Source organism: Symphalangus syndactylus, chromosome 8, assembly GCF_028878055.3.
Source record: "Symphalangus syndactylus isolate Jambi chromosome 8, NHGRI_mSymSyn1-v2.1_pri, whole genome shotgun sequence".
Taxonomy (NCBI): Eukaryota; Metazoa; Chordata; class Mammalia; order Primates; family Hylobatidae; genus Symphalangus; species Symphalangus syndactylus.
In genome coordinates, this window is record NC_072430.2 from 11,409,229 (window position 1) to 11,553,407 (window position 144,179).

The window sequence follows — 144,179 nt, forward strand, 5'->3', positions numbered from 1 at the left end:
CTACTCCATGGCACCCGCCTGTGCCTGTGCATGGCCCCTGAACACAGCCTCCGTGAAACATCTGGTTTGGCTCAGGAAGAACCGCCATTGCCTTGTTTTCCTGCTGCCCCTGGTCCACATTCTTGTCCATCCACAGGCTCTCAGTAGCGCTTCCCATCCGCACTGACCCCACCTGGGTTCATATCTTGTCCACCACTTCCTTTTTCTTTTCTTCTGCATCTTGCCTTTTATTCCAGCAGCCTGTTTCCATCTCACCTGGACTTATGTACAGGAAAGTGTTTACCGAGCAGGCTTGGGTTGTGCAAACCCTGAAGATTACTGAAAAAGTGCTTTCTTAAGCCAGGTCCATATTCAACTCCTGGGAGATGATATCTGCTTCTTTGGCATACTCCTCCTGGAAATTTTTTTTTTTTTTTGAGATGGAGTCTTGCTCTGTCGCCCAGGCTGGAGTGCAGTGGCGCAATCTCGGCTCACTGCAAGCTCCGCCTCCCAGGTTCATGCCATTCTTCTGCCTCAGCCTCTCCGAGTAGCTGGGACTACAGGCGCCCGCCACCACGCCCGGCTAATTTTTTTTGTATTTTTAGTAGAGACGGGGTTTCACCGTCCTCCTGGAAATATTTTTAAACGATTTTATTAAGGTAAGGATTACATCTATAAGACTATACATTATTTAACATACTTAATTCATTGAGTTAAGTATGCAAAATTATCATCACCATCAAGGTCATAACCATAGCAATCACTTCCAAAACATTCCTTTTTATTCTTTTTATTCTTAGTATTATGATTATTATTATTAGTTGAAATGTATTTTTTTCTGTGTGTCTCTGTCTCTGTGTGTGTAGCCTGGGTGCACACTATGCTAACTGTTTCCGTAATGACTTATGGGGAATGCCTATTATTGCTGAAGGGGCTGGCGTCTGAGCACTGGAGGTCAGTTATGCAGGTGCCACACACATCTGTGACGGGCACCAATAAACAGCACTGGGCACCAGCACTCAGGTGAGCTTCCCTGGTGGACAATGCTTCACACGTATTGTCATGCATCACTACCGGGAGAATTGAGGACAAGAGACTCCTCAGGGAAAGAACACCTGGGAGTTTGTGCCTCGATTCTCACGGCCTTCCCGCTGGTTCCTTTGCTCATTTTAATTCATATTCATTTGCTATAATAAAGCTGCACCCATGAGAATAACAGCTTGTCTTGAGTCCTTTATTTCTATTGATTATGGGGCCTGAGGATGGTCTTGGGACACTCAACACAATTACATCAGAGGTGTAAATTGCTGGAAAGACCCTGACTACTGACACATGTCTAGAGCATTGTTTATAATATCAAAGGATGAGAAAGCGTGGGATAAAAGACATTCAGTGCCTGGATGGCTACAGAATCACATGGCATGAGATGATGTGTGCACTCCAATAAGGAGCAGGAAGTGAAAGTGATCCATGGAATTTAGAAACGACAGACACAGCTCCCTAGGAGTTGTTCCCTGAATAAGGACAAGTAAAAATAATGAAGAATAACCTGAATATGCAACTCATATCTGTGATAGCTAAAACAATAGTAAAAAGATGCCCATCCAGGCCTGCAGTGTGCCCTGTGAGCCGAGGCTGCTAGACTCCCATTCACCACCAAAGGGTACAGTTGTCCAGAAACAACACACAACACAGAAGAGCTACACAGATGGTAGCCCAGGGTTTGGGCTGGGGAGGGGAATCCACTAGACAACCAGCACAGGGAGGATAGTGTGGAAAGTGGCATCATTTTGTGATATGAATGATATCATTAATAGATATCATCAGATCATGAACAACATTAGCCAATGGACTAGGAGACTGACTGATGTAGCAGATTATCTTTGGCCTCATGTGCTGCAGAAGGGAGGAGCATGTTTGGGAGTATGCTGTACCCACAGCTCACAATAGACACATCACAGATGGCTCTAGCTGATCCCAACCTCAAGTAGGATGCTTCTGATGGGACAGCTTTCCTCATGCACTGGATCCTGATCATGTAAAGTTTCTCTACCCTGAGAATGAGACTGCCCTTTCTCTCTTTAAAATGCAACGTGGGCTCTCCAGATGAGGAGTCCAATGCTGCACATGTAAGCCATGGTGCTATGTGTTTATGTCCTGCCTTTGCTGGGTGCCCAGACCATAATCACACTCATGGGGAATTGCCAGCAAGTAGAAAGTAGGGTTTTTTTTGTACTTCTTATTACCAGGCATATGTGCATTTGAATTTTGTCTTCACAGCATTTCCTGGTTCTGTTTCTCATTTTTTAAAACACACATGATTTCATCTAGATTTACCACCTTCACAGGGTCACACAGAAGGGTGGGAAGAAGGGAGGCCCCGGTTTGGGTCTTGTAGGACCATGGACAAGAGTGGGGAGGGAGAAGAGGTGATTGTAAGAAATTATTAAGACCTTATTCTGCCCCTCCCAAGAGGCTCAGGCCAGCCTTTTTTCTGCAGTTGCGGTTCTGGGTTATAAACCTTGTAGACTCTTCCCTTCAGGCCAGGGCGGCAACTATGCAAATTCAAATGGGGGCCTCCCCACTTAAACCCAGGGCTCTCCTCCACAGTGAGTCTACTTCACCACCCAGCTGGGATCTCAGTGCTTTCTTTTCTGTCCTCCTCCAGGATGGGCTCAACCGTCATCCTTTCCCTCGTCCTGGCTGTTCTCCAAGGTCAGTCCTGCCCAGGGTTTGAGGTCACAGAGAAGAATGGGCAGAAGGGAGCCCCTATTGCAAATTTTGTGTCTCTCACACAGGAGTCTTTGCCGAGGTGCAGCTGGTGCAGTCTGCAGCAGAGGTGAAAAGGCCCGGGGAGTCTCTGAGGATCTCCTGTAAGGGTTCTGGATACAGCTTTACCAGCTACTGGATCCACTGGGTGCGCCAGATGCCCGGGAAAGAACTGGAGTGGATGGGGAGCATCTATCCTGGGAACTCTGATACCAGATACAGCCCATCCTTCCAAGGCCATGTCACCATCTCAGCCGACAAGTCCATCAGCACCGCCTACCTGCAGTGGAACAGCCTAAAGGCCACGGACACCGCCATGTATTATTGTGTGAGAGGGACCATCTAAAACCTTCCACGGTGCAGGTGCAGAGTGAGCTGCCAGACACACCCTCCCCAGGGACCTCTCTCTTCATCCGGGGAGGAAACACTGGCTGTTTGTGTCCTCAGGAGCAAGAACCAGAGAACAACATGGGAGGGTTCCCAGCCCCTAAGGCAACTGGATGGGAGACCTGACCCATCCAGTTCTCTGACGGGGCTCTTGTGTGTTCTACAAGGTTGTTCATGGTGTGTATTACATGGTTAACATCAAAAGGCTGCCCAATAGGCACCTCTTCAGTATGATAGTCTTTTAATTAGTGAAAATTTTACACAGTTCATCATTGCTCGCTTGCCTTCCTCCCTCCTATCCACTCTTACTCCCTCTTTCTTTTATTTTCTACTTACTTTTCCAAAATCATTTAATCCATTTTTGTACTGTTAATAGGTTATCTTGTTTTTGTTATTGTTTTCCTTTTAAAAATATGCACTGAATAATTCATCTTTGTGCCAATTTGTAAGTATTTTGATATAACAAAGACTTCCTTCATAAATAGATTTCCTGTGAGTAATCTTGCAAATATTTTAGAACCTGTTTGGTTAAGGATAAATTTAAAAAAATAGATAAATTTTTAAAGACATACAACCTATCAAAACTGAACCACCAAGAAATAAAAAATCTGGGCTGGGCGTGGTTGCTCATATGTGTATTCTCAGCACTTTGGGAGGCCGATGTGGGTGGATCACCTCAGGTCAGGAGTTCAAGATCAGCCTGGCCAACATGGTAAAACCCCGTCTCTACTACAAATACACTGATTAGCTGGGTGTGGTGATGTTCACCCGCAGTCCCGTAGTCCCAGCTACTCAGGAGGCTGAGGTAGGAGAATGACTTGAACCTGGGAGGCAGAGGTTGCAGAAAGCCAAAATCGAGCCACTGCACTCCAGACTGAGCAACAGAGTGAGACTCCAATTAAAAAAAATCTGAACAGACCAATGAGTAAAGAGATTGAGTCAGTGATTTTTTCAAACATCTCAAATCAAAGTCAAGAACTTCATGGCTTCACTACTGAATTTTATCAAAAATTAAAAAAAAACCTAGAATCTCTACTCAAATTTCCAACAAAATAAAGGGAAAGAAATATATCCAAGCTTATTTTGGAAGGCCCTATTTCCAAAGCAAGGAAAAGACACTACAAGTAAATAAAATTACAGGCCAATATGCCTGATTATCATAGTTTCAAAAACTCTCAAGAGTGATGAGATGACAAACAAAATTAAACAGCAGATTAACAATAGAATCACCATTATCAGGTGTCCCCCACACCCAGAGAGGCTGCTGCTTGCCCTGCACAAGGATACTCAGAGCAGAAACCCACCTGGCCCAGCCCTCACCTTGCTTTATGCAGCCACCTGCCCTGGCAGCTTAATACAAAGGGCGGCATCTTTTGGGAGATACAGGGCCACACCCACTGCCTGAGAATCCACAGTAGCCCCTATTCCTGGGCAACATAAGCCAAGCAAAAACCCCACTGTTAATACTGTAGCTGGTGCTCTTTTGAAAGCACCACCTCCAAGCAGGAGGCCAATAAACAGTCCATCACCGTATCTCCTGGTAGACTATCACTGCACCCAGAAAGGAGAGAATGACTGTGTGATCTCAGCTATGACCAGTGCCTGCACCTCTCTGGATGACCAGGAGGTCCTGAGTCTGTCCATGTGACCAGTTCATTACTGCTATAACCAGCATTCAAGAAAGCCAGCACACAAAGGCTATCAATATCTAAGGAATTTCACAGTCTCCATCACTCCCCTGCCACTTCCATCAGACCTAGTTCACTGCTCACTGCTGAAAAATTTGAGGACACATCACACCACCAGATCCCTTACATACATTCCCCAACACCAGCCTGAAGTGTGTCAACTTCACTGGGCGGCTAGACCTAGAGAAGCAACAACACACACAGTAGTATGGCTCCCAGGTTCTCCTACTCCTAGGGGAAGGGAGTGAACCACATTGAGGGAACACCCTATGGGACAAGATAATCTGGATGGCAGGCCTTGAACATCAGATCCCTCCATTCGTGGGAAACTTCTTTTAGCAGAGGCACAGTTACCGTGCTGAGCTCAGCAGAGAAAGTCTTCAGCTCTGTCTCAATAGGCAGCCCTGTTACTTGTGAAGAATCTTGAGGAAGAGGAAGCCTTTCCCTCTTGTGCACCACTGCAGGCACACTTGGGGTCTCTCCCACAAGAGCTCAGCATGGGTGCAACTACAGACAGCATTTCTGGAACACATCATGGTGACTGCATCCCCCAGAAAGAGCACTCTCCAGGTTCAGGTTTTCACCAGACACAGAGTCACAATTCCTCTGTATTTAACACTTCAACATTTGTACAGAGGAAAAGGCATGCCTGTCTGACCTGAATAGCCAGAATCCTGGGATACGAGAGTGTCTTAGAGGTGCATAACTTTACTACAGACCTGGCAAGAGAGCTGAGGTGGCTCCAACCCTTCCCCCAGATAAGACCTCAGTGTGACTCACTAAAAGCTCCTCCAGCCACCTCTGTCAAGGCTGGGACTTCATTTACCACCTGATTTAGCCACAGCTGGTTTCTATCCAGGGACAAGCCCCCTACTGGTCTGAAGCCTGAACCATCAAATCAGCAAATAAATCACTGGGGGAAAATAAATGAATACGTGCATGCCACAGAGGAATGAACTAAGGTTTAAGAGACCTCTACCATTCTAACCCCATAGAAGATAGTGAACTTGCTCACAGACTGAGCAGATTTCTACTGCAATCAACACATAGGAAAGCCATCATACAAAGATTCTCCATAGCCACGGAACTCTTACAGTCTTCACCCGTCTAAGGACCAAAAACCAAATTAGGCTGTAATTAATTATAACCATTAAAGTCTCATTCTTAAGGGAAAACATAAATTTAAAAACAAACAAAAGAAACAGTTAAAACAAACATAATTTCAATAATAATTAGAAGAAATAGTCTACCAAAATAAGAGGAAATGAGAAAAATAACTCAAGTAATATGACAAAACAGGGTGCTATAACATCCCAAAAAGGTCACACTAGGTCTCCAGCAATAAACTTTAACCAAAATGAAGTCTTTAAAATACCAGATAAGAAATTCAGAATGTTGATTATTAAGCTACTCAAGAAGATATAAGAAGGTGAAAATCATCATAAACAAATATATAAAAGCAGTTCAGAATATAAATACAAATTTTTAGAGAGAGATAGATATCATAAAGAGAAACCAATTAGAACTTCTGAAAATAAAAGACAAAATGCAGGGAAATAGTAAGGGAATTACAAAATGCCATGGAAAGTTTTAAAAATAGACTAGAAAAAAGTAGAAGAAAAAATATAACAATAGACTAGAAAAAGTACAAAATAAAAAGTTGAAGTAAAAAAATTAAATGAAAAAAGAATAAAGTAGAAATAGGAAGATAAAAGAAGAAGAAAAAAGACTAGAGTATTTTTGAAATAACCAAATCAGAGAAAAATAAATTTAGAAAGAACCAAAAGAAGTAAACACAGTCTCCAGGAAATATGAGATTATGTAAAATGACCAAACCTCAGCATAATTGGTGTTCCTGAAGAAGAAAAAATATAATATGTTTGGAAAACTTATTTGAGGGAAAAATTGAGAAATACTTTCCTGGCCTTCCTAGAGATGTAGATACCCAAATCCAAGAAGTTCAAAGAACTCTTGGGAAATGTATTGCAACACTGCCCTCACCAAGCTTCTAGTCATCAGGCTACTGAAAATCAGCATGAAGGAAATAATTCTAAGAGCAGCAACACAAAACAAAACAAAAACCCCATTAGACTAACGGCAGACTTCTCAGCAGAAACTTCACCAGCCAGATGGATTAAGCCTCTATCTTCAAATTCCTTAAACAGAACAACTTTCAATCCAGAATTTTGTATCCTGCCAAACTGTTTGATAAATGAAAAAGAAGTAAAGTCATTTTCAGAATCACCAGTGCTGAAGGAATTCAACCCTACCAAACCAGCAGTATACGAAATGCTAAAAGGAGTTGTAAACCTTGAAACAATAAGCACATAAAGGGAACCTCTGAAGAGCTTGAAACTCACAGGCCTATAAAACAATAACACAGTGAAAAAAAAAACTAGGTAAGAATTAACACAGCAAAGAGAACAGTAACTCCTGTCTAAATATTCACATTGACTGTAAATGGCCTAAATGCTCCATATAAAAGATACAGAATGGCAGAATAGATTAAAAAATCACAATGGAAATATCTGACGTCTTTAAAAGACTCCCCTAACACACGAAGATTTACATAAACTCAAGGTAAAAGGGTGGAAAAAGGTATTTCACAAAAACGGAAACCAAGAGTGAGCAGGAGTAGCTATTCTGATACCAGACAAAATGGACTTCAAAGCAACAACAGTAAAAAACAGACATAGATGATCACTCTACAATTATAAAAGGATCAATTCAACAAGAAAATATTACAATTCTAAATTTATAGGCACCAAACACCGGAGGAACTAGATTCATAAAACAAGTACTATTAGAGATTAAAAAAAATGAGAGCAAAACAATCAGAGTGGGAGACTTTAATACAATCATGACAGCACTAGACAGACCTTCGAGACTGAAAGTCAACAGAGAAAAAATGCACTTAAATAACTCACTGAAACAAATGGATGTAGCAGATATTTACAGAACATTCTGTCCAAGATCTGCAGAATAAACATTCTTGTAATCAGTTCATGCAACATTCTACAAGACAGAATATATAACAGGTCACAAAACAAGTCTCAATGAATTTATAAAACAATGAAATCATATCAAGTATCTTCTCAGACCACAGGAGAATAAAACTAAAAATGAACTCTCAAAGAAACCTTACAACTGAACAAATACATAGAAATTAAGAAATCTGCTCCTGAGTGATATCTGGGCTAACAATGGCATAAAGACGAAATTTTAAAAATTATCTTAATTAAATGGTAACAAGTTATTGAAACCTCAAGAACACAGCCAAAGCAGTGGTAAGAGGAAAGTTTATAGTGCCTACTGCCTACATGAAAAAGCCGGAAAGAGCACAAGTTGTCAACCTAATGTTGAGGTGAGAAAAAAGAAAAAATTAAAGAAAGAAAATATAAATTAAAAAAGAGAAAGAAACAAGCTGCCTGTGTTAGGCTGACTCATGTCAAAGGCAGCAACAGGCAAAGTTTCAATAACGTTTTCTAAGGGCCAGAGCTCAGGGAAATGGGCGCTGAAGACCCTCCCTCAACATAAGGGTGAAAAGAGGTAAGTTTTCCTACCTCTCCTTTAGTGTAAGTGAACTTCCCTGTCGAATCTCATCCCCTCTGCTGTGTAAACTACACCTTGCCTCTTGCTCTGTAGGTTTTAGGAGTTTCTGTTTTTCTATAGTTAGTGATTGCAGGTTCCTGCTTCTTCATCTAAGCAGTATAGGCTGAGCAGGGCTGGCTTGCAGCCAGCTAGATGCCATGGTGGGGGAGGCAGGATGAGTCTTTGTGAGACTCCTTTGAACTGAGCAGATAAGGACCATCTGGGCTGCAGAGTACGGAGTGCGCTAAACCTGAGTTACAAGCCTGGCTTTGGCTAACGGCCTTTGTCCTGCCTCCGTACATTCGCCTTCGTGCCACTTAGGAGGAGGTGGATAAGCAGAACCTTGTCTTTGTTCGCGGCCCAGTTTTTTGGACGTCGAGTCCCCCGGGACGGAGCGCATTCAGCGAAGATCCTCCTGCTACACCCCGAGGTCTCCCTTGCCGCGGATGTTCCGCAACGTTTCTCGCGAGCCGCAGCCAGGAGGAGGAGGAGGAGGAGGACGGGTTGATTGTCTCCTTTGCCTGAGGGTCCGGGGCTCCTGGTTGCGGCGATCGGCGACCCCAGGCGGCCTCGGGGAGAACTTCGGCCCGGAGGGGAGACCGGCTCTCCCGGTGCCTGGAAAGGGCCGCAGGATGATCCCAGAGGCGGCGCTGCTGCACCGCGGGCAGGTTTTGGGGCCCCAGGCGGGACCCGTCCCAGGAGGACGGCGGGGAGGATGATCACCTCCCGGGAGGTCCGTCTAGTCCGACCCGGGGAGGCTGCGGCAGCGAGAGGGGTTCGCTCGTTCGGATAAAGCACAACACACCGCACGACACAGGAGACAGGCTCGCCGGGGCGGTCAGGGAAGGGAACCGCGGGAAGGAAGCGCGTGAAAGGGCGGGAAGGAGGCGGTTCCAGGAGGGGCCGTGCTGGGAATAAGGGACTCTCCTCGCCAGGCGGCCTCCGAAAGCTCCTGTCACAGGAGACGGGCTGGTCGGTCCGAAGGTCAAGGTGAGAGTGCGTCGTAGAGGGAGGAAATGGGAGGAAAAGCGTTGAAACCCACTCCACGGGAATGCATGTTAAAGAATTTTAAGGAAGGTTTTGCAGGGGATTATGGAATTAGGCTGACCCCCAAAGGTTGAAAACTCTGTGAATCAGAATGGCCTTCTTTAGGGTGGGCTGGCCGGCCGAGGGTACTGCGTAGACAGGGAGGTGACTGGCCGGGTGTTCAGGGTGGTGACTGCGGTGGGAGGACAGCCAGGGAACCCAGATCAATTTCCCTATATCGATTCATGGCTCAATATTATACAAAACTGACCAGCGTGGTTGCACCCCCCAGCAGCATATTGTAAGACGCTTGTGGCCTGAGCAGCCAAAGACAAAATGAAAGTAAAATCAACCATGCTGGCAGCTGCAGAGAAAAAGGGAAAGTCACAGGAAAGCCAAGATAAACCAGTTCTGCAGCCACCTCAGGAGGAAACAGAATTTCCTCCTCCTCCTTATGTTCCAATCCACCCCGCTTTGCGGAGACCAACTGCCCCCACTGCAGGTTCACCTGTGAGGCCAGCAGCCCCAGCTGTCCATGGGGAGTTAAATCTGGGAGGGTATACACCCCCAGCCTCACCTAAGAAGGAGGAATTGGAGCCGCAGGAAGTTAGAGTGGAAAGGCCAGAAAGTCAGGCAGGCCATCTCAGGTCTGGCCGCGCCCGAGTCCTTCAAATGCGTCTCAGGGAGACGAGGGGACCTGTCTATTATGACGAGCATGGCCACATCCAGAAGGGAGAGCGAACTTTCGTTTACCAGCCCTTTTCAACCACTGACCTCCTAAAGTGGACGCATCATATTCCCTCCTACATGGAGAAGCCACAGGCTCTCACAGACTCGATGCAGTCCATTTTTCAGACACACAATCCAACATGACCAGATTGAAAACAGCTTCTTTTGACCCTGTTTAATATGGAGGAATGGCAGAGAGTGACATAGGCAGCCTTCCAGTGGCTAAAACTAATGCACCTGCAGACACAGTTAATGCCCAGGCATATGCATATTTGACCCTGTTTAACATGGAGGAATGGCAGAGTGACACAGGCAGCCCTCCAGTGGCTAAAACTAATGCACCTGCAGACACAGTTAATACCCAGGCGTATGCATATTTGACCCTGTTTAACATGGAGGAGTGGCAGAGATTGACACAGGCAGCCCTCCAGTGGCTAAAACTAATGCACCTGCAGACATAGTTAATGCCCAGGCATAGGCACAGGGTCAGTTCCCTAAAACAGACCCCAATTGGGACCCAAATGATGCAACCCAGTTGCAGCACCTGCAGCGGTACTGAGAGGCAATCTTTCATGGGCTGAAGGATGGTGGGAGAAAAGCAGTTAATATAGAAAAAATCTCGGAGGTGCTCCAGGGAGCAGATGAGAGCCCAAGCCAGTTGTATGAGAGACTTTGTGAGGCATATCGGCTGTACATCCTGTTCAACCCTGAGACTACTGAGAATCAGCTATGGTAAATATGTCATTTGTAGGTCAGGCCCAGGGTGATATCAGGCAAAATTTGCAGAAGATGGAAGGTTTTGCGGGTATGAATGCTACTCAGCTTATTGAGGTAGCCACCAAGGTGTACATTAACAGAGATCAGGAGGCAAAGAGGAAGGCTGCTTGAAGGCTTAAGAAGAAGGCTGATTTACTGGCAGCTGCCCTTACAGGAAGGGAAGCTGGTTTTGCAAGGGGATGCGGGTATGGATGAGGGCATGGAAGAGGCCAGACTGGTTGGGGATTTGAGAGTCAGCTGAGACTAGAAAGAGATCAATGTGCACAGTGCAAAAGGAAAGGACACTGGAAGAACGAGTGTCCAGAGAATGATAACAAGAATGGTCAGGGCTGTGGTATGGGAAGGCCACCAGCAGGAGGCTGTCACACCCAGGAGGAACCAGACACCAGTCTGATCGGACTGGCCAGGGCTGAAGGATACGAGGACTAGGACAACCAGGCTCTTTCTCTTTGGGCCCCCAAGAGCCTATGTTCAGATTAGAAGTGGGGGCCAACTAGTGAACTTTATGGTAGATACTGGGGCTGAGCATTCAGTAGTGACCCGACCTATAGGGCCACTATCCAAGAACTGTGCAACTATTGTAGGAGCCACTGGAGTCTCAGAGAAGAGGCCTTTCTGTCAGTCAAAGAGGTGTGTTATAGGAGGAGGAGGAGTCCAACATGAATTCCTATACCTCCCAAATTGTCCAGTTCCTTTGCTGGAAAGAGACCTATTTCAAAAACTGCAGGCACAGATTACATTTGGGCCACAAGGGGATGTAACTTTAAATCTAGCTCACTCAGAGGCTATGGTGTTAACCCTTACTGTCCCACGGGCTGAGGAATGGAGACTATATGCAAGAAACTCGGAAACCAGGAGTAAATTAAATGCGTGAGTTACCTACTAAAATTCCTGGAGTTTGGGCTGAAAGTAACCTGCCTGGACTGGCAGTAAATCAGGCACCAATTGTAGTGGAGTTAAAACCGGGAGCAACTCTGGTTCATGTCCGTCAGTACCTACTACTCCCTGAGGCTATACGGGGAGTCCACAAGTGCTTAGAGCGGCTTCACAGGCGAGGAACCATAGTCAAATGCCAGTCACTATGGAACACCCCTCTCTTGCCAGTGTGGAAGCCATCTGGAGATACAGGCCAGTGCAGGACTTGTGTGCAGTAAACCAGGCCACAGCGACCATCCACCCAGTGCTGCCAAACCTGTATACTTTAATGGGACGTATTCCAGTGAGTACCACTTGGTTTCCAGTCCTAGATTTGAAGGATGCATTTTTCTGTCTCCAGCTGGCACCGATTAGTCAGCCTATTTTTTCTTTGCAATGGGGTGAATCACAGTATACTTGAACAACACTGCCACAGGGATTTAAGACCCTCCCACAATCTTCGGAGAGGCACTGGCCTCAGACCTTAACACCTACACCCCACCAAGCAGTGACTGTGTCTTGCTCCAGTACATTGATTGTCTTCTTCTAGCAGCCCCAACCTGTGAGGACTGCTTTCAGGGGACCCAAGACCTCCTGCACCTGTTATGGAAGACAGGATATAAAGTGTCAGGGAAAAAGGATCAAATCTGCTCTGAAAGTGTCCAGTATTTAGGCCAAGGGAAAAGATTGCTCGGTAGTGAATGAAAGCAGGCTTTTGTGTGCTTCCCACTCCAACCACCTGGCGACAAATAAGAGAGTTACTAAACGCAGCTGGGTTCTGCTGCATCTGGATCCCGTATTTCTCACTCATGGCTAAGCCACTGTATGAAGCCACAAAGTGGGGAGAGAAGGAGCCCCTCCTCTGGGAGGCCAACCAGGAAAAGGCCTTTAAATAAATCAAAGGAGCCTTGACTCAAGCTCCAGCTTTAGGGTTGCCAGATCTAACTAAGCCTTTCTTTTTATATGTCCATGAGTGGAAAGGAATGGTCATAGGGGTCCTAACTCAAGTCATAGGGTCATGGCACCACCCAGTGGCATATTTATCCAGGCAATTAGATACTGTGGCACTTGCATGCCCCCTTGTTTAAGGCATTAGCTGCTACTGCTTCACTGGCACAGGAAGCTAATAAACTGACTTTGGGACAGCAACTGATAATCCAGGTACCATACTCGGTTATAACTTTAATGGACAAAAGGGGGCACCAATGGTTATCAAATCTGAGAATGATTTGATATCAAGAGCTCTTATGTGAAAATCCCTGCATAACATTAGAGACTGTAAACACCCTAAACCCGGCTACCTTGCCCCCTTCATTGCTGTGTGGACGTAGTAGATGAAGTGTTCTCAAGCCAGAGAGATTTGACGGATCGGCCCCTCTCTATGAAATGCATGTTTATTAACTTATTATTATCAGATGTCACCCTTATCTTTCTGACTTCTGGGATTTAATTCTAGCAGGTATTATTGAATATTTTTTATTAATTCATATTATATTGTTCACATTTTGAGTTTGATTTTATTTTTAGTTGCATTATTTACTGAATTTTAAACTATTTCTTATACAATTTTTTTAATTTTTTATTTTTATGAGATGTAATTTCAATATAAGTAATAATGGATAGATCTGCAATGTACCATTACAGGATTTCTGGCAAATGTAAACACACTTGTCCCCAACAGCCAAGGTCGGATGAAGAAGAGGCCCATCCCCAGCACAAATGAGCTTCTCTGAGCTTCCAGTCAGCCCCACATTTAACTCAGTGTCTTGATTTCTGCCACTGTAGATTCATTGTTCATGTTTTGATTTTCATATAAATGGACTCAAAATTATAGACCCCTTTTTCTGATAAGGGGCTACTTTTGTTATTTTTGACATTTATGCTATTTCATAGGTAAAATTACATCAGCATATTGTCATTTATTCACTTAATGGACTGCCTCTTGTTGCAGGAAGTCAGGGACCCCGAATGGAGGGACCAGCTGAAGCCATGGCAGAAGAACATAAATTGTGAAGATTTCATGGACGTTTATTAGTTCCCCCAATTAACACTTTTATAATTCCTTATGCCTGTCTTTACTGCAATCTCTGAACATAAATTGTGAAGATTTCATGGACATTTTATCACTTCCCCAATCAATACTCTTGTGATCTCCTATGCCTGTCTTTAATCTCTTATTCCTGTCATCTTCGTAAGCTGAGGATGAATGTTGCCTCAGGACCCTGTGATGATTGTGTTAGCTGCACAAATTGTTTAAACAATATGAAATCTGGGCATCTTGAAAAAAGAACAGGATAACAGCGATGTTCAGGGAACAAGGGAGATAACCTTAAAGTCCGGCTGCCTATGGGCTGCGCAGGACAGAGCCGTATTTCTCTTATTACTGAAAATGGGTAAGAGAAGTATCACTGAATTCTTTCCCCAGTAAGGAAAATTAATAATTAACAGTCCTGGGAAAAGAATGCATTCCCAGGGGAGGCCTCTGAAATGGCCACCCTGGGGGTGTCTGCCTTATGCAGATGTAGATAGGGATGAAACACGCCCTAGTCTCCTGCAGCTCCCCAAGAATTGCTAGGATTAGGAAATTCTAGCCTGGCGAATTCCAGTCAGAACAGTTCTCTGCTCTTGACCCCTGACAATGCATGCGCAGTGGGACTTGGAAGTTCATTAGTGATTCTAGTTTCGTCCTGACCTTCTGCCTTGTGATCTGTTGTCACTCTTGAAGCATGTGATCTCTGTGACCCACATCCTATTCGTGCACTCGCTCCCCTCTGAAAATTGCTAATAAAAACTTGCTGGTTTTGCGGCTTGTGGGGCATCATGGAACCTGCCGACACGTGATGTCTCCCCCGGAAACCCAGCTTTAAAAATTTCTCTCTTTCTACTCTTTCCCTTTATTTCTCAGACCAGCCGACACTTAGGGAAAATAGAAAAGGGCGCACGTTGAGATATCGGGGGCTGAACTTCCCCCAGTAGCCTCTGATATAAAATCTCAAAGTTTTGATATATGCGGAGAAAGAGAGACAGAGAGAAATTTTATACTTGAGTGTGTCCATTAAGCAATAAATGACAATAAGCCGATCAATTTTTCTGTTGATGGACTTTGAATTTGTTTCCAGTTTAGTAACATCATAAACAAAGCTGCTATAAATATTTTTTGTTTTTCTATTTATATTTTCTAATTTTTATTGAGAAAATATGTGGAAGTATGCATTCCTTCATCATAAAAGTAAGGTTAATTTGTTCAGCTTTATGGAACCATAATTGACAATAAAAACTGTAAATATTTAAGGTGCACCACTTGATGTTTTGATATAAATTGTGAAATTTTCACTGTGACCAAGGAATTATCGTATCTATTACCTCACAGTTACCATTTTCTTCCTTTAATTTATTATGTGTGTGTGAGAGCACCTGAGATCTATCCCTTTACCAGAGATCAAGTTTGCAATACAGTGTCAATAGCTATAGTCCCATTGCTTTACATTAGACCTCCAGAACCCATTCAACCTGCACAACTGAAACTTTATGCCCTTGACAAGCATCACTCTATTTCCACGCCTCCCAGCCCTGGGAACTACTTTTCTACTCTCTGCTTCTAAGAATTTGAATATTTTAGATTCCCCATATAAATGAGGTAATGCAGCATTCGTCTTTCTGTATCTGGCTTATTCCACTTAGCATAATGTTCTCCAGTCCCATCCATGTTGTTAGAAATGTTATAGTTTCCTTATTGTTAGAGGTCCCATAATATTCCACTGTATGTGTATACATTTCCTTTATACACCCATTTACCTATGGTCATTAACTTTAAAAAAAATTCTAGGCCATTATGAATAATCTTGTAATAAACATATTTTTTACTTACTGATTTTATTTCCTTTGAATATATAGCCAGAAATGGGATCACCAGGTCACATAATAGTTTTATTTTTAATTTATAAAATAACCCTTACTATCACACCACTGAATAATTCCCTTTTCCCCAGTTTACTGTCAGCATTTTGTTACCTTTTGTCTTTGTGATATTAGTCATGGTTGATATGGATTCCCCTGATGATTAGCAGTGTGGAGCACCTTTCCATGTCCTGCTGGCCATGTGTATGTCTTACCTTGAATACAATGTCTATGCACAATTTTTCCCTCTTCAAAATCAGGTTATTTGTATTTTTTGCCATTGTATGGGTTTTTTATACATTTACATAGAACCCGTTGTCAGATATATAGTTGCACATAATTTATTTTTCTGTGATTTTGGTGCCAAATCTAAATAAATCATTTTCCAGATTAATTCCAAGAAGCTTCTTTTTTTCCCTATTTTCGTCTATGAGTTTACGATTTTAGATATCATATTACATTCAAGACTTGAGTACATTTTTAAGTGATTTTTGTATATGATATGAGATAAGGTCTCATTTCTTTTCTGCATATGGATGCCCAGTTTTTACAGCATTTGTTAAAAATCTATCTTTTCCTTATTGTGTGTTCTTGGAACACAAAATTTGGCAGAGACACACAAAAGAGGAAAATTTTAAACCAATATTCTTGATGATAGACCTAAAAACCTTCAAGAAAATACGAGGGAATTGAATATAGCGGCATATTAAAAAGTTAATACATTATGATCAAGTAGGTGTTACTCCTTTCATGCAAGGCTAGTTCAACACACACAAATCAATAAAGGTGAGTCATTACATAAGCAGAATCATAAGCAAAAACTATATGATTATCTCAATCGATCCAGAGAACATTTTGATAACATTCAACTTGCTTTATGATAAAAACCCTCAACAGACTAGACATCAAAGAAACGTACCTTAAAATGATAAAAGCATGTATGACAAATCCACGGCTAAAATCATATTGAATCAACAAAAGCTCAATTCATTCCCCTTCGTAACTGGAACAAAACAAGGACACCCACTCTCACCACTCCTATTCAACATTGTACTGGATATTCTAGCCACAGAAATCAGACAAGAGAAAGAAATAAAAGGCATCCACACAAGTAAACAAGAATTCGAACTATCTCTTTTTGCTGTTGATAGGAGTCTATGCATAGAAAGTTCTATAGAGTCTGCCAAAAGAATCCTAGACTTGATAAACAACTTTAGTAATGTTTCAGGATACAGAATAAATATACAAAAATCAGTAGCTTTTTTATACACCAATGACATCCAGGCTGAGTTCAAAATAAAGGACACAATCCCACTTACAGTATCTACAAAAAATAAATACCTAGTAATAGAGCTAACAAGAGAGGTGAAAGATCCCTACGAAAACTACAAAACACTGCAGAAAGAAATCAGAGAGGAAACAAATAAATGGAAAAAACATTCCATGCTAATGGATTGGAAGAAATAATATTACAAAAATGGCAATATTGCCCTTCAGATTTTACAGATTCAGTTGCTATTACTATCAATATACCAGTTTTATTCTTCAGAGAAATATAAGAAAACTATTCTAAATTTTTTATGTAACCAAAAAGAGCCAAAACAGCCGAAGTAATCCTAAGCCAAAAGAACAACGCCAGAGACATCACACTATTCGACTTCAAACTATACTATAAAGCCACAGTAACAAAAACTCTTTGGTACTGGTACAAGAATAAACACATAGACCCAGGAAATAGAATAGAAAACTCAGAAATAAAACTGCACACCTACAACCCTCTGTTTTTGACAACCCCCAAAAAGTAAACAAGCAATGGGGAAAAGACAATCTAGTCAATAAATGGTGCTGGGATAACTCGCTAGCCATATGCAGAAGATGGGAACTTGACTCCTAACTATCACCATATGAAAAAGAATAGTAACTCAAAATGGATTATAGCTTTAACTAAGATTTCAAACTACAAAAATCTAGGAAGACAACCTGGGAATACTCTTCTCTGCATTGGCCTTGGCAAAGAATTACTGGCTCTGAGACTTTACACTACTACATCAGAGTGTTTTTCACATCATTTAACAAAATGTTGGCCCTCTGAAATTCTCTACTTTTTCTATCATGTTTTGGTATTATATCTAAAATTTCTTAAAGTGAGCAAGAATTGTTCTTATGTGCCAAAGCCTATGCCATAATCCACAGATGCGGGTTAAACTCCAACACTTTGAATGCAGAAATGTCAACAAAATTTTGTGTAATTGTACTGTTTTAAACATCCTTCTTCTCTCATGTATTTTATTTATTCATTTATTAATAACAGTATGTTTTTATAAATATTCAATACTTTGGTCAAAATCTAATTCTATATTATTTATTTTATTATTCAATTTTTTTCAGCTCTTTGGAAATTGGGAGCTTTTTCCAGTTGCCTCCTTCATCTTTTTGACGTATCCCAATTTTTTGTGGGTTTTTAGCCCTTTTAAGTTTTTAATAGTTATGTGGGGTACAAGCACGTTTATGTTACATAAATATATTGTACCTTGGAACCATTAAGTGATTAGTGATCTCATTCTCCAAACCTTATGAACCACCCATGTCTATTATTCTACTCTCTGTGTCTATGTGTACCCATTATTTAGCTCCTACTTATAAGTGAGAAACAGCCATATTCGGCTATCTGTTTGTGAGTTGTTAGACGTCAGACAGTGACCTCCAGTTCCATCCATATTGCTGTCAAAGACATAATTGCATGCTTTTTTATGACTACATTATTTTTCATTATGTATATACGCCACATTCTCTTTATCCAATTATCCATTGTGAGACACTTAGGTTTACTCTATATATTTGTTATTGTAAATAGTGCTGCAATAAACATAGGAGTGCAGGCATTTATTGACACGATGATTTATTTTCCAGAGGACATATCATGGAGTGGGATTGCTGATTGAATGATAGAGCTATTTTAGTTGCTCGAGAAGCCTTTACAGTTTTTTTTCCAAATAGGTTGCACTAACTTCCATTATCAACAACAATGTATGAATGTTTTTCTCTGAATTCTCATCAACAGCTATAACTTTTTGACTTTATAATAATAGGCATTCTGACCGGTGTAAAGTTGTGTCTCACTGTTGTTTTAATATTCATTTATCTGATGATTAGTGTTGTTCAGCTTTTTATTTTCATATGCTTGTTTACCATTTCAATGTCTTCTTCGCAAAATATTTGTTGATGCCTTTTGCCCACTTTTTAATGTTGTAATTTATTATTTGTTGTTCTTTCTGAGTTGTTTGTGTTCTTAGATTCTAGATGTTAGTTCTTTATTGCACAGTAATGGAAAAAATCTAAACAATCAATCAGAAAAAAAACTGTTGAAACTATAAAAAATGAGGCAATTAAACAACACAATTTTGACCAATCATTGGCTCACCAATAAAATTAAGATATTAATTTTTACAAATACAAAGAAAAATGAAGACACAGCATAACAAACCCCTGGGATATAGCAAAAGCAGTACTAAGAGAGAAGCTTATAGTTCTAAATGCCTACGAAAAAATAGAAATATTACAAACTAGCAATCTATTCATTTACTTCAAGTAACTAGATAAATTAGAACAAACCAACCCCAGAGCTAGAAGAAGAAAATAAATAAAGATCATAGCAGAATTAAAAAAGATTGAAGCAAAAAAGCAAAATATAAGGAATCAACAAAACAAAATGTGGTTATTTTAAAACATGAACACAATTGATGGAGCACTAACTAGGTCGACAACAAAAAAACGACAGAAGATTCAAATAAGCAAAAACAGAAATGATAAAGGTGGTATTACAACTGACTCCCCAGAAATACAAAAGATTATCAAAACATACTGAGTATCTCTATGCTCATAAACTAGAAAATCTAGAGGAAATCAATAAATTTCTGGAAGTATTCAACTACCCCCCCCAAATTGACCAGGAAGGAATAGAAATCCTAAGTAGACCAGTATGAGTAATAAGACTGAATCAGAAATTGAAAATCTCCCAACCCTTTTGAACCAGATAAATTCACAGTCTAATTTTACTAGATGTACCATTCTTACTGGAACTTTTCCAAAAGATTAAAGAGAAGAGATTCTTCCCCAGCCTTGTCTACAAAAACTCATATCACTTGATACCAAAATCAGGCAAGGATACAATCACAACAACGAAAAGCTACAGGGAGTTGTCCCTAATGAATGTAGATATAAAATAGTAAACAAAATACTAGCTAACTGAAATCAACAGCACAATAAAAACACAGTACATCATGACCAATTGGGTTTTATTCTGGGGATGCAAAGATTGTCTAAAATAAACACATTGATAAATATGATTCAACATGTAACATAATTAAAAACAAAAAAGACCATCTCAATGGATGCAAAAAAGTCATTCAATAAATTCAATATCCCTTCATGAAAAATCCCTTAACAGAGTTAGCATCAAAGAAACCTACCTCAAAATAATAAAAGCCACATACCACAGCCAACAAAAACTCTTAAGGAAACCAATAGAACTGGGATCTTCTTAAATTTTGTAAAAACCTATGCAACTGATTTATTCAATGTGCTGGACTTGGTAGTGAAGAAATAATGATTTTAACTGGGAAAAAAGCCAGGTACAACAAACCAACTTCATGCAGAATGAGAAAAAGTTGCAAAAATATTCCTGAAGAACGTGAATAAGAATGCACACTTTCACCACTCCTATTTGACATATTACTGAAAGTGCCAGAATAATCAGAAAAGAAAAAAGAAACGTATGTTTCAGGTTCCAAGCTAAGGAATCCAGGAGTGGCGGACCCAGAGACTCATTTTTTATCTATGAATAACATCCAAACCCCTGACCTATCCCTTGGAACACAGGATTTAGGGGTGATTGAGGCTCTTTGTTTTGAGTTAAATGGAAGTTGCTAGGTGGAGGGTGTTAAGTAAACATTACTACATAAGCTGCATACTTTTGTCAAATGGTCGTAGTTTTCTTGTCCAGCCTGCTGTTCCTGAGCCACCCTATATGAAAGCCCTCAACAAACTCTCTGTCTTGTTCACTGGTTTGGCCTGTTGTACATGATGCCAGCCCTATTGGGGTCAATATTGGTCTGGCATGACATCCAGTCAACCTGGCAAAAGGTCCAGAAAAAATCTCATGAGCACCCAGACAGTGGAATCTAAAAAGAGGAGACCCCTGCAGAAACCCTGGGCAGGCTGTTAATTTCTACGTGGGGCTCAACAGCTGCTATCCATGATGGATGGGACCCAGTGCGTGAGTATGGGGATACCGCCACAATGCCAAAAGTTCTGGAAGAACCGCTTCAGTTGGTGCATCTTACAAAGTGAAAATCAGATGCCCAAGCTGTTGCATTTTCAGGTGGGTGGTTCCTCCTGACTGCACTCTGAGCAGCCACTGAGACAGTGCTCACTGTGTAGGCTACAGTGTGTCAGTCACAAGAAGAGCTACTCCTAGAAAAGCATGCCAGACTAGCTTAGACTAATCAGAGACCTTTCTGTCCTGCCTGTGGAAGCAGAATGGCAAATTGGGGACCGCAGCTTGCAGAGCAGCACATTTCAAGGATTTCTGGCCATCACACGAATTAGTTAGGGCTATGATGACTAAATTGTCATGGGACCCTAAGACCCAGTTCCCATGAAGAGCTCCAGGGGGAGGAGGATGAATTTTGGGCTAAGTCCATGGGGGTTCCTGTCCTCTCTACACATCAGGTGGCTACCACCAAGGTAAAAATGGGCCAACTGCACCAGCAGAGGCGAGCACCAGAAGACATTTCCCACCCGAAATAAGGAAGCACACCACAATGTGGGATTCCACCACTGCAGAATTGCTCTCACTTAGAAATGGGTCCAGACAGAAGAAGAGAGAGTTGATCACAGGGAGGCTTCTCCATCTGTGAGGCATGCGGGAGGAGGGCATTATAGTCCCTGAACTCAAGATTAGTAAGGTGACACCCATCACGAACCATCTGGGCCTGAGGCAGCACCTTGGCGGTGTCAGTCATGAAGACTGGTCCATCCCTCTCCTTAGCTGGGTGGTTGCAGACTGCAAGGGACCCTGGTGAAATGACGGAGATGTCTGCTTTATTAGTGTGTTCTCGCATTGCAAGAAATACCTGAAACTGAGTAATTCATATAGAAAATAGGTTTAATTTACTCATGATTCTGCCAGCTGTACGGGAAGCATGACGATAGAATCTCTTCAGCTTCTGGGGAGGCCTCAGGAAAGTTACAATGTTAGCAAAAGGCAAAGGGCGAGCCGACAGTAATTTATATGGTGGGTATGGTGGGAGCAGGAGCAAAGAAAGAGTGAGGGTGGAGGTTCCCACACACTGTTAAACAACCAAATCTCATGAGAACTCATTTACTATCATAGCAAGGGGACGGTGCTAACCATTATTCATAAATCCGCACCCTTGATACAACAACCGGGCACCGCCTCAAACATTAGGGAAGCAAAATCACATACAGTTGTTATGACAGGAGAGACAGCCTGAAAACCTCACTAGGCATGTCCCACATCGCCCTGGAGCTGACTCAGGGGAGCAGTCTCCTCCAGTGTTTAGAGGCACAGGCAGAGATAATAGGGCTGACACTGTCCAGATGTGTGATATTGGACACACTGCACAACTGCTCTGTTCTGTAAGTAATTTATCTTCTTTAAAGTGTAACATCGACACTTCAATTAAATATATTCTGCAAATATGTAAAAATAAAATAAGATGATGATTGCTAAATGATTATCAAGGCACAATCACATAATCTGAAGTTACATTTTCCTGACAGGATTACTTCCTATGCTTACAGGACACTCACATCCGTTCTGGGCACTGCCCTCTCCTCAGCCGTCCCACCCCACAGCTTGCTATATAGTAGGAGACATGCAAATAGGGTCCTCCCTCTGCTGATGAAAACCAGCCCAGCCCTGACCCTGCAGCTCTGGGAGAAGAGCCCCAGCCCCAGAATTCCCAGGTGTTTCTATTCGGTGATCAGCACTGAACACAGAGGACTCACCATGGAGTTTGGGCTGACATGGGTTTTCCTTGTTGCTATTTTAAAAGGTGATCTATAGGGAACTAGAGATACTGAGTGTGAGCGGACATGAGCGAGAGAAACAGTGGATTTGTGTGGCAGTTTCTGACCAGAGTGTCTCTGTGTTTGCAGGTGTCCAGTGTGAGGTGCAGCTGGTGGAGTCTGGGGGAGGCTTGGTCCAGCCTGGGGGGTCCCTGAGACTCTCCTGTGCAGCCTCTGGATTCACCTTCAGTAACTACTGGATGAGCTGGGTCCGCCAGGCTCCAGGGAAGGGGCTGGAGTGGGTTGGCCGTATTAAAAACAAAGCTGATGGTGGGACAACAGACTACGCTGCGTCTGTGAAAGGCAGATTCACCATCTCAAGAGATGATTCAAAGAACACACTGTATCTGCAAATGAACAGCCTGAAAACCGAGGACACGGCCGTGTATTACTGTACTAGAGACACAGTGAAGGGAGGTCAGTGTGAGCCCAGACACAAACCTCCCTGCAGGGGCGCGCGGGGCCACCAGGGGGCGCTCGGGACCCACTGAGGACGGGACAGGTGCAGGGGAAGGATTGATTTCCTGTCTCAGCTGCAGGAGGCGGGTTTGTTTTTGCAGGACTCTGGAGCCTTATAAGGTTGCGATATTTTTATTATGGTTATTTATCAAGTGTTTTTTATTGATATTTATGTTTTTGTAAATTTTACGTTTATATGTAGGGTTTTTTTTTAAAATACATAACCTCAAGAAATAATTCTTCCTAATAATTTGCACTTATTCCTCTAGAGTTTTATTAACGTCTGTTGATATCAGCAACTACATAGCTATGGTGACATTAATTTACATCTATAAACATATGTAAATACACAAACCTATGCATACATGTGTAGTCATTTTTATTTAACATTACAGTAAAATAATTCTGAAACATGTCCTAAAGAATTAAACTTAATGATGAACTAAATATAAATTAGAGTAATCCAAAATTAATTTCAATTATTATCTAAGGTTTACATAAATCGATGTCTATCTGTAAGCTTAAACATAGGGTATTGGTCATTTTAAAATAGCCAAGAACAAATTTCAAATATTCTTGTCACCAAAAAAATGATAAGGATTTGAGAATTTTATGTAATATATATGTCAATTAGCTTGATTCAATTATTCTTTATTGCATTCATAAATCATAACATAGCTTTGTACCCCATAAATATATGAGGTACGACAAAAATTTCTCAATTTTCAATGAAATTTTAGTTATATATTTTTTAATCTGATGCCTCTCTTTGGATCAGGCCATCTCCTCAGCGTTACAGTCCTGTTCAGTTTTCTCAACACGCTGTTGTACTAGATAAGCACAAAACACTTAATTTCATTATGCTTTGCTTTAGTTTTTCAAAACAACATAAAGGCAATAATTTTCCCAACAAACATATTACAGCCTACTATACATGAGACGCTTCTTATGTTTCAAGGTTTCTTTTTAGAACTTTATGTGTATTACACATTTTCAATTTTTTTTCTGACATGGAATGCCAATGTCTGTGTATTACAGATTATTCTTTTAATTTATCCCCTCAAATTAATTTTTCCACAGCTGCACTCAAAACCAGGGTATTATTAGAACTTTAAGGTGTAAGCATTGGAACAGCATTGAAAATACATTCTATTTGGTTCACGTGCTCTCACATATCCTTTTCTCTTTGAAAGTTGTTCTCAGTTGTAATACCACATAAAATACTAACAATTTATCCTATTGACACACGTTAAATATTGTATAAATAATTTAATGACATTTGATTGGAGAAAACTTCATGTTGCCTCTGTCTTGACTATTTTTTCTTCTTTATGAAATGTATGCTATTTAATTACTAAGTTTCTGATGTTACCGTTATCTTTTCTTATTTCTGGGATTTAATTTTAGGAGGTATACTGAAATGCATTTTATTAATTCATATAATAATGTTCATATTTTGGATAGGGCTTTAATATTCGCTGTATTATTTACTGAATTTTAAACTATTCTACACTTTTTTATTTTTTGTTTTTATGAGACAAAATTTACACGTAAGAAAAAATTTATAGGTCTGAAATATGTCACTGGAGAGCTTCCGGCAAATGTGAATACCTTGTCCCGAACTCCTAAGGTAGCCTAAACAGCAAGTCCATACTCCTAACACGCGTCTTTCTCTGTGCCTGCGGTCAAACCCTGCATGGGGAAATGTTTTGATTTCTGACACCATAGATCCATTTTTTTTTCTGTTTTGAGCTTTATATAAATGGAATCAAACATTATAGACCTTTTTTTGGTAAGGAGCTACTTTGCCATTTTTTTAGGTTAACTCATGCTATTTAATGTATGAAATTAGATCAACATAGTGTCGTTTACTCAATTAATGGGCTGACTCCGATGGGAAACCTCAAAGTCTTCATGCATATGTGGAGAGAGAGAAGAAGGACAGAGATTTTATATCTGAGACAGTCCACTAAGTAAATATGTGACAATATATTGATCTTTTTTTTGTCGATGGACTTTAAATTTGTTTCCAGTTTATGAATATTATAAACAAAGCTGTTACAAACGCCTTAGTGTAAGTTTTTCTATCTATATTGTCTCCCTTTTATTGAGAAAATAGGAAGTATTTCTTTATTATGAGTAAGTTTAATTTTTTTCAGTTTTATTGAGGTAGAAATAAAATATTTTTAAAAATGTATAGGTTTAAGGTGCCCCACTTGATGTTTTGATGTTGTATTAGTCCATTCTCACACTGCTATAAAAAATATCTGAGACTAGGGGGTTTGAGAAACAAAATATGTTTAATCGGCTCACGGTTCTGCAGGCTGCACAGGAAGTGCAGCGGCTTCTCCTTCCGGGGAGACTCAGGAAAGTTAGGATCATGGCAGGAGACAGAGGGGAGCAGGTGCGTCACACGGCCACAGCAGGAGCCGCAGGAAGTGGGTCGGGGTGTGGGGGACTACACACTGTTAGACAACTGTGTCTTGTGAGAACTCGTGCACTGTAGTGAGAACAGCACCAGGAGTTGGTGCTGAACCACTGATGAAAGACCCACCCCATGACCCACTCATCTCCCACCAGGTCCCACCCCAGGACTGAGGATTATAATATAACATGAGATTTGGTCCAGGACACAGATCCAAACCATATCATATGCACATTGTGAAATGCTCATCATCTCAAGGTAATTTGTATATTCATCTTCTCACAGAGCTACCATTTTTTGTTTGATTTTTGAGAGGTAGTTTCTCTCTTGTTGTCTAGGCTGGAGTGCAATGGTGCCATCTCGGCTCACTGTAACCTCCAACTCCTGGGTTCAAGCGATTCTCCTGCCTCAGCTTCACAAGTAGCTGGGTTTACAGGTGCTCACCACTACACCCAGCTAATTTTTTTTCTGTACTTTTAGTAGAGACAGGGTTTTGTCACATTGGCCAGGCTGGTCTCGAAGTCCTGACCTCAAGGGATCTGTCGGCCTCGGCCTCCCAAAGTGCTGGGATTATAGGCGTGAGCCACCGTGCCCAGCCCATTTTATTATTTTAGAAATGTACTCTGTGTGTGTGTGTATGTGTGTGGGTGTCTGATGAGAACACCTACGATCTTCCCTTTTAGCAAAAATCATGTTTACAATTCAGTATTAAATATAGCAGCATTGCTGTACATTAGATCTCCAGACCTCATTCACCCTGCTGTACATTAGATCTCCAGACCTCATTCACCCTGCTGTACATTAGATCTCCAGACCTCATTCACCCTGCTGTACATTAGATCTCCAGACCTCATTCACCCTGCTGTACATTAGATCTCCAGACCTCATTCACCCTGCTGTACATTAGATCTCCAGACCTCATTCACCCTGCTGTACATTAGATCTCCAGACCTCATTCACCCTGCTGTACATTAGATCTCCAGACCTCATTCACCCTGCTGTACATTAGATCTCCAGACCTCATTCACCCTGCTGTACATTAGATCTCCAGACCTCATTCACCGTGTGCAACTGAAACTCTGTCTCCTTTGATCAACAACATCCGATTTCCCTCTCCTCCCAGGTCCTGGGACCCACTAGTCTACTCTCCGCATTCAAGAGCTTGGATGTTTTCGATCCCACATGTAAATGAGATCGGGCAGCATTTGTCTTTCTGCATCTGGCTTATTCCACTTAGCATCATGTCCTCCGGGCCCATCCGTGTTGTTGCAAAAGCCAGAATTTCCCTCTTTTCAAAGCTATATTTTTAGTAGAGACGGGGTTTCTCCATCTTTGTCAGGCTAGTCTCGAACTCCCAACTTCAGGCGATCCACTCGCCTCGGTCTCCCAAAGTGCTGGGATTACAGGCATGAGCCACTGTGCCCGGCCTGTTAATTATTGTTTTAATTTGGCATATTATTGTAAAGTTTATATCTTCTGTAAATTTATTTATGACTTAATTTATTTTTAATTAATGTTTTATTGGTTACCTCAAGATTTACAATAAGAATTTTATATGATCAGATTCTCAGATAATGATATTTGTATATGTAGTTCAGAGATATTAAAACTGTATACTTCTAACTCCTCCTTCTACTTCCTTGATCTTGTTTTCTCTGTTTGGTCTTATATATACTATAAAATATAATATTGTTTACATTTTTATTACTGCTTTACATAGTTATATATTAGAATAATCACAAATATTAAAATACATTTCCAATTATTTTTTCCATTTTTAACCATTTATATTTGGACAGATTTGTGCTTAGATTCTTGTCGTTTGACTACTCATCTGGAAAATTGGCTAAAACATCTACTGAATGGTGATTGTGCTAGCAATACATTTTCTCAGTGTCTGTATGTCTGACAGAGTATTTGTCTTTGAACTTAAATGAATTATTTTTTTTTTGAGATGGCGTCTCACCCTATTGCCCAGGCTGTAGTACAATGGTACCATCTCGGCTCACTGCAACCTCCACCTTCCAGGTTCAAGTGATTCTCCTGCCTTAGTCTCCTGAGTAACTGGAATTACAGGCACGCACCACCACGCCAGGCTAGTTTTTGTAATTTTAGTAGAGACAGGTTTTACCATGTTGGCCAGGCTGGGCTCAAATTCCTGACCTTGTGATCTGCCCACCTTGACCTCCCAAAGTGCTGAGATTACAGGTGTGAGCCACCACGTCTGGCCTTTTTTAAAATTATGATTATTTTTATTTATTTTTTACTCCACCAATGCCCACAGGACACAGGTTTTGGTTGGTTTTCCCTGCAGGTAGTGAAGGGGATCCAGGTATTTGACAGCAGTTATTGCTCTTTTTCCCTAACAAACACCACAAGACAGAAGAGCGGGGTTCTGTGGATTTTCCCCAATTCCGTAGAAAGGGCATGCAAACACTAGGAGTGTCACACTCTAGCAAGATTAGCACCATCATCCTCAAACAACTCATTGAGGATTTTCAAGTTACTCTTTTTTTAATTGAAATGCCATTCAGTGGCCCCCGCCCATGTGAAGGAAGATGTGGGTCCTGGTTCTCTCTGCAGGCCCCGAGCTCCTCCGATGTATCTAGGAAGTAGCTGGCTTGTTTTTTATTTTACATGCTCAAAGATGGAAGGTACTTGCCTCATCTCAGATGAGACCTTGGGCTGTGGACTTTTGTGTTAAGGCTCAAATGAATTAAGACTTTGGGGGCTGTTGGAAAGTCATGAATGGTTCTGAAATGTAAGGACATGAGATTTGAAAGGGGCCAGGGGCGGAATCATATAGTTTGGCCATGTCCCTTCTCAAATCTCATCTTGAACTTATCTCCCACAATTCCCACGTGTCATGAGAGGAATCCACTGGGAGGTGATTGAATCATGGAGGCCGTTCTTCCTTGTGCTGTTCTTGTGATTCTGGATGACTCTCACAAGATCTGATGGTTTTTAAAATGGGAGTTTCCCTGCCCTCTCTTTGCCTGCTGCCATCTCCATGTAAGATACGACTTGCTCCTCCTTGTTTTCTGCCATGGTGTTGAGGCCTCCCAAGCCATGTGTAACTGTACGTCCATTAAACTTTTTCCTCTATAAATTACCCAGTCTCAGGTATGTCTTTATTAGCAGTGTGAAAACAGACTAATACAGCAAATATCAATCTCTTAAAATATTTTGTTGTTCTGCATGTAACATAGCAAAGTCTAATATGGGAGGTAAAACAAATCATCCATGGACCTTCAGATATTAAGTCATACGGTAATTTTGGCTGTGTCCTTGAGGGAGGTCATACACACTAGTAGCAGTACCTTTGGCAAAGTGTGTTCATGGGTTCCAGAAAGTTTTGATAATTTTAATTTAAAAATTGAATTCACTATTTATTTCTCCTTCAACCTTTCCAGAAGATTTTTGGGAGTAAGGTCAGCCTAGTATTGGAGAAATACTCATGAATTAGAGTTATTTTGTAACTATTCTCCTGAGATTTGCATGAATCAATTGATATAAAAGTTCATATGTCTCAAGTTGAAATATCAGAATTAAGGAGTTTTCATCAACCCTAATGCCTCCAGCTTTTTTTATTTTGCTTAGGATTGTCTTCACTTTACAGGCTCTTTTTTGGTTTCATATGAAGTGTAAAGTAGTTTTTTCTAATTATGAGACAAAAGTCAGTGGTAGCTTGATGGGGATAGCATTGAATCTACAAATTACTTTGAGCAGTGTGCCCATTTTCACAATATTCAATCTTCCTTTCTATGTCCATGAAATGTTCTTCTATTTGTTTGTTTTCTCTCTTATTTCCTTGGGCAGCGGTTTGTAGTTCTCCTTGAAGAGGTCCTTCACATTCCTTGTAGGTTGTATTCCTAAGTATTGTATTTTATTTGTAGCAATTGTGAATGGGAGTTCACTCGTGATGCGGCTGTATTGGAATTATTGGTGTATGGGAATGCTTGTGATTTTTGCACATTGATTTTGTATCCTGTGACTTCGTTGAAGTTGCTTATAAGGAAATTTGGGGCTGAGACGATGGGGTTTTCTAAATATACAATCATGTCATCTGCAAACAGAGACAGTTTGACTTCCTATTGACTCCTCTTCAGAACGGGAACAAAACTGGATGAAGAATGAGTTTGATGAATTTACAGAAGGAGGCTTCAGAAGGTGGGTAATAAAAAACTCCTCTGAGCTGAAGGAGCATGTTCAAACACAATGCAGGGAAGCTAAGAACCTTGAAATATTGTTAGATGAATTGTTAACTAGAATAACCAGTTTAGACAAGAACATAAATAACCTGATAGAGCTGTAAAACACAGCACAACAACTTTGTGAAGCACACACAAGTATCAATAGCCGAATCGATCACGTGGAGGAAAGGGTTTCAGAGATTCAAGATCAACCTAACGAAATAAAGTGTGAAGACTTGATTAGAGAAAAAAGAATGAAAAGGAATGAACAAAGCCTCCATAAATATGGAACTATGTGAAAAGACCAAACCTTCGTTTGATTGGTGTACCTGAAAGTGATGGGGGCAATTGAACCAAGTTAGAAAACTCTCTTCAGGATATTATCCAGGAGAACTTCCCCAACCTAGCAAGACAGGCCAACATTCAAATTCTGGAAATACAGAGAACACCACATTGATACTCCTAGAGAAGAGCAACCACAAGACACATAATCGTCAGATTCACCAAGGTTGAAATGAATGAAAAAATGTTAAGGGCAGCCAGAGAGTAAGATCGGGTTACCCGCAAAGTGAAGCCCATCAAACTATCAGCACATCTCTCTGCAGAAACCCTACAAGCCAGAAGAGAGTGGGGGCCAATATTCAACATTCTTAAAGAAAAGAATTTTCAACCCAGAATTTCATATCCAGCCAAACTAAGCTTCATAAGTGAAGGAGAAAATGACTGGGAGACAGGAATTAGAGGAACACAGCAAAGCATTTAAGTGTAATTCACTGTTAACTTGATTTCTATTTTGGATGCACAGGTGAGCACATGTGAAATTTCATTTTTTTTCCTTTGGAGACATGGTCTTGCTTTGTCATCCAGGCTGGAGCTCAGTGGTGAGATCACAGCTCTCTGCTGCCTCAGACCCTGGGTCTCCAGCCATCCTCCTCCCTCTGCTCTATGTAGCGGGCACTACATGTATGCACCACCATGCCCGGCTTCAGTGCTTATTAAATTGTGCACATTAATTATGCAATATTTATTACATAGCAATAACGCTTCAATAAGCTTATTGCAAATGAGTGAATAATGTGTTCAATAAAGATTAATAGAAAGATAGACACTAACATGAGAAATGTATGACACTTGAGAAAATAAAACTGTAGGAAACGTGTTATTCTTTACATTTGATAGGTTTTCACAACAGTGCATACACCTCAAGCCATGTTCTTATTACAGAGAAAGGGTTCTGCAAACCTCACTAGGTGCAACTCCCTGTATGCCGAACTTGGTTCAGGGAGAAGTCAGGTCCAGTGGTGAGAAGCACAGGCCCAGATACCCAGGCTCACTCTGACCAAATGTCAACCCTAGGGATATTGTACAACCCATCTGTGCTTTTGCTGGCAATTTTTCATCTGTAACATGGAAATAACATTGAAACTACGTACCATGTTTTCCCTGCATATAAAAAAAAGATGATTGGTGCTAACTTCAAATATTTGCATTTTATGTAGATCTGTTGTACCTGAATACAACTGTTTTAAAATAGAAATTACAAAATTATAACTTTTATAGGTTTTAAGGTTTTATCACATTACAAACTGACAATAAGAAACCAATTTCCAAATGCTATCAATATCACAAATCTCCCCCAGGACACTCTCACATGCTCTGAGCCCCACCCTCCCCTCAGGCCTCTCACCCCAGAGCTTGCTATATAGTGGGAGACATGCAAATAGGGCCCTCCCTCTGCTGATGAAAAGCAGCCCAGCCCTGACCCTGCAGCTCTGGGAGAGGAGCCCCAGCCCTGGGATTTTCCGGTGTTTTCATTTGGTGATCAGGACTGAAGCAACATGCATGGAACTGGACACCATTATGTTGAGTGAAACAAGCCAGACACAGACAAATAAATACCGCATTTTCTCAATGTAATGTGTAAGTTTAAGAAAATTGATCTCCTAGAAGTAGATTGTAGTGATTATGAGATGCTGGGAATGGGAGGAGACTGAGAGATAAGAAGAGGTTTGTTAACAAATGCACAATTACAGGTAGACAAGAAGGATATGCTGTAGTGTTCTACAGCCAGCAGGGTGACTACAGCTAAAAATATATTATACATTTTATGTTTACAAGTAGCCGGAAGAGAGAATTTTGTGTGCTACCAACACAAGGAAATGTTAGTATCTAAGCTGATGAATTTGCTCATTGTTCTGATTTGCTCATACCACATGGCACACATGTATAGACATATCACGCTGTATCCCATGAATATAAACAGTTATTATGTGCCAAATCTAAAAAAAGTACTTTAATTAAAAAGGATTTTATTTGCATACATTACAAATGATTCAACACAGAGCCAGGAATAAATACCATTTTTATTGGAAATAGTGAGTTTCCTAAGAATGTAGTTACATTCATTTGAACCGAACCGTGTATTGGATCATGGTAAAAATAGACAAACTTATGCATAGAATAATATATTTTTAATTTTAGACTTCTATTTAATACTATAAATGCAAATAAATTTAAAACACCTAAGTACAAGTGTAAAGCTGAGGAAATGTGCGTGTGGTGTGTGATGTGAGAGCTTTTTATTGTGCACCACTCTGTCCATGGTGGATGTGTGGTGTGTGTGTCTGTGTCTGTTTGTGTTTCCTCTCCTTCAAGTTCCCTGTGATTCTGGGATCTGTAGTTCAGTGTCTTTCACAAAACTGGGAACATTCTAAGCCATATTTTTCTCAAATACTGTCTCTGTATCTACAATTTCACCTTTCAGATTGAAAATTACATAAACTACAATATTTGATATTGTTTACTTTCTTCACTCTCTCTCCATTTGGAATATTTGCAATTTGCTTTGTGAAATTTCTAGTAACATTTTAAGTGCATGGTTTCATTTAAAAGCTGAGCCAGCTCTACTGAGGGGTGTGCCCAAAGCTTGCTCAGTGTTGATACTGCATTGCTTTTGATTTCTTACGCATTTCCATTTGATTCTTTCTTAGTATTTTCAACTCTCAGTTCCCCGTCTAGTCCTGCGTTATGCCCACAGTCTCTTTAAGAGATTTTTATATGTGAATTACTGTTACTTTATATATCTTATTTAATTAGATAGTTATAACATCTATATCACTTACAAATCTCATTCTGATCCTTTGTTTATTGTGACTTTGGTATTTCTCATTGGTATATTTAATAATTGTTGCTGATAACCAGACATATTGGGTTGGACAGTTGATATTGGTTTATTATTTATTTTATGTATTTTCTGCCTGTATTTGAGCCAGGCCTTTATTGTGGACATGTCTGTGAATCTTCTCAGAGCTACATTTGACATTTACTTTTGCAGTGGACGTCTGAGTTGAAGTCTGTTCTTCTGTGTCCATCAGAGACTTCAGATCCACCAGTGATATTTGTTTTTCTTTCCCATTTGGCTTTGTCTCTTCACCTGTTCCCTCCTCCAGAGAATCTCTTTCAGTTCCTTCAGGAGAGTTAAAACGTTGTCTTTAGCAGAACGTTGTGAAATTGGTGGAAGGCAATAGAATAAAGGGAGATTTTCTGACTTTTCATGGGTCCATATTTCTAAGAAGGCATTGTGACCCTGAGTCTGGGTGTGACCTTTCCAGTGTTTCTGAACTTCCTCCAGATGGAATGTTCATCTGTGTGTTCTTGTCCTTTTCCCTGGGTTGAGTCTTCTTGTTTTCCCCAGCTGTTTCCTCCCACAGCTCCAATATTCTATTTTGGTGTTATCACCTTACAGATTTGGTGACCTCACCTTCAGACCAATGCTCTGATTAAAGAAGAAAGAGAGTGGAGATACTTCTCAATGAAACTTAGGCGAAGACCTCTTTTCCCATCTCAGTTCCTAAAAGATTGCCCCAGTGCCCCTAAGATAACTGGTTTTTGTAGTTTGCCCCTGGAGAGTAATTTCTTAATTCTGCAATGGGGATAAAGGTGGTGGGTCTAAATGCATTTCAGAGTGTGGGCTCTTTTTCTCTCACAGACAGACACACTGGGAAGGAAAGATTTTTGTGAATATCCCCATTTTGTGGAAAAGGAATTAAAAAGGATATAAAAGCACTTCAGTACGTGGTCCCTGAGAAATTCACACTACAACATGTTTACCACACTTGACTTCAAGCAATCCAGTACATATGTGTGTTTTTCTCTTGCAATAGCCTACATTATACATGCCAGACTCTGCCTCAGTTCAGCTCATACCCTGGCCTTATTACGCTCTACAAGAACTTGCCTCTCCCTAGATTTCATATTTGGTGTTTATCTTAAAACTTCAAGTATTTAAAGTATTTTTTAAAATTTGCAAAATCACATCTTCTCTGTTTATCTGTTATGATTGATGTTCTTGTTGTAAGACTGAGAGTAATAAAATAATGCAAACATTGTTAAGCTGCTTAATAAAAAACAAATTGTGGTGAATTTGTTCACTGTGATACCAACCATCATTTATAGTAAATAAATGCCTGCTACACAGAACAACAAAGTATAACATCTAAATATTTATGTCGAGTAAAATAAGCCAAACAAATAAGAATATGTACTACGTTACTGCATTTTTATAAATTCTGATAAATAAAAATGCATCTAAAGTAGTACAATGAAGATCAGTAGTTGCCAGGGGAAATGGTAGAAGAAGGGAAGGGGAGAGAAGGAGGAATACAGCGGAACAAGAGGAAATGTTGAGAAGAATTCACTTAACCACTTTCTTGATAATGATGACAGTTACATCACGTTTATTAATTGTACGTTGTAAATATGTGAAGTTTATTAGCTTTCAATTAAGCTTCATAAAATGTATTACAAGCAAACAAATAGAAACTTAGACAAGAAAGGAGTAATAGAAAGATGCAAACATATGTTAAATGTCAGAAGTACCTGAAAATTAATGTGCCTGGACCCTAGTTCTCCGCATCTTCTCAGCTGAGTGCTGGAGTGCAGCAAAATCACACATGCTCTTATTTCAGAAAGTGGGTTCTGAAAACCACACTAGGAACATCCATCTTTATCCTGGGGATGGTCCAGGGGGATGTCAGAGCCAGTGACGAGGAGCACAGGGTCAGACACCAGCTCAGGGGGATGTCAGATAGCAGCATTCACTCAACCCAGACATGAGCGCCTAGATGCATACACAGCCTCCACCATGTGTGGGTCGATTTACATATCTGTAAATGGAGAAAATATTGACTCCTACGGAACATAACATACACAGATGTTCAAAAATGTAATCGGGTGTTCAGGACAAAGTGTTTATCACAGCACAATTCCATAATAAGACAGTACGTTTTCCAAATACCATCATTGTCAGCAAACTTATGCAGAGCACCGTCGTCTTATCTGGGTACAGCCTACTCCTCAAGCGTCCCACCCTAGAGCTTGTTATATCGTAGGAGACATGCAAATAGGGCCCTCCCTCTACTGATGAAAACCAACCCAACCCTGACCCTGCAGCTCTGAGAGAGGAGCCTCAGCCCTGGACTCCAAGGCATTTCCACTTGGTGATCAGCACTGAGCACAGAGGACTCACCATGGAGTTGGGGCTGAGCTGGGTTTTCCTTGTTGCTATTTTAGAAGGTGAGTCATGGGAAAGTAGAGAGATTGAGTATGTGTGGATACGAGGGAGAGAAACAGTGGATATGTGTGGCAGTTTGTGACCAGGATGTCTCTTTGTCTGCAGGTGTCCAGTGTGACGTGCAGCTGGTGGAGTCTGGGGGAGGCTTGGTACAGCCTGGGGGGTCCCTGAGACTCTCCTGTGCAGCCTCTGGATTCACCTTCAGTAACTATGGCATGAGCTGGGTCCGCCAGGCTCCAGGGAAGGGGCTGGAGTGGGTCTCATCCATTAGTAGTAGTAGTAGTTACATATACTACGCAGACTCCGTGAAGGGCCGATTCACCATCTCCAGAGACAACGCCAAGAACTCGCTGTATCTGCAAATGAACAGCCTGAAAACCGAGGACACGGCCGTGTATTACTGTACCAGAGACACAGTGAGGGGAAGTCAGTGTGAGCCCAGACACAAACCTCCCTGCAGGGGTCCCCAGGACCACCAGGGGGCGCCCGGGACACTGTGCACGGGGCTGTCTCCAGGGCAGGTGCAGGCGCTGCTGAGGGCTGGCTTCCTGTCATGGTCCGGGGCGGCCTCATTGTCAAATTTCCCCAAGGAACTTCTCCAGATTTACAATTCTGTACTAATATTTCATGTCTCTAAATGCAAAACTTTTGTTCTTTTTGTATTTTTGTTTTTGCAACAAGAGGACACATTCTCGCCTCCACAGAAGCCACAGTGTCACTCTGGGGGCAGATAATCCTTCTGTGGTCAACAGGATGAAAGTGCCGAGGAATCTCAGTGGAACCTGGGAAGTATTTTCCAATTAGACTCAGGGCAGAGACCTCCACGGGAATCTCTGATTAGAACGGGCTTTGAGTTCTGATGGGAGCCAAGACCAAGAGAGAGGCTCACCCAGGGTCAGAATCCTTAAAACCTGATGGTTTTCACAGCTATCCCACCTTGTCTTGAAAAACTGTGCACATCTGACTCACACTGATTCAGTTGACCCTATTTCTGCTAATCGATTTTCCTTCTCTGCAGACTTGATTCTCACAGTTCCCTTTCTTCTTCTCTTTCCTGAAAACAGAGGATGTGTTTTCTGTAGTCAAAATCCCAGGGATCAGGTCTGCAGGAGCTGGGTAGGCTGAGGGGACTTTCTCACTCACCATAGCCTGGTGACAATCCTACTGTATTTTGTGGGTGGAGGTGTTTGGAAAATGAAGTGAACATTAGTCATGAAGGGAAAAATACTATTTTCCTCCAAAGGGATGTTGATGTAGAGCTGATCTTGTGCTTCTCACACTGTCACAGAGTTTATGCTGTCACCTGTGACTTTAGGAGAGCTGAGGCTGGACACGCCACTGTGCTGTGAGCTCTGGTAACAGTAATTGTAGGGTCTGGCTAGGCAGCCTAAGGTCAATACTGCTGGCCTTCGGGAAAGACAGGCTGGAATTCCTGGGAAGACCTGCATCTGCCGTCCACCATGGAGTCCCATCGTCTTCTGTTATGCTCTGATTGAATGAGGCCCACCCAGGTTATCTAGAACACTCTTCATGACTTAGGAAAAAATAGTGGCAGGCTCTCCTAAGACCTGCATTGTGCCATGGGAGCAGCACCTAGGTTAGTGTGTGATTGAATAGATGAGACTGTGGTCTAGTCAAGGTGACAGGGAAAATTGTTGCCATTATTATGTTTTATTTTATATTTGGCAATATACTCATGCTCATATTACAAATATCTTTCTACATTTTTCGTATCAGAAGCTTTTGAACGAGAGCAACTTCATCTTGAATAGGAGCTACGAAAAATAAGACTGAAACCTGCTGGGCTACATTCCCAGTAAGTTAAGGCGTTCTTAGTCACAGGATGACATAGGAGGTCTGCACAGGATCCAGGTTATAAAGACCTTGCTGATAAAGCTTACAGTAAAGAAGCTGGCCAAAGACCATGTAAACCAAGATGGCGACAAAAGTGATTTCTGTTCGTCCTCTCTGCTCGTTATAATGTCTTAACATGCTGAGATGCCATTTCCTGCCAGGGCCTGCGTTTCCCATCCCCATCTGACTCAGAGCCTTGTTTTCCTCCCGCTTCTTTACTACGAAATGGCATGTCCCCTGTTAGTGGTTCATGCAAGCAGAGGCTGTATCCTGTTTGACAAAGATTCAGCATGAAACGATCCTGTTACCTAAACAAAATATAGGCAGATGAGACTTAATTAACCCAAATAATTTTTTCACAACAAGAGAGTGAATACACAATTTGCAGAATGACAGAAAACTTTTGCACACTTTGCCTGTGACAGGGAACTAATATGAAGAATTTGCAAGGAACTCAAACAACCCTACAACAACAACAGCAACAAGAACCAAATAATCCCGTTAAAATGAGCAAAGGGCATGGGTAGACATTTTCAAAAGAACACATAGAAATGGATAATAAATATATAAACAATGCTCAACATCACTAACCATCAGGGAAATGCAAACTAAAACCACAATAAGATATCATCTTCCGCCAGTCACAATGACTGTTACTAAAATCTCAAAAAATACCAGATGTTGGTGAGGATGGGAAATAAAGGCAACTCTTAGACATTGTTGATGAGGATGTAGAAGAGTACAACCTCTAATTGAAAACAATTAGAAAAACAATTAAAAAAAAGTCAGTGTGAGCCCAGAAACAAGCCTCCCTGAAGTGGGCACAGGACCACCTGGGGGCGCTCAGGACCCACTGAGCACAAGAGCCAGCCTCAGGGCAGGTGCAGATGGGGGTAAGGTCTGGTTTCCTGTCAGCCCTGTGGCTTCCTCTCCATGAAACAGTTTCCTTTGTGGCACGTCTCTGGATTCCTTCTCCTGTTCTTCCTGTGAAGTCTCTGAAGAAGAAACATTTGTCGTAACAAGAGAAAAACTTTCTCACATGCACCAAAGGCAGAGTCACCTACAGTCACTTACTCCTGTTTCTGAACGTCAATAAGGTATCAATGCTTCTGAAGGTAATAAGCTAAATCTATAAAGATGCTGTGTTTAACTCAGCACTGCAGCCCAGCTCAGCAGAACTCCAAAGGCCAGCCAGCAGCAGCCAGGATAAAGTGGGTGCTGGGCACTGGGGCAGAGGGAGTTCGCATCCAGTGCAAGAGAAGAAAGGCCCTCTGGTGGGCACTGTCAGGACTCCAAGGCCACAGTTCAATTGTAGGTGATGCCGGGCAGAGGAGGAGAGACCCCACCAATGCTTAGTGTGGATGTCGAGTCCGATGGTGCCACACTCACACTCCAGGTGAATATGAAAACATTCACGAGCTCTGTTTTTGAGGTGTCTGCTGAGAGCAGCACAGGCCTCTCAAGAAATTACAAACTGGAATTTCCTCAGTAGAGCAGGAAAGGAGGCTGGCTCAGGGCTTTACAATGATTTGGTGGTGGGGTCAGCGGGGGAGTTTCCACTCAGGAGAAGGAGCTTGTGTGATTTAAACCTCACACTGACATCACATGAGGGAGCTTCCATGATTTCTTACTAGATTTACCACATGCAGGGGACAAGGAGGAGGAAGAATAAACCTTAATTCATCAGCATCAAGGCACCAAAAGTAGGACCTGACACTTTATTCTCCCTAGCAGCTTAAGAAAATGAGTGAAAAAGAGAGATAAGAATCCACTATGTGTGAAAAGCAAACAGGTCTAAAGAAAATAACAATTTTATTACTATAAGCACATAATAAAAAGAAAGAGAAGAAGGAATGAGACAGGCAGGGGTGCTGAATCCATGCCCTGGGTGGGGCCTTTTCATTATCCACAATCATCAGTTTATTCTGAAGGTCTCAGGTCAGCTTCCTGCTTCAAAATATCACAGGCCCTTACAGTATATGTGAAAATGCTCGATTTGTCCTTCTTCACTAAAGTAGCCTTATAATTAGATGAACTTCTGAATTTAATCTTCAGTTGTGTTAAATAAAGAAAACACACAATCTACAATTTAGGAAAGTGAGAGTTTATTTTTATCAAGGGTTACAGCCATCCCGTATGCTGGAAAGCATAGCTTTTGGTGAAGACAAGAGAAAGGCCCTTCCACGAAGAAGGGGTTGGGCAGAAGCTTTATGCTGAAGGGTTTGGCTAAACAGACATAATCAACAGGTTACAGGAGGGGCTATGGATGTTCATGGAGGTGGTGCTGACACATGCATACTGAACAAACATGCCTGTAACGTGACCCCTGTTCAATTGCCAGTGGAGCCTTAGCATTTAAGTTCATTACAGTCAGGCCCTATGTGCCAATAGCAGAAGCAGAGACACAAAGGCACTCAGGGCGCAGCCTCTGTAAACGGCCAGAGCCAGGCCATGGTCAGCGGTCTCGGATCAGGAGAAAGGTCCTGATCTCAGTCCAGTGTTCAATCAAAGCTGGGGTTATGGCTTGTGGAACAGGCGGTCGGTTCATCAGGGCATGGGCTGCAGTTGTCTTCATAGTGCCTGTCTCAGTGCGGTGCTCACTGAGCCACTAGAGAGAAAGGTTTAATTGAGCCTCTTTAAAATCAACATTTTGAATTATTTATCAGACATTTCAAATATGTCATGTTGTTTAGATTCTATTGCTGGAGAGTTAAGGTGATATTTGGGGGTTTGTAACTCTGTTTTTTCACACTTCCTGAATTGCTTATCTGTTTGCTTTTCATTAGCTAACCTATCTCTTCTTCTTATTTTTGAATTCATTCTGATTTTGATGAATATTTAATTCCCTTTAGAATGTGAATATAATGTACATTGTGTGGGTCTTTCGATTTTGGTTCTTGGTTCACTCGTGGCAAAGACTCTGTAAGGGTCCCTTGTCTATAGATAACCATTATTTAGTGGCCTTATGAAATGGTGGTTTTAGGACCAATGTACTGGACCTGTGAGTAGGCTCACTGCCCCCTGCAGGTCCCAGATAGTGGAGGCCTCGGGAACTGTTTCTTATTTGGAATGCATTTGTTTCAGCAGATTTTGTGTTGGGTTGTCAAGTTCACCCTTCATGTTAGTAGGTGGCCTTACAGGTTTGAGCTGACTGTGGCAGAAGCAGATGAGTACATGCTTGATATCTGTGCACAGGGAGAAGCTCTCTGTTGCCTCAGGTGATGGACTGGTCTATGAAATGCACAGTGACCTGAGTTCCCTGCTCAGCCCCTGAGAGGTGGACCAAGCTGGACACACATGAGCCACCGAACCTGGCAAGCAAAAGCTCCAGCCTTGATGGAAATGGCGAGCTGAGGGGCGTCTACTCAGTGGGGTTTATTTTGTTATTAAGAGCTTTAGTGTGGTGGCTTTTTCAAATTCCAGCTGTAGTAGTAACATACTGAGCATGTGATCAGGCCCATGGTCTTTTGCGCGGCTGGAATCACAGAAGCGTTGAGAAGCTAATCTCAATTTCAACTGCTGTACACTGGTAGAAGCGACTTTGTATTGGGTCATGCAGTTTGAAGGTCCGGCCAGTCGGTGGCGCTCGCAGGTAAGAGCCGGCTATGGTGGCAGCAGAAGGGTTTAAAGTGGGAAACTTGTCATGTTCCAGATCTTAGAGAAAAGACTTTTAGTTATTTCTCATTCAACCTGATACTACCTGAAAGTCTCTTGAGTGTAACTTTTATTTTGTCGCGATGGGTTCTTTCTATACCCATTTTTATGTTTTTTTTAATGAAAGGATGTTTCATCAAATGCGTTTTCAGCATCAATTTAAAAATTATATGTGGATTAAAGATCAAAATGTAAAACCTAACACTATAAAAACTCTGGATAATAACCTAGGAAACAGAATTTCGGATGTAAGAACTGACAAGGTTTTATAATGAAAATGCTAGAAGCAGTTGCAACAAAATTGAAAATTGACAAATGGGACCTAAGTAAATTAAAGAGCTTCTGTACAGCAAAAAATACGATCACCAGAGTAAACAGGCAACCTACAGAATGGGAAATAAAATATTTGCAACCTATACATTTGACAAAGGTCCGATACTTAGTATATACATGGAAATTTAACAAACATTCAATAAATAAAAAGTGACCAAAGGAGATGAAAAGACACTTCAAAAAAAGACCCACACGTGGCCAACAAGCATAGGAAAAAATGCTGAATATCACTATCATTAGAGAAATACATATCAAAACCACAATGAGGTACCGTCTCACATCAGTCAAGTTGGCTAATCTTAAAAAAAAAATAACAGATTTTTAAGGTTACAGAAAAAAGGGGAAATGCATACATTTCTGGTGGGAATATAAATTAGTTCAACCATTGTGGAAAGCAGTGTGGTGATCCCTCCAATAACCTAAAACAGAAGTTTCATTTGACCCAACAATCCTACAACTGGACATATACCTAAAGGAATATAAATATGTGGGTTCACTGCAGCATTATTCACAATAGCATAGACATGGAATTTACCTAAATCCCCATCACTGGCAGAATGATAGAGAAAAATGTGGTACATACAACCATGGAATACTATGCAGCTAAGAAAAGAATGAAATTATGTACTTTGTAGGAACATGATGGAACTGGCAGTCAATACTCTTAGCAAACTAATTCAGGAACAGAAAACCAGATACTATATGTTCTCCCTTATTTGTTGGAGATAAATAAAAACAAACACTCTTCCAGGGCCTGAGTCTTCCTTATTCAACAACTCATTCTAAATTAAGTATTCAGCAAGTTCCTGATACCCATTTAAATATTCTATTTCATCTGGGCCACTTATATCACTCAAAAAGCAATGATAACTATATTTATAAGTGGGATTCTAGGATAATAAATATCTGAATAGTGAGAATATGAAGGATACGGACGGTTTTTTGTTTAGTTCAATGGGCACATAACTGTGGGAGACACTATAGTCCTATGAAGAAGGTATTCAGACTTCAGAGATAAGTAATGTTTCCTACGTTGTGTTTGTGACTTGGAAGTGGTGGATTGAAGAGTGTGGTAGGTGCCCAGACCAAGCGGAACAGGAATCAACATGTAAAGATGATGATCTATGGATATGATCTAAAACCATGTAAATACTTCAGATAATTCTATTTAATGCAGTTGGAAATAAAACACAAACTTATTCAAAATACAAATTGCTTGGTAATTATTTTGGGAGCTATGAGTTCATCAAGAAACTCAAATTCCTATTTCTATTTCAACCCGTGATTCCTGCTGTCAATGGGAGGGAAGTCTCAGAACCAATCACACATCAGAGGGCAAGTCTGTCAACCAAGAGTCTTTCCACTGAAGGGCCTGGGAGGTCAGGACCCTCAGGAAAGTGCTGGGGACGCTGTCTTGGGAGTGCCCAGCAGATCTCAGAACTCTCCATGGGGCCTGCTGGACACTCATGTGGGGTAACTAGTGGCCACCTTTTCAGTGTTACCTGTGAGCTCCGAGTGTTCCCAATGGGACCAGGATGGGTCAAGGTGCCTGCTCAATGTCAGAGACAGCAATGGTCCCAGAAACAACCCAGGTAATCTCCACGCCAATAAAACGTGGGTTCACCGTGAGGAGCACATCCTGGGGTTGGGGTTTGTTCTTCAGTGGGAAGAGTCTGTCCACAGAAAGCGTAGAAATGGGGCAGGCGATGCATTTCCTCAGGCGGGATTTAGGACCTGGTCTCTCAGCATCCCACACTTGTGCAGCTCATGTGGCATCTGTGTTTTCTTTCTCATCCTAGTTCAGGCTTTGAGCTGTGAAATACCCTGCCTCATGAATATGCAAATAACCTGAGGTGTTCTGAGATAAATATAGATATATTGGTGCCCTGAGAGCATCACATAACAACCACATCCCTCCTCTGAAGAAGCCCCTGGGAGCTCAGCTCATCACCATGGATTGGACCTGGAGGTTCCTCTTTGTGGTGGCAGCAGCTACGGGTAAGGGGCTTCCTAGTCTCAAAGCTGAGGAAGGGATCCCGGTTTAGTTTAAGAGGATTTTGTTCACTCCTGTGTCCTCTCCACAGGTGTCCAGTCCCAGGTGCAACTGGTGCAGTCCGGGGCTGAGGTGAAGAAGCCTGGGGCCTCAGTGAAGGTCTCCTGCAAGGCTTCTGGAGGCACCTTCAGGAGCTATGCTATCAGCTGGGTGCGACAGGCCCCTGGACAAGGGCTTGAGTGGATGGGAGGGATCATCCCTCTCGTTGGTGTAACAAACTACGCACAGAAGTTCCAGGGCAGAGTCACGATTACCGCGGACACATCCACGAGCACAGCCTACATGGAGCTGAGCAGCCTGAGATCTGAGGACACGGCCGTGTATTACTGTGCGAGAGACACAGTGTGAAAACCCACATCCTGAGCGTGTCAGAAACCCTGAGGGAGAAGGCAGCTGTGCTGGGCTGAGGAGATGACAGGGGTTATTAGGTTTAAGGCTGTTTACAAAATGGGTTATATATTTGAGAAAAAAAGAACAGTAGAAACAAGTACATACTCTAATTTTAAGATAAATATTCCATTCAAGAGTCATCATATAAGCCAAATTCACAGAGTGGGAAAGGCCACACTCAATAAAGTTGGTACAAACATTCCATGAAGGTGCTACTGTGAACAAGTTTTCAAATTGGATGAATTCATTATTTGGAGCAAGGTTATTTGATCATGTGGTGAGACTAAGAATGATTCTTAAAAAGTGGCAAAAAAATCCTTCAAATGTTTCAGTCACTCCTTCTCATAAAGTTTATTTTAGAGCAGTTTTAGGATTACAAAGAAATTGCACAGGAGGTGTGAGAATTCCCATGACTCCCTGCCCTGCACAGGCACAGCCTCCTCTGCTACGACCATCCTGCACCACAGTCACAAACCAGTTACAATGGATGAATCTCCAAGGACACTTCGTTCTTTCTTTTTCTGGTGATCCCCTAATATAACAAGCCTAGAGTATCTCAGAATTCCATGGTTTTTTCAGTGCTTTCTAGAACTGATATTAGTCAGAGGGCAAGTGGGTAAGGCTATTACTATTTGAACTCTTTCTTCCAAAATCCACAAAATATATATTAATTTAGAGCTTATCTTACTTCTGGTTTACAATGCTCCTTCCCAGAGAGTAAGACTTTTCAAGCTTTTAGAGGCCACTTCATGTCTCTAAAACACCAGAAAGTTCTGGGGAATCCCATAATGAACATCCTTTCACGAGAATTGCAGACCCTGGCAATGACAGACTCCATGTATAATGCCCTAGAGTTGGATTAGACACACTGTAAGCTCTTGGGTGGTGAGTCTGAGTAAGGTGGTTTGTGCAGCAAATGCACACACATGCATGGGACCCAGGCAGGAAAAAAAGCTTCCCTCTACAAAGGGAGTGTGCACCTGAAGCAGCCCTCACAGAGGTGGGCACTGCTCACCCTTGATGAGTGCACATTAGCCAGAGGCGTGACCATGATTGGTTTTGAAGATAAAGAGCACCACTGAGGTCATAGGTTATGAAAATGTTTGTCATCCTTCAGCTGAGCAAGTCCATCTGCTTGTTTGTGGGTGTCAACCCCATGGAGGGTGCACTTTGGGAGATGACAAGATGCACATAAACCTCCTCTCACTAATTATCCACTACCACACACTCAGAACAGCCCTGTGCTCGAGAAAGGGATACACACCTGCCGAAATAAACAGAGCTTAAGGGTTTTATTTCCTGGTGAATATACTGCCCAAAACCACACGTTTCAGGAAGATTAGCTCAGAAATGTTGACCAATTGACTGAAGGGCAGTGGCGGGTGAGGTGACGGGACAGCCTCAGGGCTGCACATGAGGAGGGCTCCCTCCCCACGCAGGTTCTTCCTCCAGGAGCTGCACCAGGGACTCAAGGAGGATCAGGGAGAATTGAGAACACTCTGCTGCATTGCTGCCTAGAGAGGAAGAATAAATGATGAAAAATACAATTCTGAGTAACGTATGGGCATTTGCTCATGAAAACTGTTTTTCCAAACGCTTGTGAAGGTCTTGAAATACCCTGAGTAGCTGAGGACAAACATTTAAACCCTCCTCCCACAGGGAGTTCAAGCAGGCTGGATGTGTCCTTCTATGGATGATGTTCCCCAGTCCCTTCCTCTTCCCAGCTCATCGCTGGCTCTCTGTGTAAACAGTTCTCATCAGTAGAAGGTGGTTGATGAAGTGAGGTCTTCAATTTTCTCATCTTCTATGTGGTCATGTTATTTTTTTTCATCTGAGGGTTAAAAACTCACTTGCATGCAGCACATGAGACCCTAAAATCTCTTGTGGACAAAACGGTAACAAAGGCACCCACCAGGGTTGAGCATCCCGTGTTGCTGACAGCGACCACCAGGGGTCAATGTCCTCCTCACAGTCCTCTGTCAGAGAAGCACTTGAGTGATTTCAACAGCAACTTCCCAGGAGAATCGGCTGAAAACTACTTGTCCCATTTTCCATGCAGATATAACCCATCCCTCTTCCTGAAGAAATAGAAAGAGCTGAATACTAAATACACTGAATGTTGTTTTTGCTGGTTTTGTAAGTTTGTGACTTTATCACTTTCTAATTTCTGAGTTATGTGGACCACTCTACATATTTCTCTCATGAGTGTGACCAGCCTTCTGGATGGGAAATGTAATTGACTTTCTTCGTGTAAATGTCAACACAAGCTCTTCATGGTTTCGGTGCTCACTGACCACTCTAAACTTACACATGTGTTTCTTTATTAGCTTTGTTTTCTGGTATCTCTACTTGGCTTATTCATCACGTCCATTTTGTGTTATTTGTACAGGTAATTGTTATTTTTACAATTTACTGTTGCTTACTTTAATTAAATAAGCAGGTAAGGTATTCTATTGCTTAGAATAGAAAACAAGGTAAAGTAAAAGTACATGCAGTAATATTTAATATAAGTAAGCAGGCAGCTGAAAGCAAGGGAAATCTACTCTGCTGTGTAAAAGGGTATGGAGACCTCACAGTATGATGATCTTCTGCAGTTTAATCCATACTGCTGCATAAGTGACAGCGTCCACTCTGTTTATATCAGAGCTTTCCCTAACATGTACAGTGAAGACTGAGCCCAGGTACCTCCAACCAGACTGACCAGCACCTCTTACCAAGTGCCTGAACTGACAGCGGTAGATATCACGTCTGTCTAAAAGAAAACATTCACACTGTAAGGATACCCACCAGTCACATGGAGGCAATTTGAAAAAATTAAAGCCCAAGCCTGATAGGTAGTAATTTATACTTAGAAGAATTAACTTTTATCTCCCCATGTTTTTTTAATCATAGAGAAACTACTAGAGTCACTGTCCAAGTTACTGAATATCTTATTCCCTAGAATGAGACACTGCATAATGTGTTCTGACACGAGGGAATGTAGCTGTAGTTAAGGGACAGGAGATGTGATCATAAGAACACGAGTCTGAGATCCAGCAATTCTTTCTCCTTCACATTTGCCCAGAAAAAAAGACCCCAGCAGAACAATGGAAGCATTGACTTAGGTCTCCACAGTCTGATGTGAGAAAAACAGCAGGTAGTTTATGCCTCTGTTTTATAGCAGGAAATTTAATCTCTAAAGAAGGACCATTTTGAGGATAATACTATTCTCCAGTATGCTTAAATGCCCCCAGACAGAGGGCACTACAGTGCCCCGTGGCCAGGAGCTACAACACCTGGGTCTGGAAACCACTGGACAGAAATGTCAGTTTCTCTTACGACATGTATGATGGAAATTTGAAGAATGTTTCTTTCCTTCCCCATAATCATAGGCTGGGATTGACTGGAGATCCTGGTACTTTAAAAAAAATCAATTTTCTATGTTACCCTTGTTTTTAATTCCTGACAAGCAAATAACCCAAAGGATTCTTTTCTTTCATTGGTTGAGAAAGATTTTCCCCTAACTTCAGCTTAGTTCAGGCATACACTGACCTGAATGGGCATTTACCCTCAGATGGGTGCACACACCTATCAACATGTGGACCCTTCTGTCAGACAGACACACCTTTACTCATGTGGATTCTTCCCTCAGACAAACACAAATGTCCCCACATGGACTCTTTCCTCAGACTACCACATATGTTCTTACATTTACGCTTTCCTCAGAAAACAGACATTTCCTCATGTGGACTCTTGTCTCAGACAAGCAAATACGTCCCAATGTGAATGAAGTCTTCACTCAGATAAGTACACATATTTCAACATTGACTGTTTCCTGACACAAGCACATATATCCAGTGTTAAACTGTCTTGCGACAAAATGATCTCAAGATAATGATAATTATAAACTCCAACCCTGAAAAGCTGTAGATCTGCGTTTTGTTCATTGTAACATAACTTTGTCTCATTGTCAGAAAGAGTCGTTTGCAGCTATAAATGCACCGATTACAGTCAGATTTCCATTTTCTCTGGAAATGTATTTCTTATGTTCTTACTGGACTAATTCATTGATAATGTTTGCTCACATGAAGATACTTGAACAGTGTCCACATTAGAGAATAAGAAAGAGCAATGGGCAGATTAACCCTGTGCATCCAGACGCAGGAATCATTTGACTCTGCCTTCCCTGAAACGGAGACACAGAGGATGGATGAGCAATGCTGAGTGGTGCACCTATGACCACAAAGAGAAAGACATGGAAATGTGTCCCCTCCCCTCCTCATGAAAGGCAGCTCATCCCCTGTTCCTTCAGGCCCTGGTGAGGAGCCACACCATATCTGTGTCCTTCTTCAGTGTTCACACTATGGAGTCTGCACTGATCTGGGTCTCCCTTCTTATCACCCTCAATATTAGTGTCCCTTGTAAATCAGGTCCAGCTGTGGCTGCTCATAGGGTTGTTCTCAGTCTATTTCCTCTGTGTTCGTAGAAGTCCTATCTGAAGTTCAGTGGTGGAGTCAGAGGGGTAAACGTTGTACAGCCCAGTGGTTCACTAAGACTTTCTTGCAAAGCATCTGGATTCACCTTTGCTGGCAACAGCCTGAGGTTGGTCCAGCAGGCTTCACAACAGGGATTGTTGTGGCTGGCAACAGTGAGTCATCAAGTGGGAGTGCTCAGGGTTACTCTTCATGAGTACAAATAAATTAACAGCGACACCCTTTCACGTGCAGTCTACCTTACAATGACTAACCTGAAAGCCAAGGACAAGGTTGTGTAATACTGTGAGGGACACAGGAGAGGGAATATCTGCACGAGCCCAGACACAAAAATCTCTGCAGGGAGATGGGAGGGAACTGCATGGTAGATGCTGCTCAGAACCACCAGGGGGCGCTCAGAACACCAGGGGGTGCTCAGGACACCAGGGGGCGCTCAGGACACCAGGGGGCGCTCAGAACCACCAGGGGAAGCTCAGGACACCAGGGGACGCTCAGGACCACGAGGGGGCGCTCAGGACACCAGGGGACGCTCAGGACACCAGGGGAAGCTCAGGACACCAGGGGGCGCTCAGAACAGGAAGAATCTCTTAGAAAGCAGCTCCACATCAGGATCCCGGGAGGCTGTGGAGAAATGGGAACACTCATAAACTATTGGACATTTAAATTAGTACAAACCACTATAGAGAACAGCTTCGAGTTTCCTCAAACCCTGACGATAGAGTTATCGTATAATCTGGCAATCCTACTGCTGGTATATACCCCCAAAAAGGAAATGTTTTGCACTACCGTGTCTGCAATGGCACTGTTAAAGCACTGCTCACAACAGTCAAAATTTGAAAGCAACCTATGTGCCGATTAACACATGAATGGATAAATAAAATATGGTACATGTAGGATGTGGGTTAATATCATGCCATAAAAAGTGAGATTTTGTCACTTGCAACAACATGGATGAAACTGGAGTTCATTATATTAATTGAAATGAGCCCAGAACAGAAAGACGAAATTCACATGTTCCTATTTATTTGTGAAAGCTAAAAATTAAGACAATAGAACTCGTGGATATAGAGAGGGAAAAGATGGTCACCAGAAGGTGGGAAGGTCTATGGTAGACGGGGATTATTAGCGATGGTCAATGGGTAGAAAAAGTGATTAGAAATAATAAATAACACATAAATTGGATAACACAACAGAATAAGTATAGTCCTCAATAATTTACTTATAGATTTTAAAAGAAATAAAAGTGTATGAATGGAATGTTGGAAACTCAATTAATGCTTGAGAGGATTATAAACTATTCCTCATAATGTGATTATTATGCAGTTCATGCTGATTCAGAGTCCTGTACCCCATAAATATATACATGTATGATTTGATTTACTCACAAAGATTCAAAATTAAATTGTTTATGTAACTAATATTCTGTATCTATACTACATTGAACCTAAGAACACACTGGCTTTAACACACTACTGTCATCCACATAGACATTCATAGCCTTCTTTCTCTGCTTTTCCGTAAACCCACACTCCAAAGTGAGAAAACCTCTCCTACCATATCACATTAATTTACTTAATGCACAATTTCAAAATACACAAATTGTGCTTAGGATTGTTAAACTGACCCTTGTTGAAAATATGTTTATTAACCAGAATACAGTGCTTATGTGGAGCTTATTTATATTTTACAGTCACAACATCAAATTCTTTCCAAGTTTCTTGTGTCCAATATTTATGCCCCACCTTCTTCAGGGTAATTAGTTCAAGCCTTTTGATTGTTGCTAGATATTTTTATACAGCTGTCTTTTTTTGTGTTTCGTGACCTGCTAAATACTTTCGAAGTTTTACGCATTTAGGTTAACACTTTGTCTCAAAAAATATGAGTTTTCAGAAATTATTTATGCCATGTGTCCATCATTGAATATCATAAAAACAGTTTCATTGGCCGGGCGTGGTGGCTCACACCTGTAATCCCAGCACTTTGGGAGGCCGAGATGAGCAGATCATGAGGTCAGGAGATCGAGACCATCCTGGCTAACATGATGAAACCCCATCTCTACTAAAAATACAAAAATTAGCCAGGCGTGGTGGCAAGTGCCTGTAGTCCCAACTACTTGGGAGGCTGAGGCAGGAGAATGGTGTGAACCCAGGAGGTGAAGCTTGCTGTGAGCAGAGATCGCTCCACTGCACTTCGGCCTGGGTGACTGAGTGAGACCCTGTCTAAAAAAAAAAAAATAGTTTCATTGTGATTAAAAAGTGTGTGTTTCACCTAATCCACACACCTTCTCCCCACCTTCCTGGGAAACCTCAAATGTTTACTGGATCTATACTTTTATCTTTGGCAAAACAGCCTGGCTGTTCTCTTAGCCTCTTCTGCAAAGCATCAAGATTCACCTTCGCTGACTACAGCATAAATTGAGCCCAGATGGCTTGGAGACAGAGGCTGGAGTGGGGGGTAACAGTGATTGATTCAAGTGGAAGTTCTCAGTGATATTCTGCATCAGCACAATGAAGTTTCACAATTCCCAGGGACACCAATTACCAGCACAGTCTCCCTTAAAATAATCTACTTGCAAGCTGAGGGGACTCTCACAGGGGTAGGCAGTGTATTACTGTGAGAGACACACCGAGGGACATTGCTGTGAGTCCAGATAGAAACCTCCCTGCAGGGAGACAAGACAGGACTTTGTGATAAATGGGGCTTAGGACACCAGGGGACACTCAGGACAGCAGAGGGTGCTCAGGAGAGCAGGGTGCACTCAGGACATGGTGTGTGTTGTAGGGGGGCATCGCTCAGGATCACCAGGGGGCTCTCAGAACCACCAAGGATCACTCAGGAAACCAGGGGGCGCTCTGGACACCAGGGGGAGCTCAGAACCACCAGGTGGTACTCAGGACACCAGGGGGCACTCATGACCAGCAGGGCGTGCTCAGGGCAACAGGGGGCTCGCAGAACCCCAGTTCCAATGCCAGTGTTGGAATCACTTTTCATTGGCAAGACCCTGGGAAGGAGGGCAAATTTGAGGCTTGTTACTGTGCAAATATGCCACTGTGAGTGTGTGTGTGTGGGGGTGGGTGGGGGGTGGACCTGAGACATAAGGTGTGTGCGTAAAATTATAATCTGATGTGAACTTCGACCACAGAATCCTAAAGAAAAAAAAAAGAGGCTGCCCCAAAGTCCCCATCAGTTCCTGGAGTCGCCATGTGTCTGGACCATATCAGTGCATCTGGAGCTCCAGGGAAGGGGCTCCCTGGTGGCTTTAGTGATTCCTTGATTCCTGTGCCAACGTCTCCCTGTGGGATATGTTAGGTTTCCTAAGGTCTATTTTCTATTGTAAGAAGTGGTGTGAGAAGTAGTTGGTGTCGCTGAAGGAGCATTCTGAGCCAGGGCACAGCCAGGTCCTACTGGGCTTGAGACGCTGGGAGAAAAACGCTCTGTGAGCCCAGAAAGGAACTTCCCTGCAGGGCAGGAGCTGAGCTGCAGGGGGCGCTCAGGATGCACCCAGCACAGGATCCAGCTCTGGAGCAGGTGCACAGGAGGCTGGGGAGTTTTCTCTCAGGGATTGAATATTCCTTATTTCAAAGCAATAATGACGTAAAATTTAAATAAGAATTTAGCAAGTACTGATGTGTCTTTAGTATTCTCTTGCATACACAGACACTACCAAACCCAATAATTTAATGCAAAACACATTTAAAAGGAGAAATGTCTAGGCCTTTCAAATGTATTTATAGTTAGGAATTGAGGGGTGGTTTTATTAATTCAATGGGTATTACTGTCTGGAGACACACTCATCCCAGAAGTTAGATGTGCAGAGGGCAAGGCCCAGGAAAAGTTCAGATTGCCAGTGAGCCATAGGAACAAGGAATCACAGTGAGGACAATGTCCTGTAAGATTCTGGGTTTCTGTAAGAGCAGTTCTGTCTTCATGGACTTCTAAGCGTGTCAGAGGACAAATATCATTAAACAAAGTTCAGGGCAGGGAGCTCAGCAGCCCGCTGTGGCGTGGTCCACGTGTCACTTATCTTCTTCCTCAGGGTGGCATGGCCTGAGCTGTGAAATACCTGCCTCATGAATACGCAAATGCACTTGTGTCTACTGAGGTAAATACAGATCTGTCCTTGCCCAGAGAGCATCACACAACAACCGCATCCCTCCCCTACAGAAGCTCCCAGAGCACAGCACCTCACCATGGACTGGACCTGGAGGCTCCTCCTCTTGGCGGCAGCAGCTACAGGTAAGAGAATCCTTAGTCTCAGGGCTGATGAGGGGACTGGGTCCAGTTAAGTGGGGTCTCATCACTCCTCTGTCCTCTCCACAGGTGCCCACGCTGAGGTCCAGCTGGTACAGTCTGGGGCTGAGGTGAAGAAACCTGGGGCCACCGTGAAAATCTCCTGCAAGGTTTCTGGATACACCTTCACCAGCTACTACATGCACTGGGTGCGACAGGCTCCTGGAAAAGGGCTTGAGTGGATGGGAGGTATTGATCCTGAAGATGATGAAACAATATACGCAGAGAAGTTCCAGGGCAGAGTCACCATAACCGCGGACACGTCTACGGACACAGCCTACATGGAGCTGAGCAGCCTGAGATCTGAGGACACGGCCATGTATTACTGTGCAACAGACACAGTGTGAAAACCCACATCCTGAGAGTGTCAGAAACCCTGAGGAAGGAGGCAGCTGTGCTGGGGCTGAGGAGATGACAGGATTTATGAGGTTTAAAGTGTTTAGAAGATGGGTTAAGTCACTGAGTAAAAGTAGAACTAGAAAGATGTAAACATTCCAATTATATAGGAAATAATCTTTTCAATTTTCACCCTGTAAGTAACATTCACAGAGTGGGAAAGGCAGCAATCAATTAAGCTGATGCAAGCATTCCTTTGTGAGTACATAAATTTTATTTTTTATTTTATATATTTATTTATGTATTTATGTATGTATTTATTTATTTATTTATTGAGACGAAGTTTTGCTCTTGTTGCCCAGGCTGGAGTGCAATGGCGCGATCTCGGCTCACCACAACCTCCGCCTCCCAGATTCAAGCAGTTCTCCTGCCTCAGCCTCCCGAGTAGCTGGGATTACAGGCATGCACCATCACACCTGGCTAATTTTGTATTTTTTTTTTTTAGTAGAGACGGGTTTTCTCCATGTTGAGGTTGGTCTCGAACTCCTGACCTCAGGTGATCCGCACGCCTCGGCCTCCCAAAGTGCTGGGATTATAGGCGTGAGCTACCACGCCTGGCCTGAGTACATAAATTTTAAAATCGAATGGATAAATCATTTGGAGCAGGATTGCTTGATCACATGGTGAGACTAAATATAATTTCTAAAAAGTGGCCAACATTTCTAACAAAATATCTTTGCCACACCTTTTACAATAATTTTATTTTAAAACATTTTTAGAATTACAGCAAATTTGTGTAGAATAAACAGAATTCCCATGTACTTCTGCCCAAGACACGCACAGACTTCTCCATGATCAACACCCTGCACTGAAGTAATAAATAATTTGCAACAGATGAACCCACATGGACACATTAATTGTTTCCTTTTCTGGTGGTCCCTGTATAACAAGCCTAAATTACCTTGAAGCACCCCAGGTTCTTCTAATGGGTTTCAGGAAATGATGCCAGGTAGAGGGAAAGTGAGTGGGGATGATCCTCTTTGCACTGTTTCCTCAAGAATCCATAAAAGGCACATTGATTTAGCGCTCAACTAACTCCTGGTTTTCTATGCCCCTTTCCAGAGGTAAGGCCTCCAAGCATTTACAGCAGGGATCTCCTCAAGAATCCATAAAATGTACAGTGGTTAAGAGCTCATCTGGCTCCTGGTTTTATATGCCCCTACCAAGAGGATAAGGCCTCCAAGCACTTACGGCAGGGGTCTCCAACCCCTAGGCAGTGAATCCGTACTGGTCAGCAGCCTGATAGAAAGCAGGCCACACAGCAGGAGATGAGCAGGGGCTGAGCATCACTGCCTGAGCTCCGCCTCCTGTCAGATCAGCTGCACATTTGACTTTCCTAGGAGCCGAATTCTATTGTGAACTGTGCATGCAAGGGATCTAGGGCGAGCGCTCCCTATGAGACTCTAATGCCTGATGATTGCAGGTGGAGCAGGTTCATCCTGTAACCACCTGCCTCCCTCATCCATGGAAAAATTGTCATCCACGAAACTGTTCCCTGGTGGCAAAAAGGTTGGGGACCATGGGTGTAGAGGCAGGTCTGTGCAACTAAAAGGCCAGCAGCTTCTGGTGAATCCTATAATTAATGTCCTTTAATGAGCAATGGAGACTTTGTTCATGAGGGCCTTCGTGAATAATGCCCTTCAGTCAGATTCAAAACACTATAAGATCTTGGGGGTGTTTCTGGATAAAGCACTTTGGTCAGAAAATGTAAACACATGCATGAGATCCAGGCAGGAAAAAAAAGCTTCCTTTACAAAGTGGTTTGGCACCTGGAAGGAGCTCTCAGGGTTGGGCACTGGACCCTTTGCTGACTACACTTTAGCCAGAGGCCTGAGCCTGATTGGGTCACAGGTTACAAAAACTCCTGTCATCCTCCAGCTGAGCAAGCCCATCTGCGTGCTTGTCAGTGTCAAACCCCATGAGGGGTGCACTCTGGAAGATGACAAGATGCACACAAACCTCCTCCCACTGATTATCCACCACCACACACTCAACTGCAACCCGCGCTCCAGAAAGGGACAGGAGCCTGCAGGGATAAACAGAACGGAAGTATTTTCTTTCCTGGGAAAGACACTGCCAAATGCCATGTTTCAGGAAGGTTAACTCATAAGTGTTCGGGAAGTGACTGAAGGGCAGTGGCGGCTGAGGTGACGGGACAGCCTCAGGGCTGCACAGGAGGGCTCCCTCCCCACGCAGGCTTTTCCTCCAGGAGCTGCACCAGGAACTCATAGAGGATCAGGAAGGATTCTGAGAACATTCTTCTGTGGTGCTGCCTAGAGGGGGAAAATAAATTATAAAAAATAAATCAATTCTAAATAAAGTATGACATTTGTTATTAGAAACTATTTCTGAAACCTGTGGGAACCCTGACATTGGCTACCATTCTCTGTGAACAAACATATAAACCCTCTTTCCATGTCGGTTCTTCCATGGATAATATCCCCCAAACTCTTCTCCATTCCCTGAGCGTCCCCGGGTCTCTCAGTGACAAGTTCTCCTCAGTGGAATGTGGCTGATGTAGTGAGATCTTCAGTTTTCCCGTCTTCTGTGTTCTCACGTTCTCCTCTCATCTGAGATTAAGAAACTCGCCTGCATGTGGTACATTACAGTCTAATATCTCTCATGGACGAAATAGGGGCCACACCGACCAACCCTGGGGCTGACAGCAACCACCGGCGGCCACCATCCCCTCCACAGCCTGTGTTAGAACATCCCCTGAGAGATCGTATTAGCAACTTTCCTTCAGAATCATCTTAAAAACTTTGTGTCCCATTTCACATGGATAAGCCATCTATCCATTTTGTCTTCACAGAGAACTAGAAGGAGAAGAATACCAAATACACTTCCTATCTCCAGATTATTCAAATATAATTGTCCCTTTATCACCTTCTGATTTCTGGTCTTCACAGAATACTATACGAATTTTTCTCACTGGTGTTATACCAAAACTTACAAAGCGTTGGATACTGGGATTATTTTAACCAACATTATTATTCTAATGGTTCTAAGAATTTAGAATTACAAATATCCTCTTTTCATATATGGATAAACTAACCTATGCCTTTGAAAATAAGCCCTTACATGAGAGTGAAAAGATAAGCCACAGATTTGGAGAATTTCCTTGCAAATCCAATATTTAGAAAAGGGATTTTATCACAAATATACAAATTAACTTACAACTGAACAACAATAAAACCACAAAATTTAATTTTAAAATGGGCAAAGACCTGAATAGAAACCACACCTAAAAATAAATATAAAAAGTGATCAACTTGATTTTCATTAGGTACATGTTTGTTTAATGTTTTAAAAATTCTGCTAACCTATGAGAATGGGCAAAATACACAATATAGACAATATCAAATGGTGACGAGGAAGTTGAAAAACAGGAACTTTCACTCCTTGCTGCTGGGAATGCTAAAGCGACACATAGACAACTCCAGTTAATAATTTATTGTATGTTTCAAAATAGCTAGAAGATAAGATTTAGAGTGTTCGTAACACAAAAAGTAATCAATGATTGAGATGAAGGCTATCCCAGTTATCCAGATTTGATCATTGCACATAAAATGCTATTATCAACATATCACTTGTACCCCCTAAAGATTTTGAACTGTTATGTATCTATATAAATTAAACATTAAAAAACACCACTGCCAAGGAATCCAGCTAATTGCAGATTCCCATTTATTGCGGGATCTGGCCAGCAGCCTGCAATGCAACAGGGCTCTCTCTTTGTTCCCAGGTGGATCGGCAGGTTGAGAAATAATAGACACACACAAGATAGTGAAAGCTGGGTCCGGGGGTGTCACCGCCTTCTGGTCCCACTGCACTGGATATACCAGCATTTATTATTAAGTTCAGTGAGGGTGGGGGTAGGTTAGTGAGGGATTTAGGGTCATTTGATTATGAGGTGAGATGGTCACATGGGGATGAAGTAATTCTTTAACATAACATCTGTATGCATAAGTACAGTACATTTGTATGTAGAGGTACAGTATACAGAGATAAGAATTTACAATATAGTGTGTGTATCAGTAATTTCTAACAGAGCCTTAAAACAGAAACACAGTCTTTCCATAATCTATGATTAGCAAGATATTAATCAGCAGTAACAGTTGCCGCAAAAGCTGGTTACAAACAATCCATAGAAACAGGACGTGAAGCTAGACAATGGGTTAGACCAGAAATTCTCAGAAGGGAGTATGCCTTAACCCTAAAGTGGCCTAGAAGAGCCATGGCAAGATGAGGGTGTTTATAGCCCTGTCTTATCCATATGAACAGGTGCCCCTCATGCGTCCATTTATAGGTTCCCCACAAGGGTCGCATTCCATTCCCAGAGCTATGAACATCTGCTTTTCTGGGATAGGAATCTTGGTGATGTGAAACCTCCCTGACTGCATGTCCATTCATAGGCTCTCTGCAGGCGGAGGCACGTCACACGCTGTTGGCTCCTTCTGGCGGCCCCACCTGGCATTTTCTTTACACAATCCTGCATGCAAATTTGTATTTACAATAATCAGGAGCATTTCATCTTTTATTCCATAGCAATAGTTTCAGGCAGTCTCCCTACACCCATTGGATGGGTTGCTCTGCATAATCTATAAACTAATCAGAATCTGTGGGTTTGTAAAGGACTTTAGAAATCAAGTAGACTACTTGCTTCTAAAGATAAGTCTCCCAAGTTTAACTGTTTTCCTAATGGGTGGCTATTTTGAACACAGAAGAGATGTTAACATTTGTTTCTGGTAAGTTTTCTTCTTCTAGTCTCAGGAGAAAAGGTTTGCAGGGAAGAATCTCGGACCATCTTTCAAGTCTCAACTTCAATGTGATTATCTCAGTAAATATTTTCTGGTACCCCTAAGATAAATCTCATATCTGTCCTAGAAACTAAAATTACAATTCTAAGCATCCAACTGACTGGATGGACCCTTCCTCTTCACCAAGGAATTCCAGAAACACTTGAAAACCTAGCTCAGGCCGTGTTAGAAATAGAGGATCAGAAATGCCTCATTATACCCTCCTCCCTTTGGAATTCAAGCACAACTGACCAGTATTTTTATTAAAACAGATCTTAAGCCTCAGAAAACAGATTCTTTGTAGTAGCAAAATGCCAAATTCTAACCTGACTCAAGAATAGCATCACACGACAGAGAGCAGGCTTTGAAAGGAATCAAAGGCTAGAATATTCCTTTGACATATTTTAAAATTGCCCTGCAAAGTTATCTTTTGTGAGAGAAATTTATATTCTGTAGAGAATCTCCTTCCCTTTCCAGGTGTTTTTGTTATACTGAAGAGATTAGCTGAGAGTCTAATATCTTTTAAAGGTCTTAGGAGAAAACATTTCCCATCCATTGCGTCTAAAAGTGGTCACAAGACACGGGAAGGGGAACATCACACACTGGGGCCTGTTGTGGGGTTGGGGGGAGGGGGGAAGGGTAGCATTAGGAGATATACTTAATGTAAATGACGAGTTAATGGGTGCAGCACACCCACATGGCACATGTATACATATGTAACAAACCTGCACGTTGTGCACATGTACCCTAGAACTTAAAGTATAATAAAAATATATATATATGAAAAAAGAGACTTCATATACATAATAAGAATCTTGCTCTCCAAAACCCATTATCTTAACCTAGAAACCTTTTTCTACTGGTTTCAGGTCTTCAGAAAAAAACTTAAGTCTTTCAACCAATTGCCAATCAGAAAATCTTTGCGTTCACCTGTAAGGTGTAATCCCTTGCCCATACTGCCTCACTTCTAGCAGTTTTTCTTTATGGAGCAAATCAACACGTTTCTCACGTGTATTGGTTGATGTCTGTCTCTCTAAGACATTAAATTTAAGCTGCCATCAAGCCACTTTGGGCACATGTTCTCAAGACCTTCTGAGGCTGTGTCACAGGGCATGGTCCTCACATTTGCCTCAGAATAAATCTCTCCAAATATTTTGCAAAGTTGGTTGTTTCATCAAGAGTTCTAACAGAACCTACTCTGTGGTCTTAGTTACAAGCATGATATTCATACAGTATTAGTTATATTAGTATTAGTTATAGCACTTACTGGCAAATTCTTATGAAGTTATGCATAGACTAACAATGGGATCAAGTGTAAATGTTTCAAAGCATTTATGCACTTATTTCAAAATTTACATTCCACAGATACTTCTATCAGATTCATTATATCAGCTAATTATTTGTTTTATGATTTTTTTGCAATTTTTGCAGACAATCAGATTCTTTCTTTTCTTGGCCTTTATTGTAGAAAATTGTGTGAAACTAGTCAGGGCTACATTTGAAAGTCATTGTCACGGTGGGTCCCAGAATCTAAGTCCTCTGCAGCCACCAGACACTCAGATCACTCCAATGACACCTTAATTTTGTTTCCTGCTTGGCTTTGGGCCTTGGTCTTGTGCTCTCCAGACAGACTCTGTCTTTCAGATCCCCCAGGTCATCCCAGAGCCACATGGACCTGATGATTGTCAATGTGATGGGAAGGGTTGCACTGAACGGGCACTCTGTGTCCTTCTGAGGGAGCCATACTGCAGGCAGACATCACGGTTCTGACTCAGGACGTGTCCTTCCAAGTATCCCTGCCCCTCCTGCAGGTGTGATGCTGATCCATGCATCTTCCTCCCATTCCTGGGTAGAGGGTCTCCTTGTTCTTTCCCAGGTCTTCTCCCAGCAGCCACTGCGTCTTCCCACTGATGTCTTCAGCTTCCTCTTTTCTGCCCTTCCCAGCAGGATGAGGCTGTTCTTCCTGAGGGAAGAGAGAGGAGGTGGGAGATGAGGCTGTTATTCCTGAGAGAATGGACAGAGCTTTGGAGCTTTTCTTTCTTCTACCCCAGTTTCTATGAGTTCCTCCAGTGCCTGTAACACAGAGGTGTTAGTGGTTTTGCCCCTGCGTGTTAATTATTTGGTAATGTAGTGGTGGCCGGGGAGGTGGTTCTGGATGCATTTCAGCCACAGCTGCTGTTCTGCTTCCCCACACAGAACCCTCTTGGGAGGGAGAGGGTGGAGATTTTTGTGATGTGTCCTCAATCCTGGGAGAAAAGGTTTCAATAGCAATAAGAATCTCTCAGTTGTATGTCCTCTGAGAATTTAAACAATAACTTCTTTATTATACTCAATTTTAAACAATCCAATGAATATGTCTAATTTAATTTTGCATTAGATTACATGACATTTGCTGGCCTCTGCCCCAGATAAGGTCATATTCTCTTCCTGTTTGTTCCTGCAAGTCACTGACTTTCAAAAGGTGTAAGTCTCTTCATTGTACTATAACATCAGTAATCTGGTGTACTAAAGAAAATGTGCTGATCTGCAGCTTACTAAAGTTAGTTGTTTTAGTAAAAATGATATATTTTCTGGGATGCCTGCATCTCCAGGCTGAGTAGAAGCTTCATTTGTAATACTCAGATACTGGAAATTATGCCAATATTAAAGAGCTTTCTAGATAAATACCGTGGGTGCATTCTTTAACTGGAATTCTGTTCCTCATTAGAATCAACACATTCTTCATACACAACCAAATTACTGACTCAGAAGTAATTATGCTGAGCAAGAAGCCACACAAATGAAATTGAAAATATAAGATTTCACTTTAACAAAATCTTGAAAAATAGATCTGAATTAACAAAGATGAGAGGTTGACTCAGTATGGTGAGAGGGAAATGACTGGGAGGCAGGAATGAGAGGAACACAGGGAAGCTTTTAACTGTAATCATCGTTATTTTGATTGTTATTTTGGATGCACAGGTGAGCACGTGAGAAATTACATTTTTTTTCCTTTGGAGACATGGTCTTGCTTTGTCATCCAGGCTGGAGCTCAGTGGTGAGATCACAGCTCTCTGCAGCCTCAGACCCTGGGTCTCCAGCAATCCTCCCCCCTCTGCCCTATGTAGCTGGGGCTACACGTGTGCACCACCATGCTCGGCTTCAGTGCTTCCTACACGGCACACTTTAATTATGCAATATTTATTATATAGCAATAATGCCTCAATAAGGGTATTGCAAATAAGTGGATAGATAATTTGTTAAAGATTGATGGAAAGATAGATACCAACATGAGAAATGTATGACACTCAAGAAAATAAAACTGTAGGAAACGTGCTTTTCTTCACATTTGTTAGGTAATCACAACAGTGCACACACATCACACCATGTTCTCGTTACAGAGAAAAGGTTCTGCAAACCTCACTAGGTGCGACCCCCCGTGTGCTGTGCTTAGTTCAGGGAGCAGTCAGGCTCAGTGGTGAGAAGCACAGGCCCAGATACCCAGGTCACCTTGACCAAATGTGAGCTCTGGGGAGATTGAACAACCGAGCTGTGATTTTGCTGGTAATTTTTCATCTGTTACATGGAAATAACATTGATACTACATACCATGGTTTCACTGCATGTGAAAAAATAAAAGATGATTTGTTCTAACTTTAAAAATATGCACTTTCTGTTGATCTACTGTACCTCAATACAACTGTTTTAAAATAAAAATTACAAAATTATAAGATTTATAAGTTTTAAGGTTTTATCACAGATCAAACTGACAATAAGAAACCACAATTTCCAAATGCTGTCAATATCACAAATCTCCCCCAGGACACTCTCACATGCTCTGAACCCCACTCTCCCCTCAGGCCTCTCACCCCAGAGCTTGCTATATAGTAGGAGACATGCAAATAGAGCCTTCCCTCTGCCGATGAAAAGCAGCCCAGCCCTGACCCTGCAGCTGTGGGAGAGGAGCCCCAGCCCTGGGATTTTCCGGTGTTTTCATTTGGTGATCAGGACTGAACACAGAGGACTCGCCATGGAGCCATGGCTGAGCTGGGTTTTTCTTGTTGTTGTTTTAAAAGGTAAGTCATGGAGAAATAGAAAAATTGGGTGTGAGTGGATAAGAGTGAGAGAAACAGTGGATTTTTGTGGCAGTTTCTGACCAGGGTTTCTTTTGTTTGCAGGTGTCCAGTGTGAGGTGCAGCTGGTGGAGTCTGGGGGAGGCTTGGTCCAGCCTGGGGGGTCCCTGAGACTCTCTTGTGTAGCCTCTGGATTCACCTTTAGCGACTATGCCATGGGCTGGGTCCGCCAGGCTCCAGGGAAGGGACTGGAGTGGGTCGCATATATTAGTAATCCTAGTGGTAGTAACACATACTACCCAGACGCTGTGAAGGGCCGATTCACCATCTCCAGAGACAACGCCAAGAACTCCCTGTATCTTCAAATGAACAGCCTGAGATCTGAGGACACGGCCGTGTATTACTGTACGAGAGACACAGTGAGGGGAAGTCAGTGTGAGCCCAGACACAAACCTCCCTGCAGGAACGCTGGGGGGAAATCATCTGCAGGGGGCGCTCAGGACCCACTGATCAGAGTCAGCCCCAGAGGCAGGTGCAGATGGAGGCTGTTTCCTGTCAGGATGTGGGACTTCATCTTTTCCTCACGGTTTCTCTAGTGAACCTCTCTAAGTTTAGAATTCTGTGCTTACTAATGTCATGTCTACATATTTTTAAAATATCATTTTAATATGAGGACCTATTCTCACGTGCACCAAATGCAGATTGACACTTACAGAGATGAAAAGTCCTCAACTCTTGTCACCAAGATCAGAGTCCTGAGGAAACTCAGAGGTGCCTGGTGAGTTGTCTCCAATTATACTCAGGACAGAAACATCAGGGAGATTCGCTGACTAGAACAGTCTTTAGGAAGTTCGATCACAGCCAACAGAGAGGCTGGGCCAGGGTCGGTGTCATGTAGAAGCTCACAGGTTCCACGTCTGACCCCTCTCCTGACCCTAAAGCCAGTCAGCATCAGCACTGACCTGGTGCTCCTTTTGCTTGCAGACTTCGTTCTTTCTTTGTAGTGTTTGTTCTTTCTTTTTAATTTGCTCTTCCTGCTTCCTGAAAAAGAAAAAGATGGTCTCCATGGTCTACATTCCAGAGCTAAAGGCATTTTCTTGGTGCTCAGGTGGGGCTCAGGCTGTGGCTCCTGCAGCCACATGGAAGAGGCTGATGGGACTTCCTTCTCTCCCCATTTGCTCAGAACTTTCCACTGTGTTGTGTGTAGAATCATCTGGGAATGCAATTGGCCATTAGTAGTGAATGGGATACACTTATTTGGTCAAAATGGGATGTGGATGTGGAATTAACCCGGTTCTATGCAAACTGTCAGAGTCATGTTTTTCAGAAGTAGTGTTAGAAAGAGCTTGTGAAATTTATCAGAATCAAAATAGAGCCACTTGTGTTAAAACCCTAATGAATGAAGCTGGGTAAGGCCATGAAGGAGGGTTCTAACACACATATTCCTGATAACAAGAACTACCATAAATAGACTCTGCAAAACCACAACCTTGCACAGAGGCCATCACAACCTTAAAAGAATTACTTCTCTAAGAATATCTGCCCCACAACTGCCTGTTCAACCTTACACCGATGTCACCCCTGTTATTGATTCTTCTAACCCAAGATAATTGTCTTAAAACAGCTGATGTGACCCTTCTCATTTTTCCTTAATTATTTAACTTCCTTTACTAATCTGGATGCATCCATACATATTTAAATTGCAATACATATCCCAGAATAAATATTATTATATTTTAGAGTCTCTTTCTTTCTGTTATTCATGGCTGACAAGCTACAGATGGACATGCCACTTTTCTGTGAGACGTAGATGATGACAGTTTTTGGAGATGTCTAGGAATATCCAGTGTCCATAAGATCCTCCATCAATAAGTGCAGGCTGGAGGTCCCAGAGAGAGGCGAAGCTGCTGAATCACCATGGAGTTTCACTTTCTCCAGTTCTGCTCTGATAGAATCAGGCCCATCCGTTTTATGAATGACAATCTACCTAACCCAGAGTCAGCTGATGACAGGGTTAATATCATGTCTTAAGTAAATTCACAATGCCACCTATATTAGTGTTTGCTGAATAACTCCAAAGTCTACCATGACCAAGTGTACCATAAAACTTTCCATTATGAATAAACAAGAAACTTTAACATGAAATCTATGTGATTAAATTTTTAAGGTGAAAAACTGACCACTATACAGTCAGGCAAATATGATTTTGCTAATGAGTTGTAGAAGCTGCATGTGTATTCTGGATAGTAACACATTTTCAGATGCATAACTTGCAATTATCTCCTCCCATTCTGTAGGTTGGAATTTTTTCCATGCTTTGCAGAATATTTTTGCTGTGTTGTAGTTCCACTTGTTCAAGTCTGCTTTTGTTGTCTGTGCCTTTAATGCAAAATGTAGGAAGTCATTGCTAACATTATTTTCTGGGTGGGGAAAATTTTACAGTTGCAAACCATATATTTAAATATTTAGCCCATTCAGGGTGACTTTTGTGTTTATTCTAACCTAAAATTCTCAGTTCTTTGTATGCGTAGATCCAGTTTTTCTAACACCCTCTTAGGGAGAGACTTTGGTGTGTCCATTGTGTATTGTTGGTTCTCATGATGAAAATCAGTTTGCCATCAATATATCAGTTTTTTTTTCAGCTCTTTCTGTATATTTATGCTGATACTGTCCTGTTTTTATTACTCTACTTTTGTTATTGTGAAATCTGGAAGTAAAGTGTCATCAAGTTTATTCTTGCATTTTTACAAATAATATAGCAAAATATTTTAACTTTAACTCTTAAGTATGATAAAAGTATGGCTTTAAATAATGACTTTTATTATACACAGGTTATATTCTTGTATTCCTCCTTTTTAGAGTTTTATTATGAAATATTGAATTTTTAAAATGTCATTTTCTGTTTCTGGTGAGATATTAATGGATTTTTTCCTTTATTCTCTTAATTTAGCACTCCAAACTTACTGATTTGAAGATGTTGAATAATCAGTGCATCTCAAAAATAAATTTGAGTTTGTCATGGTGTAGCATCCTTTTAAAGTCTTATAGAACTTAGTTGACTATTATTAGGGAGTAGTTTATTTATATGTACTAAGAAAATTTGTCTGAAGTTTAATTTTCTTCTTTCACCATTGTCTGTTACTTGTAATATGGTAACTGCAGCCTCTTAGGAAGAATTTAGAAGGTTGGCACCTCATCCATTTTTGAAAAACTTAGAGAATGGTTGGCACGACTTTTTTAAATGCTGAGAGTCATTTTTTATCTAATATATAACCTATCATGAAGAATATTTATAGTGTGCTTGGGCAGCATGCATACTACGCTGCCGTTGGTTGGAAAGTTCTGTAGATGTCTATTTGGCCCGTTTGTTCAACGGGCTTAAGTCCACAGGCTTCCTAAGAATTTTTCTGCAGATGTTCTATACACTATTGAGGGTGAGGTGTTGAAGTCTCCCCATTTTTTTACTGTTCTATATTCCTGTTGGGAGCAAGCCTCCCAAAATCTGGTCATAAACTGGCCCCAAGGCTGGCCATAAACAAAATCTCTGCAGCACTGTGCTGGAAGGTTGTGGGTTTACGGGAACACCTGGCCTGCCCAGGGAGGAAAAACCGCTTAAAGCCATTCTTAAACCACAAACAATAGCATGAGCGATCTGTGCCTTAAGGACATGCTCCGGCTGCAGTTAACTAGCCCAACCTATTCCTTTAATTGGGCCCATCCCTTCGTTTCCCATAAGGGATACTTTCGTTAATTTAATATCTATAGAAACAATGCTAATGACTGGTTTGCTGTTAACAAATATGTGGGTAAATCTCTGTTTGGGGCTCTCAGCTCTGAAGGCTGTGAGACCCCTGATTTCCCACTGCACACCTCTGTATTTCTCTGTGTGTGTCTTTAATTCCTCTAGCACTGCTGGGTTAGGGACTCCCCGACCGAGCTGGTCTCAGCATATTCCTCCCTTCGTATCTCTTAAAGTTTCATAAATGTAGTTATATTTCTGTGTTTTCAAAGATGTAAAAGAGAAATAAAATACTAATTGCTTAGTAATTTTAATGAGAAAATCACATAACAAAAAATTATATTTTCTAAATGCTGCCATCACCACTAAACTCCTCCAGGAGTCTCACATCTGTGCTGGGCTCTGCTCTCTCCTCAGGCACCCCACCTCAGAGCTTGCTACAGAGGAGGGGACATGATAATAAGGCTCTCCCTTTTCTGGTGAAAACCAGTAGAGTCCTGACCTGACAGCTCTGGGAGAAGATCCCCAGTCCAGAATTACCAGGAGTTTTGATTTCATGATCAGCTGTGAACACACGTGGCTCACCATAGAGTTAGGGCTGAGCTGGGTTTTCTTGTAGCTATTTTAAAAGGCAAATAATGGAGAACTAGAGATATTGAGCATGAGTGGATGTGAGTGAAAAAACAGTGATTATGTGTGGCAGGTTCTGAACAAAATGTCTCTGTGTTTGTAGGTGTTTAGTGTGAGGTGCAGGTGGTGCAGTGTAGGGGAGAGGCAAGAGGCGAAAAGTGTGCAGGAGGCCGGGTGAGGCTGTAGACACTGTCAGCCTGCTATGCCAATCTCACAATGAGTGCTGGAGAAGATGGGAGTCTTATGGAGCTTCCTAACAACGCTGTGGTCAAAGCTAATTCCATCAAGGCCATTGGTTCTTCCCGGAGCATAGCTGTCCATCAGGAATCCCCCATGTGCCCAGCAGCAGCCACACATTAGCATTTTCACTGTGCACTGTCATGGTTTGGGAGGAGCTCTAGGATGTGTCTCTTTGTCAAAACCTGGGTGATGGTGTCAGAGAGCTGTGCCGGTTCCTGGTCCAGGTGCTCCCTGACGTTGGAGGTATAGGAGGTGCATTCTCAGGGTGGAAACACCTTTTATGGAAATGAACATAAGAAAACATGATTTTCTTTGGTTCTCTTAGATGACATGGAGAAGCAAGCACGCATCCTGCAAACAATTGTAATTTCTACTTTACCCCAAGTTCATGGTTTCTTGTAAACTTTGGTTTCTGTCCAAGTACAGAGATATTTTCATTAGAGTGAGTTTATTTCTTTCCACACACTAACCCTCACCTCCCCCAGATAGAGCACATTGTCCTCACTCTGAGTCTGAGGGAGGGGCTGTTCCTGTACAACTAAGGGCCCGCAGAGACCCCCACGTGCAGCTTTGCAAAGTCAGATGTTTCCCCATGTGAGGCGACCTCCACTGCCCGTGATTGATGCTCAGGTCTAATTGTGGATTCAGGAGTACGACACACTTAGGCTATCACATTGTGAGCCCAGACACACACCTCCCTGCAGGGTCCTGAGGAACAGCAGGAGACGCTCAGGACACCAGGGGGCGCTCAGGACACACATCAAGGCAGGTGCAAGGGGAAAAGGTGCTGGAGATGGGGTTTGGCATCACCATCATATTTCACCACTGGACACCCGCCACTATGTTGATTCTCATGTACGTGATTCTTTGTATTTTTAGAAAATGGCATTTAGGTAAATATATAACAACGTGTAGGTGCATCAAGTCGTCCTCTTCATCTTATGTGGACCTTTTCCAGTAAGATTCCAAGTCCCTGTATTTATTTGAGCTCCTCATAAATTATGGTGAATTATGTAGGATCTCTTTTACTTCTTTCTCCCTTTTCCCTCCTTCTCTCTTACTCACAAGCCCTCTGTTTCTCTTTCTCTCTCTCTCTCTCTCACACACACACACACAGAGAATTCTGTAACTTCAATTTCCTGATGTATTGAAGACAGTTGATTAAACTTCAGTTTTTCCAGTTTAGCTGCTGTTCATATTGCTGTAAGAATAAGAACGTTGTGCTTCTCAGCTGTGTACTTCTCTAAGATGAGTGGCAGCTTTTTAAATAATACCCTGATACTGAAGCAATCCAAATATCAATCAGCAGCTTAATCAGTAAACAAATTGTGGTAAATTCATTCACTGGAAAAACACCCACTGTTACAATCAGGTCCTGCTGGACACGCTCAACAGCAAGGGTGAATTCACAAGTACGTATGATGAGTAAAATAAGACAAACAAATATAAGTCCATACGTATTATTCCACTTTTATAAATTCTATAAAATGAAAACTAATGCCACAGAAAGAAAACCTGTAGTTGACTCTGGATGTGGTGTGAGAAGGGAAGGTGGAGGAAGCAGGAGTTATAGGAAAACAAGAGGAAATTTTGAGGGTAGCTGATTTTTTTCTGTGTTGAGAAAGGTAATGGTTATGTCACTATTTTCAAATTGTACACATTACGGGATGGCTATTATTTGCTAATTTTACCTCATTAAAATACTACGAATTTAAACACATATACTTTGGTAGAAAATGAGTTAGACAGAGATGAATAAAATATATGAGAAATGAAAAAAGAAAATCACAGAACAAGGGCATTAAGGACTTCACTCAACAAACTGAAGAAATTTTAAATTTCCTCAACACCGAATTAAATATTTAACTAAATATATATGAGAAATCAAAGAATCCACAATATACACATGAATAAAGCCTACGACTACCTACATTTTCAGGGAAAAACTAGAATACAACAAAATGATATCATGATTTCATTACATAACAGGGGTTAATCAACCACACCAGGCATGTCCAGCTCTGTCCTGGAGTTCATTCAGAGAACAGGCGGGTCCTGTGGTTAGGAATCGTGGCACCAAGCTCGCAGCATCAGTTCTAGTTGAAGCAATGCAAAGGCCAAGAGATCTCAACTAAAACGTAGTGTGGATGTGACATCTGGGGGTGCCACACACCCACCCCACGTAAATATGGAAAGGTTAATTACCTCTTGATGTGTCTGCCAAGATTGGTCCTCGTATCTCAGGAATGTCCAAGATGACTCAATAGATTGAGAAAGGAGACTGGTTCAGGGTTTCTACAGTGGTTTGGTGGTGGAGGCAGAGTGAGGGTTCTCACTCACAGAAAGGAGTTTGTGGGGCTTGAACCTCCCAGTGCCATCAAATGAGGGAGTTCCTGTGATTCCTGACTAGATTATTCATGTTGTGTGAGAAAGAAAAGAGACGATGGAGGAATGAGCCTTATCAACAGTCATGCTCAAAACAATAGTCTGATGATTTATTCTATGCAGCAACTATAAAAGTCATGAATATGGGTTGAAAACAACCAGGTCTACAAAAAATGAGAAGACTGCTTAAAAGAATAAGCCAATAATAATGAAAAGGAGGAGAAAAATGAGGAGAACGAGGTGAAGGCATGGGACAGGGGATTAGACGAGGGTCGTGTTCCAATGTGTTGTGTGCAGACTTCTCACCATCTAAAATCATCTGCTTAGCCTGAATGTCTTAGGTAAGCTGTCTACTCCAGAACATCAGAAGCCCCAGAGGATTCCTGAGGATACTCAGTCTAGTATCTTCTATTTGAGTAGCCTTACGATTGTGAAATATTCTTAGTTATTATTATTATTATAATTAAAGATAGGCTCTCACTCTGTTGCACAGGTTGGAGCGCAGTGGCACAATCATAGCTCACTGTAACCTTGAACTCCTGGCTCACACAATCCTCTGTCTCAGCTTCCAGAGTAGCTAGGATGAGAGGGGTGCAGCACCACAACCAGCCGATTTTTAAAGAAACTCTTTCATAGAAATGAGGTCTCCAACAGAGCGAGACTCCGTCTCAAAAAAATAAAGAAAAAGAAATAGAAATGGGGTCTCTCTGTGTTTCCCAGGGTGGTCTTGAACTCCTAGTCTCATATGATTCCCCTGGTTTTGCTTCCCAATGCAGTGGAATTATAGGCATGAGCCACCACATCTGGTCTGAAGTGATTCCTTGGTTGCAAAATATCAACACGAGAATTGACTCCCTGAGTTTGTTCTGCAGTGTTTTCATCAGTAGTGCCTGATAAGATTTATTCCAATATGTTTCAACGGCAGATGTTTTTTCCTGATGTTTCCTCCAGTATACATAATTCCATGGCTGAAGATCACAAAACACTGTTAAAACATGACGTAAAAAGGCAACCTTAAACTTCTGGTGATTGGAGTGAGTAAAATACAAAAATTACTTTCAATATTGTGTAGCACATGCATGCAACAGGACGGAGGTGAGCAAGGAGGGAAATATTTTTCAATGTATGAATCCTACAGCTTCTGAGTCATAGGGTAGTAACTGATGTGTCCTGAGGGAGGGACCAGAGTGCCATAGTGCTAGTGGGATAACTCTTGGCCAAGAGAGTTTTCATATTTTAGCCGGGCGCAGTGGCTCACACCTGTAATCCCAGCACTTTGGAAGGCCGAGGCGGGCGGATCACGAGGTCAGGAAATCGAGACCATCCTGGTTAATACGGTGAAACCTGTCTCTACTAAAAATACAAAAGAATTAGCCAGGTGTGGCGGCGTGCACCTTAGTCACAGCTACTTGGGAGGCTGAAGCAGGAAAATGTTGTGAACCCAGGAGGCTGAGCTTGCAGTGAGCCAAGATCACGCCACTGCACTCCAGCCTGGGCAACAGAGCGAGACTCTGTCTCAAAAAAAAAAAAAGAATTTTCGTATTATATTAGAAGTTTTTTTTTTAATTTAAAGATGTGATTTCTCGACATATCCAGAATATTGTGAATGGGATTAATTCTGTATGATTTGAAGAATGGCAATGCCTTCTATGTTTAGATAATATTACATACCAGGTTAAGACTGAGTGTTGTGTGTAATGATGCACCAGAACATTATTCTAGCTTCCATACTAGTGTTCTGTTTTTCTTTTTGTTTGCATTTGGTTTCAAATTTATATGTCAGGTCTCTAGAATGTAGGAATTTGTTTAAAAGTGTCTTTTCTTGTTGTTCATTTTGATGGGGTTTCCAGAAGATTTAAATAAAGCAAATAAAATATGCTCTGCCTGCAGCATGTTTTACAATTCTGCACTACTGTAGAACATCTGTATTTAATCCTGGTCTTTGGTTAATTGACAAGCTCTAATAAATGTAATAACTTCTGCCTTATGGGCTGACTTCACATCAGGTAGAGGACTATATCCCAAATGAAAGTTTGTACTGGTAATATAAATTATTAGTTAATAACCACCACATATACTATTTAGGGGTTACTCATCAAGAATTAATGATAAATCAAGGGTCTCAATGGGAAAAGTATCTAAGGGATATACAAAATATTTTGCTAATCTAGATAAAATAGATGTGAATACACTCAGTATCCAGCCATGTCTCCTGTCTATCACGTTATTAACCACACAGTAACTGACATCACTTGGGGCTTGTTTTAATTATCCAATTAGTTACTGATTTATCTCAAAGCCTCCGGATTATTATGTGCGATTACTTTAGCAGAAAGTGAAGAAAGACAACCCAGGCTGATTAAACAATGAGGAAAATCACAACCTGATGAATCAAGAAGCCTGGAGGTGAGCGGCTCCAGGACTGAATAATTTGATGGCTCATGTGCCCAGGAAGCTTCTTTTCTCAATTTTCCACACTGATGCATCCAGAAAGTCAGCTTCACCACCCCCCCACCCCAGTGACTCCCATCATGCAGTGACATGGTGACAACATTCCCAAGGGCCACACACATATATTATATATTGGCTGGAAAAAGGGCAGAGACAGTTCTGCAATTCTCGTCTGAAGGACAAGGAACACCTCAACAGACCATCTCCCCTGCCCCCATGACTAGAGCTGCACCACGTGCCCACATGGACACTCATCCCTGATGGGGATAATAAGACTCCATTGATGAGGCCGACCATTTTATCACATAAATTAGTAAAGACTGATATAAAGGTTTCAAAAACTAATTGAAGTCTGTTCTTCTATGTCCATCAGAGACCACAGATCCTCCAGTGATACCTTCTTTGTCTTTTCTGCTTGACTTTGTCTCTTCACCTTGTTTCATCCTCCAGAGAATCTCTTTCAGCTTCCTCAGGTGCATTCAAGTGTTTTATTTAACTGACAACTTCTAAATTGGTGAAAAACATTAGACTAAAGGGTCCATATTCCTAGGTCCATGTTCCTTGGTACATATTCCTAGGAAGGCACTGTGACCCTCGGTCTGCGTGTGACCTTGCCAGTGTTCCTGACCCTCCTCCAGAGGAGATGCTGGTCTGCGTGTTCTTGCCCCTTCCCCTGGGGTACAGTCCTCCTGTTTTCTCCAGGTGTTCCCTCCCCCAGCTCCAGTGTTCTCCATCGGCATCACCACCTTCCAGTTCTGCTGCCCTGCCCTGCAGACTAAAGCTCTGATTCCATAAGAAAAAGAGGGGAGCTGCTTCTCAATAGACGTTTGGTGGGGACCTGTGTTCCCATCTCAATTCCTGAGGGGTTGAACAAGTGACACTAGGATTCTGGTTTCAGTGGCTTTCCTTTGAAGAGTATATTCTTAGTTCTGTGTGGAAATAAGGGAATTGGGTCTGAATATACATTTCAGAATTGTGGGCTCTTCTTTTCTCCCAGACAGACACTTGGAGAAAGGAATATTTTTGTGACTGTCCCCTTTCTTGGGAAAAGGGTTCCAAGAGGATAGGTTAGCTTTTCAGTATGTGGTCCCTTAAAATTTCACACTACAAAACACCACACTCTATTTCAAGCAATCCAATATATATTTTTATTTTTTTCTTGGAATAGCCTATATTTCATATTCCAGACTCTGCCTTAGGTAATTTCATACCCTGGCTTTATTCCTCTCTACAAGAAATTGCTTCTTCCTAAACTTCAGATTTGTTATTTGTTTTGAAACTGTAATTATCAGAAGTATTAAAGAAAATTTGCGAAATTCCACCTTCCATGTTTATCTGTTATTGTTGATGCAGTTTTTAAAAATATGAAAATTATATTCATTTTGTAAGTACATTTCCAAGCTTAATAGCAGATCTTTAAGACCCAGAATAATAAAAAATTCAAATATTGTTCAGCTGCTTAATAAGAAACAAATTATGGTAAATTTTGTTTGCTAGAATACTACTCAGAATTTATAATAAGTAAATGTCTGATATACACAACTAAAAGGAAAAATATCTAATTATTTATGCTAACTATAATAAGCCAAACAAGAATATATACTACGTTAGTTCATTTTTATAAATTCTGATAAATTAAAATGAATCTGCAGCAATATAAAGATTAATAGTTGCCAGGGAAATGGTAGAAGGAAGAAAAGGAAAAGGAGGAAGAATATAGAAGAACAAAAGGAAACGTTGAGAATTCTCTTGTCCACCTTCATAAGGATCACAGTTACATCATGTTTATTAACTGTACACTTTAAATATGTGAAAGTTTATTATCTGGTAACTAAAACTTACAAAATTTATTACAAGCAACAGATGGAAACTTAGACAAGGAAGGAGTGACAGAAAGATAGAAAAAGGTATATTAAATTTCAGAAATACTTAAGAACTTATCTGCCTGAACCCTAGTTCTCACCATATTTTAGGTGAATGCTAGAATGCAGCAAAATCACACATGTTCTCAATACAGGAAATGGGTTCCACAAACCACACTAGGCACCCCCAGCTCTGTCCTGGGGTTGGTTCAGGGAGTAATTGCAGATAGTGATGAGGACCACAGGCCTAGGTACCAGGGCTTACCCATCCCAGACATGAGCTCTCAGACACATACTTACATCTGTACATGGAGAAACCACTGGCTCTGACAAAACATAATTTACACAGGTATGTAAAAATAAAATAAGGTAATCTTTTCAAAGTGTTTATCACAGCATAATTTTATAATAAGACAGCGTATTTTCCAAATACCATCGTTGTCACCAAACTCCTGCAAGGCACAGTCATCTTATCTGGGTACTGTCTTCTCCTCAGGCGTCCCACCCCAGAGCTTGCTATATAGTGGGGGACATGCAAATAGGGTCCTCCCTCTGCTGATGAAAACCAGCCCAGCCCTGACCCTGCAGCTCTGGGAGAGGAGCCCCAGCCCTGGGATTGCCAAGAGTTTCCACTTGGTGATCAGCACTGAACACAGAAGACCAACCATGGAGTTGGGGCTGAGCTGGGTTTTCCTTGTTGCTATTTTAAGAGGTGATTCATGGAGAACTTGAGAGATTGAGTGTGCGTGGACATGAGTGAGAGAAACAGTGGACATGTGTGGCAGCTTCTGACCAGGATGTCTTTGTGTTTGCAGGTGTCCAGTGTGAGGTGCAGCTGCTGGAGTCTGGGGGAGGCTTGGTACAGCCTGGGGGATCCCTGAGACTCTCCTGTGCAGCCTCTGGATTCACCTTCAGTGACCACTACATGCACTGGGTCCGCCAGGCTCCAGGGAAGGGGCTGGAGTGGGTAGGTTTCATTAGAAGCAAAGCTTATGGTGGGACAACAGAATACGCCGCGTCTGTGAAAGGCAGATTCACAATCTCAAGAGATGATTCCAAAAGCATCACCTATCTGCAAATGAACAGCCTGAAAACCGAGGACACGGCCGTGTATTACTGTGCGAGAGACACAGTGAGGGGAAGTCAGTGTGAGCCCAGACACAAACCTCCCTGCAGGGGTCCCGGAGACCACCAGGGGGCGGTCGGGACACTGTGCACGGGGCTGTCTCCAGGGCAGGTGCAGGCGCTGCTGAGGGCTGGCTTCCTGTCATGGTATGGGGCGGCCTCATTGTCAAATTTCCCCAGGGAACCGCTCCAGATTGACAATCCTGTACTAACACTTCATGTCTCTAAATGCAAAACTTTTTTGTTCTTTTTGTATTTTTGTTTTTGTAACAGGAGGACACATTCTCGCCTCCACAGAAGCCACAGTGTCACTTTAGGGGCAGATAATCCTTCTGTGGTCAACAGGATGAAAGTTCTGAAGAATCTCAGTGGAACCTGGGAAGTATTTTCCAATTAGACTCAGGGCAGAGACCTCCACGGGAATCTCTGATTAGAACGGGCTTTGAGTTCTGATGGGAGCCAAGAGAGAGGCTCACCCAGGGTCGGGGTCCTTAAAGCCTGATGGTTTTCACAGCTATCCCACCTCGTCTTGAAAAACTGTGCACATCTGACTCACACTGATTCAGTTGACCCTATTTCTCCTAATCTATTTTCTTTCTCTGCAGACTTGATTCTCACAGTTCCCTTTCTTCTTCTCTTTCCTGAAAACAGAGGATGTGTTTTCTGTAGTCAAAATCCCAGGGAGCAGGTCTGCAGGAGCTGGGTAGGCTGAGGGGACTTTCTCACTCACCATAGCCTGGTGACAATCCTGCTGTATTTTGTGTGTGGAGGTGTTTGGAAAATGAAGTGAACATTAGTCATGAAGGGAATAATACTAGTTTCCTCCAAAGGGATGTTGATGTAGAGCTGATCTTGTGCTTCTCACACTGTCACAGAGTTTATGCTTTCAGCTGTGACTTTAGGAGAGCTGAGGATGGAAACTCCATTGTGCTGTGAGCTCTGGTAACGGTAATTGTAGGGTCTGGCTAGGCAGCCTAAGGTCAATACTGCTGGCCTTCGGGAAAGACAGGCTGGAATTCCTGGGAAGACCTGCATCTGCCGTCCACCATGGAGTCCCATTGTCTTCTGTTATGCTCTGATTGAATCAGGCCCACCCAGGTTATCTAGAACACTCTTCATGACTTAGGAAGAAATAGTGGCAGGCTCCCCTAAGACCTGCATTGTGCCATGGGAGCAGCACCTAGGTTAGTGTGTGATTGAATAGATGAGACTGTGGTCTAGTCAAGGTGACAGGGAAAATTGTTGCCATTATTATGTTTTATTTTATATTTGGCAATATACTCATGCTCATATTACAAATATCTTTCTACATTTTTCGTATCAGAAGCTTTTGAACGAGAGCAACTTCATCTTGAATAGGGGCTACGAAAAATAAGACTGAAACCTGCTGGGCTACATTCCCAGTAAGTTAAGGCGTTCTTAGTCACAGGATGACATAGGAGGTCTGCACAGGATCCAGGTTATAAAGACCTTGCTGATAAAGCTTACAGTAAAGAAGCTGGCCAAAGACCATGTAAACCAAGATGGCGACAAAAGTGATTTCTGTTCGTCCTCTCTGCTCATTATAATGTCTTAACATGCTGAGATGCCATTTCCTGCCAGGGCCTGCGTTTCCCATCCCCATCTGACTCAGAGCCTTGTTTTCCTCCCGCTTCTTTACTACGAAATGGCACGTCCCCTGTTAGTGGTTCATGCAAACAGAGGCTGTATCCTGTTTGACAAAGATTCAGCATGAAACGTTCCTGTTACCTAAAAAAAATAGGCAGATGAGACTTAATTAACCTAAATAATTTTTTCACAACAAGAGAGTGAATACACAATTTGCAGAATGACAGAAAACTTTTGCACACTTTGCCTGTGACAGGGAACTAATATGAAGAATTTGCAAGGAACTCAAACAACTCTACAACAACAACAGCAACAAGAACCAAATAATCCCGTTAAAATGATCAAAGGGCATGAGTAGACATTTTCAAAAGAACACATGGAAATGGATTATAAATATATAAACAATGCTCAACATCACTAACCATCAGGGAAATGCAAACTAAAACCACAATAAGATATCATCTTCCTCCAGTCACAATGACTGTTACTAAAATCTCAAAAAATACCAGATGTTGGTGAGGATGGGAAATAAAGGCAACTCTTAGACATTGTTGATGAGGATGTAGACGAGTACAACCTCTATGGAAAATGGAAAGGAGAGTTCCCGGAAAACTAGAAATAGACCTGCCATTTGGTCCAGCAATCCCACTACTGGGTAACTACCCAGAGGAAAATAAACTATTATTTCAAAAAGATACTACCCACCTTCTATGCTTACCATAAAACTACTCTCAATAGCACATGTGTCAAACTGAGTGTCCACCAACAGATGATTTTATAAAAGAATATTGCATATATGCACAATTCAATACTAATGAGCCACAATAAGGAATGAAACTGTGTCTTTTGCAGCAAGATGCATAGACCTGGGGGACAATATAATTAGTGAACTCACAACAGAATGTCACATGTCACACATTGTTGCTTATAAGTGGGAGATAAACAGTGTGTACACAAGGATATGTAGAGAGAAATTATACACACTGGAGACTTAGAAGGATGGGCGGCCGAAGGTGGGAGCATGATGAGACATTACATAACGGGCACAATATAAAATAATTAAGAATTGACCAATGATCTTAAAATTAAAATGTCGAATATGATTAATAAATGAATTTGATATTAGTTGACCTCATTAAATTTAAAAACTTTTTCTACTCAAGTGACTGTAAGAAAATGAATGCCAGGTTACAGATGAGAAACTGTTTGCAAGTCATATAACCACCAATGTAATTATAATAACAACCTTCAGAACTCAACTGTGAATAAAAAGGAAGCAACTGATGGATAAATTAGGCAAGGGTTTGTACAGACATTTCATAAAGGAGATGTGCAGATGACACTGAAGCATATAAACACACTCTCAACAGGACTTTCCATTAGAGAAATTCAAATCAAGCCCACAATGAGACACCACTGTACACTTTTTAAAATGGCTGAAATTAAGAAGCAATACAGATAACATCAATGCTGGTGGGCATACCAGGTTGCTAGAGGCGAAAACATTGCTAACGGGAGTGCAAAACGAAACAGATACTCGGAAAATAAATTTTAGTTTTCTCTAAAATCAAACATGCCCTTAACACCTGACCCTAATATCCCACTCCTGAATATTTGCATCAGAGAAAAACAATCTTATATTCACACATAACTTCTATTCAAATATTCAAGATATTGTGTGTGTGTGTGTATATGGGTTAGAAAGTAAAAATGATGTAAATGTCTCAAAATTTGAATAGGTGAAGAAACTAGGAAGCAACTATAAATTGAATACCATCAGCAATAAAAAAATAATAAGCGACCGATACATAAACCATTACAGGTGAACTCCAGACATGATGCTAAGTGAGAGAAGCCAGTCTCAAATATCAAAGGGACACAGCTGTGAGCATCACGGTCATCCTCAGGTGTCAGTGGTTTGGGCTGGGCTCTCTCTGTCTCTTTCCTGACCAGATCCAGATGTTGAGCTCCACCATTTGCAGATGGAAAACCCTATTTTCAACCACACACTGAGGTTTGAATTGCTTCACAGACTGAACGAAACAAACACGGGCTCCTGTGAACAGTGTCCGGCATTTGTTCCAACCACGAGAGAACGTCCCTCAGCTCTCCCATGTCGTTGGTTCTCTCCTGCAAGCCAGCAGCCCTGCAGTGTAGTCTGCATCTCCCATGCATCCAGCCCTCTCCTTCCAAGGGCCTGTCACCACACCCTCCACTGTTTTTGAGAGCACAGGCAGGCTTTGAACTTTTTCACATTCTGTTGTTACTGAAGTTAGGATGTTTAGGACTAATTCAGGATCATATTTTATGACTGAATTCCAGCGCCCCCTCTCTCCTGGGACAGAGCTCCTAAACAAGGTTCTGCATGTGGAGACGAAGATGAGCTTTTTTCTTCTTCAGCCTAGGAGCTGAGCACTCAGTGGAGGGTTGGGCAGGAGCTTCCCACCATCCCAGCACTTTGGTTCTGGTGGGGCGGAACCTGTGCCATAGGACAGAGCTAGAAACCACGGACTGAATGTTCCCACTGGCACTGGACCCAGGGCAGAGCCTCCATCCATGACTGGGGCTCCATGGAAGAAGTGAGTCTCTGGCTCTCAGTAGCTCTTGTCCAGACTGAGCCTCAGCATCATGTGCTGTGTGCAGGGTCAGAGGGCCAATGTCCTGGCCCCTGGGGAAGAGTTTCCTCTGGTGGGAGCTGGTAGAAGATGTCCTGTCTTCTTGGCTGCATCTGTCTGCAGTGGAGTTTACCTCATGCTGAGCTGGGAGGTAGAAGGAAGGAAGAGCATCTTAGATCAAATATGATGACTGGCCTTACTGAGTTTTCTACAGTTTCCTGAATAAATGTTTCTTCACTTGCTGTGTGCTGTTAGAGTCTTTCCAAATTCTGTAATTTCCCAAAATAATTTTCACTGGTCTCATGAGGGCATGGATTCATTGAGATCCTCATGCTGTCAAAGAGAAACAGAACTGTTTTTATTTCACTTTTTAGCGAACATCCATGGGTTATAAAATAATGGGTTGGCATTACTTCCAACACTTTACAGATACCATCAACTTTCCTCTTGCTTGTGAGGTTTTAACCAGAAGAATGCTGTCATCATCTTTCCTGTTCTTTTGGAAGGAATGCCTCCTCTACTCACCTCCACTTGTCTGTGTGTATTTCTATTTGTCTTTGGTTTTCAGCAGTTTTAATAAGATTTACCTAAATGTGTGTGGGGGGAGCAGTGGGTGTTATTCTGCTGTTCTGGGTTCTCTGAGATGCATGGATTCACCATTTACTCTGTCTCCATTTTTGTGAAAACAATTAGAAAAAATGTCAGTGTGAGCCCAGAAACAAGCCTCCCTGAAGTGGGCACAGGACCACCTGGGGGCGCTCAGGACCCACTGAGCACAAGAGCCAGCCTCAGGGCAGGTGCAGATGGGGGTTAAGGTCTGGTTTCCTGTCAGCCCTGTGGCTTCCTCTCCATGAAACAGTTTCCTTTGTGGCACATCTCTGGATTCCTTCTCCTGTTCTTCCTGTGAAGTCTCTGAAGAAGAAACATTTGTCGTTAACAAGAGAAAAACTTTCTCACATGCACCAAAGGCAGAGTCACCTACAGTCACTTACTCCTGTTTCTGAACGTCAATAAGGTATCAATGCTTCTGAAGGTAATCAGCTAAATCTATAAAGATGCTGTGTTTAACTCAGCACTGCAGCCCAGCTCAACAGAACTCCAAAGGCCAGCCAGCAGCAGCCAGGATAAAGTGGGTGCCGGGCACTGGGGCAGAGGGAGTTCGCATCCAGTGCAAGAGAAGAAACGCCCTCTGGTGGGCACTGTCAGGACTCCAAGGTCACAGTTCAATTGTAGGTGATGCCGGGGAGAGGAGGAGAGACCCCACCAATGCTTAGTGTGGATGTCGAGTCCGACGGTGCCACACTCACACTCCAGGTGAATGTGAAAACATTTACGAGCTCTGTTTTTGAGGTGTCTGCTGGGAGCAGCACAGGCCTCTCAAGAAATTACAAACTGGAATTTCCTCAGTAGAGCAGGAAAGGAGGCTGGCTCAGGGCTTTATAATGATTTGGTGGTGGGGTCAGCGGGGGCGTTTCCACTCAGGAGAAGGAGCTTGTGTGATTTAAACCTCACACTGGCATCACATGAGGGAGCTTCCATGATTTCTTACTAGATTTACCACATGCAGGGGACAAGGAGGAGGAAGAATAAACCTTAATTCATCAGCATCAAGGCACCAAAAATAGGACCTGACACTTTATTCTCCCTAGCAGCTTAAGAAAATGAGTGAAAAAGAGAGATAAGGGTCCACTATGTGTGAAAAGCAAACAAGTCTAAAGAAAATAACAATTTTATTACTATAAGCACGTAATAGAAAGAAAGAGAAGAAGGAATGAGACAGGCAGGGGTGCTGAATCAATGTCCTGGGTGGGGCCTTTTCATTATCCACAATCATCAGTTTATTCTGAAGGTCTCAGGTCAGCTTCCTGCTTCAAAATATCACAGGCCCTTACAGTATATGTGAAAATGCTCCATTTGTCCTTCTTCACTAAAGTAGCCTTATAATTAGATGAACTTCCGAATTTAATCTTCAGTTGTGTTAAATAAAAAAACACAATCTACAATTTAGGAAAGTGAGAGTTTATTTTTATCAAGGGTTACAGCCATCCTGTATGCTGGAAAGCATAGCTTTTTATCAAGGGTTACAGCCATCCCGTATGCTGGAAAGCATAGCTTTTGGTGAAGACGAGAGAAAGGCCCTCCCACGAAGAAGGAGTTGGGCAGAAGCTTTATGCTGAAGGGTTTGGCTAAACAGACATAATCAACAGGTTACAGGAGGCGCTATGGATGTTCATGGAGGTGGTCCTGACACATGCATACTGAACAAACATGCCTGTAACGTGACCCCTGTTCACTTAGCAGTGGAGCCTGAGCATTTAAGTTCATTACAGTCAGGCCCTATGTGCCAGTAGTAGAAGCAGAGACACAAAGGCACTCAGGGCGCAGCCTCTGTAAACGGCCAGAGCCAGGCCATGGTCAGCGGTCTCGGATCAGGAGAAAGGTCCTGATCTCAGTCCAGTGTTCAATCAAAGCTGGGGTTATGGCTTGTGGAACAGGCGGTCGGTTCATCAGGGCATGGGCTGCAGTTGTCTTCATAGTGCCTGTCTCAGTGCGGTGCTCACTGAGCCACTAGAGAGAAAGGTTTAATTGAGCCTCTTTAAAATCAACATTTTGAATTATTTATCAGACATTTCAAATATGTCATGTTGTTTAGATTCTATTGCTGGAGAGTTAAGGTGATATTTGGGGGTTTGTAACTCTGTTTTTTCACACTTCCTGAATTGCTTATCTGTTTGCTTTTCATTAGCTAACCTATCTCTTCTTCTTATTTTTGAATTCATTCTGATTTTGATGAATATTTAATTCCCTTTAGAATGTGAATATAATGTACATTGTGCGGGTCTTTTGATTTTGGTTCTTGGTTCACTCGTGGCAAAGACTCTGTAAGGGTTCCTTGTCTATAGATAACCATTATTTAGTGGCTTTCTGAAGTGGTGGTTTTAGGACCAATGTACTGGACCTGTGAGTAGGCTCACTGCCCCCTGCAGGTCCCAGATAGTGGAGGCCTCGGGAACTGTTTCTTATTTGGAATGCATTTGTTTCAGCAGATTTTGTGTTGGGTTGTCAAGTTCACCCTTCATGTTAGTAGGTGGCCTTACAGGTTTGAGCTGACTGTGGTAGAAGCAGATGAGTACATGCTTGATATCTCTGCACAGGGAGAAGCTCTCTGTTGCCTCAGGTGACGGAGTGGTCTATGAAATGCACAGTGACCTGAGTTCCCTGCTCAGCCCCTGAGAGGTGGACCAAGCTGGACACACATGAGCCACCGAACCTGGCAAGCAAAAGCTCCAGCCTTGATGGAAATGGCGAGCTGAGGGGCGTCTACTCAGTGGGGTTTATTTTGTTATTAAGAGCTTTAGTGTGGTGGCTTTTTCAAATTCCAGCTGTAGTAGTAACATACTGAGCATGTGATCAGGCCCATGGTCTTTTGCGCGGCTGGAATCACAGAAGCGTTGAGAAGCTAATCTCAATTTCAACTGCTGTCCACTGGTGGAAGCGACTTTGTATTGGGTCATGCAGTTTGAAGGTCCGGCCAGTCAGTGGCGCTCGCAGGTAAGAGCCGGCTATGGTGGCAGCAGAAGGGTTTAAAGTGGGAAACTTGTCATGTTCCAGATCTTAGAGAAAAGACTTAGTTATTTCTCATTCAACCTGATACTACCTGAAAGTCTCTTGAGTGTAACTTTTATTTTGTCGCGATGGGTTCTTTCTATACCCATTTTTATGTTTTTTTTAATGAAAGGATGTTTCATCAAATGCGTTTTCAGCATCAATTTAAAAATTATATGTGGATTAAAGATCAAAATGTAAAACCTAACACTATAAAAACTCTGGATAATAACCTAGGAAACAGAATTTCGGATGTAAGAACTGACAAGGTTTTATAATGAAAATGCTAGAAGCAGTTGCAACAAAATTGAAAATTGACAAATGGGACCTAAGTAAATTAAAGAGCTTCTGTACAGCAAAAAATACGATCACCAGAGTAAACAGGCAACCTACAGAATGGGAAATAAAATATTTGCAACCTATACATCTGACAAAGGTCCGATACTTAGTATATACATGGAAATTTAACAAACATTCAATAAATAAAAAGTGACCAAAGGAGATGAAAAGACACTTCAAAAAAAGACCCACACGTGGCCAACAAGCATAGGAAAAAATGCTGAATATCACTATCATTAGAGAAATACATATCAAAACCACAATGAGGTACCGTCTCACATCAGTCAAGTTGGCTAATCTTAAAAAAAAAATAACAGATTTTTAAGGTTACAGAAAAAAGGGGAAATGCATACATTTCTGGTGGGAATATAAATTAGTTCAACCATTGTGGAAAGCAGTGTGGTGATCCCTCCAATAACCTAAAACAGAAGTTTCATTTGACCCAACAATCCTACAACTGGACATATACCTAAAGGAATATAAATATGTGGGTTCACTGCAGCATTATTCACAATAGCATAGACATGGAATTTACCTAAATCCCCATCACTGGCAGAATGATAGAGAAAAATGTGGTACATACAACCATGGAATACTATGCAGCTAAGAAAAGAATGAAATTATGTACTTTGTAGGAACATGATGGAACTGGCAGTCAATACTCTTAGCAAACTAATTCAGGAACAGAAAACCAGATACTATATGTTCTCCCTTATTTGTTGGAGATAAATAAAAACAAACACTCTTCCAGGGCCTGAGTCTTCCTTATTCAACAACTCATTCTAAATTAAGTATTCAGCAAGTTCCTGATACCCATTTAAATATTCTATTTCATCTGGGCCACTTATATCACTCAAAAAGCAATGATAACTATATTTATAAGTGGGATTCTAGGATAATAAATATCTGAATAGTGAGAATATGAAGGATACGGACGGTTTTTTGTTTAGTTCAATGGGCACATAACTGTGGGAGACACTATAGTCCTATGAAGAAGGTATTCAGACTTCAGAGATAAGTAATGTTTCCTACGTTGTGTTTGTGACTTGGAAGTGGTGGATTGAAGAGTGTGGTAGGTGCCCAGACCAAGCGGAACAGGAATCAACATGTAAAGATGATGATCTATGGATATGATCTAAAACCATGTAAATACTTCAGATAATTCTATTTAATGCAGTTGGAAATAAAACACAAACTTATTCAAAATACAAATTGCTTGGTAATTATTTTGGGAGCTATGAGTTCATCAAGAAACTCAAATTCCTATTTCTATTTCAACCCGTGATTCCTGCTGTCAATGGGAGGGAAGTCTCAGAACCAATCACATATCAGAGGGCAAGTCTGTCAACCAAGAGTCTTTCCACTGAAGGGCCTGGGAGGTCAGGACCCTCAGGAAAGTGCTGGGGATGCTGTCTTGGGAGTGCCCAGCAGATCTCAGAACTCTCCATGGGCCCTGCTGGACACTCAGGGGGGTAACTAGTGGCCACCTTTTCAGTGTTACCTGTGAGCTCCGAGTGTTCCCAATGGGACCAGGATGGGTCAAGGTGCCTGCTCAATGTCAGAGACAGCAATGGTCCCAGAAACAACCCAGGGAATCTCCACGCCAATAAAAAGTGGGTTCGCCGTGAGGAGCGCACCCTGGGGTTGGGGTTTGTTCTTCAGTGGGAAGAGTCTGTCCACAGAAAGCGTTGAAATGGGGCAGGGGATGCATTTCCTCGGGCGGGATTTAGGACCTGGTCTCTCAGCATCCCACACTTGTGCAGCTCATGTGGCATCTGTGTTTTCTTTCTCATCCTAGTTCAGGCTTTGAGCTGTGAAATACCCTGCCTCATGAATATGCAAATAACCTGAGGTCTTCTGAGATAAAGATAGATATATTGGTGCCCTGAGAGCATCACATAACAATCACATCCCTCCTCTGAAGAAGCCCCTGGGAGCACAGCTCATCGCCATGGAATGGACCTGGAGGTTCCTCTTTGTGGTGGCAGCAGCTACGGGTAAGGGGCTTCCTCGTCTCAAAGCTGAGGAAGGGATCCCGATCTAGTTAAAGAGGATTTTATTCACTCCTGTGTCCTCTCCACAGGTGTCGAGTCCCAGGTGCAACTGGTGCAGTCCGGGGCTGAGGTGAAGAAGCCTGGGTCCTCAGTGAAGGTCTCCTGCAAGGCTTCTGGAGGTCCCTTCAGCAGCTATGGTGTCAGCTGGGTGCGGCAGGCCCCTGGACAAGGGCTTGAGTGGATGGGAATGATCATTCCTGTCCTTGGTGAAACAAACTACGCACAGAAGTTCCAGGGCAGAGTCACGATCACCGCGGACACATACACAAGCACAGCCTACATGGAGCTGAGCAGCCTGAGATCTGAGGACACGGCCATGTATTACTGTGCGGGTCGACTCTACGGTGCCATTGTCTACTACCTTGAGTACTGGGGCCAGGGAACCCTGGTCAGCGTCTCCTCAGGTGAGTCCTCACAACCTCTCTCCTGCTTTAACTCTGAGGCATTTTGATGCATTTTTGGGGGAAAGAAGTGTGCCTGGGTCTCCTGTCAAGAAAGTCCCGGGACAACCTGGGGGGCTCAGGAGGACGCCCGGAGGCAACAGCGGCCACACAGACACGGGGCAGGGGTCCAGTAGCACTGGCCTCTCTGTGGTCAGGGCCACCCTGGGCCTCTGGGGTCCCAAGCCCAACAATCCCCGGGCTCAGTCTGAGAGGGTCCCAGGGACTTAGTGGGGTGCCAGTTCTTGCCTGGGGTCCTGGCGTTGTTATCACATTGTGACAACTGGTTTGAGTCCTGGGGCCAGGGAGCCCAGGTCACCGTCTCCTCAGGTGAGTCCTTACCACCCCCTCTCTGAGCGCACTTAGGGAGACTCGGCTTGACGGGGCCTCAGGGTCAGAGTCCGGGAGGCATTTTGGAGGTCAGGAAGGAAAGCCGGGGACAGCGACCCTCCGAATGGGAACCCAGCCTGTCCTCCCCAAGTCTGGCCACAGATGTCGGCTACTGGGAGGCTCCCTTGGCTGGTCTGGGGTGACCACTGTCCGCTTCACCTAGAGCATTCTCAGGGGCTGTCGTGATGATTGTGTGGCGGGACTCTGTCCCACTCCAAGGCACGCGCTCTCTGGGACGGGTGTCCCCGGGGTTTTTGGACTCCTGGGGGTGACTTAGCAGCTGTCTGCTTGCAGTTGGACTTCCCAGGCCGACGGTGGTCTGGCTTCTGAGGGGTCAGGCCAGAATGTGGGGTACGTGGGAGGCCAGCAGAGGGTTCCATGAGAAGGGCAGGACAGGGCCACGGACAGTCAGCTTCCACGTGACGGCTGGAGACAGAAGGGCTCCATGTGGCTGGGTTTTTGTGGGGCGAGGATGGACATTCTGCCATTGTGATTACTACGGTATGGGATTCTGGGGCCAAGGGACCACGGTCACCGTCTCCTCAGGTAAGAATGGCCACTCTAGGGCCGTTGTTTTCTGCTATTGCCTGTGGGTTTTCTGAGCAGTGCAGGTTGGTCCTGGGGACATGTTCCAAGGGGACCTGGGCGGACTGGCCAGGAGAGGACGGGCACTGGGGTGCCTTGGGGATCTGGGAACCTCTGTGGATTTTCCGATGCCTTTGGAAAATGGGACTCAGGCTGGGTGCGTCTGATGGAGTAACTGAGCCTGGGGGCTTGGGGAGCCGCATTTGGACGAGATGCCAGAACAGACCAGGGGTCTTAGTGATGGCGGAGGAATGTGTCTCAGGAGCGGTGTCTGTAGGACTGCAAGATCGCTGCACAGACAGCGAATCGTGAAATATTTTCTTTAGAATTATGAGGTGCGCTGTGTGTCAACCTGCATCTTAAATTCTTTATTGACTGGAAAGAGAACTGTTGGAGTGGCTGAATCCAGCCAGGAGGGACGGGTAGCCTTGGTCTTGATGAGAGCAGGGTTGGCGGCAGGGGTAGCCCAGAAACGGTGGCTGCCGTCCTGACAGGGGCTTAGGGAGGCCCCGGGAGCTCAGTGCCTTGAAGTTGGTTTCCAAGAGAAAAGGATTGTTCATCTTAAGAGGCGTGCTTACTAAATGTTAAAAGACAGGATATGTTTGAAGTGGCTTCTGAGAAAAATGGTTAAGAAAATTATGACTTAAAAATGTGAGAGATTTTCAAGTATATTAATTTTTTTAACTGTTCAAGTATTTGAAATTCTTATCATTTGATTAACACCCACGAGTGATATGTCTCTGGAATTGAGGCCAAAGCAAGCTCAGCTAAGAAATACTATCACAGTGCTGTCGGCCCCGATGCAGGACTGAGTTTTGACCATCATAAATCAAGTTTATTTTTTTAATTAATTGAGCGAAGCTGGAAGCGGATGATGAATTACAGTCGAGATGGCTGCATGGGGGTCTCTGGCACCCACAGCAGGTGGCAGGAAGCAGGTCACCGCAAGAGTCTATTTTAGGAAGCAAAAAAACATAATTGGTAAATTTATCACTTCTGGTTGTGGAGAGGTGGTTTTGCCCAGGCCCAGATCTGAAAGTGCTCTACTGAGCAAAACAACACCTGGACGATTTGCGTTTCTAAAATAAGGCGAGGCTGACTGAAACTGGAAAGGCTCTTTTTTTAACTATCTAAATTTCATTTCCAATCTTAGCTTATCAACTGCTAGTTTGTGCAAACAGCATATCAACTTCATTTTTAAAGTAAGATGTTTAAGAAATTAAACAGTCTCAGGGAGAGTTTATGACTGTATTCAAAAAGTTTTTTTAAATTAGCTTGTTATCCCTTCATGTGATAATTAATCAAATACTTTTTCAATACCTCAGAGCATTATTTTCATAATGACTGTGTTCACAGTCTTTTTAGGTTAACTCTTTTTCTCTTTGTGATTAAGGAGAAACACTTTGATATTCTGATAGAGTGGACTTCATTTTAGTATTTTTCAAGACCACTTTTCAACTACTCACTTTAGGATAAGTTTTAGATAAAATGTGCATCATTATCCTGAATTATTTCAGTTAAGCATGTTAGTTAAGCATGTTAGTTGGTAGCATAAGAGAAAACTCAGTCAGATAGTGCTGAAGACAGGATTGTGAGACGCCTTAGAAGGACAGGTTCTGCTCGGAATCACCGATTTGGCGTCAGCAGGACTGGCCTAGCAGAGGCTCTGGGAGGGTGGCTGCCAGGCCCGGCCTGGGCTTTGGGTCTCCCCGGACTACCCAGAGCTGGGATGCGTGGCTTCTGCCACCGGGCTGACTGGCTGCTCAGGACACAGCCCTTGTTAATGGACTTGGAGGAATGATTCCACACCAAAGCTTTGCAAGGCTCGCAGTGACCAGGCACCCGACATGGTAAGAGACAGGCAGCCGCCGCTGCTGCATTCGCTTCTCTTAAAACTTTGTATTTGATGTCTTATTTCCACTAGAAGGGGAATTGGTCTTAATTGCTTGATGAAGAGCAGGAGACTCATTTATGTGAGTCTTTTGAGTAACCATTGTCTGGGTCACTCCCATTTAACTTTCCCTAAAGCCCATTTCAAGGAGAGATCGCACGAGCTGCTCCACAACCTCTGAATGGGGATGGCATGGGTCACGATGCTTGAGAACATACCAAGCCTCACTGGCATCGCCCTTGTCTAAGTAATTGACTGTAGGTCATCATTGCACCCTTGAAAGTAGCCCATGCCTTCCAAAGCGATTTATGGTAAATGGCAGAATTTTAAGTGGCAAATTCAGATAAAATGCATTTCTTGGTTGTTTCCAATGATGACTGTTATCTAGAGGGAATTTAAAGGCAGGGGTTTATTTCAGACTCAGAAGGGAGGAGATGCTTTGGGAAGGTGGAGGCTCTGAGCATCTCAATACCCTCCTCTCGGGGCAGAAGCTATGCTGCCGCTTCTAGAGCAAGGGGAGCTGCTCATTTTTATCGCGGTACAAGCTCCTAAATTCTTGGTCTAATTCTCAAGATGTTTTAATGACTTTAAAGCAGCAAAAAAATATTCCACCCAGGTAGTGGAGGGTGGTAGTGATTGGTACTGCTTTGGAACCAAAACCCAGGTGGCGCTGGCTCAGGACTGCAGGAAACCGGGGTATCAAGTAGAGGGAGACAAAAGATGGAAGCCAGCCTGGCTGTGCAGGAACCCGGCAATGAGATAGCTTTAGCTGAGACAAGCAGGTCTGGTAGGCTGACCGTTTCTGGCTATGACAACTCCATCCAGCTTTCAGAAATGGACTCAGATGGGCAAAATTGACCTAAGCTGACCTAGACTAAACAAGGCTGAACTGGGCTGAGCTGAGCTGAACTGGGCTGAGTTGAACTGGGTTGAGCTGAGCTGAGCTGGGCTTGGTTACACTAAGCTGAGCTGAGCTGGGCAGGGCTGAGCTGAGCTGAGCTGAGCTGGGCTGAGCTGAGCTGGGCTGAGCTGGGCTGAGCTGGGCTGAGCTGAGCTGAGCTGGGCTGAACTGAGCTGAGCTGAGCTGGGCTGAGCTGAGCTGGGCTGGGCTGGGCTGGGCTGGGCTGGGCTGGGCTGGGCTGGGCTGAGCAAGGCTAGGCTGAGCTGGGCTGGGCTGAGCTGGGCTGAGCAAGGCTAGGCTGAGCTGGGCTGAGCTGAGCTGGGCTGGACTGAGCTGGGCTGGGCTGAGCTGGGCTGAGCTGGGCTGAGCTGAGCTGGGCTGGACTGAGCTGGGCTGGGCTGAGCTGGGCTGAGCAAGGCTAGGCTGAGCTGGGCTGAGCTGAGCTGGGCTGGACTGAGCTGGGCTGGGCTGGGCTGGACTGGGCTGGGCTGGACTGGGCTGGGGTGGGCAGGGCTGGGCTGGGCTGAGCTAAGCTGGGCTGAGCAAGGCTAGGCTGAGCTGGGCTGAGCTGAGCTGGGCTGGACTGAGCTGGGCTGGGCTGGGCTGGGCTGAGCTGGGCTGAGCTGGGCTGAGCTGGGCTGGGCTGGGCTGGGCTGGGCTGAGCTGGGCTGGGCTGAGCTGGGCTGAGCAAGGCTAGGCTGAGCTGGGCTGAGCCGGGCTGAGCTGGGCTGAGCCGGGCTGGGATGGGCTGGGATGGGCTGAGCTGGGCTGAGCTGGGCTGAGCTGGGCTGGGATGGGCTGAGCTGGGCTGAGCTGGGCTGAGCTGAGCTAGGCTGGGCTGGGCTGGGCTGAGCCAAGCTGAACTGGGTTGAGCCAAGCTGAACCGGGTTAAGCGTGCTGTGTTGGGCTGAGCCAAGCTAGGCCGAGCTGAGCCGAGTTGAGCTTAGCTGGGCTGAGCTAACCTGGGCAGGGCTGAGCTGGGCTGAGAGCAGATCATCCACAGGAGAGCAGGGGCTGGTGGGAAGCAGGAGGAGTAGGTGAGCAGCTTCTGGAGCTCAGGGGACCAGGGCAGAACAGCCTCAGGTGAGAAGAGGCAGGTGGGAGGCAGAATAAGCAGGGGGCAGCCCCTGGAGCTCAGGGAGCCAGGGCAGATCATCCACAGGAGAGCAGGGCCTGCCCCTAGAGTTCAGGGGACCAGGACAGAACATCAGATGAGCATGGCTAGTGGGAGGTGGGCGAGCAGGGGGCAGATCCTGGAGCTCAGGGGTCCAGGGGAGGGCATCTGAAGGTGAACAGGGGCCAGTGGGGGCAGGATGAGCAGGGGGAAGCTCCTGGAGCTCAGGGAGCCAGGGCAGAGCAGCCGCAGGTGAGGAGGGGCAGGTGGGGGGCAGGAGGAGCAGGGGGCAGCTCCTGGAGCTCAGGGGTCCAGGGGAGGGCATCTGAAGGTGAACAGGGGCCAGTGGGGGCAGGAGGAGTAGGGGGCAGCTCCTGGAGCTCAGGGGAACAGGGCAGAGCCGCCGCAGGAGAGCAGGGCCAGTGGGGGGCGGGACGAGCAGGGGACAGGCACTAGAGCTCAGGGCATGGCAGCTACAGGTGAGCAGGGACGGTGGGAGGCAGCACTCAGCTCCTAGACTTTGGCAGCAGCTGCGTACTTGCTGGCAGCCAACAGCTGAGGGCTGGTGAAAGCACAGTGCAGCCTCCTGGGGCCAGGAAGGGAGTGTGAGCCCATCCCGCTGAGCAGTTCCCAAGGGCGAGCCGGGATGGAGAAGGGAAGGCATTCCAGGGCTCAGGGCTGAGCTCACAGGCAGAGGCAGGTCTGGCTGCAGGGGGAACGTGTGCTTGAGACCAGGAGGGTCCCAGGGCTGGCCCGAGTGGACCACGGGCAGGAAGGCCTCTGAGGCTGGCGCCCCAGAAGGAACAAGATGGGCTGCCAGGAGCCAGGGCCACCAGCACAATGAAGCTGAGGGGAGGTGGTGCAGGGCAGTGTAGCAGCAGAGGGGAGCCAGAGGGGCCCATTCAGGGCCTGGGCAGAGTCAGCCAGAGCCTGTGGTGCAGGTGAGGGGAAGGGGTAGTGGGCAGGGCCCTGGGGCTGAGCAGACGGGATGGCCTGGCTGAGGGCGCTTAGCTTCCTCAGAGGTCGGGGCACACCCCACCTGCAGTGGGACTCCAGGGCCACTGGCCAGCAGCAGAGAGAAATGGGGCCTCCCTGTGGCCTGGGGGTCCTGGAGCCATGCAGGGTGGGGAGGGCCAAGGGCAGGCGCAAGGGTCCTACCTGTGCTGGGGGGCCTGGGCTGAGCTCAGCAGGGACCTTGCCTGGGGAAGCTCTGGAGAGAGGGAGGAGCTGGGCTGGTGGCCCAGAAGGCCAGGCCAGGGCTGGAAGGGTGAGGGTGTGATGACTGAGCCTCCAGAAGTAATGCAGGACATTGGGGAGGCAGGGGGCATCCAGGCACTCAGGGCCCTGACCTGGGCTGCTGCACACTGGGGCTAAGGGGAAAGGATGGGAGAGGCTGAGGAGGAGGCTCCCAGGGGGCTATTCCAAGGCAGGGGGTTCCGGGGCCCTGGGGCTGAAGGGCGCCGACCCTATGCAGTGTCTGGCCCCTGCTACACGGAAGACAAGGGCCCTGGAGGACAGAGGGCAGGCTATGACCAGGGCCCTGGGCAAGTCAGGCCACTCACTAGGGGAGGGCCACACTGGGGCGCAGGGTCAGGGGCTACAGGGGGCTCAGGGGACCCACCAGAAGCCATCTGAGAACAGTGGCCACTGGTCAAGCCAGGCACCCATAAAAGGCTGGAGTGGGATCGATGGGCATGAACCGTCCCTGAGGGGGCACCGATTACTAGAGCCGAGGCCAAGGTAGAGGATCTGGACTGTGCTGACCCCCGGCAGACACAGAGGGCTGACCCAGCTGCCGAGCCCCGCCTCCTAGGCTGCAGGGGTGCCTGCAGAAGGGCACCACAGGGCCGCCGGTCCTGCAAGCTTTCTGGGGCGGGCCAGGCCTGACTTTGGCTTTGGGGCAGGGAGGGGGCTAAGGTGGGGCAGGTGGCGCCAGCCAGGTGCACACCCAATGCCCGTGAGCCCAGACACTGGACCCTGCCTGGACCCTCGCGGGCAGACAAGAACCAAGGGGCCTCTGCGCCCTGGGCCCAGCTCTCTCCCGCACCACGGTCACATGGCGCCACCTCTCTTGCAGCCTCCACCAAGGGCCCATCGGTCTTCCCCCTGGCGCCCTGCTCCACGAGCACTTCTGAGAGCACAGCGGCCCTGGGCTGCCTGGTCAAGGACTACTTCCCTGAACCGGTGACCGTGTCGTGGAACAAAGGTGCCCTGACCAGTGGCGTGCACACCTTCCCGGCTATCCTACAGTCCTCAGGGCTCTACTGCCTCAGCAGCGTGGTGACCGTGCCCTCCAGCAGCTTGGGCACCCAGCCCTACACCTGCAACGTAGATCACAAGCCGAGCAACACCAAAGTGGAAAAGAAAGTTGGTGAGAGGCCAGCGCAGGGAGGGAGGGTGTCTGCTGGAAGCCAGGCTCAGCCCTCCTGCCTGGACACACCCCGGCTGTGCAGCCCCAGCCCAGGGCAGCAGGGCAGGCCCCATCTGTCTCCTCACCTGGAGGCCTCTGCCCGCCCCACTCATGCTCAGGGAGAGGGTTTTCTGGCTTTTTCCACCAGGCACCGGGCAGGCACAGGCTGGATGCACCTACCCCAAGCCCTGAGCACAAAGGGGCAGGTGCTGGGCTCAGACCGACCAAGAGCCATATCCGGGAGGACCCTGCCCCTGACCTAAGCCCACCCCAAAGGCCAAACTCTCCACTCCCTCAGCTCAGAAACCTTCTCTCCTCCCAGACCACAGTAACTCCCAATCTTCTCTCTGCAGAGCCCAGAACTACATCTGGTGGCACAACTCACACATGCCCACCGTGCCCAGGTAAGCCAGCCCAGGCCTCGCCCTCCAGCTCAAGGCGGGACAAGTGCCCTAGAGTGGCCTGCGTCCAGGGACAGGCCCCAGCCGGGTGCTGACACATCCGCCTCCATCTCTTCCTCAGCACCTGAACTCCTGGGAGGACCGTCAGTCTTCCTCTTCCCCCCAAAACCCAAGGACACCCTCATGATCTCCCGGACCCCTGAGGTCACGTGCGTGGTGGTGGACGTGAGCCAGGAAGACCCCGAGGTCCAGTTCAACTGGTACGTGGACGGTGTGGAGGTGCACAATGCCAAGACAAAGCCGCGGGAGCAGCAGTACAACAGCACGTTCCGTGTGGTCAGCGTCCTCACCGTCGGGCACCAGGACTGGCTGAACGGCAAGGAGTACAAGTGCAAGGTCTCCAACAAAGCCCTCCCAGCCCCCATCGAGAGAACCATCTCCAAACCCAAAGGTGGGACCCGCGGGGCGCGAGGGCCACATGGACAGAGGCCGGCTCGGCCCACCCTCTGCCCTGGGGGTGACCGCTGTGCCGACCTCTGTCCCTACAGGGCAGCCCCGAGAGCCACAGGTGTACACCCTGTCCCCGTCCCGGGATGAGATGACCAAGAACCAGGTCAGCCTGACCTGCCTGGTCAAAGGCTTCTACCCCAGCGACATCGCCGTGGAGTGGGAGAGCAGCGGGCAGCCGGAGAACAACTACAAGACCACGCCTCCCGTGCTGGACTCCGACGGCTCCTACTTCCTCTACAGCAAGCTCACCGTGGACAAGAGCAGGTGGCAGCAGGGGAACGTCTTCTCATGCTCCGTGATGCATGAGGCTCTGCACAACCACTACACGCAGAAGAGCCTCTCCCTGTCTCCGGGTAAATGAGTGCGACGGCCGGCAAGCCCCTGCTCCGCGGGCTCTCGGGGTCCCGAGAGGATGCTTGGCACGCACCCCGTGTACATACTTCCCGGGCGCCCAGCATGGAAATAAAGCACCCAGCACTGCCCTGGGCCCTGCGAGACTGTGACGGTTCTTTCCGCGGGTCAGGCCGAGTCTGAGGCCTGAGTGGCATGAGGGAGGCAGAGCGGGTCCCGCTGTCCCCACACTGGCCCAGGCTGTGCAGGTGTGCCTGGGCCGCCTAGGGTGGGGCTCAGCCAGGGGCTGCCCTCGGCAGGGTGGGGGCTTTGCCAGCGTGGCCCTCCCTCCAGCAGCAGCTGCCCTGGGCTGAGCCACGAGAAGCCCTAGGAGCCCCTGGGGACAGACACAGCCCCTGCCTCTGTAGCAGACTGTCCTGTTCTGTGAGCGCCCTGTTCTCAGACCCCCGTGCCCACTCGGGGACATGCCAAGTCCATGTGCGTAGGGACAGGCCCTCCCTCACCCATCTACCCCCACGGCACTAACCCTGGCAGCCCTGCCCAGCCTCGCACCCGCATGGGACACAACCGACTCCTGGGGACATGCACTCTCGGGCCCTATGGAGGGACTGGGCCAGATGCCCACACGCACACTCAGCCCAGACCCGTTAAACAAACCCTGCACTGAGGCTGGCGGGCCACACGGCCACCACACACACGTGCACGCCTCACACACGGAGCCTCACCCGGGCGACCAGAGCAAGGTCCCCGCACATGTGAACACGCCTCGGACACAGGCCCCCACGAGCCCCACGCAGCACCTCAAGGCCCACGAGCTGCTCAGCAGCTTCTCCACATGCTGACCAGCTCAGACAAACCCAGCCTTCCTCTCACAAGGGTACCCCTGCAGCCGCCACACACACACAGGCCCCCACACACGGGATAACACGCCACGTCGTGTCCCTGGCTCTGGCCCACTTCCCAATACTGCCCTTCCCTGCAGTTGGGGTCACATGAGGGGTGGGCTTCACATCCTCCTGCCCTCTGGGCCTCAGGGAGGGACACGGGAGATGGGGAGTGGGTCCCGCTGAGGGCCAGGTCGCTATCTAGGGCCGGGTGTCTGGCTAAGCCCTGGGGCCAAAGCTGGTGCCCAGGGTGGGCAGCTTCGGGGAGCTGACCTCAGGACACTGTTGGCCCATCCCGGCCAGGCCCCACATCCTGGGTCCCGCCACAGAGGGAATCACCCCCAGAGGCCCGAGCCCAGTGGGACACAGCACTGACCACCCCCTTCCTGTCCAGAGCTGCAACTGGAGGAGAGCTGTGTGGAGGCGCAGGAGGGGGAGCTGGACGGGCTGTGGACGACCATCACCATCTTCATCACACTCTTCCTGCTAAGCGTGTGCTACAGTGCCACCGTCACCTTCTTCAAGGTCGGCCGCACGTTGTCCCCAGCTGTCCTTGACATTGTACCCCAGGCTGTCCCCACCTGTCCCTGATGCTGTCTTCTGTGTTATCCACATGCTGTCGCTACCATGGCCCTGCTCTCCATCCATGTCCAGGCCTGGGGGCAGGCAGTGTAGAGGCCCTGGTACCTGGGTGGCCTGAAAGGCAGATGGGCCTCGGGGGCAGAGATGTGGCCTCAGTGGCCTGAGGGGTGGGTGGACCTTGGGGGCAGGGCTGTGGCCTCAGTGGCCTGAGGGGTGGGCAGGCCTTGGGGGCAGGGCTGTGGCCTCACTCACCCCTGTGCTGTCCATTACCTACAGGTGAAGTGGATCTTCTCCTCGATGGTGGACCTGAAGCAGACCATCATCCCCGACTACAGGAACATGATCAGGCAGGGGGCCTAGGGCCACCCTCTGCAGGGTGTACAGGGCCGCCCAGACCCCACACACGAGCCATGGGCCATGCTCAGCCACCACCCAGGCGACACCTGCCCCCTGACCTCACTGCCCTCAACCCCATGGCTCTCTGGCCTCACAGTCGCCCTCTGACCCTGTCACACCTGACACACCCCCCTTCCAGACCCTGTGCATAGCAGGTCTACCCCAGACCTCCGCTGCTTGGTGCATGCAGGGCGCTGGGGGCCAGGTGTCCCCTCAGCAGGACGTCCCTGCCCTCCGGCCCGCCAGGTGCTCACACAAAAGGAGGCAGCGACCGGCATGCCAGGCCCCCACCCAGGCAGGAGCTGGCCTTGGAGCCAACCCCATCCACGCCACCCTCCTGAACACAGGCGTGGTTTACAGATGGTGAGTGGGAGCATCAGCCGCCAAGGTAGGGAAGCCACAGCACCATCAGGCCTGTTGGGAGGCTTCGGAGAGCTGCGAAGGCTCACTCAGACGGCCTTCCTCCCAGCCCGCAGCCAGCCAGCCTCCATTCCGGGCACTCCCGTGAACTCCTGACATGAGGAATGAGGTTGTTCTTATTTCAAGCAAAGAACGCTGCTCTCTGGCTCCTTGGAACAGTCTCGGTGCCAGCACCACCCCTTGGCTGCCTGCCCACACTGCTGGATTCTCCGGAGGAACTCGACCCGCAGGGACAGCCAGCCCGACTCTACACTGGGGAGAGAAGGGACCAGGCCCAGGACACTGCCACCTCCCACCCACTCCACTCCACCGCGATCACTCGGAGAAGAGCCTGGGCCATGGGGCTGCTGTAGAGCCCCACAGTGCAAGGGTGAGGAGAGCCCAAGGAAGGGGCATCTGCCCAGACAGGCCTCCCAGAGAAGGTCCCAGGCGGGCAAGACTCAGCCTTGGTGGGGCCTGAGGACAGAGGAGGCCCAGGAGCACGGGGGAGAGAGGTGGAGGGACACCAGGAGAGCCAGGAGCGTGGACACAGCCAGAACTCATCACAGAGGCTGGCGTCCAGCCCCAGGTCAGGTGCAGCAGGAACAAGCAGCCACTCTGGGGGCACGAGGTGGAGAGGCGAGACGACAAAGAGGGTGCCCGTGTTCTTGGGAAAGCGGGGCTGCTGGCCACGAGTGCTGGACAGAGGCCCCCATGCTCTGCTGCCCCCATCACGCCGTTCCGTGAGTGTCACACAGAATCTGCAGACAGGAAGGGAGGCACGAGCAAGAGTGCGACAAGCGCCTGCCTCGGCCGTCAGGGAGGACTCCCGGGCTCACTCGAAGGAGGTGCCACCATTTCAGCTTTGGTAGCTTTTCTTCTTTTAAATTTTCTAAAGCTCATTAATTGTCTTTAATGCTTTTTTGATGACAATAAAATATCCTGTTTAAGTCTTGTACTTCGTGATGGGAGCCGCCTTCCTGTGTCCACGCGCCTCCTGCCCCCGGTGGGAAGCACAGTCAGGTGGAGGCTGGTCGAGCTGCACCTCGGGGGCTCCCTGCACACGCCCCCAGCCTCCTGCAGCCACACGCACTGCCCGTGCGGCCCTCCCTGGCCCCTGTCGCTACATGGACCCCCGGGGCTTCTCCTCCTTCCTACATGGATGCAGCTTCTCCTCCTGCTGGGAACGGTGCTGCCTGCCCTGGTCACTCTGCGGGGCACAGGGCCTCCAGGGAAAGCTGGGTCGAGGCCTGGGAGCTGGCTCAGGCTGGCCAGGCAGAGCCACATGGAGGGCCTTCCAGAACCAACCATGGTCCGAAGCGAGAGGTGGGTGTCAGATCTGTGTGCGTCAGCTCAGGACCACGGCGGGGCGGCTCGCACAGCAGACGTGGATCCTCCCAGGACTAGAGACCAGGAATCTGAGATCGGGGTGTGGGCAGGGCTGGTTTCTCTCAAGGCCTCTCTCCTTGGCTTGTAGACACCGTCTCCTCCCTGGTCCTCACATGGCCATCCCTCTGTGTGCCCGTGTCCTAAGCTTCTCTTCTCAGAAGAACACACATCGGCTTAGATTAGTGACCTCATATGAACTTAATGACCTCTGTAAAGGCCCCATCTCCAAATACAGTCACGTTCTGAGGCTGGGGATTAAGACTTCAATATATGAATTTGTAGGGGCCACAGTTTAACCCATCACAGTTCATACTCTGGCCCCCCCAAAATTCATGTTCTTCTCACATGCAAAATACATTCATCCTGTCTCAGCATCCCCCTGGGCACTAGGTCATGTAGCAAGGATGGATTTTCAACAGAAATAACTATTGCAACAGAAGAAAAGTCCGGCATGACCCAAACTCACCTTCATCTGTGCAGAGGCCACAGCCTTGTAAAGGGAGGTGGTAGGGGGAGCAGGGAGGGTGCTCAGGGCTCATTCGTTGGGGAAGGGAAAAGTTGCCCGGCGCTGGTCAGCGTCCCTGGGATGGGGCCCGCTGTGTCCGTGCTGGCCACTGTTGAGGTCAGGACTCTGTCCTCCCAGAGCCTGGAGACACAGGCCCCATCCTTCCCAATGGGGACACTTCAGGGAGTGGCTCTCAGGTCCCAAGAAAGACCCTCCTGGGTCACAGGAAATGCACAGACATCGGGAATGGACAGAAGGACATGTGGTTGCAGCCCTTTCAGCAGACACCCTGAGAAAGGGAGGTCAGGGTTGGTCCAGACAGTCAGTTCTGGTGCGCGGAGCTTTCTCAGGCAGGTGTTGATGGGTCAGGGGTTGGCCTAGGGGTACGGCCAGAAGCTGTTAGAAACTGTTAGTGTCTGTTCAAGTCTTTACAAGCCAAGGTTGAGGCGGAGTGGAGAGGTTCCAAGGATCCTGGCTGGAACTCAGTCAAGGACAGGGTCTGGTTACTGCGGTGGCTGGGCTGGGAAATGCCATGGGAGGTGCCTGTGGCAGGAGAGAGACCATCTCACCCAGGAAAAGGGGAGTGGTTGGATTCGTTTGTGTGGCATCGAGCAGCAGGAGCTGCACCAAACACAGACTTGGGGATGAAATCCCCAGACTCCAGGCCCTGCCGTGCCGTGGGAGGGCTCGCCGCTGGAGGGTGGGCTCCAGGGGGCCTGGCCTGAACTGGGTGCTGAAGCCCAGCCCTTTAACTCTCAGGACATGCTGCTGCAGCCCCAAGGGGTGTGAGGGAGACAGCACCTGGGGTGCAGGGCGGGCAGCTGCTGCATCACCGGCTCTATCCCAAGCCCAAGGATGGCGTCCCAGAGATGCAGGAGAGCTTTGTCCAGAGAAGGTGCCAGCCTTCAGGGACCCTGCTGGACAGGTCTCCACCCTCTGCCCTTCAAGGGGCCCTACGGGCCTCCGGGTGCTCTAGTACGGTGGGCTCCAGTCCACTGTCTGAGGATGGACGGCCTGGCCAGGCTAACGAAAGGACACCCAGGGCAGTGCTGGGCTCCGGGTCATTCCGTGCACTGAGCAGGCTGAGTGGGGAAGAAGCAGATGCTCCCTGCAGCTCCTGCCCCCTGCAGGGCCTGGTGCCTGGACCAGGTCCCCCTGGGGAAATTGGGCCCCCTTCCTGAGCCACCAGGGGCCACCGAGCATCCTCCAGAGGGCCAGCCCTCCTGCAGGAACACCATGCCCAGCCCCAGGACCCTCCCTCAACTCTCCAGCAAGGCTGTTCTGTGGGCGGCCCCTGCACACGCCCCAGCAGTCCATGCCGTGATGTAACATGACATGGTGTGACATGGTGTGATGTCCTATGACAGTGTGACATCCCTGGCGTGATGTGGTGTGATGTCCTTTGTGTGATGAGGTGTTGGACTACATGGTTGGACAGTGTGATGTGGTGTGACACAGTGTGACATCCCTGGTGAGATGTGCTGTGACATGGTGTGATGTGGTGTGACATGATATAATGTCCCTGGTGTAATGTGGTGTGATGCAGTGTAACAGGCTGTGACATAGTATGATGTGGTGTGGTGTGACATGATGTGATGTGGTGGGATGGGGTGTGACATCCCTGGTGTGATGGGGTGTGATGTGCTGTGTCAGGGTGTCACATCTCTGGTGTGATGTGATGCAGTGTGACATGGTGTGATGTAGCATAATGGGGTGTGACACAGTACGACATCCACAGTGTGATGAGGAGTTAATGGTGTGATGTGTGACATCCCTGCTGTGACGTAGTGTGATGTGGTGTGACATGTGACATGCGTGATGTGCTGTAAAAGGGTGTCACATCCTTGGTGTGATGTGATGCAGTGTGACATGGTGTGATGTGGCATGATGGGGTGTGACCCGGTACGACACCCCCAGTGTGATGAGGAGTTAATGGTGTGATGTGGTGTGATTAAGGGGCCTGGCCCTCCACAGCTGTGGGTATTTCTCATCAGGTGGAAATAAGAGACTGAGAAAAGAAATAAGACACAAAGTGTAGAGAAAGAACAGTGGGCCCAGGGGACCGGCACACTCAGCATGCGAGGACCTGCCCCGGCGCTGGTCTCCGGGTCCCCTCAGTATTTACTGATGACCATTTTCACTATCTCCACACAGCAGGAGAACAGGGTGAACAGGTGATGATGGGGAGAAGTCAGCAGGAAAACATGTGAGGAAAGGAATCTGCATCATAAATAAGTTCCAGGGAAGGTACTGTGCTGGGATGTGCACATAGACTAGATTTATGTTTCTCTTTACCCAAACATCTCAGTGTAGTGAAGAGTAACAGAGCAGTATCACTCTGCTAGCATATCTTGTCTCCAGCCATAGGGCGGTGTTCTCCTATCTCAGAATAGAATGGTCGTCTTTACACTAAGACATTCCGTTCCCCAGGGACATGTGGGAAACAGAGGCCTTCCTCTTTCACTAATCCTCCTCCGCACAGACCCTTTACAGGTGACAGGCTGGGGGACAGTCAGGTCTTTCCCTTCCCATTAGGCCATATCTCAGGCTGTCTCAGTGGGGAGAAACCTTGGACGATACCTAGGCTTTCTCTGGCAGAGATCCCTTCAGCTTTCCGCAGTGCATTGTGTGCCTAGTTAACAGAGAATGAAAAATGGTGATGACTTTTACCAAACATACTGTCTGCAAACATAGTGTGAACAAGGCACATCCTGCGCAGCCCTAAATCCCTTAAACCTTGATTTAATACAGCACATGTTTCTGTGAACACAGGGTTGGGGCTAAAGTTACAGGTTAACAGCATCTCAAAGCAGAACAATTTTTCTTTGTACAGATCAAAATGGAGTTTCCTATGTCTTCCTTTTCTACACAGACACAGTAACAGTCTGATCTCTTTCTTTTCCCCACAGTGTGACATGCTGTGACACTCCTGCTGTGACTCGTGTTTGACATTTGTGGTCAGCCCAGGATACACAGGTCCCTGTGGCCAAGGGAAGGGGGAGAATGGAACCATCTGAGCATGTTGACCTGGAGGAACTGGTGACCCTTGAGTCCACGAAGCCCACCCTGCCAGGTGTCCCTGCCCCACGTGACCCAAGTGGGCTTGCAGAGCAGCAAGCAGGACTCTGGTTAGACAGGAGGAAGGACCTGCCACCACGTGGCCTTGTGAGGAGACACAGAGCGAGGCTGTGACCTCAGCGTCCGCCCAGCACAGGGTGCTGCTGAAGCACCTCCTGTCCTCTCAGCAGGGGTCCCAGAGCAAGGCCCGAGGCAGGCTGAAGAGAGGGGCAGAGGGAGGATGCTGGGGAGGCAGGGGTGAGGGGACTGAGAACCCAGGTTTCAGCTGAGCCCCTGCACAGGAAAGGAGCCTAGCTGAACACCCATCTCCCCACACGCTCCCAACCGTGCCTCTGCCCGACCACCTCCCAGAGGGCACCTCGAACCCTCTGACACCCACACTCAGCAAAGGGTGTGGTGTCCCCACTGAGCCCAGCCAGCGAGGCCCGGCACAGCCATGCCTGTGTCCACCACTCCCATGGCCAAGCTCCCTGCTCACAGGGCAGGGCAGGGCCGGACCTGGAGGAGACAGAACACCCAGTCTAGCATGGTACTCAGGCTACACGTGCCTGCCATACGTGGGGGCCACACAACAATGCCTGCCACGCATGGGGGACACGTGACACACACACACAAACACACATGGGCCTCGCAATCACACGAATACTTGCGACCCCAGCACCCACCCAGCGCACTCAAGCACGGGCTCCCCAGGTGGGTCACAGCCTCACGCCTTGAGCTACTCCATGTGCCAGGCCCTTCACCCACGTTCCCGTCCCCGGTGCTAGCTGTTGAGCCACATCTTCTCTGTGGATCCCTCCCACCCGCTCAGCACAATGGGCATGCTGTCTCCCGTCCTGCGACTGCACTGGCCTCTTCCCCTCAGCACCCACGTCTGGCCATCTCCCAGGAGACCCGGACCACCACGGGCAGGGACCACCCCACAACTGACCCCAGGAGGAGTCACACTACGTCCTGCTTCAATATCGAAAAGGGGAAAAGCTGGAGGAGGGGAAAGAGGAAAGAGAAAAAAGCAAGAGGGGAGGGTCACATTCTTGTGAGGCTTTGATTACAGCTCACTGAGCCCCCACGTTGCATGAAAAGGAGGGGTGGAGGGAGCAATTACACATTCACCTTGTGCTCCGCAAATCTGTACTTTATGAGAAAATAAACAGAGTAGAGGAAGAAGTCAAACATGCATTCGTCTCAGGGGCAGGAGGGAGGATTTCTTGTCTCATTTTGTCCCATGTGATGAAGACCGGGCTGTTAATTTATATTGTCAGGTGAGGGAGGCCACATGGGCAGACCTGGCCTATCTGCTGCTGTCAGTTTAGAAACAAAAGGAAAGGCAGGACTTAAGTGTTTTTTCAGGACTCAGTTTCCCCCCGCATCTTTTCTTTTTGGCATAGTGAGTTTGGAATCCTGAGATTTTATTTTCCTTTCACAATGGTCAAGGTCAGTGGTGTGACCAAGGTCACACCCTCAGTATTCAGGAGAGCTGGTCCACACCCAGACCCCTGCCATCCCTGGACGCTTTTCAAATACGTGCTGCAGTCTCTGACACTCTCTCACCATCGTAGAAACTGACGCCTTGGTGAGCCTGCAGCCCCTGCTCATGGGGGCAATGCAGGCTAAAACCCGCATTTCTGACCCCAAAGCTCCTGTTCCTTTCACTCGCCCCACACCAGCTCTTTGAGTCCAGAGCTTTGTCCTTGCCTGAGTCCCACCCTCAGGGACAGGGGCCCAACCCAGCCACCAACACATCACACCCTGAGAGGGTGCCAGGAGCCCAGAGATGTTTGGAGAACACAGAAGCCCTGGAAGCTCTGTGGAGATGCTGCACATTTCTCTATTCAACAGATACCAGGTGGCCACCGGCAGAGATGCCACATGGCATGGAGCTCGCCTTGGCCAACAGGACAGGTGTGGGGTTGGGAGGCCTTCCCAGGGCACTCCTTGAAGCAGAGCTGTGGGGAAAAGTTGGGGCCAACCTCAGATCTCCCCGTCAACACCGGATCTCCTGTCCTCCTGGGCCACAGAAAACTAAGCTCCCTGGATACGGAGGCTGAGTGGGGCCATGGGGGAGAAGAAATCACAACGAGTTAAAGGAACATTTTTTAAAAATATTATGATCCCGACTCACATAAACATATGACGACGCAGATCAGAGATGCTCTTTATCTCATTAATGAAGGTGTTGCAACCAGTTCAAAGTGGAAATCTAAGGACTACACTTACATAATTGATTCTGGAATGCTAAAAGGAGTTCATAGATGCAAAATTGGCCTCTTCCCTGGGAGATGAGGAGGAATCCATTGTCCTTCCAAAGATGAGAACTTGAATTTCTACCAATTCAAAGAGTTTTTGCATTGCTATCAATTATGTACAACCTAGAGCAGTGGTCCCCAACATTGTGGCACCAGGAACCAGTTCCATGGAAGACAATTTCTCCACAGACCAGGATCGAGGGATGGTTTGGGGACAAAGCTTTTCCACATCAGATCATTAGGCATTAGGGTGTCATAAGGAGTGTGCAACTTAGATCCCGTGAATGTGCAGCTCCCAGTAGGGTTCGCTCCTACGAGGATCTAATGCTGCCACTGATCTGACAGGAGGTGGAGCTCGGGCAGTAATGCTCACACACCCCTCACCTCCTGCTATGTGGCCCAGTTCCTAACGGGCCATGAGCCAGTTCCAGTGCATGACCCAGGGGTTGGGGACCCCTGGCTTATAGAGGTGTAAAATAGTTCAAAGGAAATAAAAGATGCAGAGCTCCATAGAATGAAATAACCTGGAAGAGTGTACAGGACGATGCCTTGCTTTCCATGGAAGGCACCTACTAATCTTTTGGTCCATTTCAGTTTTTCTCAATGTTTCCTATAAACATATATAACTGACTGACACAAACAGATCCATAAGATAAAGAAGACCCCTGTAAACCAACGAGAAAAAAAATCAATTCAACGAGGAATAGGCAAGAGAATTCAACAGATGTTTTACAGAAGATATCCAAATAGCCACTAAACATATGAAAACATGTTGAACCACACTAGTCAACAGGGAAATGAAAATGAAAAACCACATGAGAGAAAGTAGTTCTGATTCCAATAATGCTGGAGCAGCTAATATCAGACTAGCCCTCTGGCAGATGGCAATTATAAACACTGGAAAAGCTGTAAGCACACACAACACCCACACACACCAATTGCAGGCACTGGAGCATGACCAGAAGTAGGCAAACACTAGTAAAGATTATTCTTTGAAATATTCGTCTGAAGTCACACCCCAGGGCATGGAACAGGTGCAGCTAGAGTTCAAGCAGGAAACTGCAGCCCTCCTGGTGAGGAGTGGGATGCAGGGCTGCATTTCCAGAGCACCTGGAAATGAAGAGAAGATGTCCATAAAGGAGAAGGTCACCGAAGGGAAACCCCACAATCTGCAAGTAAACTCCACTGAAATCTCTGGCCAATCCTTTAGGTGTGCATGGGTAGGGAAAACTCCAAGGGGCCCAGCAGAAAGCAACACCTGGAAGGTCGAGAGAACTGAGATTCCAGCTACTGCCAACTGCCAGGCAGACAGACTTGGGAGTTTGAGTCAACTCAAGCTAACTGCTTGCTAACATTGAAAAAAACAATTAATGCCCTGCTAAGGAAGAATGCAAAACCCATAGCCTGTACCACGTTATCAACAACATCAGGTGCACATCCAAAATTACCATGTATGCAAAGAAATATGAAAATGTGATCCATAGTCAGAAGAAAAAGTGATCAATGGAGATCAACTCCAAGATGATCTAGATGCAGATACAGTTATCAAACAAGGACTTTAAAGAAGTTATGTTAAATATGTTCAAAGACTTAAAGGAAAATATGGTTATCATGAGTGACTAGATGAGGTAGCTCTATAAAAAACTGAAAATAGTTACAAGAACTTAATGAAAATTCTCGAACTAAAAGTATGATTCTGAAATGAAAAACATCATTTGACCAGGCCCAGTGGCTCATACCTGTAATCCTAGCATTTTGAGAGGCCAACAAGGAAGGATCACTTGATCTCAGGAGTTTGAGACCAGCCTGGGCAACATGGTGAAACCCCATCTCTATTTTATTAAAAAAGAAAAGAAAGAGAAAAACATTACCCAAGTTTAATAACAGATTGGAGAAGACATAAGAAGGAACAGAAAACTTAAACATGCATCAATAGAATATATCAATTCTTTTTAATCCAATCCAAAGAAGAGAGAGAAAAATACTAAAAAATGAGACTCATCCTGCTGGACAAGGCAAAGGATTCTAAAACATGCAAAACTGGAGTCCAGAGGGGGATGTAATACTTCCATGGGAAAGGTCAACCCTAAGCTATATGCAAATGTACCTGCATGGGCTGGCGTGGTGGGCTGATGGCATCTCCCTGGCCAAATGTATGCCCACCTGGAACCTCAGAATGTGACCTTATTTGGAAATAGGGTCTTTACCAATTAGGTTAAGGACTTCAGATGATATCATACTAAATTTTGGATGGATCCCAAGTCCAAAGACTGGTGTCCTCATAAGAGGAAAGGACACAGACACATATGGAGGTAAGCCATATGATGACAAAGGAGAAGATGAGGGGTGTGTCAGGAGCCACCTGTGTTTGTCCATTTGCATTACTGTAAAGAAATACCTGAGGCTGAGTAACTTATAAAGGAAAGAGGTTGAATTGGCTCACAGTTCTGCAGGCTGTATAGGAAGCATGACACCAGCATCCGCTTCTGGCGAGGACCTCAGGAAACTTACAATCATAGCAGAAGGTGAAGGGAGAGCAGGTATGCCAAATGGCAAGAATGGGAGCAAGAGGCTGAGGGAGGCCCCAGACTTAAACAACTAGATCGTGTGTGAGCTGACTGGGGGAGAATTCACTCATCACCAAGGGCATGATGCTAAATCATTCCTGAGGGATTGGCCCCCTTGATCTAATCACCTCCTAGAGGCCCCACCTCCAACACTGGGAATCATATTACAACATGAGATTTGGAGGGGACAAATACATAAACCATATCCTTCCACCCCTGGCCCCCAAATCTCATGTCCTTCTCATGTTGCAAAATACAATCATGCCTTCTCAACAGTTCCCCAAAGCCTTACCTCATTCCAGAATCAACCCAAATTTCCCAAGTCCCAAGTCTCAAAGTCTCATCTGAAGATGAGTCCCTTCCGCCTATCAGCCTATGAAATCAAAGACAAATTGACTCCCAAAATACAATGAGAATGCAGACATTGGGTAAACATTCCCATTCCACAAGGGAGAAGTTGGCAAAAAGAAAGGATCCACATGCCCCATACAGGTCAGAAATCCAACAGGGCAGTTATTAAATCTTAAAGCCCCAAGGTAATCTCCTTTGACTGCATGTCCCATATCCAGGGCACTCTGGTGCAGGGGGTGGGCCCCCAAGGCCTTGGACAACTCTACCCCTGTGGCTTTGGAGGATGTAGCCCCTGTGGCTTCTCTCACACAATAGAGTTGAGTGCCTGTGGCTTTTCCAGATTCAGGGTGCAAGCTGCCAGTGGATCTACCATTCTGGGGTCTGGAAGACAGTGGCTCCCTTCCCACAGCTCCACTAGGCAGTGCCCTGGTGGGGACATTATATGGGGGTTCGACGCCACATTCTCTTTGGCACTGCTGTAGTAGAGATTCTCTGTGAGGGTTCCATGCTGGCAGGAGGCTTCTGTCTGGGCACCTAGGCTTTCTCATACATTTCTGAAATCTAGAGGGAAGATGCCAAGCCTCCTTCATTCTTGCATTCTGGGGGCCTACAGGCTTAACACCAGGTGGAAGTTGCCAAGCCTTATAGTGGCTTGCACTCTCCAAAGAAGCACCCTAAGCTATACTTGGGACCCTTTGAGCCAAGGCTGGAGCCACAGGAGCCAGGATGTGGACAGCAGTGTCCCAAGACTGCACAGGCAGCAGTGGCCATGGGCATGGCCCACAAAACCATTCTTTCCTCCTTGGCCTCTGGGCCTGTGATGGGAAAGCCCACCTCAGAGATTTCTGAAATGCCTTCAAGGCCTTTTTCCCTTTGTTCTGGATATGAGCACTTAGCTCCCTTTTAGTTATGCTAATCTCTCTAGCAAGTGGCTGCTCCATAGCCTACTTATATTTCTCTTCTGAAAATACCATTTTCTTTTCTACCACATGGCCAGGCTGTGAATTCTCCAAAATTTTTTATGCTCTGCTTCCCTTTGTTGGTGAAAACAGCCAGACTCTATAAAACACTTGACGAGATTGATTCTGACCCAAATGTGAGAGCCATGAACTGTGGCACAGCCTCAAAAGGTCCTGAGAACATTTGTGCAAGGTGGTTGGGTTGCGGCCTGGGTTTATGTTTTAGGGAGACATAAGATATCAATCAATACATGTAAAGTATACATTGGTTTGGTTTGGAAAAGCAGGACAATTCAAAGTGGTGAATTCCAAATCATAGGTGGATTTGAAGATTTTCTGATTGGCAATTGGCTGAAAAAATTAAATTATCTAAAAAGTTGAAGTCAGCAAAAAGCAATGCTTAAGATAAGAGGGTTGTGGAAGCCAAGGTTCTTGTTATGTAGATGAAGCCTCCAGGTTCCAGAGAAAAGAGATGGTCAATGTCTCTTATCAGAACCTAAAAGGTGCCAGACTCTTGGATAAATCTCTCCTGAATCAGGAAGAGACCTGGAAAGAGAAAAAGATTCTCTACAGAATATAAATTTCCTCCACAAGAGACAGCTTTGCAGAAGCATTCCAAACTGTGTCAGAGAAATATATTCTGGGATAAAATAATTTCCTTCCAAGACTGCCATTTGTCATGTGATGCTATACCAGAGTCAGGTTGGAATTTGATACCTTATTGCTACAAAGAGTCTGCTTTGTCAGTCTTAAGCTCCCTGTTTTAATGTTAACACTGGCCAACTGAGCCTAAACTCCAAAAGGGAGAGGGTATAGTGAGGGACCTCCAAACCACCCTCCCCTTCCTGTCATGGCCTGAACTGGTTTTCCAGGTTTCTTTGGAATCCCCTTGGATTGGCATTTTATTTTTTCGTTTACACCTTTTAAATATAAGTTCCAACTTTAAGTCATTTCTTTGCTCCCATAACTTACCATAGACTGTTAGAAGCAACCAGGTCACATCTTAGAAATGTCTGCTTAGAAATGTCTTCCACCAGATGCCCTAAGTCATCACTCTTAAGGTCAAACTTCCACAGAACCCTAGGGCATGAACACAGTGCAGCCAAGTTATTTCTTAGGATTTAACAAGGGTGACCTTTACTCCAGTTCCCAATAAGTTCCTCACTTCCATCTGAGATTTCCTCAACCTGGCTTTCACAGTCCATATGTCTATCAGCATTTTGGTGACAACCATTTAATCAGTCTCTAAGAAATTCCAAACTTTCCCTCATCTTCCTGTCTTCTTCTGGGTCCTCCAAATTCTTCTAACTTCTCTGCCTCTTACCTAATTCCAAAGCTGCTTCCACATTTTCAGGTATCTTTATAGCAATGTTCCACTCCTCAATATCAATTTTCTGTGTTAGTTTGTGTTACCAAAAAAAAAATACATGAGGCTAGTAATTTATAAAGAAAAGCTATTTAGGCTGGGCACTGTGGCTCATACGTGTAATCCTAGCATTTTGGGAGGCAGAGGCAGGAGGATCACTTGAGCTCAGAAGTTTGAGACCCGCCTGGGCAACATAGTAAGAACTTGTCTTGAAAACACAAGAAGGGAAGGGTGGGGGAGAGCAGAAGGGCAAGACAGGGCAGAAGGGAAGCACAGGGAAAGCAGAAGAGAAAGAAGGAAGGGAGGTTTAATTAGCTCATATTTCTGCAGGCCATTCCAGAAACATGGCCCTGGCATCTGCTTCTGGCGAGGCCTCAGGGAGATTGCAATCACCGCAGAAGGCAAAGGGGAGCAGGCGTGTCACATGGCAAGAAGGAGCAAGAGAAGTGGCACGTCCCAGACTTTTAAACAACCAGCTGTCACAGGGACAAACTGAGGGAGAACTCACTCATCACCTGGGGGATGGTGCTAAACCATTCATGACGGGTCCAGCCCTATGATCTAATCACCTCCCACCAGGCCCCACCTCCAACACTGGGGCTGAGAGAGAAGAGAACCTCCCCCAGCACTCAGTGTGTGTCCGTAGTGAAGGAGCCTCACCTGAGCCCCCACTGTTACTCAATCAACTTCCCAAGAACAGAGAGAAAAGGGAACTTCCAGGGCGGCCCGGGACTCCGGGGATTCCCACCCTATTTTTAGCTGAAAGCACTGAGGCAGAGCTCCCCCCACCCAGGCTCCATTGCCCGGCATAAAAATAACAACTGTGGTTACTGATCATCTGGGAGCTCTCCAGGAACCCGACAGGGAGCTGGACGGGCCACACCGGCCACAGGCACCAAATGGAGGCCCGGGCACTTCAGGTATCCCAGCCCACCAGGAACCCCAGTTGAGGGGCCGGCCCGGACAGCAGTGAGGGAGAGGCTGCCTGGGCCCCTGACAGGGAGGGGACTCCTGGGCCACCCTCACAGCATAAACCAAGCTTCTTGGTCACTGCATGGACTCTAGGCATCCCTTCCCTGCATGGGGACACAGGAAAGCTAGAAACAGCCTAACGCTGACCTGGAGAAAGCAGGGGGCTGGGAATCTTGGCTGGGACAGGGCTGGGCCCAGGACTAAGAAGGTCAGAGGCCCCACGCTGGGCAGGGCTAGGCTGGGTGCAGACTGCCTGCCACCCCCAGGACAGGGACAGCCAACCCAGAGCCGGGAGGGAGGGTGGGGAGGCGGCAGCAGGGAGCTGTCCTGAGCTCCACTGCGCCACTGGCTGATCTGGGCAAATCCGAGCTGGAGCTGGGCGGACTGAGGGGGGCTTGGCTGAGTGGACTAGACTGAGACAGGCCGAACAGACTGAGCTGAGGCGAGTTGGGTGGGCTGAGAGGGCTACCCTATCCCTTTAGAGGACAGGCTGGCCAAGCTGGACTGTCCTGAGCCAGGGCGATTGGGGCTGGCCCGGGCCAGCTGAGTTGAGTGCACTGGGTGGAGTGAAATGAGCTGGCCTCAGCTGAGATGGGTTCTCCTAAGCCCTAAGGCGGACTGAGCTGGGCTGAGCTGGGCTGAGCTGGACTTATCTGGGGGGCAGGGCAAAGTCAGGCTGAGCTGAGGTGGCCTGCCCTGGGTGGTCCAGGATTGAGCTAAGCTGAATTAGGCTGACCTGGACTTGACTGGACTTGGTTGAAATAAGCTGGGCCGACACAGGAGTAGGGACAAGCTACAGTTCTCTACTCAGGGTGGAATGAGTGGTCGTGGACTATCCGGGCTGAGCGAGACCAAGCTGGGGTATTACCTGCTGAGCTTACCTGACCCGGCCTGAGTTCAGCAGGGCTGCGCTGAGCTGGGCTGAGCTGGACAGACCTGAGCCAAGCTTAGCCGGTTGGGCTGACTAAGCTGGGCTGAGCTAGGCTGGGCGAGAGACCTGATGATGGACAGGGTTAAAAGCTGGAGTGAGCAGGGCTTAGATCTCACTGAGTTTAGCTGGGATGAGCTGGTCTGGGCTGAACTGTGCCAAAGTGAACTGGGATAAACGAGGCTCGCCTGAGTGGACACAGCTGGGCTGGGCTCAACTGGGTTCAGCTGAGTTGGGCTGGGCTGGGCTAGACTACACTGGGTTCAGCTGGGCTGGGCTGGGCTAGACTACACTGGGTTCAGCTGGGCTGGGCTGGGCTGGGCTGGGCTAGACTACACTGGGTTCAGCTGGGCTGGGCTGGGCTAGACTACACTGGGTTCAGCTGGGCTGGGCTGGGCTAGACTACACTGGGTTCAGCTGGGCTGAGCCAAGATGAACTGGACTAAGGTGGCCTGGCCTGGCCTGAGCTGTGACTGGAAGACCTGGGCTGAGCTGGACAGACCTGAGCCAAGCTTAGCTGGTTGAGCTAAGCTGGGCTGAGCTAAATTGGGTTGACCTGGAGAGGGCTAGGCTTCACCCACCCCTCCTGCCATCCATCCACAGCCCCCATCCCTGCAGCCTGAAGGCACAGGGAAGCCCTCTGAGGCCACGCTACAGGACTGTTGAGGGCTTCTGGCCCCTGGAGTGGGTAGAGGGGCTCCCACAGCCAGAGAAGGGGTTTCTGCAGGGACAGCAGCTGCTGACCTCATCCCTATGACCTCGTCCAGCCTCTGGCTTTAGCAGTCCTATTTCTTTCCCTCTGGGTTTCTTAGTAAAGTTCCTTTTCACAAACCCCACATCTCCAGAGTGATCTGTGGGAGGTGTCTGTGGCCCCGGAGTGGCTGGTGGGAGGCAGGACCCCTGAGGACGTGGAGGAGGAGCCAGAGGAGAAGGTAGGGCCAGGGCCATTCTGGGGTCCTGAGAGCCAAAGTGCCCAAACAGTGGTTCCCATCAATCACCCCTCAGCACCCCAGAGACTCCCCAGCTCGGCCCTGTCATACCTGGTCTGCTGGTCTCCAGCCCAGACTCATGCTGCCTCCTCAGGTAAAGTCAAAGCAACAATCAACATCGACCCCTTTGTGGGCAACACCAGAAGGGGCCCATGCTGTGGTCAGCACAGGAGGCCCCAAGAATGTGGCTGCACAGTCACCAAGGTGGAGGCTGGTGGGGGCCCCCAGGACCACTGGCCACACACCCTGATCCACCACCCACTGAGCACAGACAAAGCTGACTCCCCAGCCCACAGCCGCCCACCAGCCTGGACCTCCTGAAGAGCTGAGAGGTGACACAGGAGCAGGCTGGGGCCCCAGAGCCATCGGGACCACAGGTGGGCTTGACCCACACCTGTCCTCAGGGCAAACATGCAGCTTCCCTGGCTGGAGAGGCCTGCTTACGAGGGTCTCCACAACATCCTAAAAATGAGAGAGAATACATGATAGGCATGACAAAGGGCATGGTCCCCTCATATACAAAGAGCACTCAGGGATCAACAAGAAGAAAGGTGAGCAATAGGTTCTTCATGGAAAGGAAAAACCCAGTGGCCGATAATATAAAGAAACCATTTTAACAATGAGAAAAGTGAAAGGAAGGAGGAGGGGATGAAGGGGGTGGAGGGGGTGGAGGTGCTTCTTGGCCTTGACTGAGGGCAGGTGAATCCCTAAGACCACTTTTTAGGGCCAGTTGGCAAAATGCCCCAAGGCAGGAGAGTCCTCTCACAGTGATGGCCCCACAGGAAGAGCCTCGCCCTGTGCCAGGAGAGCCACGTCACATGGAGTCTGGCACAAAACGGAATGAAGCAAGCCTGCCACAGTCTGACAGCAGCACCTGGGTCCTCCGCCCTGTCCTCTGCTGCCACCTCGGAGCAGCCGGGCACGGGGGAGAAGGTGAGGAGCAACGGCTCCCTACGGGGTAGGAAACCCCAAAGTAGGCAGCGCTGAGGCCGACTGGGTCCAAACAACACCATAGGAGGGGGCGTCACAGGACATGGCCAAGGCCACAGCCGCTGCCCAGCTCTCCTCACACACGCCCTCATTCACAGACACACACACAGGCACACACTCGCACATGCAAAAACACACAGGTTCACACACACAGACTCAACCTCTCATACACATTTGCACTCACACATCAATCATGCACTCACACATGCTGACACGCTAGGGCACGCTCACACCAACACACACACAGTCTCAGGAAGCCAGGCCCTCCATCCACCCCATCGCCAGCCCAGGGTCTCGCAAACCCCCATCTCCTGCAACAGATCGGCCCTCCACAGCCAAGGTCCCCTGGACCGGGAACCCCTCTGGGGGGCAGAGCTCAGTGGCTTCTTTCTCTGCCCTGCACCCTAGATCATGAGACCCCCATGGCCCCAGAGCAAGGGCAACAAGGAGTCAGCTCACTGCCCCCCTGTGTGGCAGACGTCCTCACTCAGAAAATTCCACCGCCTCAAAGGCCTGAGAGGAAGGCGAGATGAGCACCCACGTAGAGGACACAGATGGGGCCCGTGGGGAGGGGCAGAAGCCTGGATTCACACCCAGGCTCGGAACAGCGCCCCTGCCTTCCACATGGCCTGGCCTCCCGGGAGCAAGACGATGCCGTCTCAGGGCCCCTCCATCCCCCTCTTTATTCCCCTATTAACCCACCCGTGGGTACAACCACGGCTCCCAAAAGGTAGAGCCACATCCTCGCCCCTGGGGCCATTAAGTGCAGTGTTATTTGTCAAAAGGGCCTTTGCAGATCCCATCGAGGTAAGGATTTCGAGGTGAGGGCACCCTGGATTATAAAGGATTTTGAGGTGAGGGCACCCTGGATTATCAAGGATTTCGAGGTGAGGGCACCCTGGATTATCAAGGATTTGAGGTGAGGGCACCTGGATTATCAAGGATTTCGAGGTGAGGGCGCCCTGGATTATCAAGGATTTCGAGGTGAGGGCACCCTGGATCATCAAGGATTTTGAGGTGAGGGCGCCCTGGATTATCAAGGGGGCTGGGTCCCTAGGCCCAAGGACAAGTGTCCTAGCTGGAGACAGACGAGGAGACACAGGGATGGGGAGAGGCAGAGGCAGACAGGGGTGGTGCTATGGACTGAGCGTCTGTGTCCGCCGGAAACTCATGTGTGACAGCCCTCATCCCAGAGTGAGAGCATGCAGAGCTGAGGCCTTGGGGAGGTGGTTAGGGCCTGAGGGGGAACCCTAAAAAAATGTCATTCGTTCCCTAATCTTACTAGAGACGCTAAAGAAAAGGGACCCTGGAGAGCAGCCCTGCCCTCTTTCCACCACGTGAGGACGCAGCGAAAAGATGGGGGTCTGTGAACCAGGAATCGGCCCTTCCTGGAACTTGACCCTGCTGCCATCCTGACCTTGAACTTCCAGCTTCAAGAACCGTGAGAAATGAATGTTGCTGATGAACCCACCAGTCTATGGTATTTTTGTTATTGCAGCCAGAAATGACTAAGACGCAGCAGCCACATCCCCCTGGCAAAGGCTGGGGGGCATCCCAAGGTTCATAACAAAAGCTCCAGAGCTTCCCTGAACCACCAGGGTGTGTCTTCCCAGGACCCTGGGGCAGCCCCAGGCTACCTCCCTCCTCCTCTGACCCCACCTGCCCTGATCTGGCCTCATTGTCACTCCCTGGATTTCACCCTATGGCCTCCGCCAGGGTGGCCCGGCCCCACAGCCAGGGCATCTTCCATTCATGCCCACACTTTCCAGGACTCCGCTGCAGCAGCTCCTCTGTGAAGTGCCCCCGGGCCTCCCATTACCGGTGCCACCAGAGCCCCCAGACAGAGCTGGCCTCCCCCGACTCCAGGGCCAGCATTGCTGGTGGGATCTCTCCAACGCAATGGCCGGCTCCCCGGTGACCCACAGTAGGAGTGCCACTTGGGCAGCGCTGGACAGGGTAGAGCAGGCACCTTGGCTGCCCTGACCTATAGGGCTGCAGACTAGGAGACGGGGTGCCCCCCATGCCCCCACCCTGGGCTGCAGTCTGGGGCCCCCAGCGGCCCATGGGGCAGGCCGAGGGAGGCCAGGCCAGAGTGGCTCCAACCCAGCAGTGCAAGACTCACTCTCCACAGCCTGATGCCCACCCTGTGGCCCCAAGGCCCCCTCACTGGGGGTCCACTCACAGGCACCTTCCCCTGCGGGCGGTCGGGGACCCTCTCTGGCCCTGTGTCTCCCCTTCACCATCTCTGTCTCAGGGTCTCTGAGCCTCTAACTGTGTCTGTTCCTGTTTCCCTGCATCGTGGCCCCCACCCCGCCCTGTGGAGCCATGTGGGGCCGTGAAGCTCCACGGCCGGCGGGGTCACAGAGCCCTGGCCACACACACCTGGCCCCACCACAGCCAGACCACAGGCCAGACATGACGTGGAGCCTCGCGGCCCTGTCTGCTGGGGCAGGAAGTGGGTGAGTGACCCCGTCTGTAGGCCAGACATACGGGCATGCAGGCCCTCCCCTCCAGCCCCTCAGCATCCAGCCACATCTGTGGACACAGCCAGAGCAGCAGAGCAGGGGTCTGCTAAGGACAGACAGCCATCAAGGCAGGGCCTGGGCTCCGTCCCCACAGCCGCCCTCTTGGCAGGCAGCCAGACGCCCGTGAGGGTGGACCTGCCATGAGGGCCTGCACACCGGAGGCCGCCCACTCAGCCCTGCGGACCTCCAGCAGCCTGACCAGGTGGTCCTGGAGGTCTCCAGGCCTCCGTCTCCTCCTCTGCACATTGAGGAGTCCAGCCAGGCTGGTCCTGGCCCCTTCTAGAAGCAAAAGATGGAGAACAGGCACCAAGGCAAGAGGGAAGGACAAAAGAGGCCACCACAGGGACTCCGGAACCACAGGCAGCACTTCCTAACCGGGCAGGAAGGATCTGGGCACTGGGGGCTGAGCCAGGCTGGCCAGGCCTAAGCTGGGATGACCCGGCCCTTCCTGGGTACAAGGTGAACAGCTTTCACGGCTGAGCTGAGGCCTAGGCTGAGCCGAGCCAGAGGGCAGAGGAGAAGATGACCTGGAGCCAACTGACACACGTCCATGAGGGCTGCCCTGAGCTGCCCTGGCCTGGGCTGAGCTGAGCAAGGCTACGCTGGACTGAGCTGAGCTGAGCTGAGCGAGGCTATGCTGGACTGGGCTGGGCTGGGCTGAGCTGGGGCTGGGCTGAGCTGGGGCTGGGCTGAGCTGGGCTGGGCTGGACTGGGCTGAGCTGAACTGGGCTGAGCTGGGCTGTGCTGGGGCTGGGCTGAGCTGGGCTGGGCTGGACTGGGCTGAGCTGAACTGGGCTGAGCTGGGCTGTGCTGGGGCTGGGCTGAGCTGGGCTGGGCTGGACTGGGCTGAGCTGAACTGGGCTGAGCTGGGCTGGGCTGGGCTGAGCTAGACTGAGCTGAGCTGGACTGGGCTGAGCTGGACTGGGCTGAGCTGGGCTGGGCTGGGCTGAGCTAGACTGGGCTGAGCTGGGCTGAGCTGGGCTGGGCTGGGCTGAGTTAGACTGGGCTGAGCTGGGCTGAGCTTGGCTGTGCTGGGCTGAGCTAGACTGAGCTGAGCTGGACTGGGCTGAGCTGGGCTGGGCAGGGCCGGGATGATCTTGGCTGGGCTGAGCTGAGCTGTGCTGAGCTAGACCAGGCTGGGGTGAGCTAGGCCGGGCTGGGCTGGGCTGGGCTGGGCTGGACTGGGCTGGGCTGGGCTGGGACGGGATGAGCTGAGCTGGGCTGGGCTGGGCTGGGCTGGGCTGGGCTGGGCTGGGACGGGATGAGCTGGGCTGGGCTGGGCTGGGCTGGGCTGAGCTGGGCTGAGCTGAGCTGGGCTGAGCTGGGCTGGGCTGGGCTGAGCTGAGCTGAGCTGGGATGATCTGGGCTGGGCTGGGCTGAGCTGGGCTGTGCTGACCTGGGCTGGGCTGGGCTGGGCTGGGCTGGGCTGACCTGGGCTGGGCTAAGCTGGACTGATCTGGGCTAAGCTGGACTGATCTGGGCTGGGGTGAGCTAGGCTGGGCTAGGCTCGACTGGGCTGAGCTGGGGTGAGCTGGGCTGAGATGGGCTGAAATGAGCTAGGCTGGGCTGAGCTGGGCTAAACTGGACTGGGCTAGGCTGAGCTGAGCTGATCTGGACTTAGCCAGGCTGGGCTGAGCTGGGTTGAGCTGGGTGGGCTGAGCTGAGCTGGGGTGGACTGGGCTGAGCTGGGGTGGGCTGGGTTGGGTTGACATGGAGTGAGCTGTGTTGAGCTGGGCTAGGCTAAGCTAGGTAAGCTTAGGTGGACTGAGCTGGGCTGGGCTGAGCTGAGCTGGACTGGGCTGGGCTGAGCTGGGCTGAGCTAGGGTGGGCTGGGCTGGACTGGGCTGGGCTGAGCTGAGCTAGACTGGGCTGAGCTAGGCTGAGCTGTGGGGAGTGGGCTGGGCTGGGCTGAGCTTTGGGGGGTGGGCTGGGCTGGGGTGAGCTAGGCTGAGCTGAGCTGGGTTGGGCTGACATGGAGTGAGCTGTGTTGAGTTGGGCTAGGCTAAGCTGGGCTGGGCTGAGCTGAGCTGGGTTGGGCTGAGCTGCACTGGGCTGGGTTGGGCTGAGCTGAGCTGGGCTGTGTTGGGCTGGACTGGGCTGGACTGGGCTGGGCTGGGCTGAGCTGAGCTGTACTAAACTAGGCTGTCCTGGGCTAGGCTGAGATGGGCTGAGCTGGGCTGGGCTGAGCTGTACTGAGCTGGGCTGAGCTGGGCTGGGCTGAGCTGTACTGAGCTGGGCTGGGGTGGGCTGGGCTGACCTGGGCTGGACTGGGCTGGACTGAGCTGGGCTGGGCTGAGCTGGGCTGGGCTGGGCTGGGCTGGGCTGGACTGAGCTGGGCTGGGCTGAGCTGTACTGAGCTGGGCTGAGCTGGGCTGGGCTGAGCTGTACTGAGCTGGGCTGGGGTGGGCTGGGCTGAGCTGGGCTGGACTGGGCTGGACTGAGCTCGGCTGGGCTGAGCTGGGCTGACCTGGGCTGGACGGGGCTGGACTGAGCTGCGCTGAGCTGGGCTGGGCTGGGCTGAGCTGGACTGAGCTGGACTGAGCTAGGCTGTCCTGGGCTAGGGTGAGCTGGGCTGAGCTGGGCTGAGCTGGGCTGAGCTGGGCTGAGCTGGGCTGAGCTGGGTTGGGCTGGGCTGGACTGAGCTGGGCTGAGCTGGGTTGGGCTGGGCTGGGCTGGATGGGCTGAGGTGGCTGCTCATGTGGGAAAGAGGCCGTGGGTTGAGTGTGCCTCCACCTGCAGAGCCCTGAGCCCAGCTGTGTTCTTAGGGGTTCTGAGGGCCACGCAGCTCTGTTGCACCACGATTCTGTCTTCTCTCTTGCCCATTGCCTGAAGGAAATTTGGAGTGGGCTGGGCCCAGAGCTCCCCCGTGGAGCAGGCCCTGTCCTGGAGGGCCTGGCAGGGACGTGGCTTAGCCTGTTGGCCTGTGGTCCTGAGACCTCATAGGCCACAGGGGTCCACTGTGGCTTGTTTGGGCCTGGGGTGGGGCTCATGGAGTGGTGGGTGTTGGACTAAGACCCTGACCGGGGACAGGGGGTGGGGTCACAGCCAAGCCGTCCCACCCCTATGCCATGCACACAGCACTCAGAGCCCAGGCCCCCTCCTCAGAGCCCCCACCAAAATCCTCTCTAGGTGCAGGGGAGAAAGGTATGTCCCACACCCAGAGCAGGAGCTGCGGTCAGGGAGCTCAGGGGACTCAGCCACTCCATGCAGAGCCCTGTTTAATACAACTTGTGTCTGGGACGGCCTGGGTCAGAGACCCTATCTAAGGAGCATGTTCAGAAACCATGTCGCTGGGATCAGACAGCAGGGTCCAACCGCAGGCCCGTGGTGCAGGAGCTGTGTGACCTTGGGGCCGGCACTAGGCCTCTCTGTGCTGGGTTCCTCCAGTGTAGAGGAGAGGCAGGCACAGCCTGTCCTCCTGGGGACATGGCATGAGGGCCGCGTCCTCACAGCGCATTCTGTGTTCCAGCATCCCCGACCAGCCCCAAGGTCTTCCCGCTGAGCCTCTGCAGCACCCAGCCAGATGGGAACGTGGTCGTCGCCTGCCTGGTCCAGGGCTTCTTCCCCCAGGAGCCGCTCAGTGTGACCTGGAGTGAAAGCGGACAGGGCGTGACTGCCACAAACTTCCCGCCCAGTCAGGATGCCTCCGGGGGCCTGTACACCACAAGCAGCCAGCTGACCCTACCAGCCACAGAGTGCCTGGTCGGCAAATCCGTGACATGCCACGTGAAGCACTACACGAATCCCAGCCAGGATGTGACTGTGCCCTGCAGAGGTCAGAGGGCAGGCTGGGGAGTGGGGCGGGGCCACCCCATCCTGCCTGACACTGCGCCTGGACCCGTTTCCCCCGAGGGTGCCGCCCCGTCACTCACAACAGAGTTGACTGCGGGCTGAGCCCCAGGAGGTGGTGGTGGACAGGCCAGGAGGGGTGAGGCGGGGGCACGGGGAAGGGCGTGCTGACCAGCTCAGGCCATCTCTCCACTCCAGCTCCCCCACCTACCACAACTCCAGCTCCCACACCTCACCCATGCTGCCAGCCCCGACTGTCACTGCACCGACCAGCCCTCGAGGACCTGCTCCTGGGTTCAGAAGCGAACCTCACGTGCACACTGACCGGCCTGAGAGATGCCTCAGGTGTCACCTTCACCTGGACGCCCTCAAGTGGGAAGAACGCTGTTCAAGGACCATCTGAGCGTGACCTCTGTGGCTGCTACAGCGTGTCCAGTATCCTGCCCGGCTGTGCCGAGCCATGGAAACATGGGAAGACCTTCACCTGCACTGCTGCCCAGCCCGAGTCTGAGACCCGGCTAACTGCCACCCTCTCAAAATCCGGTGGGTCCAGACTCTGCTCGGGGCCCTGCTCAGTGTCCTGGTTTGCACAGCATATTCCCATCCTGCCTCCTCCCTCCCAGTCCTGGGCTCCAGTGCTCATGCCAAGTACAGAGGGAAACTGAGGCAGGCTGAGGGGACCAGGACACAGCCTGGGGAGCCCACCAGAGCAGAGGGGCTCTCTCATCCCCTGCCCAGCCCCTGACCTGGCTCTCTACCCTCCAGGAAACACGTTCCGGCCCGAGGTCCACCTGCTGCCGCCGCCGTCGGAGGAGCTGGCCCTGAACGAGCTGGTGACGCTGACGTGCCTGGCACGCGGCTTCAGCCCCGAGGATGTGCTGGTTCGCTGGCTGCAGGGGTCACAGGAGCTGCCCCGTGAGAAGTACCTGACTTGGGCATCCCGGCAGGAGCCCAGCCAGGGCACCACCACCTTCGCTGTGACCAGCATACTGCGCGTGGCAGCCGAGGACTGGAAGAAGGGGGACACCTTCTCCTGCATGGTGGGCCACGAGGCCCTGCCGCTGGCCTTCACACAGAAGACCATCGACCGCCTGGCGGGTAAACCCACCCACGTCAATGTGTCTGTGGTCATGGCAGAGGTGGACGGCACCTGCTACTGAGCCACCTGCCTGTCCCCAGCCCTGAATAAACTCCATGCTCCCCCAAGCAGCCCCACGCTTCCATCCGGCGCCTGTCTGTGCATCCTCAGGGTCTCAGCACATGGGAAAGGGCCAGGGCATGGAGGGTACAGCACCCCCTGCCCTGAGCCTTGGGGGGCCCCTGGCACCCCCATGAGCCTTTCCACCCTGGTGTGAGTGAGTTGTGAGTGTGAGAGTTTGTGGTGCAGGAGGCCTCGCTGGTGTGAAATCTTAGGTTTGCCGAGGCAGGCACAGCCCAGGGTGGGTTCTGAGAGACACACATGCCCCGGAGAGTTCTGAGTGGGCAGTGGCATGGACGTTTGTCCCTGAGACAGCAGCCTCTGGCTGCAGCTGGGAGGGAATAGGGAGGGTGAGAGGAGCAGCCTGGCCAAGAAAGACTCAGGTAGTGGGAGGAGCGGCAAGGGAGTGAGGGGCTGGACTCCAGGGCCCCACTGGGAGGACAAGCTCCAGGAGGGCCTCACCACCCTAGTGGGTGGGCCTCAGGACGTCCTACTGACGCATGCAGAAAGGGGCACCTCCCCCTAACCACACTACTCTGTAAGGGGCACGTGGGCACACGTGCACACTCACACTCACATACACGCCTGAGCCCTGCAGGAGCAGAACGTTCACAGCCCAGACACAGCTCCAGAAAGGACAAGGGAGTCCCCTCCCAAGCCCCCATGGGACAGTCCCAGGCTCAGCCTGCTGCCCCAGGCCCCTCTGGCCTCCCTGTGTTTCCACTGTGCACTGCTCAGGAACGAACTCCACAGACCCCTCCCAGGCAGCCCCTGCTCCCTGCCTGGCCAAGTCTCCCATCCCTTCCTAAGCCCAACTAGGACCCAAAGCATAGACAGGGAGGGGCCACGTGGGGTGGCATCAGAAGCAGGCCAGTGAGACAGGGCCTGCCCCAGGCCCTCTGCATGCCTCTGGCTTCTGCCTGGGGCTCCCAGGAGTGGAAGAACAGTCCCACAACCACTGTGGGGACACCTGGCACCAGGACTCCCACAAGGGGGCAGTGGGGCCCCTGCTCATGCCTTAGACATCTTCCGGGCCTCCCCAGTGGCCCCCGCCTTCTGGCTGCCTCCCTCTGCTCTCAGGGCCAAGGTGAGACAGAGGCCACTGTCACCCCTGAGGGTCGAGTCACCAGAGGGTAATTGAGAGCAACAGGTCACTCCGGGAAGCCCTGCCACAGAGAAGCCCTCCAGCCCATGGCACCCAGGACCTGGCCCAGAGGAGGTGCTTTTAAAGAGAGGGGGAAAGAGGGAGAATCAACAGATGAGGGGCTGAACCAGCAGACAGAGATCAGGCAGACACATGGGTAGATCCTAGGACATATAATGAATGGATGGGTGGATGGAGGATGGATGAGTGGATGAATGAAGGATGGAAGATGGATGGAGGGATGGATGGATGGATGGATGGATGGATGGATGGATGATGGATGGATGGATGATGGATGGGTGGGTGGATGGAGGATGGGTGGGTGGATGGAGGATGGAAGATGGATGGAGGGATGGATGGATGGATGGATGATGGATGGGTGGGTGGATGGAGGATGAGTGGATGAATGAAGGATGGAAGATGGATGGAGGGATGGATGGATGGATGGATGGATGGATGGATGATGGATGGGTGGGTGGATGGAGGATGGGTGGGTGGATGGAGGATGGAAGATAGATGGAGGAGTGAATGGAGGATGGGTGGACGGATGGAGGATTGAGGATAGTGGGGTGGGTGGGTGGGTAGATCTATGGAGGATAGGTGGATGGAAGATAATTGGATGGAGAATTGCTTTATGAATGGATGAATGAAGAGATGGAAAAGAGCTTTATAGATGGATGGATGGATGGATGGATAGATGGAAGAAGGATGAATGGATGGAAAATAGCTTTATAGATATATGGATGGATATTTAAATGATAGCCTTATATTAATAGATGAATGGAGGATGAATGGATGGGTGAGTGGGTAGCAGTGTTATCGATGGAGGGGTGGATATACGGATAGTAGCTTTATAGATGGATGGATGGATAGATGGACAGAAGGACAGACAGACAGGTGAATGACTGGATGTATCAGCATATGACAAGCAGGTACAGCTGTACATGGGAGGTCTATACCCTGAGACCCTGAGGAAAATAAGGATGCCTGTGCTGGTGACCCTCACCGGGCCCTCCCTTGTAACCCCTCAGCCACATTCCCTGGGAAGGCAACAGAGGCCTCTGTTCTTGCCCATTCAACCTTTGGCACACTAAGTGTCAGACCCAGGTGTCTGTCTTGGACCCAGATCTCCTTGAGAGTGGGTGTGTCTGGTCCTCTCTGGCCCCAGTACCCAGTCACTGAATACGTGGCTGGGACTGAGACGGGGTGGGGTGGGAGGGGTGGGGTACCTTAGGCTCAAGCTTTCCTTGGAGAAGCAGGTGGTGTCCACTTTCTGCCCTGCCGAGTCTCTCCCTGAAGTGCCCTAAGAACCTCAAAGACAGAAGGTCCAGTCCCTCACCTGGGACCCTGCCTCCTCATCCTCCCTGGGGGAGTCTCAGGCCTTAGATGGGGACCCAGACCCCACTGTCCCCAGGCCCCAAGGAAGCATAGCCACCGTTCACAGGAGTCTGGGCCTGGCAGGCTCTTGCTGTGTTGCAGATTGGCAGATGCTGCCTCCCTATGTGGTGCTGGACTCACCACAGGAGACCCTGGAGGAGGAGACCCCCGGCGCCAACCTGTGGCCCACCACCATCACCTTCCTCACCCTCTTCCTGCTGAGCCTGTTCTATAGCACAGCACTGACCGTGACCAGCGTCCGGGGCCCATCTGGCAACAGGGAGGGCCCCCAGTACTGAGCGGGAGCCGGCAAGGCACAGGTGGGAGCCCAGCAGAGGGATGAGCCCACAGTGGATGGGCTGGGCTGCAGTGCTTGGCTAAGAGGACAGCACCACCTGCTCCCACTGTGGGGGGACGTGCTCTCCTGGGGGGCCCTTCACAGACACTGAGGACACGGGCAGGCCCAGGGTCAGGGCTGAGCTTCTCTCTAGTGCAGTAACCAGGATTCCGTCCAGGCTCCCATGAGCCAGGCCAGGGCTGGGACAGAGGGTGTTGGCAAGGATGCTGCTCCTTCAGGCTGTGACCCCTCTGTCTTTGCAGGGAGGAAGTGTGGAGGAACCTCTTGGAGAAGCCAGCTATGCTTGCCAGAACTCAGCCCTTTCAGAAGTCACGGACCCGCCCTTACTCACATGCCTTCCAGGTGCAATAAAGTGGTCCCAAGGAAAATGTTCACAGACTCTGAATGAGGAGACGGGGGTCAGGGAAAGGGTGGTGGCTTCAGACTGGAGAACACCTGCTTCAAAGTCCCCCTGGGTGTCACGGTGGTCATGGTGGGCATGGACAGAGGGTACCCCTGGTCCCAAAATCAAGAAATGACCTGATCTTGCATGAGGCTGAGGCCCAAGGATGAATGTTGGATTCACCAGAGACCATGGCAAAGAAGCCTGCTCCCAAGAACTATATGGGATCCCTGTTCCTCATAACCTAGGCAGCCCTGGTCCTCCTCACTGGGTCCTCATCCTGATCACAGGGCCCTGGTCCTGACCAGTGGGCCTTTTTACCAATCACTGAGCTCTGGTCCTACTACTTGGGTCCTGTCCCTGATCACTTAATTCTAGCCTTGATCACTGAGCCTCAGTCCTGATCACTGAGTCCTACTCCTGTTTCTGGCCCTGGACCTGATCACTCAGCCCTGGACCTGATCACTCAGCCCTGGTCCTCATCACTCAGCCCTGGTCCTGATCACTCAGCCCTGGACCTGATCACTCAGCCCTGGTCCTGATTATTAGATACTGATGCTGGTCACTGGGCACTGGGCACTGAGCCCTGATCCTAATCACTGAATCCTGCTCCTGATCAACAAACCCTGGCCCTGATGAAAGGGCTTTGCTCCTGATCACTGGGCCCTGGTCATGCTAACTGTGTTCTGGTCCTGATTACTGAGTGTTGGTCCTGATCGCTCAGTCTTGGTCCTGATCCCTGAGTCCCAGACTTGATCACTCAATTCTGGTCCTGATCACTGGGCCCTAGTCATGATCACTGAGCCCTGGTCTGGATCACCAGGCTCTGGTCCTAACACAGTCCTGGTCTGGATCACTGAGTCTTGATCCTGATCACTGGGCCATGTTCTGGATCAATGAGCCCTGGCCCTGATCACTGGGCCCTGGTCCTGCTAACTATGCTCTGGTCCTGACCACTGAGCCCTTGTCCCAGTCAGCAGTCAACAACTGAGCTCTGGTGCTAGTCAATAGTCAATCACTGAGCCCTGGTCCTGATCACTGAGTCCTGGTCCTGATCACTGGGCCCTGGTCCTGATTACTGAGCCCTGGACCAGATCACTGACCCCTGTTCCTGATCACTGGGCCCTGGTCCTGATCACTGGGCCCTGGTCCTGATCACTGAGTCCCGGTCCTGATCACTGAGTCCCGGTCCTGATGACTGAGCCCTGTTCCTGATCACTGAGCCCTGGTCCTGATCACTGAGTCCTGGTCCTGATCACTGAGCCCTGGTCCTGATCACTGAGTCCTGGTCCTGATCACTGAGTCCTGGTCCTGATCACTGAGTCCTGGTCCTGATCACTGGGCCCTGGTCCTGATCACTGAGTCCTGGTCCTGATCACTGAGCCCTGGTCCTGATCACTGAGTCCTGGTCCTGATCACTGAGTCCTGGTCCTGATCACTGAGTCCTGGTCCTGATCACTGGGCCCTGGTCCTGATCACTGGGCCCTGGTCCTGATCACTGAGTCCTGGTCCTGATCACTGAGCCCTGGTCCTGATCACTGGGCCCTGGTCCTGATCACTGACCCCTGTTCCTTATCACTGGGCCCTGGTCCTGATCACTGGGCCCTGTTCCTGACCACTGAGCCCTGGACCAGACCATGGATCCCTGAAGGGGATCCAGCACTGATCCATGGTTCTTTTCTTATGCATATTCATTTTGAAGTCTGATTCCTTTTCTGAGCATATATCAGTCTGTCTAGACACTGAGTCCTGTCTGATTTCTGAGCCTTGGCCCTCATCAGTAAGTGACCTGCAGTGGTGGAGGGAGGCCTCCAGGGAAGCCGAGACCCTCTCAATGCGCGCACTCGCTGGTAGATGAAGAAATTACCCCAGTGACTTGCTCCATTTTTTCCAGGCTCAGAGGGGTGTGTAGGCCCCAGGAGGACTTGCTGGGGAGAGGACCAGCCCAGGACCCATGAGCTACACCCCCAGCCCCAGCCCCTAAGGGGTCGCCAGGTCTGGACTTAGCACTGGGGAGGGGGTATAGTACAGGAGTGGGGACAGGAAGGTGAGGGGAGGCCATGCTGTTTGTATTCTCTTGCTTTTCTCTTTCTCCTGAAGCCTCTTGAATACACCTGCAGAAATACCCAAAATAGCCCCGTGGGGCGGCTGAGTCATTGTGAACACAGCCCAGGCCAGGTGTTCCAGCCAGAGAACTGCTGTTCTGAGAAACATGCCCCAAAACCGAGACCTGGTCAGGTGCGCCTGGGGCCTGAGTGAGGGGCTGCAGCCACAGGGAGGCCCAGCCCCAACCAGCCCAGCGTCAGCTAGGGCTTTCCAGGTCCAGGGTTAGGCAGAGGTCAGCCAGGGTCAACTATGGTCTATCTGAGGGGAGAGACAAGAGACACAGATACAGAGAGAGAGATGGGGATGGAGAGAGATAAGAGACAGGAAAGGAGAGACAAAGAGATACAGAGAGAGATGGGGATGGAGAGAGATAAGAGACAGGGACGGGGAGGGACAGAGACACAAGAGACAGAAAGAGAGAGAGATGAGATGAGAGAGATAAGAAGAAACGGAGACAGAGATGGAAGAAAAAGAGAGGAGCTGGGAACAGGGAAAAAGAGACATGGACACAGAAATACAGAGAACACACAGGGAGAGAAAGAGGCAGCAAGATGGGCCCAGGAACTCAGGTGCAAGCCCCTTTCACACACTCACACTCACAAACACACACCACAACTATTATACAACATTCACACACAAACACACACAGAAGCATACCCACACTCACAGCCACACACTAAGTCACTGTCACATTCACATCCACACTCACACCCAAACACACATGGCCCAGGAGCAAATGGGCAGAGCTCAGCCTGCAGCTGGGAGTGGTCGAGCGGGGGCTGGGCCAGAGTCAGGGCCTCTCGGTGGGGGGTACGGCAGCACGGGCCCACCTGCACCTCCAAGGCCTGGCCCCCGAGGTCACTGGGCCACCACCCAGCCCTCGCCCTGTTCCCTGTCTGTGCCGGACGAGGCAGGACTCTGAGCTTCGGGGAAACCTACAGATCCAGATGGGACCCTGAACATCGGGCTGGGGTGGGTAACAACATGCCAGAGGCGGGAGCAGGAGGTCCCAGGACCCTGGGCACTGTGACCCCAGCCTTGGGGGCTGAAGCCTAGGACGGTCTCGGGTCTCCCAGGAGGGACTGGACAGTGGGGGATGGTCAGAGAACAGGACAGCCAGCAGGGTGCAGCCCGAGGACAGGGATGGACGCTGGGAGGTCAACAGGACAGGGGCAGGCGCAGGGGCCGTGGAGTGGGCAGAGGGCCTGGAGGGCCTGGAGAACATGTGCGTCCGTGTCTGTGGGAAGGAGGCCAGGAGCAGCCGAGAGTGGCCAGGCTGGCAGGGGTGAGGAGGTGGGGGCAGTGAGGGGAGGGTGACTGAGCCAGTGAGGCCTCTGGCCAGGGAGGGGACCTTGGCTGGGCTCTGACTGAACCCAGAGCTCCTGGAGAAGGGGCCCCAGGCGGGGATGAGGATGTGGGCATCTGACTCCATCAACAATGGGGTGTCCAGCACGCACAGCCTGGGCCTCGGAGACCTGGGCCCTGACCCGCCTCCCGCTGGCACTGGGCCGGGCACCGTGCGTGGTCCCCAGTCCCCGCAGCACCTCCCCCACACTGGTCACGTTCCAGGGCCCCTCTGAAGCACCTGCTGTGAGGGGATGTGGGGAGGGGACAGGGAATTGGGCCTGAGCTGCCGGGTGGGGTGGGGGTCGGGGACCCAGGCTCAGCGTGTGGCTGGGGACCAGACAGATGGGGATGGAGGAGGACACGCCATGTACCCACTGCCTGCCAAGGGGTGGACCCACGCCCAGTCTAGGCCATGTCCCCCGAGGCCTGTGAACCTTCACTGTGACCCACTAAAACATTCAGGAGCTTTGAAAGCAGCCCCCGTCCTTGTCACTACGCGATGACTCTGAGTGTCACACCGTCCCTGCTGGATCCACCCTCCAGCCCCAGCGAGGGAAGCTGGGCCCCGAGCAGCAGGTGGTGAGGGCAGCGGGCACAGCCACCCTACAGCACACACGGGGTCACGAGGACGCGCCCACCACACCCTGTGCACAGGCTCCTCACAGCACAGAGCTCACCGAGGGCTCTGGCCGTTTGTCCTCAGGAGTCCCACTGTGCCCCCCGCCCCCAGCCCGTCCTGCTGGGGCTGCAGCTGGGTCCTGGGGCACAGGGTGGCCCTGAGCACCTTGTCATCTTGGTCCCTGTCTGGTGAGCTGCTGGCTGTCTGTGGAGCTGGCAGAGCCGAGGTTCAGCCTTGGAGGCCGGTCCTGGGGCCCAGCAGCCGTGGGGAGCACTGCCCAGTCCCGTGCCCACAGGGAATCACCTGGGCTGAGGAAGGGCCCACACACCGACGGGATCGGGGTCAGGCAGCACACACCTGGCACCGAGATCCCACGTCCCGAAGTGGGGACACGGCCCAGGGGCACTGTTCCAGGAGGGTCTCAAGATGGGGTCTCCTGTTTCAATCTTCACTCCTTCTGCACCTGTTAGCTGGGAACCTTCTAGAAGGAGGGGTGTCCTCAATCATGGGGTGGTTGTGAGCTGAGCACACGTCATGCAGGAAGGTAGATGGCTTCTCCTTCACCAGGAAAACAGTGCAGAGAGACAGAGACACAGAGAGAGACAGAGACACAGAGAGAGACAGAGTCACAGAGGAAGACAGAGAGACACAGAGACACAGAGACAGAGATAGAGAGACAGAAGCAGAGTAATGGAGATAGAGAGAGACAGTCACAGACAGAGAGAGAGAGACACAGAGAGAAGCAGAGACAGAGATTGTTACAGAGAGACAGAGACAGAGAGAAACAGACACAGAGACACACAGACACAGAGACAGAGACAGAGAGAGACAGAGAGACATAGACAAAGAGAGATTAAGAGTTACAGAGAGACAGAGATAGAGAGAGAGACACAGGGATATAGAGACAGAGAGAGAGATAGAGACACAGAGATAGCAAAGATACACAGAGACAGAGACAGAGATAGTCACTGTCACATTCATACCCATGCTCACACACACACACACACTCACACACGCACACACTCACACTCACACTCACACTTACACTGAGGTTCCCTCAGGCCCTGTCACTTTCAATGGGGCCCACGGCCTGTCTGAGCCTCTGGGCCACCAGCCCCTGGCTCACCGGTGTGTGCCCACCACACCCCGCCTTGGGGGTCCCTTGTATGAGCTAGGCACATGCCCTCTGCTCTGCTCATGGGGGCCCTGGGGGAAACAGGGCCCACCCAAGGCCTGGCTCAGGAAAGGCCCCAAACACACATGGCCCAGGAGCAAAGGGGCAGAGCTCAGCCTGCAGCTGGGAGCGGGCAGGGTCGGGAGGGCAGAGGGCCTGGAGAACCTGCGGGGCTCCGGTGTCTCTGGGAAGGGGCCCAGGAGCAGCTCAGCGTGGCTGGGCTGGCAGGGGCGAGGAGGTGGGGGCAGTGAGGGAGGGGTGACTAGCCTGCGTGGGGTGCCGGGGGACAGTGGGTTTGCTCCAGCTGAGCCCAGGCAGTGGCCGAATCCCTGAGCTGCCAGGAGGAGAGCAGGGCCGGGCCAGGCAGAGGCGGGCCGAGGGGCCTAGGGCTGGGGCCGGTAGGGAGCAGTCGGTTGGTTGGGGGCACCATTACATGGAGGGCTGTGAGACGGGAGCCCCCATTCCCTTCATTCCTTGTGCACGTGTTAGGAACCTTCCAGAAGGAGGGCATTGCTCGTGGCGGGTGAGTGTGAGCACAGAGCATGCAGGCTGGCGTGCTGCCGTTAGGTGCCTGTTTACTTTCCAGATCTCAGCATGGCAAGCCCGTCCTGCGCCCCAGGGTCTTTCTGGAGTACAAGCTGCGCGGCCCTGGTGGGCACCATACCTGGCACCCACGCTTTGGCCGGGCCCGAACCTTGCGCCCTCCCAGCCCCCACGTGGATCTCCCTTGGCCACACTGGCCTTTTGCCAGTCCTCCTACCTCACCCTAGGGTCTGCCTGGCCCTGCCCTCCCTTCCTAGCCCCCCAAGGAGGCTGGAGGGCACCCCTGCGTCCACCAGCAGCAGCTCCTCATGGGCAAGTCTCTTTTGGGCCAGTGACACATACTGTGCCCCGATGGTGCCATGACCGTCCTGGGCCCTCCGCCTTCCTGCTTGGTAGGCGCCCCCGCTCCCTGCACCCTCACCGGGGCACCTGTGAGCCCTGAGGGCCAGTGGGGGTCACACTGCTGCTCCCTCCCACAGCCCAGCCTCGGGCCCCAGGGGTCTGCATCCAAGGGGCCAAGGGCTCCCTGCGGTCTCAGCCCGAGTGGGCCTTTGAGCCTTCGCATTCTGTGCAGGGTGGGACGTGCCCAAGGGCTGCTGAGGGCTTCCCAGGGGTCCTGTGGGTCCCACCTAGGGGCAAGCTGGTGAGGAAAGCGGGTCCTGCCATGGCGGCCGGGTGGGCTGAGTTTTCGGCATCTCTGGGCCCAACAGCAGGTCCCTGGCGTGGCGCCCGCCCCTCCCCCAGGCAGGTGTGAGGGCTCTGATCTGTTTCTCCTTGAGTGACTCATTCTGGGCAAACTTGGCCTTCAGGGCACATGCAAATGGCTGTTTGTTCCACACCGAAAACATGTTTCTCACCCTCTGAGCCTGTTTCCAGAAATAGCATGCACGATTCTCCCACCCTCTCCCCTAGTGTGGCCAGGCTGGCTCAGGCCTCCAGATTTGGGGACACCCACCCCCTCCCCCAGTGTGGCCAGGCTGGCTCAGGCCTCCAGATCTGGGGACACCCACACCCTCCCCCAGCGTGGCTAGGCTGGCTCAGGCCTCCAGATTCGGGGACACCCGCCCCCTCCCCCAGGACAGGCCCACTTGGGTTACTGACCCTGGGACCAGCCTGCAAATGTCAACTTTGTTGAATTCAGTGGTTCTTAACTTGTTGCCATCTTTGGGACCAGGACCCAGGGGCAGCCCCCAGGTTGGCAGGAAGGTCAGGGGAGCCAACGCTGGCAGGGCCCCCAGCCAACCCCCACCCCAGGAGCCCCAAGGAGGCTTAGCGGAGGTGGCCCTGGTGGCCCTGGCACAGGCAGCCCCATTGGTACAGGGCCTGTCTGGTGCAGGCCCACACCTCCCCCCACCGCCAGGGCCTGGTGGTCCCCACTGTGCAGAGAGAACCCCGAGGCTCAGCAGCGCCAGGGACATGGCCTGAGGTTACATGGTGATGGGGGCTGGGTCTCCGGGCCTGGGGGCCGTGGTGGGCGCAGCACCCCGGGCTGTGTGGGCTGTGGCCTCCCTGCTCCCAGCTGTGTCACACCCGTCTCCATCTAAGCCTCCAGCTCCGTCTTTCCCGCTGTCCCTGTCTCTGGCCACCCTTCTGTCTCCCTGTGTCTCTGCCTCTCTGAAGGTATCTCCCTGCCTGAATCTCTGTCTCGGTCCCATTGTCGGTGTCTCTGACTCATCTCTGTCAAGCCCGGCTGTTGGGCTTTGTCCCGCCATCTTGCCTGTCTTGGCCTCTCTCTCTTTCCGTGTGTCTCCGTCTGTGCCTCCTTTCTCCATCCATCTCTCCCCCGTGTCTGTCTCTATCCCTCCCTCTGTGCCTGTCCCTTTGCTGTGTCTCTTTCTTTGCCTCTGTCTCTCTGTCTCTTTGTGTCCCTGTGTGTGTTTGTCTCTGTGCTTCTGTCTCTGTCTTTCTGTGTCTCTGTCTATATCTCAGCCTCTTTGTGTCCCTGTGTGTGTCTCTCTGTCTCTGCCTTTCCATGTCTCTGTCTATATCTCTGTCTGCCTCTGTGTCTCTGTGTATATCTCTGTCTGTCTGTTCATGTCCCTGTGTGTGTCTCTCTCTGTCTCTTTCTGTATCTCTGTCTCTCTCATCTGTCTCTTCCTGTGTGTGTCTCTCTCTGTCTCTCTGGCTCTGTCTCTCTCTGTCTCTTCATCTCTGTCTGTCTCTGCCTGTCTGTGTCATTTTGTGTCTCTGTTTCTGTCTCTCTGTTTGTCTGTGTCTCTTCCTCTCTGTAGCTCTCTCTCCCTCTCTATCTCCTTATATCTGTCTTTCTCTCTCTCTGTTTCTTTCTCTGTCTCTTTTTGTCTGAGTCTGTCTGTGTCTCTGTCTCTTTCTCTCTGTATGTCTCTCTGTCTTTCTGTTGCTGTCTGTCTCTGATTCTCTTCCCCTCTCTCTGTCTCTCTTTGTCTCTGTCTTTCTCTATCTCTCTGTCTCTATCTCAGTCTCTCTTATCTCCCACTCTCTATCTCTGTATCTCTCTGTCTCTGTCTTTCTCTTATCTCTACCGCTCTGTCTCTAACTCTCTGTCTCTCTGTATCTCTGTCTCTCATCTCCATCTGTCTCTATCTCTATCTCTTTCTCTCTTTCTGTCTCTATCTCTGTCTCTGTATCTCTTTCTCTGTCTTTCTCTGTATCTCTGTCTCTATCTCTGTATCTCTGTCTCTATCTCTGTATCTCTGTCTCTATCTCTGTCTCACCCTGTCTCTCTGTATCTCTGTCTCTCCATCCTATGTGGGTCTGTGGGTTTCCCCGAGGCTCAGAGTCCTGCCCTGGCCAGCACAGACAGGGAACAGGGCGAGGGCTGGGTGGTGGCCCAGTGACCTTGGGGGCCAGGCCTGGGGGGTGCAGGTGCACCCGTGCTGCCATGCCCTCCACCCACAGACAGGCCCCGGCTCTGGCCCAGCCCCTGCTTGGCCACTCCCAGCTGCAGGCTGAGCTCTGCCCATTTGCTCCTGGGCCATGTGTGTTTGGGGCCTTTCCTGAACCAGGCCTTGGGTGGGCCCTGTTTCCCCCAGGCCCCCCATGAGCAGAGCACTGTTGGCTTACAGAGGGGACCCCCAAGGCGGGGTTTGGTGGGCACACACCAGTGAGCCCTGGGGCTGGTGGGGGGTGAGTGTGTGAGGGTGTGAGCCTGTGAGCATGGGTATAAATGTGACAGTGACTTAGTGTGGGGGTGTGAGTGTGGGTGGGGGTGTGAGTGTGGGTGAGGGTGTTAGTGGGGAAGTGTGTTTGTGAGTATATGAATGTGAGGGTGAGTGTGAGTGAGGGTGTGTGTATAGGTGTGTGGGTTGTGTGTATAGAAAGTGTGTGTTGTGTGTGTGTATAGGCGGTGTATGTGTTGTGAGTGTGTGATAGTTGTATGTGTTGTGTGTGTATAGGTGTATGGGTTGTGTGTGTGGTGTATGGGTTGTGTATGAGTGGGTGGTGTATGGGTTGTGTGTGTGTATAGGCATATGTGTTGTGTGTATTTGTGGTACATGAGTTGTGTGTGTGTGTAGGTGTATGGGTTGTGTGTGTTGTGTATGGGTTGTGTGTGTGGGTGGCGTATGCATGTGTGTATGTTTCGTGTATGTGTTGTGTGTGTGGTGTGGTGTGTGTGAGTGTATGGTGTATGGGTTGTACGTGTGTATAGGTGTATAGGTTGTGTGTCAGTTTGTGGTATGTGGGTTGTGTGAGTGTGTGTACAGGTGTATGGGTTGTGTGAGAATATGTGGTGTATGGGTTGTGTGTGAGTTTGTATAGGTGTGGCTTGTTTATGAGTGTGTACATAGTTGTATGGGTTGTAAGTGTGTGGTTATGGCTTGTGTATGTGGTCTGTGGGTTATGTATGAGTGTGTGGTGTATGAGTTGTCTGTATATAGGTGTATGGGTTGAGTGTGAGTTTGTGGTATATGAGTTGTGTGTGTATATAAGTGTATGGGTTGTGTGTGTGGGGTGTATGGCTTGTTTATGAGTGTGTGTATAGGTGTATGGGTTGTGTGTGTGTGGTTATGGCTTGTGTGTGTTTACAGTCTGTGAGTCGTGTGAGTGTGTGGTGTATGAGTTGCATGTGTATGTATAGGTGTTTGGTTGTGTGTGAGTTTGTGTATAGATGTATAGGTTGTGTGTGAGTGTGTGGTGTATGAATTGTGAGTGTGAGTGTGTATAGGTGTATGTGTTGTGTGTGTAGTGTATGGGTTGTGTGTATAAATGTATGGGTTGTGTGTGTGGTATATAGATTGTGAGTGTGTGTGGTGTATAGGTTGTGTGATTGTGTATAGGTGTATGGGTTGTGTGTGTGTGGTACATAGTTTGTGACTGTGAGTGTGTGGCATATAGTTCGTGAGTGTGTGTGGTATATGGGTTGTGTGTGGTATATGGGTGTGAGACTGTGTATAGGTGTATGGTCTGTGTGTGAGTGTGTAGCATATAGTTTGTGGGTGCATGTGGTGTATGGGTTGTGTGAGTGTGTGGTGTATGGGCGTGTGAGTGTGTATAGGTATATGGGTTATGTGAGTGTGTGGCATATGGGGTGTGTGTGTGCTATGAGTGTGTGTAGGTGTATGGGCTGTGTGTGTATGGGTGGTGGGTGTGTGAGTGTGTGTATAGGTGTAGGGGTTGTGTGTGAGTGTGTGGTGTATGGGTGTGTGAGTATGTAGGTACATGGGTTGTGTGTGTGGTATATGGGTGTGTGTGTATAGGTGTATGGGTTATGTGTGACTGTGTGGTATGTAGTTTGTGGCATCAGTGTGTAGTGTATGGGCTGTGTGTGGTGTAGGGCTGTGTGTGTATAGATGTATGGGTTGTGAGTGTGTGGTGTATGGGTTGTATGTGATGTATGGGTGTGAGTGTGTATAGGTGTATGGGTTGTGTGTGAGTGTGTGGTGTATGGGTTCTGTGTATGTGGTATATGGGTGTGTGAGTGTGTGGTATATAGTTTGTGGGTGTGAGTGTGTGGTGTATGGGTTCTGTGTATGTGGTATATGGGTGCGTGAGTGTGTGGTATATAGTTTGTGAGTGTGTGGTGTATGGGTTGTATGTGATGTATGGGTGTGAGTGTGTATAGGTGTATGGGTTCTGTGTATGTGGTATATGGGTGTGTGAGTGTGTGGTATATAGTTTGTGGGTGTGAGTGTGTGGTGTATGGGTTGTGTGTGTGTATAGGTGTATGGGTTGTGTAGGTGTGTGGTGTATGGGTTCTGTGTATGTGGTATATGGGTGCGTGAGTGTGTGGTATATAGTTTGTGAGTGTGTGGTGTATGGGTTGTGTAGGTGTGTGGTGTATGGGTTGAGTGGGTGTGTGTGGGACGTGACTGGATAAGTTCGTGAGTGTGAGTGTGTGGCTGTGGGTGTCTGTGTGTCCTGGCGTGTGTAGATAGGAGGTATGTGGGTGTGTGTGTGCGAGGTGTGGTTGTGGGTGTGGGGGTGCACTGCGTGTCCTCCCTGGGGGTGGCCCCTGAGAGTCGGGGCCTGAGCCCGGATGTCTCTGCGACTCTGCATGTCTCCCTCTGCCTCTGTCTCTCTGCTTTGTGTCTGTCTGTCATCCCTGTCTCTGCCCCATCCCTCTGGGTCCTAGAATCTGTCCAAGTCTGGGGCCGCCTCCCAGAAAGCCCCACAAGTGTTCATCAAGGGATGAACGGAGGACAAAATGCAGTGCACACATACGAGGAGGCTGAGTCACCAGAGCCTCCACCCTAGTCCTGCCCTGACTCCCGGGTCAGAGCTCCAGGCCCCAAGCGCCGCCCGGCTCCCCCCTGGGCTGGGGCCTGTATGGGGCTGGGAGTCTGGAGGCTCAGCCCTGCTGGGGAGGTGTGAGCAAACCCTCCTGCACTGCAAGCCCCGCACAGGCCATCCCCTGACACTCAGACACGCAGAGACATGCACAGAGACAAAGACACACACACACACAGACATGCACAGAGACACACACACACAGAAACGCACAGACACACATGGACATGCACAGAGACACACACAGAAGTAAACAGACACAGACACACACAGACATGCACACGCACACACACACAGACACGCACAGAGACAAACACACACAGAAGTGCACACACACAGACACACACAGACATGCACAGAGACACATGGACATGCACACACACACACACAGACATACACAGAGACACACACACACAGAAACGCACAGACACACATGGACATGCACAGAGACACACACACACAGAAGTGCACAGACACACACTGACATGCACAGAGACACACACACACACATAGACATACACAGAGACACACACAGAAACGCACAGACACACACGGACATGCACAGAAACACACACACAGAAGTGCACAGACACACACTGACATGCACAGAGACACACACACAGACACACACAGACACACACAGACATGCACAGAGACACACAAACACACAGAAATGCACAGACACACACACACAGAAGTGCACAGACACACACGGACAGGCACAGAGACACACACACAGAAGCGCACAGACACAGACACGCACAGACACACACACAGATGTGCACAGAGACACACATATAGACACACATGCACGTGGATGCACAGACACACACAGGCAAACACAGACACACACACAGACACACACAGAGACAAACACACACAGAAGTGCACACACACAGACACACACAGACATGCACAGAGACACACACACACAGACATGCACAGAGACACATGGACATGCACACACACACACACAGACATACACAGAGACACACACACACAGAAATGCACAGACACACATGGACATGCACAGAGACACACACAGAAGTGCACAGACACACACTGACATGCACAGAGACACACACACACACATAGACATACACAGAGACACACACAGAAACGCACAGACACACACGGACATGCACAGAAACACACACACAGAAGTGCACAGACACACACTGACATGCACAGAGACACACACACAGACACACACAGACACACACAGACATGCACAGAGACACACACACAGAAACGCACAGACACACACGGACATGCACAGAGACACACACACAGAAGTACACACAGACACGCACAGACACACACAGATGTGCACAGAGACACACATATAGACACACATGCACGTGGATGCACAGACACACACAGGCAAACACAGACACACACACAGACAGACACATAAAGACACACATAGACATGCCCACACACAGGCACCCCCTCCCGCAGGTCACGCTCGGAGCCCCATGTCATGAACCTGCCTCCCCTGTTGCTCCACGCCGGGCCACTGCTGCCCGACCACAGCCTGGACCACCTGCTCAGCCCTGTCAGTGTGTACGAAGGCCTTGTCCTGGGGGTGACAGTGAGCCCGGCTCTCTGCACACTTGTCCACACCACACCCCTGTCCACACCACACCCCTGTCCACACCACACCCGTCTACACTACACACCTGTCCACCCCACACACCTGTCCACACCACACACTTGTCCACACCACACCCCGTCCACCCCACACACCTGTCCACACCACACACCTGTCCACACCACACACCTGTCCATACTACACACCTGTGCACCCCACACCCCTGTCCACACTACACACCTGTCTGCATCACACACAACCGCACACCTACAGCTCATCCACCACTCACTGCACACACACTTGCACCTCACACACTCATGCTCACGCTCACACACTAACACACACATTCTCCCACCTGTTGCCAAGCTCACACTCACACGTGCACACATGGCGTTGCTGGGCCAGGCTTTGGCACATGGGGTGAGGGAAGGCTCAGAGAGTGCATGCCTTGGCCTCTCTGGCTGCATGTCCAGGTCTGCGGGCAAAGGTCACAGTTGCTGCCCCACGACACCACATGTGCCCCTGCAGGGCCTGGGAATGGCGCCCCGCAGAGCCCGCGCTCAGGGCCAGCTCGTGTCAGCACCGCATGGACCACGTCCCGAGGACGCCTGGGCCAGCCAGTGCTGGGGGCTGCAGCGAGTGTGTGTGCACACGCATGCCCATATGTGTTGTGTGTGTTTGTGTGCATGGGAGGGGGTCCCTGGGTGGGCCAGGGTCTGCCTCAGGGCTGGAGTGGGAGGCCTGGGCCCCTCAGCTTTCCTCCAACCCAGCCTCACTTCCCCGCCCCTCTCAGCTCTGCGTGGTCATCAGCCAGCCCTGGGCTTGGCCCTGGCATGAGGCCTGAAGCAGGGCCCTGGATAACGCTCAGGACGGGCACCTGGGCCTCCTGGGCCTCCTCGCCAAGGACCAGACTCGGCCTCAGTGCCTCACACTCATCGGGGGTCACGCCCTGAGGCCCAGCCAGGACCCTCGCTGCCCCACTCAGGAGGCTGGACACACTACCAGGTGGGGGGACCGCAGCTTCCCCTCCCCCACCCCCGTCCAGTCTGAAAAACAAGACCTCGTGGGCACCCGGCCGCAGCTCCCACCCCCACCCCACCACACAGGCACAAACACATTCTTGCAAATATTTCTAAAAATGCTGAAAATGGGAACCACAGGGCAGGTGGGACAGTGGTGTGGAAACCCCTATCCACCTCTGAGATGGCGATTTGCATTGGGGGGGGTGGGGGGAAGGCTGCCACCCAGGCGGCTGGTTTGCAGGATTCCTGACTATTCACACTCCCCAGCCACACCCCATGTCCAGGCCAATGCCCTGGCCAGGCCCAGAGTGACCAGGCCCCAGGGCACTTCCCAGAGGACTGCCTGGTGGAGGGTCAACAAGTCGGGCCTTGCGCCAGGGGAGCTGGGCCAGGGAGGAGGCCGCTGCTGGAGGTCCCAGGCATGGCCCCCAGGAACAGGACCCCCAGCACCCTCGGAAGAGGACTTTGTGGGTCACCGGGGAACAGAGCCTCCTCCGTGCACCTGCGGGGCCTCTCACAGCCCACCTGTCACCAAACCTCTGTCCTCCCCTGAGCCCAGGCCTGGCCAACCCAGGCACCTTCAGCCTGTAGACCCTGCGTGGGGTCACCCAACCCTACCCCAGCCTCAGGACCCTCTGGGGTTGCCCCACGAGACCACCCCAGAACAGACCTGCCCAACCCCAGCCCTGCATCCTCAGCGGGCCACAGAGGCCTCCACAGGACCCCACCCCACACCCAGGGGCTGTCTGGGGCCCATCACCCCAGCAGCTGAGACCCTGGGAGACGACACCCTGTGCCTAGAACAGGGTGGGCCACGTGGGGGGACATTCTGACCCATGTCCCAGCCAGGCAGGCCGGCCCCACGCCAGCCTCCTAGAGGAGGGGTCTGTGCCCACGCCCACCCCCTCAGTGGAACCTAAGCCCTCCAGGGAGGACTCAAGTTTGAGGAAAGGGTCCCTGGGAAGACCCCAGGGTGCAGCCCGGGTGACAGGGCTCGGGGGGCCCTTCCTGCAATACAGCCCCCCACAAATATAGTCATGCACACCCCACAGAGACACACAGACACGCAAACACACAGAGACACACAGACACTTAGACATACAGGGGGCCCTTCCTGCAATATAGCCTCCCACAAATATAGTCATGCACACCCCACAGAGACACACAGAACACACAAACACACAGAGACACACAGACTCTTAGACACAGACATAAAGACACACAATACACACAGACACACTAACACACACAGAGAGACACACAGACACACATAGGCACACACAGAGTCAGAGACACACAGAACACACAAACACACAGAGACACACAGACACTTATACACACAGAGACATAAAGACACACAATACACACAGACACACTAACACACACAGACACCTAGACACACACACAGAGACAGACACACACAAACACACAGAAACACAAGCACTCATACCACACACACAAGAGATACACAGATACACATAGACACACACGGAGACAGAGACACACACAGACACAGAGACACACAAGCACAGATACACTATCACACACACACAGATCCACACAGACACATAGACACACATATAGAGATAGAGACACACACAGACACACAGAGACACACAACACAGATATACCTCACACACACACACACGGACACACATACAAAGACAGAGACACACACAAACACACAGACACACAAGGACAGACACACTACCACACACATACAGACACACAGACACATAGACACATATACAGAGACAGAGACACACACAGACACAGAAACACAAGCACAGACACACTACCACACACACAGAGAGACACACGGACACACATAGGCACACACAGAGTCAGAGACACACAGACACAAATAGGCACACACAGAGTCAGAGACACACAGACACAAACAGGCACACAGAGTCAGAGACACAGAGACACAGAAACACAAGCACAGACACCCTACCACACACACAGAGACACACAGATACACATAGACACACACAGAGACAGAGACACACACAGACACAGATACACAAGCACAGACACGCTACCACACACAGAGACACACAGAGATAGACACAGACACACATAAAGTCAGAGGCACACACAGACACATATAGACACAAAGGGATACGCGGCACAGACACGCACACTCAGAGGCTCACACTCAGCCACAGCCATGTGCACACAGCTCACACAACCCACACTCAGGCCCACAAGGGCTCACAGCCTCACAGAGACCCCAGTCCCACAGCCAGACAAGCACAGGCCGTGCTCACGCTCACACACTAAGGCACACATTCTCCCACCCGTTGCCAAGCTCACACTCACACATGCACACGTGGCATTGCTGGGCCAGGCTTTGGCACATGGGGTCAGGGAAGGCTCAGAGAGTGAGTGTCACAGACACGGGGTGGGACTGGTGTCCGGGGGGTCCATGAGGAGCCGAGGGGCAGCCCTGCCACGCCCACAGGCCCCAGGTCTATTCTCAGGCACCCGCCTGGGGCTGGAGGCTTCCTTCTGGGAACACAGGGACCTCCGTTCTGCACGGAGACACACGTCCAGAAAGGGACACCCCAGGGCCACACCCAGACACACCCAGCCCGACTCCGACACCCAGCACATGCCGGGCACGCAACAAACACAAGAGCTGGCACACGCCTGGCCCCAGGTCAGGACAGCAGCAGGCAACTCGGCCAGTGCACACAGCCGCTCACACACACCACACATCCGCACAAGCCCTCACACCCTCACATCCCCACACACCCTCACACATCCTCACACTCTCACACATCCACACACACCCCACACATCCACACACATCCACACACACCCACATATTCTCACACACTCTCAAACCCTCACACATCCACACATTCTCACACACACGCTCACACACACCCTCACAACCTCAAACATCCAACACACCCACACATTCTCACACACCCTCACCCTCACACTCACACACACCCCACACTTCCCCACATCCCCACACTCACACACCTTCACAAATTTTACAAGCCCTCACACCCTCACACTCACACACCCCAAAACTTTTACATCCTCACACACATCCTCACACATCCCCACACCCTTACACTCACACAAACACTCAGTCACACCCTCACATCTCTCACGCCCTCACACATACCCTCACACACCCTCACACATACCCTCACACATCCTCACACACACCCTCACACACACCCTCACATGCCCTCTCACACAGACACCCTCACACACCCACACACCCTCACACACAATCACACACACCCTCACAGACCATCACACACACCCTCAGACTTCACACACATTCTCACACTCACACACCCTCTCACACACCCACACCCTCACAAACCCTCATCCCCTCACACCCACACACCCTCACACCCACACACCCTCACACACTCCGCACACACACACCCTCACACACTCTCACACACACCCTTACACCCTCACTCTCACACACCCTCACACTCTCACACTCACACACACACATCCTTGACAGCTTGCCTGCAGTCCCACCGAGGGGTCCCTCAGAGGGCCACCACGCCCTGTGGATCAGGCGCCCAGAATCCACCATCCAGCGGCTCTGGGCCTTTCCCCTCTCAGCTCATGACCTTTGGGTACCACGGCTCAGGGGTACCCCTGTGCTCCCCAGCTGCCAATCCCTGCATCTCCTTGGGCTCCTGCTGACCTCTCCAGTGGCCTTAGGGTGAAGTCCTGGCCAGGCCCTGTCCCTCTGCAGCCACCTCTGCCCACTGCCCCACCACCTGCCCAGGGCTCCCCCAGGCTCCCACACCAGCCCTGAGGGTCTCTCAGGCAGGCCGGCCACGTGGCACCATGGCTCCCCCTCAAGGGCAGCAGGTCAGGCTTGAGCATTGCCGTCTCCCATCCCCTCCTGCTGAGCCCCCACAGGAGCCTGGCAGCCTGATCCTGTCGCCATAGTGAGGGCAGCTCCTGGCCCACCAGGCCCAGTCCACACCAGCTGGCCGCAGGCAGCGTATCTGGGAGACACCCCAGGCCGCCCACTGCCCAGCAGGAGACAAGCCAGCCCCCAGACCCGTGCCCTGCACAAGGGGATGGGGCTCAGACCCAGGCTGCCCTTGACAGCAGCAGCTGTGGTGGGCCCACGGTGGGGACCACTGGGGACAGGCCTGGGGGCACACAGTGCTCCTGAGGGTCCTCAGGCTGCGTCCTGGGTTGGGGCACTGTTCTGTGAGTAGGTGACATGTCACCTTGAAAGGGCTTTTATTTCACCTAGAGACAAGGTGGGGGCTTTCCTGGGGGAGGGAGGTGCGGTGTTGTGTGGGACAGTGGAAAGGGACCACCAGCACAGACAAAGGAAAGGAAAGGGTGGGGGGCGTGGGGGCTGCAGGGGCAGAGGCTTGGGGAGGCACTGGAACCGCAGGGTGCGGGCCTGGGGGGACCACACGCCACCTGGAGGGACCGCACCTGGGACCACAGATGCAGGCCCACGCGGGCTCTGGAGGGCCCTCCTGGGGCTGCCTGGCCACGGCCTCTCTCTCCTGGTCCCAGGTCCCCTCCATGGCGCCTCCCCGCCCGTCCATCCAGAGGTTGCCCAGGGCTGGTCAGAAGAGGCCACATGACACCCCCAGGACTGGCTGGAAGTGGAGGGATCAGGGTCCCGCAATTCAACTCCCACCCGGCACTCCCCACTCAACATCACTTAGGACAGTTACATTGTTTCGGGTTTTTTTTTCTGTATTAAAAGCATTAACTTCCAATACTGCTTTTATAAAACACACATGCACTGTCGTGAGGACGTTTTGTTAAAATGAAAGGGACAAGCGAGGGCTGGACAGGGAAGCCCCTTGGTGGACGGACACGGGAGGGGCACCCTGCACTCGCAGAAAAGCCCCTCCATTCCTTGCACGTTTCAAATGTTGTATTTTCAAATATAATTAAGCGAGGTGGGAGGAAGGGCACCCCGTGCTAGGCAGGAGCAGCCCCCTCCTGGGAGGGAGGGAGATGGCAGAGAGGGGGCGGGGTGGGGGGCAGTGACCAGGTGAGGAAAGTTGGGGGGCAGGGACTGGGGGTGCAAATGGGGAGGTGGTGGGAGACGAAGCCCCTCCAAACCTGACCCCCCGCCTATTCCCGAGCCTGGGGTTCAGGGCTTCCTGTTTTCCTGTGTAATTATGAGCTCCTGCTCCTGCCCTCGCCCCACGTGCGAGTCTCCCCTGGAAGGATGTGCAAGCTTTTCACAAGCACCAGAGACTCTTACAATCCGGGACCACCTCGGACCCCAGGTGGTCAGGACCACGGCCACTCCACATGGTGGGCACCAGAGCTCCTGACCTGCGCTAACAGCCTGTGGTCAGGCAGGCGCTTCCCCAGGAGCAGCGTCCAGGAGCTGAAGACAGGCGTGGGGGCTGCCCGCCCACCTGGGGAGGATCTTTGCAAGGCCCTTTCTCACTAGACAGCTTGCCTGTAGAAAGGGGAATTCGAAGGGATTTAAATCCAGTATTTTTACTGGTTATGCCCACGCGGTAGCCACGGTGTCTGCCCCACCTGCTGGTGGAAACGAAGTTCCCGCTCTGGCCTTTTCCGTTAGGGTTTTATTTTATGGAGGTTGCATATGACCGTCTGCCTGCAATGCGATGGTGGGGCCAGGGACTGGGGATGGGGCAAGGCCTGGAAGGGCGTGACTGCCTGTGAGGTGGGGATGGGCCTGCAGAGGGACGTCCGGGAATACACGGAGGCGTCTCCCACCAACACCGGGGTTAACTGGGACGGGAGGGGCTAGAGACAATCTGAATGGGCTGGAATGGGGGTTGTCACACACCCCTCGGGGATGGATGTCGGTGCCCAGCAAGAGAAGCAGACGCGGCCCCACAGGAGGCTGCAGATGGAAGCTCCAGAGGCGGCTCCGGGGCTGCCACAAACCCCGCCCCTCCACGTGCGTCCCTGTCCTGGGAGCCGCCCCTCTGCCCCCCAGGCCCTTCCCCGGACGCCCCAGCTGCTTCACTGCCCGGCCTTCTCCCCTCCTGCCCCAAAGGGACCCCCACCCTGGGCTGTCTGGGCCTGCCGAGCCGGCCGTGTGGGGTCCCCTAGGCCCGTGTCCCAAGCACCCATCTCAGTGTGCAGGGCCCAGCACACTCGGACGTTTCACACGCCGGCCTCTAGGGAGGACCCCCCAGGCACCGCCAGCCCAACCCCGGCGGCCGGGAACTGGACCTGCTGCTGCCGCCGCTGAGGCTCTGCTGCCCCCGTGTGGCCAAAAGCAGCATCGCACGCCGCCGACCACGGGGCGCTTCCCGCACCCGGCTCCTGGCAGGGGGTGGGGCAGGGGCAGGGGGCAGGGGGCAGGGCCAGGCGTGCTCTTGGGCCGGACCCCGGCTCTGCCCTGGGCTCAGGGCTGGGGCCCGGTCCGTGTCCAGCACTGTGATCCCCTCCCCTCCCCAGCCCCTGCCGCTCTGTGGTCTGGGATCCCAGCCTCTGCCAAAGTCCTGCACTCCCTGGATGTGGGGACGCTGTGGCCTGGGGGCCTCGCAGGGCTGCAGCTGGGGCGGCTGGGGGAGCTGGCCTGGGCTCCTCGGTGGGGCCCCGTGCCCCCCACTTCTGCCGGCAGCATCCGATGCTCCCTGACCCTGGTTAGGGCACTTCCTCCTGGCGTGGCCCAGTGTCCCCGCGGAAGCCCCAGAACGCGGCCTCCCCAGGAGCCGGCTCGGGCCTGGGGCCTGCGGGTCTTCACTATGGTCGCCAATGGACCCAGGGGTTGCTGCGTGGGGCGCACCAGCTTGAGGCACCAGCCTCCGGCCACTGCCCCGGGAGGACAAGGGACGCGGTTCCGGAGCAGAGGGTCCCCCCCAGGGGATGCCCTCCCGGCGGCTGTGCGTGGGGCTGGGGGCTGTGCCGGGAAGTGGGCGGGTGGGAGAAGCCTCCTGAGCAGATGACAGCAGCCAGGCCCAGGCCCAGGTCCTGCAGGCCCCCAGGGGCTCCAGAGCCCCAGAGAGGAGGAAGGCCTCCGTGTGCTCAGAATCAGCTCACACCCCGGGGAGGAACTTCAGAGGGCCGGGACAAGGAAAGGAAGGCCCCGGCCCAACATCGGGGTCTGGGCGCTGGTGGGACAGGGCAGGCTCAGCCTTGGGGCTGGTCAGGGCCCTGTTGGGGTTCGGGTCCCCCTGCCAGGTCCGCGTCTGCGGCCACAGCCCCTCAACCCCAGCAGGGACCTCAGAGCCGAGCTCGGGACCCCCTGGTGGCCGTCTTGTGCCACTGCAGTTCTGCTGCTGAGGGGTTT

The 144,179-nt window shown here is 48.5% G+C and overlaps 1 pseudogene and 6 gene segments (V, D, J or C); all 7 read left to right on the forward strand.

Moving 5' to 3' along the window:
• Positions 1–2,573: 2,573 nt before the first annotated feature.
• On the forward strand, positions 2,574–3,753 carry LOC129487347 (immunoglobulin heavy variable 5-51-like). The segment is given in 3 exon segments: positions 2,574–2,694; positions 2,778–3,083; positions 3,161–3,753. Coding segments are annotated over 3 exon segments (453 nt in total).
• An 18,933-nt stretch (positions 3,754–22,686) lies between these two features.
• On the forward strand, positions 22,687–23,348 carry LOC129487360 (immunoglobulin heavy variable 3-15-like). The segment is given in 2 exon segments: positions 22,687–22,837; positions 22,941–23,348. Coding segments are annotated over 2 exon segments (447 nt in total).
• A 12,092-nt stretch (positions 23,349–35,440) lies between these two features.
• On the forward strand, positions 35,441–85,822 carry LOC129487362 (immunoglobulin heavy variable 3-21-like). The segment is given in 3 exon segments: positions 35,441–35,501; positions 35,605–35,901; positions 85,748–85,822. Coding segments are annotated over 3 exon segments (345 nt in total).
• LOC129487364 (immunoglobulin heavy variable 1-69-2-like) lies at positions 52,372–93,583 on the forward strand. The segment is given in 3 exon segments: positions 52,372–52,491; positions 52,576–52,909; positions 91,802–93,583. Coding segments are annotated over 2 exon segments (363 nt in total).
• Positions 61,651–62,246, forward strand: LOC129487361 (immunoglobulin heavy variable 3-48-like; annotated as a pseudogene).
• On the forward strand, positions 84,252–96,658 carry LOC129487350 (immunoglobulin heavy constant gamma 1-like). The segment is given in 8 exon segments: positions 84,252–84,389; positions 84,476–84,850; positions 91,845–92,138; positions 92,531–92,581; positions 92,700–93,029; positions 93,127–93,441; positions 94,718–94,848; positions 95,182–96,658. Coding segments are annotated over 8 exon segments (1,626 nt in total).
• A 17,886-nt stretch (positions 96,659–114,544) lies between these two features.
• LOC129487355 (immunoglobulin heavy constant alpha 1-like) lies at positions 114,545–122,799 on the forward strand. The segment is given in 6 exon segments: positions 114,545–114,876; positions 118,035–118,340; positions 118,553–118,897; positions 119,120–119,452; positions 122,176–122,393; positions 122,674–122,799. Coding segments are annotated over 5 exon segments (1,200 nt in total).
• The last annotated feature ends 21,380 nt before the right edge of the window (positions 122,800–144,179 follow it).